We start from the raw sequence: 137431 nt of genomic DNA on the forward strand, positions 1-137431 counted from the left end.
TCAAGTTTTTTGGTCCCTTGGTCACGTTTACAGTTCATGATGCTTACATTATGAAACAAAATATTTAAAAAAAAAACACCCACTAACAGTGCCTTTAAATCTGAGACACTATATGAACAGGCTAGTCATCAGTAGAAATGACACAGCTGATTCCTGTTCACACTGAGCATCCAGAACAGTCATGAGAGAAAAAAAAAAAGTCAACACACAGCAGATCTCCTCCCTGGTGTGACAGCAAACAGTCCCATATCAATCTCATTTTATTGACATAATATCCACAGGTTAGTGAGAGGAAACACACCCACACAGGAACATTAATCACACAAATGATACAGAGCTATTAAATTAAAGTCACCTCCCACTGTCCCTGAAGTCCTCGACCCTTTTTTTTTCCAGGCTTTAAATTGAATTGAAACCTCATTGCTACCTGCTGAGGAGGATGTGCACAGAACATCTTGATCTTTCTCAGTCTGAATTTAGATTATAATGAAGCTAATAAAAGTTGTTTAAGCGAGGTGCCATTTCATTTTCAGCATTATTGTCATCTCTGAGGCAGCAACTGTACAATGAAAGTTTGTCTTGGTACGCTGACTGTATTTTATCATATGATCCCCAGATTTTACATTCAGAACACCAATAAGATCACAATAAAGACAGCATTAAAACAAACTATGCGATCAGCTACTATGCCGTGCTTTTCTAGATCACTAACAACACATGAAAAAGTCAAAAGATTGTACCTGATTGCCAAAGGTCCCATATTGCAAAAATAGTTCCGGCACAGAGATTAAGACAATCACAAGTCTTGACTCTACAACTAATCAGCCTGACCTGATCTAAAGTCTCTCTATCTCTATCTGTCCTCGCTCTCTCTCCTCTCTCTGTCTCTCCACCTTCTCGCCTCCTATGTTGCCCGACAGAAACCTCTCAGTGCACTATGTGGCAAAAGGCCTGTGGTACAGTTGTCTTTTTCCATTATGCGGACTGGTGAGGCTTGCAGTGTGGAGCTCATCCACCAGGCTAGCAGTGTCCTCACTGTAAACCAACAGGTTGTGGTAGTGTTGATAATCTAACAGGCTAGGCGATGAGAAACACAGTGTCCTACAGTCAGGGAACTGTAGTAGGCTAGCTTTCCAGTTTCCCATGCAGGCATGAGATCAAGGCAGTACAGATTCTCTGGAGGATTAGTAGCGAGCCCTTCTGAGGGGAATTACCCTGACGCAGCCATCTGGACAGCAAAATATTGCCCACTAGCCCAACTATTGCCCAGCAAACTCTGTGTCCTGATCTGAGGAAAAGTCAGATATCACCCAGTCATCCGTCAACCCTGACCTGACAACAATCATTCAACCCTATACTCTGGTTTTAAAAAACAGTAAATTGTGACCCAGGTAGGCCTGTACCCTGGTTTAAAAGACAGCCCCCCCTCCAAAAAAAAAACATACTCTGGTCTAAAACATCAAACAAACAAGACTAAGAGTGTACAGCGACACTAGCAGCTCTGTGAACTCTGTGTGCTTTGAGCTAATTGCTGACATGATGGCAACACTAACATGCTGACATTTAGCAGGTATAATGTTTACAATGTTTACCATCTCAGCAGATTATCTCTGGCAAGCTAAAATGCACTAATTAGCACAAAGTACAGCTAAGACTGATGTCATTAGTTTTGCAAGTATGTAGTCATAAACCAATATAGGCCTATTGTACAAATGTTTGAGCTACTGGTGGTACTAGAGGAAAGGTCAGAGGTTCACCAAATTCATCCTCTGGGGGATCATGAATACCGTTACAAAATTTCACAGTAATACATAGTTGTTGACAGAACAAAACAATAAAATAAACTCTATACCCTGATTTTAAATACAGTGAACTATTGAACTATTACAGGGTAGTCTGCATTGTGAGAATACAAAGTGCATTATCAGAGTAGACATGCACTCAGAACACTTCAAGTGCTCCATTAAATGTCGACTGACTTCATCAAAGTGCAATTAGTCCACTCTAATGTACATAAATGCTACAGTGGCCTATCCCATCATGCTTATCCATTAGCCACTACAATAGCGTGAAAACTGCTTTTAACAAATTAGTTAAAGTCCTCAAAAGATCCTTCAGTTTTAAAGATTCAAGTGTTAACATTGTGAAGGTGTGGCAAGTGTGTCTCCTACCTTTGCGTACTCAGCAAACAGCTGTGTCTTCCAAAACCCTGTGTACCTATTTTTAATTGCGCACTGCCGATCTCTATTTTAGAACATTCTGGTAAGTAATTCACAAACATGATCAAATGAAGGCAATATATTTAAAAGGAGTTGTAAATTGTAATAGCCTATCAATTTTAGTTTGGTGTAATTAAACATAATATGCAGAGGCAATACATACAATACCCTACCAGTGAATTCGGCTAGTGTGTAGTCTGTTAGTGCAGAGATAACACTATGTATGCTGGAGGAAACAAATATCTGGTTGATCTGGTGTTCAGCAGAAATACACTGAAACTCTCACCACATACCTCAGAGCTCATAATGCAAACCACCATTTGTGGTCAGCAATGGAGGGTATCACTTGTTTTTTTATGCCAGTAAACCTCAAAATCTTGCCAAGCAAGTGTTTGTGCCACAATCTGAACATATTTTTAGAAATAAACCATGACAAATACAATATTGCACTGTTGCTTACAGTACGCATAGATACACTTGAACCAATGTACACAACCAGCCTGCAGACATGCACCAGCGCCTAACCCCTATGCTAAAAAGTGCAATAACATAACAGAATACATACTAATTAGGCACACACACACACACATCAAAGTGAATTTTACCTGACAACCAGTGAACCAGTTGATAATCAGCTGGAACAAGCGGCTTGACTGGACTGAGTATTTCCTTGTTGGACTGTCTGTTTCTCTTGCTCTCTCTCTATCTTCACGTGTGTCGAGCAAATACCAAGACACTGAACAAATATTTCTCTCTCAATTCACACCTGTTTGTTTTGTGTAATGTCAACCACCAGCTCTCTCTCTCTCTCTCTCTCTCTCTCTTCCTCTTACACTTCTTTGTGTGTGTGGTAACTCTAAACTCCAGGATCAGGTGTCAGATAAGGAAGAGGGGGAAGAGAGAGAGAAAGACAAAGAACTTACAAAAGAAAAACAACCTGATATACAGACAAAGACAGGCTGAAAAGCAGAAGATAGATTGAGAAATACAGTATGCTGAGAGGTACCAGAAGAGAAGGAAACAAAATAGAGAGAGAAAGCTTTTAGCAGGGTGCAACCATGGGTGGCACCATTACCTTATCACTGGTTTAAAGGAGACATTAGTTTACTCTGCAAGTTGTTTTTCAGTCGTCACACTTGTGGTACGAGAGTATCCATTTAATTAATTCCTCTCATTGTGTGTGTGTGTGTGTCTGTGTGTGTATGTGTGTTGGTGTGTCTTGGATCAAGAAAGGTTAATCAGGGAAATATTTAAAAAAAGGTGCGTTTTGTATGAATGTGTGTATGTGTTGACCACTCACACCCACAAATATCCAAACTGTGAACTGAGACTCAGTGTTGTCACTGTATGCTTGTCTGTTACACTCATTTTACTCAGACAAAGATATAAATGCTTTCCTATTAGGTTTGATCACGGTTTAAGTGTCCTGTAATCATGACTAAATTCAAGGATACAAGGACCTTTATTGTCATCTGACCGCAGTTACATTCATGCTTTTCAGTTTAACGCTACATATGATGGCATGAAATTGCATTTCCTGGGACTTTGGGGAGAAAGTAGCGTAATACAAAAGAAGTATTTAAAATTTAGAAGTAAGAAATGAATTTTAGTGTACATATATTAGGTTGTCACTCCATTTAAAAGCAAATCCAATTTCACAGACTGAGAGTCATTGTGTTATATTTGAGTATTGGCTATGAAGCCACACCACAGTATTCCTATTCTGGTAAAGTGCCAATGATTATTTCACTCAGTCACCTTAGTTGTTTTGTTTTCTACAAGAAAAAGGAAATTGCAAGGGCGTTTTGTTTGCATTTGTAGACATCTGTCAAGTTGTTATTGTTATTTTATTCATCACTATCATGCAATTTTAACATGCACTAGAAATCTGTAAACATTTTTATTTAATTCCTAGAGGTACCAAACATGACATTACAAATCAATAAATTGCTGCAGCAGCAAAAACAGCAAAAACAAACTAGAATCAGTAGAAAGTTAGAGGGATTTCTCTATCCACCAACTGAATCCTTGTGAACTTCACTGGGATGGATGAATACCTGGTACATGAATGCACCATAAGGCACAGGTTTGCATTGAATGACTGATAAGCTTCACTAAATGCAAATTTAAGCTGAAAAGTATCTCCGCTTTATGAATAGTTATTCTTTGTGACATGCAAAGAATCTCTAAATGGGCTGTCTGAGATTTGTAGACTGTAGTCTTGAATCCTCTTAATGAATGTTCAATATTCATAAAACTGGTTAATGGTATGTGATTGTGAATATCTGTGTACTGTAACACCTGTTCATGCTACTGTACTATACATTTGAAATGGTATGTTTAATTGTATAATGTTGATTTTTAACTGTAAATGTTTGATGATTTTCACCATATCTTTCCATTTTCTCATATATGTTATGACTTAGTTTTCTGAAAGCCCAGTGCAGTGTTTAAAGAAGAGTAGTGGTTGTGATGCTTCACTATGTGCAGCCTAAGATGCACAATACTGAGAGACCACTAGAGGACAGCAGCCCCTCTTTTCATGGATGTCTCATATGAAACTGAGCTTCAGTACCTCTGCCGTTTGGCCAAATATGCTAAAAATAAACATAAGCATAATCTTGAAAACACATGTACACCAAGAAGAAAGATTGTGTGATTTTCTCTCAAAATAGATGTCTTAATTAATTTGAGATTTTAGAGAGCCCCATTTTCCTCATGTGGTTGACCACTGGATGTGGTTGCCAGTGTTGGAAAGTAACTACATTTATTTATGTAAGGTACTTGTACTTTACTTGAGCAATTCTATTTGATGCTACTTTATACTTGCACTCCACTATATATCAGAGGGAAATATTGTACTTTCTACTCCACTACATTTATTTGACAGCTTTAGTTACTTTTCAGATGAAGATTTGACACAATAGATAATATAACAAGCTTTTAAAATACAACACAATGTTAAATATGAAACCAGTGGTTTCTAATATTTTTGGCTTTTGATGTCTTACAAAAAGCAGTGTGTAGTCGGGGTCACATTTCAGATGTCTATGAATTTTTAACAGCTCCACCAAATAGTGATTTTTCCCTCTAAACTTCTCACATGGTTTCATTTCAATAAATGTTCAAATGATCCAATATTTCACCAAAAATCAAAGATTAGAGAAAAAGTCCAAAAACTGAAGATAGATTTGTGTATCAGAACTTTGTTTTTTCTTCTTCTCTCTCCCATTAATCATCTCATGACCCTTCAGATTTATCTGGTGACCCTTTGGAGGGGCCTCTCCCTTAGATTAGGAACCACTGGAGTAAACAAGCTAACTGTATATAAAGTAGTTCAAACTAGCTCCACCTCCAGCAGCTACAACAGTAACATGCTGCTTACACACTGATGCTTCAGTATTAATAATCTAATGAAGACATATACAATAATATATCAGTCAGAGGGACCAAACCACTACCTTTACTGCAATACTTTAAGTACATTTTGCTGTTAATACTGTTTATACTGGTAATTTCAATTCAATCTCAAGTAAAGGATCTTCTTCCACCAATGATGGTTGTGTTTAGTTTTTTTCATTCTTTTGCTCTAGACAAAGTCACACAGTCAAACTGAAGCCTTCCCAGAAAAATGTGAGGAATTTTGTGTATTTCATACCAAGAGAGCTGGGGGGAAACTTCACCACATTTCACCCCAGCTGAATACAGCACTATAGCTGGTTACCATGACACCCTGACAAATTGCACAAAACATCCCTGATGGCGCTAAAATGATGTGAGAAAATTCAGTCTTTAATTTTTTTTATGTTATTACTGTAAAATAGTCGTATTATGGTACTTCATGCATTTGAAATTTCTTTGACACTTAATAGAGTGGCACCCTTGACTTACTTAAAATTGTGAGAAGAAGTAAACATTTATGACATCATCAGATGAAATGTTTCTGACTTTTTGACCATCTAAAAATGAGTTAATTTAGTCCAGTTTTATTCCAAATCATTTTAAGAGTTGGTCGCAGGTAGAGCAATCCAGATCGCCAAGTTTGTTTTTCCAACAACCACCTGTTGTCCAGACTCTCTCCCCACTCATCTCAGACAAACTTGACTTGAGTGTTTCCTGTCTCAAGTGGATATACTGGAAAGATTCTCTCTCTCTAGTATCCATGGTAACAAACTGATCCATTATTGCAATTTCCACGACCAGGACTGAATCCTGACTCTGAAGTTTTAATATCTACTGTAGGCTCTAGGGAGTTTGTGTGATTCTCCAATACTAAGAGGAACAATTATGACCTATCATCCTTTTTAAAACTCTGGTATCCTGATATATTTGGAGTCTTCACCGTCTAAACATGAATCTCATACACCAATAAAATGGGCAACGGTTCAGAAATTCAAACCCTTACCCTAACCCTAACCCTAACCCTGACCCTAACTTCCTCAAGCTGCCCCTTCAACATGCATGCATCTACATGTGCGGTCAACATCTCCAACTGATGAAAACCAATCTGAGTCATCTGATGGTGTGTCCTGACCTCTTTGAGGCCAAAGCGCTTTTCAAATCTGAATATTTGTTTCTGTGACTGTGGCCACAGGCCTTCTGGCTTACTGGTATCTCTTTGTGTTTTCAAGTGTCCCATGTCTTAGCTGAGCTTGATCAATCAAAAAGCACGAAAACACGACCAATTAAGCACACTTGCTGACTTTGTTCACTTTATTCAGTGTCCTCAGGCTGCTGTATTTCACTCTGTGGATAGAGAATTTATTTGACTACTCTTCCAACAGTGGTAACATTCAAATGAACAATATCCTGCACTCTTCTCTATACTGGCATACAAACACTGAGTAAACAGATACGCATTCATAGACAGATGGAAACACACACACACAGACACACACACACACACACACACACATCTCATCAACCTACACTCACACTAGATTATTTTAAGGTTATTTTAAGGTTTTTACATTTTTTTTAAAGGTTTGTAATCAGGTAATTGTACCTTTTTTGAGAAAAAAACATATTAGACACATAATACACCATGTAACAAATTTTTACTTGTTTTTGGCTCCTGGATAATAAGTGTTATTTTAATTGCTTATGCCTAAAAAGTGTAGAAAATGGTTGCTTTTATATTCTGTCTTGATGCCTTTTATGCTCTATGTAAAGCACTTTGAATTTCCTTGTTGTTGAAATGTGCTATACAAATAAATTTGCCTTGCCTATTATTCCCTTCAAGCTTTGATTTTGTGACCAGGATGGTGATATTTTAAAATGCACCTATTTCTGATGGGAAATGGGCAAATTTGCACATTTTCATTTACATGAAGTCAATAAAAACAACATATGAATCACCACATATGATGACAGGGGACTATATTTGGGGGCTGATTCATGAAAGTAATTAACAATATATCGTAAATGTGGAAAAACGACTCACTTCTAAGTATTCTGTGGTCACTTTTGTATAACTTTAGTATACATACTTGTTCATTTTGACTCATATGTTGTTTTTTCTGACTTTATGTAAATGAAAATGTGCAAATATGTCCATCTTCCATCTTGGAAATAGATACATTTAAAAAATGTCATTGTCCAGATCACAACAGCAAAGTCTGAAGTCAAGTCTTTTTTATTTATATAGCACCAAATCACAACAGATGTTATCTCAGGGCACTTTTCACATAAGGCAGGTCTAGACTGTACTCTTGAATTTACAGAGACCCAACATCCAACGGGAAGAAACCTCGAGCAGAACTGAGCTCTAGATGGGCGACCATCTGCCTTGTTGGGTTGAGAGAAAAAGAAGGAGGGGGAGAAGAGAGACAGACAGACAGAGAAGCATAGCAACAATAACAACAACAGCAACAACGATGGAAATGTCATAATGGTAGCAGTGGGCAAATATGACTAATAATAATAGTGGTAGTATTAGGCATCGAGCTGGCCCAAGGGGACAGCAGGTGGTCTTGAAGCCATTTTCTATACTTTTTAGGCATAAGCAATTAGGAAATAACACTTACTACCCAGGAACAAAAGTTGTGTTACATACGCCTAGGGTTGTTATTCCAAGCAGAGTCTTTTCTGTGCATCTTACAACATGTCTGGAGGGGATGGGCAAGTAGTAAATTACCAAAATGCAAATAAAATAGTGGACTTTTTGGCCCCATGTAGGTCTGGGATCCATGGGCAGTACAAACGAACCACTAAATACCACTAAAGGTTTGGAGAGTCTCTATTATTGTTAATGGACAGTATTATTCCAGTTTTTAATCTGACTGACTGTTGTTCCCTCTAATTGAGTTTACGCACGCGCTTCATGTGTATGCGCACGCTCCCCCACAATGCGCGTGTACACACACTGTAGTGCGTGTACAGCCTTTCAGTTTTTTTATCCAGTGAACCGAGAGTGAGAGAGAGAGAGAGAGAGGCAGTGTGTGTGTGTCTGTGTGTGTGTGTGTGTGTGTGTGTGTGTGAGAGAGAGAGAGAGAGAGAGAGAGAGAGAGAGAGAGAGAGAGAGAGAGAGAGAGACTGTCTTGTCGCTTCCGGCTTCAAACATACAGACAAACAACGCTTTACTACGAGCAGAGAGGTGTCGAGCAGCACGCATGACAACAGAAACCTCTTTAAAAACTATTTATCCCGGGAGCGAAACTGCGAGAGGACCTCACTGCTCGCTCCGGAATTCCTTAAAGTTTTCCTGAAATAACCAGAGAGAGGGGGAGAAAGAGAAAAAAAATCGTGGTGGAGAAAGACATTTTGAAATCTTCTTCTGTGGAGGAGGAGGAGGATTTTTTTTTTTTTTTTTTTTGGTGAAAAGGTGAAGAAGCAAAAAGGGACCGGCGGCAGCGTCGAACAAGTTCGTCTATGGAAGAAGCCAAAAACACACAAGAGGAGTAGTGAATAAGTTATTTGGCTGCACAAGAAGACGCGTCTTTGGGCGTTTTGTGTGTCAGACGCACACACAAGAATCATCCTCGGGTTATTGTTGCTGATATCAGGCTGTAATATTAACTCTGAGCGGTAAAAGTGTCCCGGACAAGCCTCGCAGAGGACGCTGAGGTAAGATCACACAGGGCCTGCTGTCATGTCAGGACCTCCATCCAGATTATTGTTGTTGGATATAGTTTATTACACTCTCATACCACCACTCCATGTGTAGGTGGGACAGGTTACAGTGAAAGTTGTGAGGATTATAGGCCTAGATATGCTTTAGTGACTGATATAATGGCTAAGCAAAGTGTTTGAATAGTGTGTGCAATTAAACAATTGTATCTTTATCACTTAATGAGTTTTGAATTGCCCCACAACATATGTTTTGTGGTTACAGATGTATTCTTAGATAGGCTAAACTAACAGCAGCTTTCCAATGATATACAATATAATACTGTATACTCATTATCATCCATGATGTCACTTAGATAAGGTTTGAGTTGGGCAGCAGTGAATTCACAGTTGAATCTGCTTATCAAAGCTTATCTTATCTCTTTAGGTTTAACTTTCAGCAGTTGTATGTACAGAGGTAGATGCTGAAGAAGAAAAATTCAAATATTGACATATAATATTTGCGTTTCAGATAACTAAACAACAAACTAAAAATCAGGTTTTTCCAGATTTTGTTCAAATTTGCACTTTTGTTAAATGTCCTCCTGAATGTTTTGTACATCTCGCTTTACTCATAAAAAGGGACAACAGAAGATTTGATAAGAGATTTGGGGCTTAAATTATTTCACCAAACTGGATCCAAAATGGAATCCGCTATATGAAGCCTTATATAATGAGATTACATTAGATTTCAGGTAATTTCTAATTTGATTTGGGTCTCCCTTAGGGCCCCGCTTGAGGCCTTTACTCTGAGCTATAAGCGTGGTGCTGTGTACTTTGAGTATCCCGTCTGCTATCAGTGGGCAAAATTGATAAAATCTTCTAGTGTGGTATATTTAATTTTATACCACAATTTTTGCAGTATCAAGTTTCTATGAAGAAACTGTTTATGGAAATAGATAACCAGGCAGAAATGTCTGTTTTTGGGAAATTTAGTGAAGTTAACACATGACAAATAAATGTACATCATCATATTAATCACACTGATGAAAAAAAATCATATAAAATTCCACTATTACCATAAATTAGTCCTGCTTATTGATGTGCAACATCGCCCACAATGACCTAATAATATCATATGTATAGCTACCACAGTATAAACAGTCTTGCACAATCAATCAGACAAGTTGTCTCACTGCACATATTAATGAGCTGAAACTAATGATTCTTTTCAGTATCGATTAATCTGCTCATTATTTTCTCGATTAATCTTTTTGACTAAAAAATGTCAGAAACTAGTGAAACATGCATGTTATAACTTCTTAGACCCACGGTGATGTCTTCAAATGTCTTGTTTCGTACGACCAACTGCCCAAAATCCAAAGATATTCAGTTTACTATCATGTAAGACACAGAAAAGCATAAAATCATCACATTTAAAAAGCTGCAACTTGTAAATTTGGGCTATTTTTGCTCCAAAAAAAGAAAAGAAAAAAAAGACTAAAACAATTATTCAGTCGTCAATACTGTTGCGATTTAATTTTCTGTCAATCAACTAATGGACTAATTGTTGCAGCTCTATATATCATTATATTGTCATGCCCTATCATCTGCTTATGTAAATTTTCATTTTTTTAAAAGCGTGTAGGTTTATTGCCCACTTGTGTGGGCAAGTGGGCAGTTTTAATACTCACACAGTCCCACTCAATCTGACATCAGGCTGCGCTGAAACACAGACAACACTCTGACTGAGGTAGTTTACATGTGCGGTTGTGCCGGGATCACCCAGTATTTGTTTGTATTTGAGTGTATTTGGTGTGTTAAAGGCGGTATTTTTGTGTGCTGCATTAAAAAGTTGTGTGTGTGGCATCAGTGCAGTTCATGTCAGGGTCATGGTTTACTTAATTATTCTGCTTCATGACTGTTGGTAATTGTTGCTTAATGGTCTCTTTAAAATATTTGGAGTGCTGTTGGCACTCCAAATATTTCATGGACATGGACAGTTCATGTTCATGGACAGTTTAGCATATTTTCTGCTATCTTTTTGGGCAATATTATCTTTAAGGGAGGTGAAGACATGTAGGCACCAGAGTGGCATTGAAAGACAAAAGATATTTTGTCTTTTCTAACTTCTTTCTGTTTTGTCACAAGAAGTATTCCCCATATCTTAAAGCTGGTGCGGTTGCAATGGATTCCCTCTGATATATGCAGTTCTAGTGTGAAGGCTAATCTCTTGCGATGCACCTTTAAGTGCTGCACAGACCACAGCTAAAAGTTCAGTCAGGGTTTAAATAATTTTTAGACAATGTCCTTTTTTGCGCCATTTAATTGACGATACTTTGATGATTCCTTTGGGATAATTGGATATTTTGGAGAGCACAGAATCTGGAGAGCTGTCCTGTAGTGCGACAAAAAAAAAAAAAGTCTTTGGGATGCAGCTAACCATGTGCAACATGCAGTGTGAAAAGGGTTCCTGGTGCCCAGTGCTGCTTCATTACAGCAACCGAGCCGTCTCACAGAAAGTAAATCCACTAATTCTGCATGAAAGATTCAGAATAGACAATCAACCTAAAAATAGCCTGCAAACACCATTTTTCCCTTCCTCACTCTTCTGTCTTTCTCTGTAGTCTCCCTCAGTCCTGCACTGTTTCATTTTCTCCCTCTTTCTTTCTCAAACTTTCCTCATCATCTGCGTGACTTTGTGTTGTTTTCATTTAAATTTTGTGTTGAAGCAGAGAGAAGTGATTATTCAGCGTGAAAAAAGCTGCACTGGCGGTTAGTAAGCTACTAGAGAGATGGGCCATTCAGATTGTTTCCTGCCTCCCTCTACAGTAACTGCGTCACTCCCCTACAAGGAAATCCCATGTTTACCCCGTAGTTTATGACCTGATGTCTTAACTCATCTGGAATCAAAACACATCCCAAGGCAGTCTCTGGCAGCTCAGTCAGAGCATGACAAGAATACCAGCATGCTTAAATGAGACCCAGAACTGGACTGGGAGGGCTTTGAAAAGCTCTTGTTTACTTGACATACAGTAGGAGTTGCAGTTTAGTTTTGCTGATCGTTTCTGCAAGACAGAGGTGACAACCTGGTGTGAAAAGATATACAGTTTGTTTTGTGTATCTGTTTTGCTGTGCTACTCTGCAACACACACAGATTGATTTGACTTTGGCGGCTCTAGAAAGAAGCCCTTTCTGAGAAATTAATGAATATTAATTAATTTCAAAGCACTGAAACAAAAGTAAAATGCCACCAAAGACCAAACAACAAAACAACACTGCAATGGAATGAAGAAATGGAGGAAATCAGGAAATCCTTGAGCTTTATGTCAGAGGATATAAGTAAAGTCACCAAACAACAAACCAAACTTATAGAAGTAATGGATAAAATGCTTATTAAGGAGGAGGATGAGAAGACTGAAGACTTGGAGAAAAGAATCGATGACATGGAACAATAACACACGAATGGAAGACCTGATTACAATCGGACTGCCAGGGCGGTGTCAGTCACAGACAAAGGTGAGGATGCCCCTGAGAGATGAGATACTAACACTGGAACAACAAGTCATTGTTTTTTTTGAGAGACAGAACACGTCCATTGAAAGCAACAACATCACAGCTTGTCAAACACTTCCCCAAAAGGGCAGAAGAGTAAAGCCGGCTATTATATTTTGTTTTGTGAATCGGAAGAGCAAGATTGAGCTATATTGACAGACTAGGAAGCTGACTTTGATGGGAGTGTATCCGAATGAACACCTCACCGAAAAGAATGCTGACATTGCCAGGCAGGCACGCATTCTCCAGAAGCGAAACAAAATACAAGCCACTACAAGCTGTCGGGCGGCTGTGGCACAGGTGGTAGAGCGGGTCGCCCACTAATCGGAAGATCGGCGGTTTGACCCCTGGCTCTTCCAGTCCACATGTCGAAGTGCAGAAGCGTCCTTGGGCAAAATACTGAACCCCAAATTGCTACAGAGGGCTGTGGCATCGGTGTGTGAGTGCGTGTGTGCGTGTGAATGTGTGTGTGTGTGAATGATTAGAAACTCTTCCTGATAAGCAGGTTGGCACCTTGCATGGCAAACTCTGCCATCAGCATATGAATGTGTGTGTGAATGGGTGACTGTGACATGTAGTGTAAAGTGCTTTGAGTGGTGGGAAGACTATAAAGGCGCTGTATAAATGCAGTTCATTTACCATTTACTACTTGGACAAGAAATTGCAAAGTTTTGATTTGGCTGAATGGATCTCCTGAAAAGTGGTTATGGTAAGAGAGCTAAAATCTAGATCTTTACAGATGATGACATACAATTAGCTCTGTCTCATGGAACAGGAGTCATCAATAGCCGATGATGTTGATGAACAGCACTGGCATGAAGTGTGTGTGGAATTATTTAAATGGCCAAGACAAGACTGTTTCTGTTTGGAAATACTTGAATAAACTATGACTGCTGCGATGAGACCTGACAAGATTATTCCTTTCCATTCAATGACATGGATGATGTTGAGTTTGGAGAAATGGGATCATCAGACTGTGTGGGTAACGGTTTACCTCGACATGAGAACTATGAGAAGGTGAACTTGACTTTACAGAACACAAAATATATGAAACTGAGAATGACATTCATCCTAAAAATCACCTCTAAAATAACATGAACTGCAGCTGTGAGTATTATACAGATGAACAATTCAAAAGCAATATAATAATGGACCGTACGTTGTCGATAATACACTTCAACGGTAGAAGTCTGTATAGTGATTTTTTAAAATGAAGTGCTATTTCACCATGTTCAATGCTGTATTAGAGACTTGGCTCAGTAAAGAGAAGGGAGCTGATGTTGAACTTGAGGGCTTCAAACTATTTACAGTACTATTAATAGAACGAACAAAAAGGGAGGATGAGTTGCCTTGTTGGTGAATAATTAATTCAAATGCAAAATAGTAGAAAGAATGTCAGCAACAATAGAAAATATGGATTGTATTACTGTACAAATAAATGTGGAGAAATCTAAGAATCCAGGATCCTATCTTGACACATAAGATGGTTGAAATGTATTTTATTTATTAAACCCAAATGAGATTTTATTGATACAATGTACAGTATAAGTATATTTCCTACTATCTTAAAACCAACTAGAATAACAAGTGACAGTGCTACATTAATAAATAACAGTTTTACCAATGAAATTGGGAGTGGGAGTAGGAAGTGGACTGCTCTTTACTGACATAAGTGACCACCTTCTTGTTTTTGCAACCTTACAGAAGTTTTTAAAGATAAAAACACAAAGAAATTCTGATACTTATACATTTATTCAACACAGAACACCAGAAGTCATAGGTGCTGTTAAGGGGGACTCAAAGAAGCAAAGCTGGAATGAGGTTTATTTAAACAATGATCCAAACAAAGCTCATGAATTTCTGTCTGCTTTAACCACCTTATATGACAATCACTGTCCCATATGAACACAAAAGAAGCACACATATGAAGACAAGTCCTGGATCACCAGGGGACTAAAAAATGCCTTTAAAAAGAAAAAATACAATATAAGCAGTTCTTAAAATATAGAACAATGGAAGCAGAAAATAAATATAAAAAATATAGAAAAAAATTGACAAGTATAATGAGACACAATAAGAAGGATTATTACAACAAACTATTGGTGCAGCATGGAAGCAACACAAGGTCCATGGAAAGTTCTTAACAGCATAATTAAAAGTGTACAGGACAAATCAGATCATCCAAATTACTTAATTAAAAATAATCAACCAATCATAAAGATATTACCAGTGAATTTGATGATTACTTTGTGAATGTTGCCTATAATTTAGCAAATGATATTGTTGGACCCAATAATGAAGGAGGGTGTAGATGATGACATTATTGATATAAATTCCAAAACCATATTTCTGAAGAGAATTGAAGAGAAGAAACTAATTGACATGTAGTATACAGTTTTAAGAATAAAAAAATCCACTGATTGTTCTGATATTGACATGACATTTGTTAAAAAAAATATTATAGAGTAATGAGCGAAACCACTGATCCACATCTGTAACCAGTCACTCCAAACAGGAATATTTCCCAATAAGTTGAAAATAGTAAAGGTCATTCCTATCTATAAAAATGGAGATAGGCAATTTTTTCAAACTATAGACCATTTTCTCTCCTTCCTCAGTTCTTGAAAATTTTGGAAAAACTTTTTGTTCAAAGACTTGATCATTTCATAGAAAAACACAACTTAGTGAGTGAACATCAATATGGTTTTAGATCTAATTGATCCACCATAATGGTAGAGATGGAACTGAAATATCTACAGTAATAGAAAATAAGGAATAGACTGTAGACTGTTTAAATAGATTTTAAAAAAAGGCATTTGACACTATTGATCATAGAGTATTAATGAGGAAACTCGAAAGATATGTTATTAGAGGGGTAGCATACTTATGGCTTAGTATCTATCTTGATAATAGACATGAGTATGTGCAAATAAACAATAATAAATCTGACCTGCTGAGGGTCACCTGTGGGGTTCCACAAGGTTCAGTTCTGGGTCCAAAGTTGTTTGTATTATACATTAATGATATTTGCAACATGTCCAAATTGCTAAAGTTCGTTTTGTTTGCAGATGATATGAATTTATTTTGAGAAGCTTCTGGATTCAGTGAAAACTTTAAATTAAATTTGGATATTGAAAAAATCAATAATTAAGTACAAATAATGAAATAGAAAGACCACAAACTACACTAGAAACCACATATAAATCATTTAAAGACAAAAATGTTGAAGTCTAACTTCTTAACATATATTGTACCGTTCTTTTATAGTTCTATACATCACCTACTGTGTATAGGTTTGGGGAAACACATGGAAAACGAGCACAAATCCAATTTTTATGCTACAGAAGAGAGTTATAAGAATTGTAAATAGAGCTGATTATCATGAACCAACAAACATATTATTTATAAACTCTTCATGCTCCCAAATTTAGAGATTTGGTGAACTTAAAAACTGCACAATTAGTGTATAAAGTAAAAAATAAAAATGCTTCCAGACTGTATCCAACTGAGAGTGAGTCAGTATGAACTACGAGGAATTTGCATGTTTACAAAAACAAAGATTAGAAAGAATGCAAAACAAGGATGTATATCAGTGAAAGGCGTTAATTTGTGGCTTTGAAAAGGAAATGAGTAATACAATCCATAGATTTGAAGAAAAAAAAAAAGATGATTAACAAATATAAAACTGAGGTATGAACACCTTTGTATATATGAATTTTGTTTGGGACTTTTGGGTATATATAATATACATATATAAAAATACATATATAAAACATATAATAGTCAATATAATAATCATAAATAGTCTTTCTCTTATTTTCCTTCTTCTTACCGAAAATTTAAGGGATCTGTACAAAATCATGAATATAAAAAGGTTAGCTGTAATAAGCTGAGGTTCAGTCTGCGCCTTTTCAGTCAGTATAAACTTGCTTTGGTTTGACTTATTATTATTTATTTATTATTTATTTACACGTGTATTTGAGTGGTATAAGTTGAAAAACTAAACTAAACTAAACTAAACTGAACTAAAGTCAGTGGGCAGAAATATTTTACTCAAGTATGAAAAAAAAAGTTGACCATGAAACAGGTTTTGGTGACATCTCATCTCAAGTTTGTAGTTGTGTGAACGGATTGTTCAAAGCTTTGTACTCCAGTAATCTGCTTAGGTTTATCTCATGTTATACAAAGCAGTCTGATACAAGTCAATGAACACTGAATCACTCATCTGTCAGAATCACAGACGAGAGTTAGTTACGAGTAGTTAGCTTAAAAAGAATACGCGTCTGCATCTAAGTTAAAAGCACAATCTGTAAATCTGCCTTTGGGAAACGAGACATTTTTTTGCAATGTGTTGCGCAGTTGACCACTGCGCATCAGGTACCAGTTGTTGCACAGCTAAGCTTATTTGCATAACTTATTTCAGATTTCAGTCACTACCTGTTTGGAACAGGGCTTGATACTACAACCTATCGCTCTTTTTCATTAATATACTGAGTGTGAGCTTAACCACATAAAGCATTAAAATGAGGATTGACAACTATATTTAGCCGTATTGTGAATGGGACCTGAGTGAGTCTGCAAATAGGAGACTCTCGTGCACCTTCACCTCAAAACCTTCTTGGTGCAGGGGTGTGTCATAGTAGAATACTTGCAGGATGCACTACTTAATAGAAAGCCCAGTACATAATTGTATTTGAAAACAAGCTTTTTTTTTAAGCTTTCCAGTTAATTTAAGTATATTTTAAATTAAAAGCTCACAAGATGTTTGCAGTTGCTTTTTAATTCTGTCTTGTTGCATGCTATTTAAGCCTCCTTACATTCAGAAAATAAAGATACAATGACCTACAGTCTCTTGAGAGTGTGCTATCTTTTGCAGCAAAAAGATAAGTGCTTATTCAGTGACTCTGGGTGTCTCTACATGTCTTTATCTGGTTCACTTCAAAGTGAGGAGATTCCATAGAGGTTTTCTGCCTCATTTTCCTGCTGTTTAGCTTTCCATCTTTTTGTCTTTACCCCTCGGTGTTATATGTCATGTCTCACTTTCCTTCCACCTCCTGCCCTTTTTCAATTCTCCCTCTCTGCAAGTTTATATCTCCATCTTTCTGCCCTTTTCTGCCTGCCTCCCTCATTTTGCCACTGAAAGAATGTTTTATCTTTAGACCCCACAGTTTCAAACAAACAGTGTGCTCTGAGATCATGTAGAGCAAAAGATTATGAGAGTTTGGTCTGGCTGAACTTTGGACATCATGTTGTTGCTGCTTTTGTAGAACAAAGACATGTTTGGTACGACCATGAAACGAGCAGGATCAGGTTCATACACTTGAATATGTAAAACTCTATCAGGTTTCAAAAACAGTCTGGAGCAGAATTATTGTAAATTGTTATTTAGTTGAACAGGAGGAAGATGATCGCCACTGAAAAGGGCAGTCATTGTCATAGATATAAAATCTATGGTCACAGTGCTCTGTCATAAACCAGCATAAACCATTCAAATGAGCTTTATAAAAATCTCAGATTTCATGAAACGTTGACAGGAGAAAAGGCTAATTATTTCCAGTGAGGAAAACATTTCCCTTGCTCATTTTTTTCAACATTCATCCCTCTATTTCTCTCTACGTCTGTCTCCTTTTCTCTCCATTTCACTTTCTCTTGGTTATTTTTCATTTATTTAGTTTCATTCCTAGTACGAACAATGATATCTTTTATTTTGGACTAACAGCAGGACTACATGAATAATCTTCTTTGTCCATGACGCAGTTAGGGATGACTTTCCAGGAATGGAAAATTGGAGTTCCAGTATCTGTCGTTTAAGAAAAGGGCTTATTTTCATCTTGAAGAATGATTCTCGTCTTAATTCGTATTTGCTACTTAACTAATTTCCAGTTATTTTCTTTTTAATAATTAGGGAGGTTAACTCTAACCCAGCCTTTTCATTTTTTTCAGTGTCGGGTGCAGATTTTCTTGCAGTGTGGAGCTGCTGCTGCTGCCGACTGAATGCAGAAGAAACACTGAAAGCTGTTCTCCAGACCTCCCTGCAGCTTCAGGGGAGATTGTCAGATGTGTACCCAGCACTCAGAGCCCCTGGCCTGGCCGCGGGGATGGCAGCCTCTGCCCTGAACCTGAACGGCCTCGGAGTCATGAACAGGTCAGTTTTTAACAGTGTTGTCCTGCTGAGTTTTTGTGACAGAGAATGTGTTTGGTCAGTCTGCTGCGGCTGACCAGTAAGATTACTTTATTTGTAATACATCACAGGAAGTCATCCTGCTGTCCAACAGGTGAATGATTTACATTAAAACATTGTCTAATCACTTGTAGGGATGCATAAAAATCTCTCTTTAAACATTTTTTAGTTATTCAGAAAGCAAGTAACTCTTCCTTTCATCTGCAACCTAAGTTTTTGGAGCGTGTCACCATTAATTGAAATGATTGGTTTGTTGTAATCAGATTTCTCGCATCCCCTCCAATTTCTAGCCTCAATGCTCAGACAGGATGTTTTATTATGTGATATTAATCTTCCTTGCCTCTCCTCTTCTCCGCTCCCCACAGCAGTAATCAGTTTCACACCCAGCCAGGCTCCTCTAGTACCACCTCCCGAGCTAGAACCAGCCCGGTCGGCCGACCTGTGCTGCCGGTTCCTGATCGGACCACCTATTGCCAGTTACTGGGTGGGGGAGCACTGAGTGGAGGTCTCTACAGTCCAACCAGCCCCAAGGTATCTCAGGTCGAGTTGTTGGCCGTGTCCACAATGATGGACATAAATTAGAAAATGCCATTTACGTGTTTTCCATCCACAAAAGTTTCTTTTTGTTGTTGCTGTCATTCAATTTGGATTTTGTTGGGCATTTAAGCAGTCAATCATCAATATAAGAAATTAACATGGCCCAGGAACCTAAATAATGTTTTCAATTCTCAATTCACATTTTACATAATAAACAGTACCAAACTGATATATGTGTGTTAGGATACAGTAAGGTGCTTTAAAGAAAATATAGAGATCAAAAAAGAAGGAAAAATAAATCACTGTTTTTGTTTGTATTAGTCATTTTTGATGTTCTCTCAACCTATATATTAGCTTATATAATAAGTGTTTTGGAGTTCCCCTGATCCTGTCTTGTGTGTCTGCCCCTAGACGAGCCCCCGGGCGCTGGGTCGAACCTTTGTCTTCCCCCCTTCATCCTCACTCTCCCCCAGCCCCACCCCTCCTCGCGCTCGCTCCCCTTCCCCGAGAAGCCCGGAGCTCCTGGGAGTCAATGTGGGCCAGCGGGTTCGACGACTGAGCTCACCCGGCGGTGAGGAGAGCGGGGAAGGAGAGGTGCAGGAGGAGAGGGGAGGAGAGACGGGAGGAGGAGAGAGGCGAGAGGACAGGAGACGCCAGGCACAGCTGCTGCAGATTCACAGAGAGCTGCAGAACGTTGAGGTGATACTACACGTGCCTCCCTTCTTTGTCTACTTCATCTCTCTCTTCCTCTGTGCCTTTTTTTGTCTCTCTCTCTAACTGGCTACCTCTATTTGTCTGTCTGACTATATCTAAACATGCAATCACATGGAGGTTTAAAGCAATTTATTCTAACACTGAAGGCTTTACCCCTTTATTTCTATTTGTAAAGCTGGAAATTTGTACTTTCGGTGTCTGTCATTTCGATGAAAGGGCTTAAGGGCTTTGTACTGTTTTGTACTTAGTCAGATTACAATCTATCCAGTGATCAAGTTTGTGAGTCCATGTGACTCTTGTTCTCTTATCTTGGATTGTGTTTCCTTGTGCAATGTAAATTATTATGCAATAATAAACTAAAGATAGACTTACATGTGTTTTAAGGTTTGGTATTGATTATTATACCGCATTTCTCTCTGATCTTATCTCATGATTTTACTGAAGCAGTGCTATTGGTTTAAATTTAGGTTTGTGTTTATCTTTTGCTTCTTGCTAAATTAAGCAAAACATGCATCAAAGTAAACTTCTCTAATGTTAGTTCAAGGGAACTGAACTGTAGCTGCATTTTAACCCTTATCCACTTTCTCTGTGTCTTTCAGGTCAGGGGAAAAGTGGGCATTTTCGAGGCCCACATATCCGGGATTCGTGCCCAGGTGCTGAACAACGAGCTCCAACGCAGCCCTCGGTCGCCAAGACGTACGACGATCCAAGCCCCTTCCCATCCCGGCCAACAAAACACAACCCCTGAATGCCCAATGACCCAACCACAAGAGACTAAAGTTCCTTCTGTTGTCCAGAATGGAAGAGAAAAGGAGGATGAAACAGTGGAAGGAGAAAGGAGAGAAGGAAGCAGCAATGCTAATAAAACAAACATGGAAAACAAGACACTGATTGGTCAAAATGGCCGCCACTCAGAAGCAAAAATGCAAACTCCCTGTTTGGATGGACTGGTTGTTGTTCAGGGTTCCCTTGAGACATTAGACCCAGATGCAGCAACAGACAGAGAGAAAGAAGAGGGAGAAAGGCTGAGAGAAAAGGAGGGAGAAAAAGACACAAGGGAGAAAGAAAACAAACAAATGCTGGGAGACAAAAGAGAATGGACGGCGAGAGATGTAAGAGGTGAGAAAGAGGACCGGTTGTGTCCTTATATGCTGCTCCAGACAGAAGCAGACAGGTTGGAAGTTAACCCAGAAACCCCTGCTTTACCTCCAAGCAGCGAGAGCTCCTCTTCTTTGCTGGATATCACCGATCAAACCTCCAACCACTCTCCCTCCATCCCTCCCTCCATCCCTGCAGTCATAATAACTGACCACGGTTTGGAAAACCAGCCTCAAACCTCTGAAGGCCCCGGCTCAGACCAGGGACTATGCTGCACCCCTAGCCCCAGTTCTAGCCCTATCCCCGGGCCAAACTCCTCCACCCGTTCCCTCAGGAAGCTGTCATCCTCCTCGGCCTCCTCGGCTGGTTTCTCCTCGTCTTGGGAGGAGTCGGAGGAGGATATTTCCAGCGATACGGAGAAAGGGGAGCAGCTTCTCAACCCTGCGCTCCTCAGTTCTCAACAGAAAGCAGTAAGTAGTGCCAAGTTTGAAAGTGTGGGCCAGTTTGTGTGGCTGTATCTACAGCCTGCTTGCGATTCAGTAGACCTTTTGTAGTTTTAAATGGCAATGACCTTTGGAAAATGTCTTTGCTGGGATTTGCCATACATCATACAGACAGGAACACAGTTTTTAAGGAAGAATCCACACTTGTGGTGAAGTGGGAAATCTTGAAAAAGGGAAAACTCTGATATTTTTGATCATTTTAAATAATTTGAAAGGTTCACACTAGTAAAGGTCACATATGAAACCTGAAAACCTGCAGTAACTATTTCAGAATGGTTGCTTTTGCAGCAAATCCTGCCAGATCTTGGAAACCGTTTGTCTTGATGTGGGTCTCCGTTACCAGTCGTACCTCAAAATGTTTGTCTGTCGGCTTATGTGTGTGTGTGTGTGTGTGTGTGTGTGTGAATATGCCTGTGCATGTTGTCGGGTGCTCCTGTGACAAATTGGCCTGAGCTCTCTCCCTGAGTAATGGTTGACATTCACAGTAACAAAGCCAGCTCTGTGCCCTGACCTGTGTGTGCGTTTAGGTGTGTTTTGGTGTGTGTGTGGGTAATGTGAGGGTGTGTGTGTGTGTGTGTGTGTGTGTGTGTGTGTGTGAGCGAGAGCGGGGGTGATAGAAAAAGGGAAAGCAAGAGAAATTGCCTGTCACACACACTTAGGCTTTGCCTGCATTTGGACGCTGTTCAAAGAGGAGGCTGAGGCCTGTTTTTGTGTGTGTGTGAGTGTGTGTGTGTGTGTGTGTGTGTGTGTAGGTGGGTGGGTGGATGTGTTTTTATTTGTAGCCAGCATAAGTTCATGAGGCCATCTCACTTCTACTTTGAAACACAATTTGACGCAGGATTGTATAACTGATTTTTACCAGTTTCTTAAACATTGTGCCTGTTCAAAAAAGTGTCAACTTCTTAGGTTTCTGGCTTTAGGAGGAAAGTGCTCATATTCACGTCTTATCAGTTGAACTGTCATGAATCATATATAAGCTTTAAAACTGAGCGGTGTTCCCCCTTTGACTGTGCAAGCCAATACAAGCATTTGAATACTCCATCGCTCTGCAATCAATACGGCAACTGCTGTAATTTCCAACTGCTGCTGCATAGTTCCACACATACTTTGGAGACGTGGTCACCGAAATCATTAAAACTTAACTTTCCATGTTTGCTTTCATTATGAGAAGCAGCAGCAACAGAAAAAAAAAATCAAATATTCACCTGACCTAGCCCTAAACCAATATCCCAACTCTCCCAGGTGGATTACAAACTATTTGTTTAAATGAATTTGGTTGATGGATTTGAATAGTGTTTGTATTGCTGTTTGCATATTTCCAGACATTGTTTTTCACTTTATCCAGGCAAAGAGAGAGACAGAAACTCCTGCAGGTGGTTGCAGTTGAACAAAGATTTATAGTTACTAGTGATAACTATCTGGATTTCCACCATCGTAGCGCAAAGATGTCAAACGTGACAATTATTCTTATTCTTGTCTGTAGCTTGTCATATTTCCTGATCTTTATTTTAAGGAAACCTGGTATATTTGTGCAAAAGGCAAACATGCAGAAACACATAAAGCATGCTTGATCGTGTGGGTGGTATGTAGGAGAGAGGAGAGGGAGAGAGATGAGGAGTGATACTGAGAGAGGAAGAAGAGAAAAGAACAGAGTGAGCAAGAGAGTAATGTTGGCAGAGAGAGACAGCTCGAGAGGAAAAGTTGTACAGTGTGTACTGTAGTCACGTCTTTTTAAATCGATCTGAAGGGAGACTGGATACATATCTGTTCTTTTCATGGCTATTTAATGTTGGAGCTACTTGACTTTATCTGGCATACAGCAAGTTAAGAGGCTTTTATCACTTTGGCATTACTATATAAAGTAATCACCGAGAGAAAGACGAGAAAGAAAAACATGTTCCAGCACAGGAAAAAATAACAAGTATAAAACCAGGGTTACAGATTAACATTTTATATGAGGGTATAAAAAAGCTCAGTGGTTCACTGTGGATGCATTTGTTATCCTGATCACTTACCAAAACACAGGGGTTTTAATTATTCTTTGTAATATTATCCACCTGAGTAAGCGTCACATTTCCATTTTTGTTTAAACACAGTCAAACACATCTGCTCTGCTATGGTCATTAGCTTTTGGATTATATCAACTTGTATTTTAACAGCGTACAAGCTGAACGGGTGGAGGCTGGAATCTGAATAGAGCCATATATAGACACTATTTGGCTGATCTTTTGACTGCTGGGCATCTTTCCAAGGTTAGAAGGCACATATGTGCTGCCAGTGTTTTCCTAGTTCTAGTAAATTGGCAGCAAAAGGGCACCTGCGATAGATTGGCATCAGTGCTATTTTTCTCTCAACAAAATTTCAGTTGAGTTCTGCGGATTGAAAAGACGAGAATCTGGCAGCAGACGTGTCTCTGGTAGACTGACACAGTTGTTTGCTTTTCTTTGTAAAATGCCTTCAACCATCAGCTCCACACCCGTCTTAACAGTCTCCAACCATGGCTGCAAGTAACATTTCTCTTCATTACTGATTGATCTGTCGGCTATAAACACAGAAAGATATTCAGTTTGCAATTTCATAAAAACAGAGAAAAGCAGCAGTTATTTGCATTTGAAGCACTGAAACCGAAAAATTCTTGGCATTTTTTTTTTTTGGTAAATGACTTTAAGCGTGTAGTGTTTTAAATATCATTAAAATTTAAGAATATATGTAGAAACAAGTTTAAAAACACCAATAAACAGCAAGATTCATGGAACTTATTAGCACATTTAGACATATCTTCTGTACTGCATGTGCTGATAAAACAAAATCACCTAAATCCATAATTTTGACAAAGATTTTCAGAATTAACTGCCAACTATTTTGATAATTGATTCATTGTTTCACTTGTTTCAACATTTGCTGGTTTTAACTTCCCAAATATGATGATTTGCTGCTTTTCTCTGTTTTATCTCAGTTAATTGAATATCTTTTACCTTTGGCTTTGGTTAAATGTGATGATTACTACTTTTTTCACATGTTATAATCGAAATGATTAATAGATTAATTTAAAAAATTGAGAACTAAAGATTTAACAGCATTTTTTTTTTACATTCTGCAGCTACAGTTTTGAGTTGTTACTGATGTAAACATGTTGTTAAAACTTAGCGGGAGCTTTACCACAGCTGTATTTAAACCCAGACTATGAAAAGAAAACTCCAGCATCATGTTTCAGCTTTTCAGAGAGAATGATGAAAGAAACAGAGGCTAGTGGAGCAGAAGCTACAGTAGAACGGAAGTGGGGCAGGACTTACGAAGGCCTCGCTATAAATGATGCAGAGGGTGTGTTGTTAATTGTGGTGTCTGTGCTGTAAGTAAAGCTCGGGAGGAATCGCGTATTTGGACACGTTTCGATGCACCTTTGATCCTTGAAAAGATGCATCCATTATGTACACAGATGTGTCTTTTGGAATGAAGACTGCACCCATAAATACTGCTCAACTGTAAAAGACACACACACACACACACTAACGCTGACACACCCTCTGTACACACCACATTTATACCACCATTTCAACTTTTTCGACCAACACACACGACTGTTCACTCACACAAGCTGTTTTTCTTTCACAAACACAACTTATGGCACATTGACTCACATCTCTTTTTTTTTTATGATCCTTTGAAATGTGGTCACACTCAGACCCAAACATTAATCTTCACCATTCCAGGTTTATCCTCCTCTAATCCAACCGTGAATCTAACCTCAATTTTAATACCAAAAAAAGAGTTCTTGTAGTGTTCTGGATGGGACGAAAACTCATTTTTATGTCCACAACTGTAACTCATGTGGGTCGGCACACACACACACACACACACACACACACACACACACACACATACACTGTGTTTCTACTGCAGTGGAAAATCTTCACTACCACGGCGGCCAGTTACCTAGCAACCCTGTGACGTCAAACCGAGTTTCCCTCTCACAGCTGTATGTGTGTGTGTGTGTGTGTGTGTGTGTGTGACAGAGAGTCTGTAAGTTTATGGGTGTGTGCGTGTCTAACGCTTGTCGGTGTGTGTCTGCCTGCTTGGTTTACTGCGAGAGGAGAAACACCGGTCAATTCTTTATTTGGTGTTACTGTGCGAGAATGCGTGCATGTGCGTGTTCAAGTTGCCCTGTCCTCCACGGAGGAGTCAGGGCGGCACACAGAGTGAAGTTGACATTTTGGCTGAAAGAGTATCTCTAGAATTGGATTCGGTGCAGAAGTGTGGTTTCACATGCTTTCAGAGATGTCAGTGACACATTGGGGAAACCCTGCTGGATGTGATGTGTTTCTGCAAAAAAAAGGGATGTATTATACATCTTATGGCTTTTGGCAGCAAACTGGGGATCCACAGGTTTTACTTCTAAATGTAATGGCTATATTAGCAGAAGTGGTTATTTTCTGTGTGTTTTTTAGATATTAGATTTCATTGTTATATGCTGACATGAACATGCCTTCATAAGTTATTCTGCAGCTTAGTGAGGAAGCTAAGAAAACCCCCGAAACACCTCTGTTTGTTTAGTTTAATTCAGGGTGCTTAGGAGGATAGGTTAGATCTAAAGTGAGATATGCGCTTTAATGTTCCATAGTGACCTCAATTTGGAAACAAGTCTTCCTTATCGGACCGCTTACAACATAACTGAGCTGCCACATCACAAACATGCAACCTTTTTCTTTTTGAGGTGTCCCTTTTTCTACCTTGTATACATCTGTCAGTTTCGCAAAGCTAATTTTCCACTGACCAAAGTTGGTTGCTAAGAGATTTATCTTGCACTCTCTAAGCATGTTGTTTAGCCTGCACCACACTCCCTGCAGTTTAATTTTGAATGTGTTTAGTTGTTGTGTGTGTGTGTGTGTGTGTGTGTGTGTGTGTTTTCTCTCAGTCTAAACTTTGCAGACTCAGACAGTTGCAATATTTGTATCTGCAAGGGGACCTTGTGGTGAGCTATATCAGGGTTGTTGTTTCCTCAGTGCTTCTCCGTCGAAAACATCAGCGTGCATCAGTGTTTCCCCTGCTTGTTCACATTACACATTTGTAACCCGGCGTTACCCTTTGCCCCAAGTTTTAACCATTCTCACCACTCTCCGCCTCTCTCCACTCCTCCCCTGCATGCAAATGAGTGATATCTGGTTGTCCAATGTAATCTAATCGTCAAATTTCCATACATCTAAGTGTGCTGTTTGCAACACCCTTTTTTATTACCCAATTTGGTGATTGGATAATTTGATGAGTAGCCTATCTTTAAGTAAATGAATGTTGGATAAAATCATGTCTGCAGATGTGTGGTGCACTTCTAGAGATGATAATCAAGAGGCCAATAAAAACTCTTTGCCTCAGTGCTTCTTTTTCCCTCTGTGCTCTTTCTGTTGTTTACAGAGGGCAAGGCCTTTTTTTTTTCTTCTTTCTTTTGTTTGTAGTCAGCGGCGGATGTGGAAAATACTGTCGCTGAGGCAAGCGGCAACCCCCCCCACTTCCTGTCTGCAAGAAGTTCCTTCGCTTACCATTTCCTCCCTCTCTCTCTCTCTCTTTCTCTCTCTCTCTCTCTCTCTCTCTCTCTCTCTCTCTCTCTCTCTCTCTCTCTCTCTCTCTCAATGGAAACTTAACTGTTTTTCCTGCTCTCCTCTTGTCATCCAGCTGGTCTGGGGATAGAGATAGGAGAGACCGCCAGAGAGCAATGAGCCAGAAAAAGATGAGAAAAAGACAGAGAGGCTGACTTTGAGGGAAGAGAGTATGCACACTTTAGACAATTCAAAGACCTCCTTGAAATGTCTTTCATGGCCCCATTCAGGTCCAGCTTTTTAAAAACAATGTTCATTTTTCATAGTTTTTAAAACGCATACTTACTTACCATCAAAAACACGAAATTAGCTTCCCTCCAAACAAGCAAAAAAAATTAAAAATGCAGTAAGATGTGTGTGACCATAAAACACTTGATTCTCATGAAACTGAAGAGCTTCAGTTTGAACGTCAATTTTTTGAGGAATTATTTCCTGGTGGAGACGTCCATTTCTTCCTGTGGTTGTCTGATGATTGACAGTAGCACAGTGTAAAACAATGCACGCACTGAGAAGGAAAAACACTAAAACAGAGACACTGGCAATAGCAAAATTAAGGCTGTATGTATGTTGTGATGGATCATATACTAATATTAATACAATAATATAATAACCAATCTCTGCAATATTTGTGGGGGCTTGCAATTTTGCAAAATTCCTGCAATTTCTCCACACTAAACAGGAAATTGGGATTTTGCAAATGTTATAATTAACGTGAGAGCTTGCAATTCTGCTAAATTACTGCAACTTTTCTGCATGAATTGGCCAAATCAACAGACTGCTTGTTATATGGACGAACTGTAACTTGCATCATCGCAGTGCACAGGAAGTGATTACATATGACTCTTCATTGGTAGCAGTTTAAAAAAAAATCATATTATTTTCCTTTGCCTGTGACTTTTCCCCAATTCCTGCAATTTTACTGTAAAAAAGAGCACATAAAACATTGTCTACATGGACTAAATGTAACACAGGCAAGTGTGTAGAACTTGGTTTTTATAGTGCACAGCAGCAAATATCTTTCTGTGCAGGTGGAAATATTTTCAACTAGTTTGCAAGACAATCAGGAGTGACTATGAACTTTAAAAAAAATCACCAGAATTTATCTTAAATTATATCAGTGAGCCAGAAATGACAGCAAAGGAGTTAAACAGTTTGACTTTTACTGGAATGTAAAACTAGTTTTCTGATTGGATATTAAGTATGCAGTGTTCTCATTGGCTACTCAGAGTCAGATGTGAAGACAAGCTCAAACTTCTTGATTGTTGTCCTTAGAAATCCACAAAGGTGCTCTTTTTTCTCCTCAGACCTCGTTGTGTAATCTCATGGTTGAGATACATTATGCAATCATTTCATTCTAAGTGTTTCTAAAAATAGACATATAATTTCTGTTGGCACAAATTTTTTTGGCACATTCACAAACTTTACTTTCCGTGTTTTTTCTACAGACACATTCATGCAATTTGTTTTTTTTTTTCACAGGTTCAGAAAAGGCAAAGTACATCTGCCAGCTGTGAAATTATTTTCTCACAAGCTGAGAATTTTTTTAGACCCTTTTTGGATGTAAAAAGACTTTCAGTAGATTCAAAAATATGTTTTAAAATATGTAGATCCCATGTAGAAAATGTCCAAATTTATTCATGTGCATGACTAGTTTTCACTGTATTAAAACTCAGATGTAGTTAATGATAAAGTGTTGCACCCAGCGGCACTGAGGCAGAGGTTGTAGGTATGTTCCAGTAGCTTCATCAGCTCACCATAGAGCGTGGTGTTATGGACTGTTTCCTTTTGTCTATGTTAGCTTATGTTGCAACTTCTGTCACAATCTTTTGGTGTCTCACACAAACATAGGGAGACTGCTATAGTCACAAAAGACCGAAGATTTTCGAGCATACTTACACGGTCATACATGCATACTCAAACATCAGTATAAATATATAAACCCATACAAACGCCTTAATAAAACACATATTTGCTTACTTGTTCCACAAAGCCATCCCATTTTACCAGCACTTGATAAACATTCACACTCACACACTCATTCACACACATTTAGCTCCGTCTGTGTCCTTCAAATCCTGTGACTTGTGGAGATTTGCATGCCCAGATTATGTTTGTCCTGTTTTGCCAATCAAATAATCCCTAGTTGTTTACCCACACAAACACACACACACACACACGTGTAAATTAAGTGGAGCACAGAAAAAGGAGTATGTGAGCCTGAGGTGCTTGTTTTTTAAAGCAGAGAGAGACGAGAGTTTGCGTGTGTTGCAGGACAGGAGAGCTCGGTCATGGTGTGGGCTGCGTGGCTGTGTTCACTGTGGAGTGTTGTTGTGTCAGTCGGAGCCGTCCTTATTATTATCATCATCCACCTCCGCATTAGCCACCTCCAGGTACTGTCACCCACACTGCCAGGGTTACTTTTTCAGTTCAAGTCTTGCTTATACTGTCGCAGAGTACTTTTAAAACCTGGATTTAGTCCTTGTTTTGTGATGTTTGACAGCTCTACTTTTGTTCTCAGGTTTTATTGAGCAGTAATGACGCTCAATAATAATAACATCAGTGTGATAACTAGCTTTTTTAGTTACACACAAACCAACCCCTCTCCTCTGATCGCATTTTAATGTCTCTAGCTCTTAAATCTACACAGTGTGACATGGTCTGTTATTACTCACTCTTGAGATAGTCCAGACTTTCTATTTCTCTCTCTTACTTACCCTCCCCAGTTCTCACATACACCAGCTGTAAGTGGGCAACATGGTAGATGGATGACAGTCTGAGGTGATGGAGAAAGTGCAGACCCTGGCCACTTACCAAGCTGTAGCCTGATACTCTTGCTCTCTTGCTAACTGGCTAAAGATGGTGGAAAAAATGAAAAGGGGAATACCTTGCCTTCTTGTCTGATAGCCCTCATAACTCAATCAGTGTTGCATTTCCTTGAATAAGAAGCCAGAAACAGTGATTGAAATCTGATTAAAATGTGAAAGTGACATTGAATCGGCAGACAAATTGAAATCGTGAGTGTCATTTTGTCTCATTTCAACCTTTATTTATCTAACTTTTCAAACGTTTCTAGTGAAAGCCTCTACTGGATGTTACCATTTCAAATAACACCTACTTTCACTCAGTCATTTCTGTGTTTCAGACTAGCTACACTAGCTGAAAATGCAACAAAGACGAGCGTTAATAAACCCTATGATATCCCAGGGTCGAGACTCTGACTCAAGAATCGCCTCTCGCTGAGACCCATTTCAGCTGACCTACCTTGTAGTCAGTTTCCACCATGTGATCTGTATATATGTGTGTGTGTGTGTGTGTGTGTGTGTATGTACGGGGTGATTTTTTTTCCTTTTGCTCTACTTCAGTGGTGCAGAGAAAACCCCTCATGTGACTCCTCACTGTCTGAAACAGAGAGACAGAAAGAGAGAGATGGGGGGGGGGGGGGGGGTTGAGAAAATGTGTGTGTCAGAAGGTGTGTGTGTGTGAACACATCTAACCATAGATAGTCATGTTATCAGCTTATGAATTTTCAGCAGGTCCAGCTTATGTGACATGAGTTATATATCGCCTTCTATGGTCCTCTTCTCTTATCTTACCCATCCTCTCCTCCTCTCCTCTCCTCCCCTCTCCTCCTCCCGTCTTCTCTTCTCCGGGTTATTTGTAGACATAATATTATTTCTTCAGGCTTTTGCGGACCAGAGGAAATCTCCTCTGTGTTTAACATGAGGAAAGTAGGTCATTTGCACCTGTGTGCGATTTAAGACAGGAAATTTCAGTGTAAATATTATATTAAATAAGATTCAGTAACTGACTTGGGTGAATTTAATGTATTATAAAGTAAAGTGGGTTCAAGTGTCTTGTTTCATGAAGTATTTTCTATCGTGTTTTAAAGGGAAAGCTCTAAACTGGTTGTTCCAACAAAATGTTTCACAGCCAAGCATTGTTTAAACCCACAGAACAAGACATCTGGAATTTTTCCATCTGATGTAATGCTGCAGGCATAAAAATGGTGTTTGGGGTTTGAATAGTCTACTCAACTAGAGTGTTATTTATTTAAGCTTCAGTGAGTTGTTGCAACACGCAGAAAAATACATGCACACATACATGTACTAATTCCGAAACTACTAAGAGGACAATTTACGGGAACATCTGGGCTTAGAGATAAGAGTATTTTTTGAAGTATTATGTCTTTATTTTGGTTATGGATAGTGGATAGTTCATTTTTAAGGGTTATAGTCAAGAAAATCAACTTTGCCTCTTGATAGTGACACTTCTGATAAGTTTTACTTATTCTACAAATATTTTTTCTGGCATGTCCTTATCTGGTAAAAATAACAGTTATTGTTCTGCAGGGAACATACAGTACATGTCTTGACTTGAGTCGGTCGGTGGTCGCTGAGAGAAAACCTGTTGATCTTGACACAACTTTCCGTGCGTGTTTGTGTGTCAGAAAAAAACAGTCTCTGTTTGTGAATGACTGTGTGTGTGTGTGTGTGTATGGCAGGAGTCCCTCAGTTCAATGTGTCCTTGCCAGGGGACAGGGAGAGCCCTTGGAGAATCACTGTGTGTGTTTATGCGTGACTGTGTGTGTTTTGGTGAGTGTGTGCGTTTGTTACCAGGGGAAACCCCAGCTCGGTACTCCCAAGTTGAGTTAAAATGTTCTGAAAACAGCCAGAGAAAAAAAAAAAAAAGGGAGAGGGAGTGTAAGAGAAGCTGGCAGAGAGAGATTGAAGAGAAGCCCCCTAGGGTCAGGGATGCCCCACTGTGTGTGTGTGCGTGCCTGTGTTTTAAAGACTTGTTTTGCTCATGGCCATTAAACAAAGCATGTAAAAAAAAAAAAAAAAAAAGCATGGGATGAGCCAAAAGCTTCAGAGGGGAACTCAGACTACAAGTACTCTGTTTCCTGGGGGATGGTAAGCTGGTCGCACACTTCTATAACTGTAGGGCTGCAAGGAACGTTTATTTTCATTATCGATCAATCGTTTTGTCTGTAAAATGCATTCAATCATCACATTTGAGAAGCTGAAACCAGCAAATGTTTGGCATTTATGTTTAAAAAATTACTAAAACGATTATTTGGTTATCAAAATAGTTCACTAATCGATTTATTGACTAACTGTTGCAGCTCTAGATGACTCAGCTGAATCCAGAAGTCATAAAGTTCGACTGGCTAACTTGTTTGCATAACCAGAAGCAGCCGTTATTATCAGATTGACCTACATCAATTTAAAAAATGTTTTTTTATTTATGGATGGTTGAGCGTTCAATCAAATGACCACGAATACAGATAATGATTAAATTACAACATTGCAGTAACACAAAGAGAAGATTATAGTGGAGCTTGTGGTTAAATTAAATTCATCACTCAAAAGCACACATAATGTAGTTGGTGAGACATGTTTGCGAAGACTGATCACATATATGTGTCTGTGTGTGACTGTAGCACAAGTCCTGGAAGAAGATCAAGAACATGGTCCACTGGTCGCCTTTTGTCATGTCCTTCAAGAAGAAATATCCCTGGATACAACTGGCTGGGCACGCAGGTATTTGGACACACAAACATGGTTCATACCAATAAAAAATAAATAAAATAAAGTCAACCCCGTGTGACTGACAGGAAGTCACACGGGGTCAAAGCAGGATCTTAAAAGTCCTGACACGACCCTAATCAGCAGTATTTGGGCTGTCTGAACATGTGGAAGCAGCGTTAGAAGCAGGAAACATGCACTACTAATTACCTTTCACACAGATGCAGAACATATGTGCATATCGGTGATCAGCTGGTCAGCAGGTGTTGCCTTTTCAACATGTTCAAAGGCTTTTACAAGATATGAAGTGACACATGTTAGTGCTAGCTCTCTGAGGCCGGGTTGGTGTGTGTGTGAAATGAGAGCAACACGAATGGGGAAAGGTACTGCTGGTGTCTTGAAAGTTCAAAGACCATGCAGTTCATTTGTGTAAAGCTAGTCTACTGACTGTACCTTACTAACCTAAGGTGAGATATCACCAGTGACTCTGATTTATGTGCTGCGGCTGCTTCACAGTAACGGTGTTTCTTTACAGGGAGCTTCAAGGCAGGAGCCAACGGCCGCATATTAAAAGTAAGTTCACAACAATCACGACCTACTTTCTCAATGTTGCCCCTAGTTAAGAGTATAAAACACTAATAAAATGTTGATGATATCCTTCAGAAACACTGTGAATGTGAGCAGCGCTGTTTGTCCCTCCTGATGAGGGACGTGCTGCGCCCGTTCGTCCCCGGTTACCATGGAGATGTAGAGAAAGACGGCCAGAAATACAACCAGATGGAGGATCTGCTGGCGGAGTTCGACTTCCCGTGTGTGATGGACTGTAAGATGGGAGTGAGGTGAGAAGACGTCACATGACATGACATCACATAAATTAACTTTAATGTCCTTTACTGTGATAGCCTGAATTTTGGAGCTAAAAGGAATGACATTTACAATAAACCACAGACTGTTTTGTGTTTCTTCCTCTCTACTGGAATAATTTTGGTTTATTACAGCTTGGGTCTTGTTTCATAGTTTTGCCTATCATTTATATCAGCTATGATAACATTGTGCTCACAGAGTAATTGCTGTGATACCTCATTACACACGAAAACTATGCGTGAACTACGGCACGTACAGTAAGTCAAATCTGAGCTAGGAAGTCAGCCTGTAATAATTCATAATTCAGGTAATAATTTTACCATCCACCTTTGTTTTCTCTTCCAAAGACGTGTGGTTAACCTGAGCGTTTGTTTAAAAGTCGTGTGATCGTTTCACCGCTCATGTTTCTTGTCCAGTCAGACTTTTTTAGGGATGTTTCTGTGTTCCCAGATCTCAGCAGTTAACTTGGAGAGCGCAATGTTATTATTACTGATAGGACTGAGGGCCAGTAGCTCTAGATTAAACTATTAACAGCGAGATCTTGCAGGCCGCTGTGAACAGCTGTGTCATTCTGTTTCTGTTCTGTTATTCTTCACACATTCTTTCTCACGTTCTCTCCTCATCTCTACCTCTTCCTCCTACCTGCTCTGCTCATGTCTCTTGCCCACCCTTTCTTCTCCTCCTCTGTTCTTCACCGCCTACCACTTGTTTTTGTCTTATCCTTTAGGACCTACCTCGAGGAGGAATTGACCAAGGCTCGTAAGAAGCCCTCTCCGAGACCGGACATGTATCAGAAAATGATCGAGGTTGATCCTGCTGCGCCGATGCCAGAGGAGAACGACAAGAAAGCGGTGACCAAGCCCAGATACATGCAGTGGAGAGAGACCATAAGCTCCACAGCCACCCTGGGATTTAGGATAGAGGGAGTCAAGGTAAGACTCACAAAGAGAAAGGTGTGTGTGTGTGTATGTGTGTGTGTGTGTGTGTGTGTGTGTGCGTGCGCGGCTTTCCTTCCCTCCTTTCTTCCAGCATCATGTGTTCGTCCCCGTGTGGGTGTGGATGTGTTTGTGTCCTTCAGGGGCATGATCTAACTTCCTGTTTTTAACAGAAACTTCCTCTGAAGTATATGTTTGTACATCAGTTCCTTTGTCGTACAAGAGGCCTGTCTGTGGCAGCTCTATAGGCCGCGGCATCTGGCACTGACACTGTACACACAAACACACACACACACACACACACACACATACACACACAAATCTCTCCGTCTCTGTCTTTATTTGAGGGTCATGGCTATATAAGGACATTCACAGCCTCCCGGTGGTCTGTTGCCATGACACTGAGGGTTATCCCCAGAAACACAGTGTGTGTGTGTGTGTGTGTGTTCGTGTATGTGTGTGTGTGTGTGTGTGTGTGTGTGTGTGTGTGTGTGAGAGAGAGAGAGAGAGAGAAGTATTGTTTAAATCTATGTTTATGTAAATGCAAATTAGTGTGTTTTTGTAACTGCAGTATGTGTGCATTTCTTTATAAGCTCTTATGTATGTGAAAAGTGTTTGGTAATCAAGTATGGTGTGTGTGTGTGTGTGTGTGTGTGTGTGTGTGTGTGTGTGTCTACGTGTATGTGTGAAAGAGCCCGAGCTGTTCTCAGACCTGAACCATAAAGGGAAAAATAGTTCTGTCTCCAAATAATACCTTGTTGCTTGGCAGCCAGCAGAACATGAAAGGCTCATTTATTCCACTCTGAACCAACCAACTAGTTGGTTACCACTGCTGGTGCTGCTTCTGCTGCTCATCTACTATAACGCCACTACTACTGTACATGCACTGTTAATGCTATAACACAGGTACTAGTTCCACTACTGCTTTTACTAGATCTATTACAAGTACTACTTCTTTGATTTCGTTATTACTCTGGGTGGAAAGTAACCACAGTAAGTAAATTTACCACATTTAAATACAGCTTTTACTTTTTTTACATTTTTTTTTTTTTTACATCCTTCTGGGAAGCTTACCGCTTGTGTTCCACTGCATTTTACAGGGAAATAACTAAAAGCTCTAGTTCCTAAGACCCCAGGGACAGAGCTGTGCATTGAGTTGATTTTGGTATATTAGCAAAACCAAGACCAGAGCTGCAGGTCATGTGATGCCCTCAGGCCCATCTATAAAACAACTGGTGTTTTTCACTACAGTCATAAATAACGAGTAAATGTCAAAAACAGATTAAAGCAGGCTAAAGCTAAAGCCATTTTGCAAAACATAATGAGCTCATTAACTCTGATTTACTGTTAGAGTTTAATCTAGTTAGTGTAACAAAGAGAAATACAAGTCTGTTCAAAATGACTTGCGAACCAGAATCAAAATTGGTGAAATGATGCAGAAACAGTCAAGAAAGTCAGATTTTTGTAAATGGCTCTGGTCCATAAACAGTGAAAGACTGTTCCCTGCTTTATGGCTAAATCTCTAAAAATATCTTTCCCTCCCTCTCTCTTTTTTTTCTACCATTGTTTGTTCTAGTTTTCTTGTCCATCCTCTCCTCTGCTCCTTCTCCTTCCTTCCTTTCTGGATTCAGTGTTCCTTTCCTGTCCTCTGCCTAGCCCCTGCCCTTTGCGTCTCTACTGTACAAAAAGCCTGGAAGTTGCAGTTTATGAGGACAGAATGTAGATATACTAAATATAAACATTTACTACATGCACACCCTAATGACCCCAACAATACTGCATGGTTATATACTACTAGATCAAATAAAAGTCAAGTTGAACTCTCACTTTAAGTCAGTTTTCATGCAGATTGTCTCCTTTCTTCTCTAGAAGGAGGATGGGACAGTGAACAGAGATTTTAAGAAGACAAAGACGAGAGAGCAAGTCACTGGAGCCTTCCACGACTTCGTCAAAGGAAAGAAAGACATACTGGTGAGTGTGTTTGTAGTTCACTGTGTGTCTGTGTGTGTGTAGCCTCAATAGGAACTGATAGAGCTGTTTTGCACAGTGTTAATAAGCTCATGGAAAACACACGCATACGTACACTGTGACCTTAAGTGTCCTGGGCCAGAAGAAAAAGGAAGTCCTCGGGAACTCCCTGGGACTCTTTACACACACACACACACACACCCACACTTAGTATTTGAAAGCGATGCGCATTCATTTGTGAGTGTGTTTGTTGTGTTGAAAACTCATTTGAAATCAGAGATAAAATAACAACATCAAGACAGACTTTCAGTATTCGGTGTTTGAAATATATCTATCACACATTTGATTGTAAAAGCTATTAAAAGTGGAGCACACTGGTGAGTAGTGAGTAGTTGATTAATTCAGCTGCCAACCAAACTGGCTGCATCAGAACTGGAAAGAACTGCGTGAACAAGATATAAAAGCTCGTATGTGTTTTTTTTTTTTTTTTTCCAGAACGTTTATCTAGCCCGGCTGAAGGAAATCAGAGACACTCTGGAGATCTCCCCGTTCTTCAAAACCCATGAGGTAAAGACACAGTTCCAGTGATGGAAACTGTTGCTCTGCTGGTCTCTGCACTGCTGCTGCACATCATGGTTCCATTGCAACACATACATATAAAGTGAAAATAAACCTGACCATATATGTTGTTTATAAATTTATCTGAAAAGTCAAACAATTAAAACTTTTATTCACAAAGAAATGATGTGAAAAATATGTACCAACTAGTCTGTGAGTGGGTTTTAATAGATGCAAGGTCATATCCAGCTTTGTTTTCACTTTTTCTGCAGTGTCACATTGTGGTGAAATGATATTGTCTAGTGGCATGTAAATTATACACACAAAAATGCATTTTAGGCTTCATAATGGCCATGTAAAGTCAAACTGTTGCGATTTTCCATAAATAACCAACAAACCTTAAGCAATCTTTAAGCATTTTTACAATATTTTTGGGATTTGCCTTACTGCAACTTCTTGATTCTTGCAGAACTGGGCTCAATTCAGAATATTTATGCTCTGTAGACTGTATTCACTTAACTAAACAGCATGTTTTACATATTTTTATTGGGTTAATTGGTTAATGTCTATCTGGTATCACTATGCATAAATTTGTAATGTATTGATGTAGTGATTAAGTGTAATTTATCGGTGTGTGAGGCAAACACACCAGTTCACAGCAACATACGCAAATAGCTGTTCACGTCATGGAAACTGGACAGCAGCAGCGCTGACCACACATGCACACATTCAGTTTCTCACTCACACACTTGCACACACACACAAACAAACAAACTAAACAGACGTGAATGTAAGAAGAAGTTGGTGTGTCAAAACAGGAAGTGAAATGATGTTTTTAAAAGATACACATAGATGCACATAGTTCAGCAAAAAATGTAAAACAGTTTTAGTAATTCAGTTTCTGTTTTTTTATTCTTTTTATTGTTTTCATCTGTCTCTGCAGGTGATTGGCAGCTCTTTGTTATTCGTTCATGACAGTAAAGGACGGGCCAAAGTCTGGATGATCGACTTTGGTAAAACCACTCCTCTTCCTGATGGAGAGGAACTAACCCACCGAGCGTCATGGTGCGAAGGGAACAGAGAAGATGGCTACCTTTTTGGACTTGATAGTTTGGTGGACATCATTTCATGCATGGTGAACTCTGAGACTTGAAGTCTGAGGAGTTTCTAAATCCAAGTGAACATTTGGACACACAACCACTTCCAATTCAGTCTTTATTTCTATGGTGAACACTTTGGACTTCCTCAAGGACTTCTTCTCAGATGCTTGTCCTCTTGTTGGAAAACCGCATCATTCCGTAACAATACGTGGCCGAATCCCAATGATGGATGCTGTCTCTTTTTTCATATTCAGTGGAGATTCAAGAGCTAGTTCTTCCCCATTCATAACCTTTTTATTGTCCTTAACCTCTAAAGGGCAGGGCATAATAGGCCTTTTTCATGGCAGACATTTTAACTTGCAATAGCAGGGAAAGCACAGGTTGCTAATAACATTAATGAGGGCTCAGTTACATTAAGTGTCTCAATTGGCCATGGGCCAGCATGCACAATATCATAAGTGTTATTAATTACACTTGTGTCTTCCTGCAATGACACGTCAAAATGTCAGCTGTCAAAAGGGTCTTTTTTTACATGCATTATAACCTTTTTTACTGAAAGAATTCTCCATTTGAAACTAGAAAACATACATTGCTTAATCCAAATTAAGTGAGAAGGTTGGGGATATTCTATATTTTTATTATTGTGAAAAAATCCCCTGAAAAGACCAAAACCATCAATTTATTAATTCAGGTCATGAATATATAGTTTTGTTTTTGTTTTTTTTAAAAAAAAGCTAAATAATTTTCTTCAACAGCTGGGCACTGTAACATTACTCAAACAGGATTAAATGGTGCACAGAGGAACATGACTGGCTACATTAAGACTTCTTAATGGGATACATTCATCATTGGTTTTGGTATTTTCATGGGATTTCCTGATAGTAAGAAAAATACAGAATATCACTTGACATAGCCACTATATTAAAGCCACTATATGAGGAATTTTCTACTAGTGGTCGTTTCAAAAAAGACACTGTGTTTGTCTAATTTTTCTAGAAATAAGCACTTAAAGCACAACAATTAGTCACCATAATTTGAAAGATGCTGTAATCACATAGGAAGTATACACATATAATTTAAAAATGCAAAAATTCAAAACTCCCGTACTTGACCTTGCCAATGGTTTGGGGCCTATTTAATTTTAAATAGACTGTCTTGTTCCCAGCTCCTTTAGACTCTAATAGAGATATAATAGAAGAAATACAATTTATCCCTGATTCTCACTTGAATCAGAGTGAATTGTACTTCTTACTTAACAGATCTGAACTCCAATTTATTGGACTTTTTTTCTGTTTGATCACAATTTCAAAAACATGTCTGCACTTAATTACTTTTCCACTGTTCGAGATTGTACAATTTCTGTGTGTTTTTAACTCATCAAAACATTATTTAGTCGTGTTTTACGGCAGAAAACAAAACTAGTCTTTTTTAGCGGTTTTTCACTTCTGTTTGAGCATTCACACTCAGAGCCGTAGACAGAGTTTAAAAACTGTAAGTTGGTTATTGAGGTTTTCGATGGCAGCCATGTTTTCTCCACAATAATCTGGTTATAACTGGCAGTTAGGTGGAGCTAAATTAGAAATCACACAGGAGTTACAGTATGTTATTGGAGGGCATTGTTTCATATGTGACATATTTGCAGCTAACATGGCGTCCATAGTGCTTCCCTAGCCAAACACTTGTCACCCCCTCTCACACTTTGTTGGTGTGATAGTTCACAATGTACAGTAAGCTAGAGTTATTATGTAGTTTTTTTTTTTTGTAACATAATTTTAGTGTACTCAAAATCCTGTGGAACACTTACAGCCATGAACAATCTTATTTAAGCTATACAGTGCCTTGACATTACAAAGCCAAGTCAGACAACTGAAAATACGTTCTTACTTTTTAAATGTTACAATGGATTTTTCTGCTAGTCTTAACTGTCCGTTTCTTACTTTTAGTCTTACATGGGTGCATGTTTATTATCCTCTAAGTTTGGTAGCTCACTCTGTTTTATTTATAACATTATATATGGGATACTGTGACATTTTGAACTTTGGGCTGTTCTGTTGTTGTTTTTTCTTCAAGCATGTGTTACAACATGAGGGAAAGTCAAACTGTAGGGCAGCTGGCTGACACTGTGGACATCCCGTCTTCAAACCAGAGGATATGGCTAAAGAAAAGATTGATGTTGTTCAGCTAACGCATTAATTTTGGCAGGGATTTCCAGCTGTTATTTAGATGTTGGTTGGGCAGAGGAAGGAGAAAGGCAAAAAACTTTTACTTACTCATAATGTAACATTGATGATCAATAAAACTCAACAGCTTGTTTTTCTCTACCATATATTTAAAATGCCGTAGTGTTCAGTTGGTGTTTGCAGCGATGGTAGACGGAGAAAGAGACTGATTGTAATTCCATGCAGTGCCTTCTTAAAGAAATACTTTGGCATTTTGGGAAATGCAATTATTCGCTTTCTTTGCGAGAGTTAGATGAGAAGATTGATACCACTCTCAACGCTAAATATGAAGCATTCACTAGCAGCCGGTTAGCTTAGCTTAGCACAAAAGCAGGAAACCGGGGGAATTAACTAATGAACGTGTGATATCTTGTTTGTTTAATTAAACAAGTTTTTGCACAGATTACACAAACAAGATATAATGTGTTAATTAGTGAGCGTTTGAGGTGCTGTCAGGGGGATTTTGTTACCTTTGGACAGAGTCAGGCTACCCCCAGTCTTTACCAGTGTTTATGCTAAGCTAAGCTTAGCTAAGCTAACCAGTTGATGGCTGTAATGTACAGTTATGAAAATTGTATTGATCTTCTGTAACTTGCAGTAAGGAAGCGAATAAGGGTATTTCCCCAAATGTTGAACATTCCTGTAAGACCAACCATCTTAGCTTTTGCTTATGCTCCCCAATGTGCACTTACAGCTGTTTGTTACAATAGTAGGTATCATATTTGTTCTGGTTTTGCCGGCTTGTGTATTTATTTGGATTGTTCCTTTTAAAAAAGTGTGTATTTGGTGAACAAAAAACAAAACAAAAAAAAAGACCTGCTTCCACGTGTGATTTCTTTGAATTCTGGTATCAAATCATATGTTTGAGTTTCTGTGCATCTGTCTAAATATCTGTTAAATGTCAAGACAATATAAATTTGTTATTCAAGAGTCTGAACAATCTTAACTTCAAAATCATAAGAAAATTGTTTAAACAGTCATCAAAGCTGGAGTCAGTGAATCCTTACAGAGTGTTGATTTCACCTGTGAGGACACAACCTCTTTCACCTGACCTGAGAAATCCCACATTGACCCCACGCCTCTGCTGCTTCTTGGCCACATCGATTGCTGTGTTTGCATCATGCTCATTTGCCATTCAAATCCCCACCTTTCCACAACAGCAGCATCCGGAGCTGGTGGGAGAGAAAGGCTGAGAAAGGGCAGTCAGATGTATGTATTTTTCGTTTTTATGGAGGGTGAAGGTGAGCTTTGTAGACAGTGGTGGAAAGTAACTAAGTACATTTACTCAAGTACTGTACTTTAAGTACAATTTTGAGGTGCTTGTACTTTAATTGAGTATTTCAATTTGATGCTAATTTATAATTCCAGTCCACTACATTTCAGAGGGAAATATTGTATTTGCTATTCCACTACATTTATTTGACTTAAGTTACTTTTCAGATGAAGATTTGACACAATGGATAATATAAAAATACAACACACTGTAAAGATGAAACCAGTGGTTTCCAACCTTTTTGGTTTTGATGTCTAAAAAAAGCAGTGTGTAGTTGGAGTCACATTTCAGATGTCTATGATCAAGGCAGATGGCCGCCCACCTAGAGCTCGGCTCTGCTCGAGGGTACTTCCCATTAAAGGGGAGTTTTTCCTTACTGCTGTCAAAAATTAACCTCTTAACATCCACTGGGTCGCCGGCGACCCGCTTAAGCCAGTTGTAAGCAGCTTAGCATCACACAGTAATGAGTAAAAGCAACTGACACAACTTGGCCACTTGGAGACGTTTTGGAGAAGTTCAGGAACACCAGTGACACCACAAACTAAAAACTCCCTAGATCTGATAAGTTTAGGTCTTGAGGTCTGGAATTTTATACAGCTGTGGTTGACAAGATATAGAAGGTATGTGGTGATTTGCATTGTTCTGGCAAAGTCCTAGTTATTGTTATACAAATATGACTCATTATAGACGGGGAGCAAAAACACTTTTTTGATCCTTATTTGAACTGATGTAGTTTTAGTTGTGTTTTAGCCACGTGCTAAAAACGTACATTTCCAGAAACCAGAAGGTGTTACCTTTCAAATGAAACCTAATACGTGCTTTTTGGCCTCACAGTTCTTCTGTTATGAGCTTTTCTATTACGGTTAAAAAATTAAAAAAAAAAAACAAGGTGGATGTTAAGAGGCTACAGAGTATGGTCTTGACCTGCTCTATGTGAAAAATGCCCTGAGATAATTTCTGTTGTGATTTGGAACTATATAAATAAAACAGACTTGACTTGACAAACAGTGATTTTTCCCTCTAAACTTCTTACATGTTTTCATTTCAATAAAAGGTCAAACGATCCAATATTTCACCAAAAAACAAAGATAAGAGAAAAAGTCCAAAGACTGAAAACACATTTGTGTATCAGAACTTTGTTTTTTCTTATTTCTCTCCCATTAATCATCTCAAGACCCCTCAGATTTATCTGCTGACCCTTTGGAGGGGCCCCGCCCTTGGGTTGGGAACCACTGAACTAAACTAGCTAACTGTATATAAAGTAGTTCAAACTAGCTCCACCCCCGCAGCTACAACAGTAACATGCTGTTTACACACTGATATTTCAGTATTAATAGTCTAATGATGTCATATACAATAATATATCAGTCACAGGGACCAAACCACTACTTTTACTGCAACACTTTAACTACATCAAGCTCTTTTACTCGTAATGGAGTATTTTTACTTTGCTTTGTTGGTACTTTTACGTAAGTAAAGGATCTGAATCCTTCCTCCACTACTGTTTTTTAGGTCTTTTTGAACATGAAGCTTCTACAAAGTGTCACCAACTATTTAGCTACAGTATGCTTTGGCCACTCATTTTTCCTTTTGTGTGTTTTTTTTTTTTTTTGGTTAGAAAGCAAGGATTTCTTTATAAGAGGAATTCTTTTCTGATTCATATAATAATTAAAATGCTCCCCCCACATTGCTCCTTGCATTTGGTGGGTCCCTTTATGGTAAAACTTGAGTCTTAATTTAAGTAAGGGATACATTTTGGTTAGTTTTTTTCCCCTATTTTAAATCCCTTACATGTAAGCTGGGTTGCTATCGACCTCTGTTTCAACTTGTCCTTGCTTAACAGGAAATGTGTTCAGTTAACAGGACCATTTAATGTGTTTAGTCTAGGAAAACTTTATTACCTCCTTTACAAAACATAATGTAACATGGTCTGTATGGATCTATGGCGCACTCTGCTGTCACTTTACTGACACTGCAAAAACATCCGTCTCAGAAAGTCAAAGTCAGGACCCAAATTTGTATCAAGTTAAAAAAAGGAAAGTTGTCAATATTTTTGTGTGTATAATGGCTTTTGAATCATAATTATTTATATTTACAACAGTTGTAGTTTTTATTTGTCCACTTGAATATTGTATTACTGTAAATGTTTGTTTTAAAGCACATTAAACAATCTGTTCAGTTTTGTATTTGAGATTAATTGTCAAATCATAACATAATTCACGTTATATTTTTTTCTCTTAATTCAGAGGTTTTCAAAGTGGGAGGTGGGCTTCCCCAGGGGGGCTCCAAACAGTTTCACAGGAGGCTCAGTGAATGGAAGTGAAAAAACACTACATTAGTTATTACATTAGTTATCAAAAGGAGGTCGCATAGAATAACCCAGAGATACAGTAGTTTTGGGAGATTTTACTGTTCTTCCCACTTTCCCAGAGTCAGAAACAAATAAATGCCTTCAGACAAACCTTTTTTTTTAATGTATTTGGTGTAGTCTGAAGTATGTCAAACAGCAATATCAGGCTATCTTGGCTCAGTTGTTGAGTGTCAATGGGATCAAATAACATAATCATGATCCCACAGGCATCCAGGAATTGAGCGAAACTAAGCAAGTAAACTAAGACTGAAGGGACGCCGTTTTCCGCCGTTTCCGGAGAGGCCCACAGTCTCAGACTTTGAAAACCCATTTTAATTAATTTCAGTAGTACTTGCAGTATAGGTGCTTTCCTCTTACTACCAGCAGGTGGCAGCAGAGGCTCATTTAACCGTCGACATACAGTTTATTTCTATGTTCGGCAGCTGTGTGGTCTTTGTGTTTGAATGTGCTTCTTGACCGAGGGTAGCCTCTGTAAAAGTTTAATTTGTTCTCAACAATACGGAATTAAAACCTGCACTTTGTTTTTGTTGCGGCGATGAACCAATGAGAAACCGCGTTCCAGCCTCCACCTCCTGTCAACAGACGACAACAACCAATAGGAAGAGAGAATGGGCGGGACAGAAGCGCAAAACCAGAGCCGTGCATAAATCCAGTTTAGCTAAGCAGCTGGGTGCATGTTTGTGGGGTGAAATAAACTGTTATGCCTACTTAAAGATTGTAAAATGAGGCCAGGTTAGATTTTGAAGGTGTTTTCATGAATCCAGATGGGAAGAAAGGGAAATTGCATAGAAAATAGAGAGAAAATAAGTGCAAACAGGTGTAATAAGTACACGCACACATGCAGAAACGATATTTAGCTTAACTATTAAAATACAGTTCAAGAAAATATAATTATATGTAAGAGATTGTACAAAATGTGCATGTTTGTGTGAACACGAGAGCTTGTGTGTGCTACAAACAGCAGTGAGGGTCAGATGAGTGGGTTGTGTCGATTCACGGCTCTGGCTGCTCTGTGAAGTTGGTAAATAAGGTTTGACCTCGTGGTGGAGAGAGAGAGAGAGACAAACTGGATTAAACACTGTCAGCAACAGCAGCAGGAGGAGGAAGAGTAGGAGGTCGACCGACAGACTACCTGCAACACATGCTGCAACATAACTGTGTCCTGTAAAAAAAAAAGAGCGATGTTAATTTGATGTAATAAAATAGAGTGATTGTTTCTGTCGCGTTTGACCTCTTCAGACAGAGTTGGACAAACAAGCAGGACAGACCCTGCACAACAGCTGCTGGTGAGTACACTGCGACAGATTGTCGTGCATCAGCTTATTTTTTTTTAAAGTTTGTCTTGTTCACAGTTGCCTCGAGCTCAGACTAGCTTAAAGCGTGCTGATAGATAAACAAATAAATAAATAAATAATAGACCCTCTGCAGGCGGCGTGCTGACGCGCCCTCCGTCCATGGCCGCCCCACTTCTGCTTAACTTCACCGACCCGCCAACGCAGCAGTGAATTAGTCCCGAAAAGTATTTTAGCTGCACACTTGTAAATCTCAGTCATCTTTTTTCTAGCAGTTGTGAGGTTAGTTTGAATAATTATCAGTCAACAACGTGGCTGAGGGCGCGTGTTGTCGCAGCCGTGTGGTTACACCCCCACGAGGAAGTTCACTAATAAACATAGATTTCAGATGGGACACAACGCTGGTAGCACATATATGAAAGTGGTCATTTAGAGGATTTTTGTGACATAACTGTCTTAAAGTTTAATAAAACTACAACAACTGCATGTATGATGGAGTATTTAGAAGTTTGTGCGTGAAGGGATGTTATGTAATGTAGCTATAAAACATAAACTAACTGCTTTTGGCTGATTATCAATAGGTTATGTAATTTCAACTAAACTTTACCTGAAAACACTGTTGAATACTCTCATAATATACTGACAACATGTTTACAATATGTACCAATTGTGTTTGTACCTTTTTATATCCTTAGGGAGAGTATCTGTCGAGGAATAACCTTTTGGCTAACTCTCAATCAATCAATCAATCAATCAGTCAAGCAATCAGGAAGTAAAATGCAGTTCAAAGTGCTTTACAAGTTGTTGACAAACCGTACTGGATGGTAAATATGGATTTGGAGACTAATGCACACCAAAAAAATGAAAAAGCAAAAGAGTTTATTGAATAAGGCAACAATAAAATGATAAAATACTACACAAATTAAATAGATAATAACAAAAAATGAAAATGTTAATAATATAAAATAGAACAAAACAAATAATAATGATGATAATAAATAAGATGTATATAATAATACAATTTTAAAACACTACATGAAAGCCAGACTCAACAGATGATTTTTAGTCTATGTTTAAAATGATCAATATCAGTCTGAACTGTCCTTGTTATATGAGCTTTATTAATTGTATACTTGAGCCAGACCAATACAGTTTTATAGACTATTCATATTTGAGTTTCAAAAATGTTTTTGTCAGTGGTCCCTGGAGGACAAGCTGTAATGGAGACACTTGTTTTTAAAGTAACATATCTGGAGTATTTCTGTACTGACGTTGGTTATCAATTATCGGCTGACATATGCACAGATGCCCATATGTCTACAAATAGCTAAGATCGACCAGTGTATCATCGGGGCTCATTCATGGGTTAATATTATACGGCAGGCTCTATTTCTTTTACCCGTTTGCAAGTATGGGAAGTATGTGAATGCATGAATGAATCGTAATTGGAGGAATTTCAGTTTTTACATATAAACATTAGACGAACTAAGAACTGGAATTACAGGTCCAACACCTCAATAACCTACAATAACTGAGAACAGTATTCTTGCAATTGCCAAAAATATGAAAAAGACAGTAAAGGGTAATTGTTTTAAGATTTCTTTCCCATTGTCAATATAATGCCACACATAGATTATGTATTTCTACTCTACAGGTTACAGTACATGGTAGAGGTTTTGGCACAAGAAGTTTTTTGGTCCTTCAGTAAAATACTCAAAGGCAGGACCTCCCCTGTTTTGTAGTCTTGTAGGAAATGTGACTTTATTCATGTCTCCCCTGTTAACGGTGGTGACGTCGCTGCTGTGGTGGTTCACCACTGCACACTAACAAGGGAAACATTTCCCACTTTCTGGCTCAGGATCAGTAGTCAAGGGCAGTGACGAGAGCCTATCGGTAAGCCAACGTTCACACACACATGCTGATACAGACTGCAGGCTATTTCCATAGCAGTGAGTCAACAGCTTGTGGAGGTACAGCAGTAGAGCCCAGACAGCAGCTGAGGATTAGGTGCGTGCGTTCGCCATACAATACCGTGCTTAATCACAGTCAGTGCGCTTTCACAAAAAAACCTTGTAGTGATCTCTCTGTCACTGGGCATCATAATTTTTAGCTCCTCTCTTCTGCTCCCCTCTCTTCTCTACATTATTCCTAGCTTTTCAGAGAGATTGTGTCCTCTCATCTGTCTAGGTGCATACAAGCATCTAGACAGAGCACACACCCACATTGACTAATAGGAAGTTGCTCAATACTGTAGATTACATTTCGCTGTAAACAGTAACTTCTCCCTGATGGTATCTGATTTTTGCAAGTGAAATTTATTCAACCAGTGCAGAACTGCGCATTGATTGAAGTGTGTTTGTTGTAGCCGTGTATGAAGCACAAGATTTTATATTTTCCATGACCATTGATATGCATTTTTTCAGCGTTCTCTTCAATTTAAAGGCCACACGATCAAAGTTGGTGTGGTTTGTGTTCGGTATATCGTGGGGAAAAAGAAACAATCAGTGCATGGTATCAGCAGCACAACATAGGCAGACATAACTTATTACCCAATAAAAAATAATCACACTATTTCTTGGTTGTCAATGAAGAGTTGCGTGCATCAAAGTGCAAGAATGCAGGGATGATGGGAGAGGCTGTTGCTTACACTGTATGTGCGCCAAGACATTTGTGTACAGGCATGCATTAGAAAGTTTAATTTTTGCTTCAGTACTAACTTCATATATAAATGTCCTGCCTAGCAGGAGATCTTGCAGGATTTTGCTAGATACGGGTTGGGAGTAATAACTCTACTTGGATAGATTTATTTGGTTACAACATGCAAAAAACAACAGCAATTAAATAAATCAATTAATAAAAATAAGGCACAAGTCAATTTGTGTAATGTTTCTATTTCCACAAATATATATATATATATATATATATATATATATATATATATATGTGTGTGTGTGTGTGTGTGTGTGTGTGTGTGTGTGTGTGTGTGTATGTATATATATATATATATATATATATATATATATATATATATATATATATATATATATATATATATATATATATAAATATATATCCCATGAGATCATGCTGTTACTTCGTGTCACAATTATGCCAACCCCTGGTCTTATGTCCACCATCTGAAAACACAGAGCTGCCCTGAAGGAGGACAGATGACCCACTTACTGACTCAGTGTGTGTATGTGTGCTGCAGCTCACATACACAACCACACACACACACACACACACACACAGACATATTGCTTTGACTCTTTCAGCACCAGCTTTTTCCACTGGCCTGAATCCCAGCTGAGCTGTGTTGAAGCATGCTGTCACACCCACTCAACAACACCTGTAACACACTAACAAAAACCCACAGTAACGCTACAGATTGTAACAGAGAAGAATGCATCGGGAGCTATGATTAGATAAATGTCGGAGAGATGAAAGGAGTGAAATGACCTTCTCTTTGTGTCCTAAATGGACTTAACAGTATATTCAAGCTAAAGTAAATGTGCGGGTATAGTGCCAACTATTTCATCTTGTCATAACTATTTGTAAAAGATACACCAGATTAACTCTTGGAATTAAATTGTGGAATATTTTTAGATTGGCCTTAGTAGAAAACAATCTCACAGTCATATCAGCAGAGAGAAATAGAGAGAGGTACATGAACCAAACACGTGCACCCACATTAGCTCGTGCACAGAAATAGCTGGAGCAGGCAACAGCCAGCAGCTCTCGAACTTCTCCCTCTTAGTTTGCAGTGATATTTTCAGATCCAGGTCTGGATCACATACACATACATCCACAGCTGTCACGCATGCACAGCATTCCCCTCACCTTTCATGTGTGTGCACACTCAAGGATTGGAAGTCACGAGTATTTTTAGACAAAGTATTAAAGTCGTTTCAAGATGTGACAGCTGTGCGCTGGTGAGTGTGCTTGTTTCTACTTGGCAGCGCAAAGCGTGTTGACGACAGGTTTTACTTTTCGTTCCATTTGCTTTCTTGTCTATCTGTATATATTTCTCTCGGTGTTCCTCTCATCTTTCCTGACATGTTCATGACCATAGACTGTAAATAATAATGGACGTCGCCCCCATGACGTCACCAATTGGTTTCTAGATTCCTGTTTTGAAGCCTTTGCATTTTGACCGTCGCCATCTTGGATTTTTTTGAGCCAGAAGTGACCATATTTGGACAAGAGGGTGGAGCTGACCCTAATGCTAGCTGCTAGCTTGGTTAGCACAGTGCTAACCAAGCTAGCAGCTTGGTTAGCACTGAAAAACAGGCTTAAAGCCATTAAAAGAAAATGTACTTACCAGAAAAACTGAATAGTACTTTTAGTACAACCAAGCGCTGAACAAGACCAGGCTGTAAACATGTTTATTTCTGCTATAGAACTGGGGAGGAGTTTTTGGCACCTGTGTGTTGGCTTCATTTTTCAGCCCCTGAGGTTGCCGCTTGTTCATGACACACATTTAGATGTGACCTCTCATTCTGTCTGTCTCTTTATTGTCAGTGTACAGCACGAACCCCTCCACATTACCAGGCCTGCTTTGTATGGAGATATAATGTAACTAATGTGTTTTTTTGTTGTTGTTGTTGTTTTTTCTTTTCCTCCCTCTCTCTCTCTGTCTCTATCTCTAGTCCATCATGGCAGGTGATATGATGTTATTGATGCGAGGCTTAGCTAAGCTCAGCCAGGCAGTGATAGAAACACAGAGCAACACCCTGCGCAATGGGACAGGTGAGTTCAACATTTACTTCCTAAATTAGAAAAATACAGCATGTTTCTCCAGCAATTATTTATCTTCCACAGGTCATTGTCACATTATGGAAATAAAAGTTTTGGTATTTGTCTTTGGCATTTATATTTTGGTTGAGAGGTAAATGCTAGCAAGCTATTTTTGTATATGAAAGACTTGATAATGTACAAATATACTAGACTTCCATAAATATAAAGGACTATAAATGAAAATGTTAGTGTTTGTAGCATGTTTTGGAAGGACTGGTGCTAGTAAGCCATTGTGGAATAAACCAAATTAGCATCTTCTGTCACCTAATTGTAAGTTCATGGTAGCTAGCAAGCTAAATGTGATACATTGACATACAGCAGTTTTAACAAATTCCACCATATTTTTATTGCCTGGCACTTATAATGGGCACTAACATTGATATTTCTTTCTGTATAGTTAGTTTCTATTGTACTGAAGAGCTAACAAGAGTCTTCTTTGCTATTTAGTTCCAGGTGTTGGTGCTGCTGTTCAAAGCGTCCAATCGGCTGCTGAGCAAGGCCTCTCTGCTGCCATGATGAAAATGCAGGTGCGCGTGCTTATGTGTATGTTTAATAACGTGAATTGGGAGTACAGAGTTGTAAAGAGCTGTATATTGCATTAAATATCGAGAGTATACTGTGGGTATCTTTCCATTTTGTAAGAGTGTTTATGTGTTTTTTCTGTCCAGGAGCTATCTGGCCAGCAGCAAGCCTCTTCCTCAGAGTCAGACTTCGACTTTCCCAACGATGAGTTCAAGGAGGAAGGTGCGGACTTTATGACAGATCACAAAGGAAGCAGTGATGAGGGAGCCACCAAGCACAGTGCAGCAGAAGGGAGCCATGTTAGTGGGAAACAGTCGTTGTTTGAGGGATACAAAGATCCCAGCAACCAGTTTAAACAGACTAGATCTTACCACCATGACTCCAGGTATAAAAAGTCTCTTATTCAATTACAAACTGCAGTTTTTTCTGAGATTTTTCTGCTCTTTCGAGGATGAAGTTAATCATTTTTGCTGTGTGCATGTCAGGCGTTTCGTGGGAAATCATCATCTCTACAACCACAATCTGAACAGGCATATGTGGGGACAGCTTCACTGTCAGCATTCGATCAAACAAGTTAGGAGCTACCATCAGGACCCGTCCACAGTTGGAGGACTGACAGCCGAAGACATCGATAAAGCCAGACAGGGCAAGAGGGCTGAGACCAAACCACACAAACAGATGGTAATTCCTATTTCTCAGTTCCTATTCCCAAACAAACGCATAAACACGGATGTAAACCACATACCTTTCTGTACACACTTTTGACATGTACATAGAAATGAATCTTTACTGCTCTGTCTTCTTTAGTTGAGTGAGAGAGCCAGAGAGAGGAAAGTACCAGTGACACGGCTTAGCAGACTGGCCAACTTTGGAGGTAACACAACTCTTACTCTTACTGAATCTTGGCTCTTTGTCTGACTGTGACGGTAGGTATGTGTGCCTGTGTGCAAGTACACCTCTCCGTCTTTCTGTCTGTCAATACAAACAGTATAACATTGTAAAATAAAGCCTTGTTTGGTTGGTCGTTCTAATAATTCAGACGGATAAGCCTTAAAGGTGCAGTGTGTAGAATTTAGTGGCATTTAGCATTTAATTAGTGTGTAATGCCATGAAGATAAGAATCATTGTGTTTTCATTACTTTAGAATGAGCCCTTTATATCTACAAAGGGAGTGGGTCCTCTTCCACGGACACCACTGTGTTGCACCACCATGTTTCTACAGTAGCCCAGAACGGACAAACCAAACAATGGCCTAGAGAGGGCCTTCCACGAGTTTCCTACACTACGCTAGTCTCCTATGCACTAGAAAGGGAGGGGTGAGGGGTTAAAATCTGCAATGATGCCTTAGATGCCACTAGATCCCACACACTGCTCCTTTAAGTAATGCCAGCAAAACACAGTGGATATGCGAATAATGAAAAACTATTTGTGTTTACATAATATTACATCATGGTGATGAATAATAATCAACCACTGAAGCACATTTTACAACTAGTCAACTAAATTTCTAATAATGTGTAATGTGACATGAGATGGAGTTTTTGAGGATTTGAAAAGTTATCTTAGCCTTGTAATCTTCACTCTGATTGTTACCTCCCACCCCCCTTTAAGCCGGGGTCACTGGGTTTAAGGTAGTTCGTCTTATGACACTGAATGACCCTCTCAAGGTCTCTGCAGTGATTTTCTTAAATAATAAATGTACAACAAAGCCTTCAATTGTAGGAAAACTAGCAGTTGTAACTTAGTCATGGTGCCGACTTAGCAATGCCGCGCATGCCTTGTACATTGTGGTTAGTTTTGGTATAATTTACAGTGTGTATTGCTTAACATTGCAAAATATTTAGTGTGAAGGTGACATCTTATCAGATGAAAGCATGTTCTAGTCTCTAAGTCTTATCTAGACAGGATGTGTCTTTGTTTTTTTTTTTCAGTGTGAAAATGGTCACACAAGCTTATTGAAATGTTCACAACCTGCCTCGGGTGTAGTTTAATGTGACACGCCAGATCAGCAGCTTGGAGCCTCATTACAGAGGGTTGATGGATCAGTTAACAGGTGGAATAAAGTGGGACAGAGAAGGACAGAGAGAGGAAAAACATAACTGTGTGTCAAAGTATACTCAGAACAGATGAGTCAGACTGGACTGCCAACAAAAATATATGCAGCAGAATTAAGCCGCAGCGCATACCAAACGACTTTGAGTTATACAGGCTATAGTGAAACGCAAAGGGCAGAGCTGCATTTGTTCTGTATGTTGACAGTTGTAATATTTAGAAGGTGTTGGAGAGGAGTGGAGAAGGGAGGGGAAGAGAGGGGGTGGAGGAATGTGGCCTCGGTCTGTCCTTCACTCTCCTGCAATGTTTGTTGACAAAGTAATACAGGTTATTCTTTCTTTTTGCCTGGTCATGTTTTATTCACAGCTGCAAGTGGAGAGAAGGAACGCAGATTTCAGACACTTAAGTTTGAGAAGAAGCAGCAAAAGTGATTTATAGTATCATAAATCTGTTGGCAGGCTCTCTGGCAACAGATTACAACAACCTTGCTTAGGTGTGTCCTTGCTGTTGTCATGCATATCACTGCCTTCAAAGGTTTGCTGAGGTTCTGAATACCAAATGATGGAAAAAAGAACTCTCTCTTTTAAAAGTCTTGTGTAAATAGTGTCCAGCAGCCACAGTTTGAACACATGGCTGTCTCAAATGATAGACAGACACTTGTGCTCGGTCTGGAAAAAAAAATTTGTGTCACTCAGAGATTCAGCAGGAAACGCTGATCTCTATTTGGCAGCAAGTTTGTATATATTTATATATATAGAGTGACACGATGATGGCTCATCTGCTGTGCAAGTGTTTATGTGTGCAAGTTGCTACCAACTGCTGCACATTTGAAATCCCCACTTAAAGCAGGAACACAAACGCTGTAAGATGACAAAGTACGTGGGTCATGGAAAAGAAAGATTATACTTTGTCAGATTACAGAAGGAAACACAGACACACAAACACACATACTGTATACCGAACAAAGATGCCAACACATTTTCCGGAAAGTGTGGCGCACTGCCTCGTTCCTTCGGAGCCAAGCCGTCTCCAACGTGTTTTTGACCAATGAAGGAATGCTTAGTCAACTTGTATACAGGACACAGAGCCACACTGTCTTGATTTGTCCGTCTGCTGTTGCATTTCAGATTTGTGGCTTCAGAGACCGCTGACTAACTGATTATGTAATGCTGAGTTATGTAAGGTGGAGACGGGGATCTGAGGAACTCGCTTACAGACAACAACTCTCACAGTCTTGCCCTTTTCCTTTTCTTCATCAGCTAGAATATTTATTTCAGACAGTATTTCAGAAGACTAATTGCCACATGATTTAATTTCCTTCTGCTCTGTTTGAATGGCAGAAGTGCAGCTGTTACAGTTCTGTCATCACACAATGCTGAGTTAATCAGTGTTTATCTTTTATTTGTCTCACATTATCTTTTGCATATGTTATGTTGATGCAAGTGATGTTCTTCAGAGACAACAGATGGCTTCCATATATTTATTTATGCACACACAGAGACATCGCTGAGCACTGGTGGAATATTCTGACAAGTTTATGGTGTGAATGTCCCATTCAGACAGCTGCCTGAATGGGACATTCACACACACACACACACTGACCAATTGACTCACTGAATGGATGTTTTTACAGTCTCACTGTGCAACTGTGTGCTTTTATGTTTCTTTTAAGTTTTTGTGATATTACTCACAAATAAACACCATTTTACAAAGTTTGATGTCCTGTTACACGATGAGCACGTTGCTACATTAGAGTTTTTATAATATTCTTTAATTGTGTTGTTGGTCTGTCTGTGTTTTTGCTCCAGGTTTAGCTGTAGGTTTGGGTATTGGAGCGCTGGCAGAAGTCGCTAAGAAGACCATGAGACACACTGGTGCCGCTGCAGCAGGTAACACACAAACACACACACTTGCACACACACAGCCTATGTACAATGAATAGCTGTTACAGCCTTATCTTGTTGTGTATAGAAGAAATATACAGCAAGGTTTACTGTTAACATTGATATTCAGGTATTTTTGTGATACTCAAGTATTAATTCTCTTTAGTGCTAAATCATGTACATGGCTAGTTATGATACTATGTTGCTGAGATTATAGTTGTTTCTTTCTGAGTGCATTGAAATATATTTGCGTGTACAGGAAATGTTAGGATCATCATGTAAATGTGCTATTAAAGTAATAAGGCCTCATCAGAGAGATAAATTCAGAATACTTTTGTGTCTGTAAGATAAGATAAGATGGTAAGAACAAGTAGATATTTTGCAATTGCCTCCTGATGAATAGCGCTATTATGCAAGTGAACATTATTTGTTTGCAGAACTATCCTCCATGCCTGTCGTAACATGTAGGCAGATACATGCAGCCACTACATGCTTTTTGGTATGCCTTCCTCACCAACCTGCCACCTAAACAGACATTCCTGCTCTGCACTTTGAGCCTGCTAATCCAAAAAACGGAGCTAAGCTGAAACAGAGCGTACAGGCGTAAATCGGTGGCATTTGTGCGTCTGTTTGCTGGTGTGTGTGTGTGTGTGTGTGTGCTTTAATCCAGCAGGGACACTCTGAGCACACTCATAAGTGTGTGTGTGTGTGTGGTAAATCTCTGTTAAAGCCTCTGAAGTCTGCTTCAGACATACCCAACCACACTACCTGACGACCTACTGACACATATACACACAGATGCTCACTGTGGTTATATACGTAAGCACATGCACATGCCGTATATGAACCTGAACCTAAAACTACTGATATGGATTTTGATTGATGCTAAAAGACTTCACACGAACATGAAACAGAAAAAAGTTTGTTTTCGATGTCGAAACACCCTGCAGAGAAAATGTTGTCTCTAAAGGTTCAGTGTTGAGATGGTGCTTTAAAAACAGGCATTGTATGTAACAGGAACCATTTTGTATGAAACCTAAACTGTCCTGCGCTTGTTTTGTGCTGCTGCAGGTGAAAATAAAAAGTCCGTTCTGGACTCAAGCCCGTTTCTGTCCGAGGCCAACGCCGAACGCATCGTCAGAACTTTGTGCAAAGTCAGAGGAGCGGCATTAAAACTCGGACAGATGCTCAGCATTCAAGGTGAGTGACAAACCCACACGTACACAAATAAAAGAAAAGGAAAAGATGAGAGTCAAAGTGGAAACAAAGGAAAGAGAGAAGGGTGGTGAGGGAGAAACTAAGGAAAGCAGAAGAAGAAGCATATAAATTCATTAATGCGTGTTGCGGTAGAGCTTCTGAAATTCTTACTTTGATATTGTGCAGCAACAGTCTTGATATGCCAACCATCCAGTGAGGAAACACAGTCCAAAAAATTACACACATACACGTACCGCTTCCACCAGCCGTAGAGGCCACTAATCCTCATGTATAATTAGAAAGTGCTCTATCCCTGCACTGTGTTTCAAGCAGAAATTGTACAGCACAGTAAACCCTGCATCACAGACAACTATCAGTGAAGAAAGCTGGCACAGAAGTCTGGTTTTTGCTGGTCAGTGATTATCAGTTTGTGTCAGCTGTTCTGTGCCAATAAGCTGCAGTTGATTTACTAAGCACGGATACAGTGTTTTTCCTGATGCTACAGTTTTGGTGAGCTGGTGATTGTTTTCTGTATTCTGTGTCAAACATACAGATAGCAGCAGCAACAGCAACAGCTTATATTTGAAACTGCAGTGTAAGTTATTGCTTGTTTGCGTTGCTGAACATACCGTACGACAGATTATACAACTGGTGAAGTCAAAGACTGGAAATCCGATGGCAGTAAACATCCTGACACGGAGGTAAAGCAGCCGGGTCGGATAACATATCATTATTTTTGGTTATCACTACGGACCCCGCTGCCTGACTTTGGCAGGCGACCTTTGTCCCTTGGCATTCAGACATTATAGTGCGATAAATGTAACACAAAAACATGAGTAGAGGAGAAAAGGACATTGGCTGCAGAATGTTTGATAATCAGGTTTCAGCACAGTGGATTGACTGGGTTTGGGGGGGGGGGGGGGGTGTCACAGCTTTACTCTTTCTGAGGTGGTGACAAGTCGATCCTTAAATTCTATACAAAAGGGTCACAGCAGTCCTCTGTAGCTGGACACACACAACCTCGCTGCTCCTCCCACATAACGCGAAATGGACAAAGGTTGAAAAAGACTTAATAATAGGCAACAACTGGCAACACGGAAACATGGCTGTAAATCTAGACGCTAAAAATCCCTGCAGTGGTCTTCAATATGCACTGCTGACATTTATCCGTTATGGCAGGAATGCAGTTGAGGTTTGTTTTCAGATAGGCCGGATGATTGTGCGTCCAGCCATTGTACCCTTTAGCACATGTCTACCATAGTGTTAACCTTGAGAGGTTGCAAACTATTTTAAATCTGAGAATATAGTTTTTAATTTTGCTCCCTCATATTTTTAGCTTTTTCTTATGATAGTATTTAAATATGGAGTCTTTAGTGATTTCACTTGACTTTAGACTGATACTCTTAGTTAGTCTCTTGGTCTGATTTAATTCAGCTCAGTTCAATAAACCCTCGTGTTTTTCTGTGTTTGAGATTAGAGTTGGGTGATATGATCTAAATTTGACATCCATTACTGATTTTGCCATACAGTTTATTATACCATAATAGCTCTGGGTTTATTAGGCCAAAGTGGACAGTTTTACATATCTATAAACAAGACTCCTTTATTGCATCATCTGATTTTTGTCAGCAATGTGATGGAGTACCTTGATTTGTCAGTTATTTAATTTACTGGATGCCAAAAACAGACATTCCTGTTCCATAAATTTCCATAAATTGTTTTTTAATTAGTTCTCCAGATAATTACAGTATGATATACAGTATATTGATATATATAATACAAGATAACACATACATGATAAGAGGATTTCATTATTTAACTCACTCCTGTTTCAGATGATGCATTCATCAACCCTCAACTCGCCAAGATCTTTGAGCGTGTGAGACAGAGTGCTGACTTCATGCCAATCAAACAAATGACGGTAAGGATTTTTTCTTTTCATTTCTTTTGCATCAGTTGGCAGTTGTCATTTGATAAAGGCGTATTACATTATTATTATTATTATTATTGTTATTATTGTTATTATTATTATTATAACACTGAATTCATGTTTAACTTCATAACAACATCAGTTAAAAGATGAAATTAGAAACTGAAAATCTATCTCTAAAGGTGGACTGTTATTGATGATGTTGTTATTGAATTAAGTTGTTATTGTTGTTAAGTTGAATATGTCAATACTAAAAATAATACTAAAACAACTGACTTGAATCCAAGTTGGCCAGGCTTGAAAAAAATTATAAAACACCTGTCAACGTACCTGTATTTACACTCTTCTGTTCATGTGTCTGACCTTCTACAGAAAGCATTAAACAGTGACTTGGGTCCTAATTGGAGAGACAAGCTCGAGTCATTTGAAGAGCGTCCATTTGCAGCGGCGTCCATTGGCCAAGTTCACCTGGCGAGGATGAAGGACGGCAGGGAGGTGGCCATGAAAATACAGGTTGGCTTTGAGCATGTGTGTGTGTGTGTGTATGTGTGTGTGTGTGTACACAGAGCATTCCCATGTTATGAAGACAAACACTGTAACCGGAGAGTGTGTCTCACATTTGTTTGTCTCTCTTTCTCATGTGCTCATACACACATGCAGAGAGAAACCATGCAGAATCTGATCTCTCTGGTCTGTTTATAGACTTTGTTTACAGATCAGAACAGAGACAAATCAGTTGCATGTGGTTTCTCTCTGAGAAACATCTGAGCAAATGTTATTTTATGACTTTACAGAATTTATGTGTCTAATTGCCATCTCAGTTGTTAGAAATAAATCTTTTTAGATCTTATAAAGGATATGCCAGTAAAATGTGTTGTAATGGTATTATAATTATCTCATTATAGATGATAATTACAGCCCAAAGTTATGATTTCATTATACTGTGAAGACATTTAGAAAAACCTTCAAGTGACATTAATAACAAAATGCTAACAGCTTTTTCCCCCTTATTTTATGATTACAATTAAATTTAAAAAAGGTTTTTCTTTCCTTTCCTCTTCTTCTGTCGTTCTGTCTGTTCATCGCCAGTATCCCGGTGTGGCTCAGAGTATCAACAGTGATGTCAACAACCTGATGACGGTGTTAAATATGAGCAATGCCCTACCTGAAGGTACAGTCACATACATATATGGAAACACAAACATGCTCCACCTTCTTATTTCTACACAGACGACACACACGTGCACAAACACACTCAGTGTTACTCAACACTCCCTGTTACTGTTTGTCTCATTCACTTCAATTCTCTTGTGCCTTCACCTCTCCCATCTGCTCCTGTTTTATTGTCCTGTACCCTTCTCTTATCTTCTTCCACCTGTTTTTGGCACGTGAAGGCTCGTCTTTCACTGTCTCCCCTTCTGTTTGTGTCTTTCTGTCTCTCTAGGTCTGTTTCCAGAGCACATGATAGATGTGATGAGAAAGGAGCTAGCACTGGAGTGCGACTATATCAGAGAAGCCAAGTGTGCAAATAAATTTAGGTGAGCAATATGTTGCAAGTGTCCGAGTGCTTATCTGCCACAATCTAGAAAGTCTCCCAAAATGTTTCTTTAGTGCTACCACAAATCAACCACATAGATTTGATACTGTTTACGGATTACCCTCATCTCCTTAATCCAGGGAGCTGTTGAAGGACCATCCGTTCTTCTATGTACCAGAGGTGATCCAGGAGCTGAGCAGCAACCATGTCCTGACTACTGAGCTTGTCTCTGGGTTTCCTCTGGACCAGGCGGAGAACCTCACACAGGAGCTGAAGGAAGAGGTATGACTAATATACACACGGATAGGAATTTAGCTGACTAATGGGTGCAGTGAGCTGGAAATAAACACAGCAGTTAATGTGTTCAGAGGGATGTGTGTGACGACAAAGAAATATTTTTTTCCAATTAAAGTTACTACTAGGAGCTTTTAACTGGTTGTGAAAGAGTCTCGTGATGCCTCTGATGCCTCTATATGACCAACATAAGCAAACGAGAACATCAGCGAGAAGATCGGCTATTTCTATATAGTTATTCTAAATTCCCCACAAAATCAGATGAAACGATTAACGGCATAACGTTAAAAGTAAAGTTAGACTTGTTGTCGGCTTCCTCACTCATATTAACAAAGACGAGAGAAAAAGGAGAGAGAGTGTGAGCGAGCTGAGAGAAGTGGTGGTCAAGCAAGCTAGAGAGTGAATGAAGAGAGCGAGTGGCGGTGTAGCGAGAACAAAGGTGTAAATCAGAGAAATGACATGTTACTTTCTGATTGTTTCACAGCGGTTACGCTCTAAAGCACAAATAAACACGCTCACACCTCCGCACAAGCTTCCGGGAAGATGCTGCATTGCTGGATTTGGTGTGAATGCAGCCTTACAGATGTATGAATGATACTAAAACAAAGTTTACTTTGCGTCACCATCATCATATTACAAATATTAATCTTACATAGCCACAAACAGATATATTACCTCATCACTATGCGTCCTGCAAACAACTGCGTTTAAAAAAAAAAAAAAAAAAAAAAAAAAGCATTAAAAGCAAGTAGTGTCTTTCTTTCACTCGCTTCCATAACAAACGCACGCGCCACCCAAGATCTTTATGACATGAGGCAGTCGGTGCTCATGGGAAATGTAGTCTTCATTCCAGGAAAGCACCACTGATGTTGTCAGCAGGGGCTGCTAAAATCAACACAAAATGAATGTTCCTTGTAGAAACTTTCATATATGGATAGAAAGATGGGCCTCTAGTGGCGGGAAAGGGAACTGCTTCCCTTTCTCACAGATTTCTTCCCTCTTGTCTTGTTCCCTCCCATATCTCCCTGCTCCCCTCACCCCTTAACGTTTCTCTGTTTCCTAGTTGACCTCAGTGCATTGAACTTCATTGGCATTTTGCGGCTTATAAAAGTCCCCAAATTAATATATTATTAATACCAGTGAACAACAATAGGAGCTATATATCTTTGTCTCTGTTTCAGATCTGTCAGAACATCTTGGTGTTGTGCCTCAGAGAGCTGTTTGAGTTCAGGTACATGCAGACCGACCCGAACTGGTCCAACTTCTTCTATGATCCACAGACACACAAGGTGAGTCTGTCTTCAGTCTTAACAATACAGATAATAATAATAATAATGACAAGTCAATAACACTGAGATTTGAGAGTAATGAAGGTGATAGTTGATAATTGGTTTGTTTTTCTCTAGGTGGCACTGTTGGACTTTGGAGCCACCAGAGGATTTGATCTAAGTTTCACTGATGTCTACATAGAGGTAAGACCCATCAGCTTTATTATCATGTAATTTCATGTATTCCAGCGTTACCATATAACAATGAATACCGAAAAAGGTTAGGTAAAGTTTTTCTCTGTGTTAAATCTGTATTTTGTAAATAAACAAGCTGCCTGGGAAGTTACTGCCACTACTGCTGTTGTTCGTTTTTGTTTTGTTGCAGAAAAAGACATTTTGTAATCTAAGGTGGAAACACGCTGTAGTGTAGTTTGTCTCACATTGAACCGTCATTGTGAAAATCTTACTGCCAAGTCAAAACTTTTGAAAAAACTATAAATTACCAAATTTTGGATAAGGGATTAAAACAATGTTAGTGACATTCATGACCTGTCTGTGATTGTAGCTTATCCGGTCAGCTGCTGAGGGCGACAGAGAGGGAGTTCTGAAGAAATCTATTGAGATGAGGTTCCTGACTGGGTATGAGTCCAAGGTAAACATCTCTTTGTACTTTATCTGTCTGCTTTATGTCAAGGCTACGTTTCATATCAGTGGGCTGCCTTGAAAATTAAAAGTGGCAACCACAAGCTTGTGAAATAGGATGTGGTGGTGACAAAGTTCGCACAACAAAAACATCTGTGTCTCAAATCTTTTAACTTGTTTGCTTTGCTGTAATAACCTTTATGTGTGAGGCTCTTCTTCTGAACCAAATACTCCATAAAAGTGTCACCTTTTAGTATAGTTGGTCATGCAGTGTGTTTTCTACTTTCCATGTTCAGGCGATGGTGAACGCCCACGTGGATGCGGTGATGATCCTTGGTGAGGCCTTCGCCTCTGAAGAGCCCTTCGACTTCGGTGCCCAGTCCACCACCGAGAGAATCCACAACCTCATCCCTGTGATGCTCAGGCATCGGCTAACGCCGCCTCCCGAGGAGACGTACTCACTGCACCGCAAGATGGGCGGCTCGTTCCTCATCTGCTCCCGGCTGCATGCAAAGCTGCGATGCAAGGACATGTTCCAAGCGGCATATCAGAAGTATTGGGAAGGCCGCACACCGCCCTCTCGTTCAGCCTGAGCCAGTCCCAATCGTCAGGCGGTTTGATGGACAGGTCCTGGGGCCAACAGCAAAGGCGGCAAGGTCAAAGTGTGTGACGCTGCAGAGCTGCAGATAAAAAACAGTTCAAGAGGAGGCCATGTTACCCACCTTTAACTGTCACCGAGCACAAGCTTATCTTTCCCATTTTGGGCATCCCACTACAATGAGGTTTTGCAAGGCACTCATACATATTTACAGTCACCGTTTCTTAGTTTGAAAGAGGGAGCAGCAGCACGGCTTTAGTAGTGCTTTAAACTCTTACCTATATATGGCCCTGAGAGGACAGACTGAAAAAAGGTGGGAGGTGGATGTAAGCAGAGCGAGAAACAGCCTTGAATAGGTGTAAAATGAATGTAAAAGGGTAGGAATTTTATCTCTTCTCTGATGTTTTGTTTTGCTGTGTTTTGTTGATTTGCGGATAATCATATCAACTGTCTGGTTGGCCAAAAATATCATAGGTGGTAAAATGAAATGTTGACTGTATTAAGAAACAGGACTGAACTTTTACTGTAAACCCAAAGTTATGAAACAATGGGGTTATTACTGTATATGGGCAGTATCAGTCACAGTTAGTGTCGGCCAACATGTCTGACTTCTATTGCTTTTTTCAAACTGCTGTCTGAATACTGGATGTTGTCAAAGGAAATTTGATTTTCTAGACATGAATAACTCAGACTTGGTTGTAAAATTAGAAATCAGATGAGATGTAGCATCAAAAGACAGAGCCAGTGTTGAAGTCGACATTTTGCCAATTGATCAAGTCCAGAGTCATTAACGGTAGAAAATGTGACAAACTGGGATTTGTCAACATGTACACACAAGAAGGGTCTGACTTTTAAGTCATGTATGTGTAGTGTATCTTCTGTATCAGTGTAGCCGTTGAGATTTACAGTGCTGAATGCTGCCATTCACCTAGTTGCTTTTGATAGCTTTTAGCTTTTTGAGTAGAAAGTTTGTGGTACATTTAAACCGTCAGTTTGTTTCAAGTGACCATTAACAAGACCTCCAGTATCTGTATGTTTTGACGAACCTCAGGTTGAAGCATGGTTTTACTCAGTGTCTGTTAATAGATTTTTTCCCCTTTTTGTCCTGTCGACGGTTGCATCTGATGGTGTCTTTAAACATATGGTACAGACTTATCAATGAATTCCAGCTGATGAATAACAAAAAAAAATAACATTGTGACTCAGAATTACGGTTTTAATTCTGAAATAACAAGAAATAACAAGATTCAGTTCTTCTAGTACCAAAGCCTGATTTGTAGTAGGTGATTGTAAAATGTGAAATGAAACCACACGGATCCTTGTTGCTTTCTGAAAGAAGATCAAGTCTGACAGGAACACCGGGCCTGTCATGAATGTTAATGAACTACCGGGATGGAAGAGGCTCATCCTGATATCGCACAAGCCCGGCTCGTTGGGGCTCTCCTCGCTCCCGCAAGTCGGTAATCTCTCTCTCTGCGCCTTCTCGGGTGCGAAATCCTCCGTCACCTGGCTGGCGCGCGTGTGACTGCGAAAGTTCTCTCTACTCTGCTGTGTGAATACAGTTTTAATGGTCTCTGTGGTGTGAAGCTGAAAGAAAAAAAACAAAAAAACTGAGGTGCCTGTAGTTGCCAGTGAGGGTAGAAATTTCTCCTTTGTATTTCATATCAAGACTTGATGAAAAGATGGTTTAAATTTTCTAATCAAAATGCATTCTTTACTGAAAGTTGTGATAAATATATTGTATGGAAAAGAGTAAATGTTTGATCTATACTTGTCATGTGGCTCTTTGTGTTTTTTGTGTGTGTGGTCTCAATACTTTTATGACTGTTGCTCTTGAAGACATGACAAAAATGTGCTGCAGAAAAACATAAATCTCAATGTATATCTTACCAACTTTCGTCCATGTATCTTGGCCATTAAGTTAAGAAGTTTTAATGTGTGTTTAGAAGAAGGAAAAAGAGAAAATACAGTAGTGGGAGAGAGATAGAGGTTGTCTTCCTTATTTAGAAATGCCTTGGCCAGGAGAGGAGGAAGTGGTAGAGAGCCTGGGAAATATGTGTGCACACTCACACAAGTATTCACCAAAGTACACATACGTACTTCATTATCCCGGCCAATGAATCGTGCCAGTGCTCACGCAGAGGCAAGTGAGTGGTGAGTGCATGTGGATAGACACGTACATTTCTCTTCTTTGTCTCTGGACTGCCATACTTTGGGTCTGTGCTCAGAAAATCCTGCGCACACACTTTTTCCAACTGTTATTTTTCAGTTGCCCACAGTGTGTTGTGATGTACCTCGACAGCCAGCATGCGGCGCTGTTGTGTTTCCAACCAGTGACTCTCAGCTTTAGCAATTACTGAAATACATCACAATAATAACACAAAGGCAAAGCCCAACCAGTTGGAGCCGGCCAAATAATGATATGAAACTCAGCTGGCTGCATGAGGACATTTAATGTAATTTCTGCTTTATTAGATAATATTCTGCAAGCAGAGGTGAATTAAATTAGAATGAGAGATGAGTACATAAAACAGCAATCATCATTAACTGGAAGCAAACTCATATATGATATTGATAGTATGATGGTGAAGTCTCAGCCACCAGAGCAGCAAATGTTTTATTCACATGTATGCTCACATACTTGAAAGTATATTTTTATGGTTGTATAAACTAATTAAACTAAATATACTCATTTTATGTCTGCCAACCCAGTAATCTAAAGCATTTATGAAGTACATTTTACATTACATGGATTTATAGCTTGCCAAGAGCAATTTCATTAATTCGAGTCAAATGCCATCTGCTGTTTTCCCAGAAAAAATGTTCTAAAATTGTATTCTACAAACCACATTTGACTACCAGCCAACTCTCCGAGAGACACTGGTTGCCCTTCGAATATTTTAACCATAAGGTCAGGTCTTAAATACTTTAAAGGCCATTTTCTTGTAAATACTTTGTGATTTGAACACTATTTGGTTTAAATGAGTCCAGGATGTCGACTCACTGACTAAGATGGAAAATGGTTTCTAACCGGCGTTGTCACTGCACTACATCTTGGTGACCTGAATGTGTTTTGACATCACGACTTGCTGAGCTGAGATGGAAACAACTCAACTCTGGTTGTGTTTACACTACTGAGAGGATGGTAGGGAGTGAAGGGTCAGAAAGACCAAGTGGTGACAAATCCTTATTTGGTGAGGGAGGACAGTCAGCAACTCTCAGCAACTCTCAGCACAATCCTTAAAGGCAAACACTCACGCTAACTTTACCAGTTTTATTCAGCATGACTTGCCTTTTCATCCTCCTAACCAGCATCCCCGTACAGACGGTTAATGAGACTATTTTTAATATTTCCATGGAAACAGATTTTATACAGTTTTAGTGAGAGAGTACTCAAGAAGTGCACCTCTGAGCCTTCAAGCTAAATCAGATCAACTCACTTCATGGAGTTATTATAACTGAGATTCAGGAACAAGACCACGCCTCTCTCCCTATTTCAATAACCTGTGTCTACCTTTATAGGTGTGACTAAGCCCTTTCTCTCTCGTTTGTCTCTCCTTACAACCCTCCCCCCAAAACAATTTTCTTCTTCTCTCTCAATACAGGCACCACAGAGGGATGATGAAGCCGAAGCTCATCAAGACATGTCCCCATGCTGAGTCTCGCTCCCTGGGTTTCTTTATGTTTCAGACAAATCAAAACCCTCATTCCCCCCCTCGCACTCAACCCCCTTTATTCCTCTTCTGGACCCTCAATTATCCCACTATACATGACACTCATCAAACCAAATAAACTATTTTATATATACTGTACAAATGGCGAGGTCTTGTTAGTGAATTGACTGTAATGTAAGAAACCTGAACTGTGTGGCGCTCAGCAGGACTGTGGAGTTGTTAAGATATGCCAGTTTTGCTTGTGAGCTTGTCACCAAAGGATTAATTAGTACATTCACACATTCTGCTGATTGTACCTGAAATGACACAAATGCTTGTTCAAATTTCTTGCCACATTAACCCTCATAGCTGATTATGACAGCAGAGTGAGTCCAAACTAAGTCATTACTGAGGCTTCCTTAGTTTCTACTACTGTATCTTTTGGAAACTAGCCAGGTAATTATGTAGGCAATGTATGGCAATGACCTCCCCAGTGTCTGAAAGCGTTTGATTGGGCAAATAGTGGAGCATTACTTTCTGCTGACATTCAGATAAAAAAAAAAAATGGAATAATGTTGCAGCTATTTAAGCTAAGAAGCCTTTGGCCAATTTGATTATTTTTATGAAAAGTTAATAATTTACTTCTCTGCAGACCAGTGTTTTTATAAAATCTTATGAAAATAAATAAACTTTTTGGTATGCTGCACTTAATAAGTGTTGTTGATGAAGTATGGTTCATACTGTTTCTTTTGGTATTTATCTAGTTATTATTAAATATATACTCCCTGAACAAGTCTACAGCTTGCAGCTCTGTTTTTAGCAGTACTTTGAGCTAAATGCTTACATCTGCATGCTCACACAAGCTCACAATGACAAGGCTGACATGCAAATGATTCACAGGTAATGTTTACCATGTTCAACATCTTAATTTAGCGTGTTGGTGTGACAGCATTTGCTATGTTGTCATGCCAACAAATTTTGTCATGCTGGTTGACTGTCAAGCTGTTAGTTTGTAACTAATCAGTTACTAAAATTGGTTGCACCATGATTTCTTGGGGCATAACCTGACTATTTTGGATGTAAACTAATCAAAGATGGAGTTCTATCGTCATGGTTAATGTGCGCATTAGCTTTCTGGCTGGCATGAGCCACTTGGCATCGAAGCACATTGTAGTAAACTAGATCGATATTGAAATATCATATCAATAAATTAGGTCTCCACTGGATTACTGTGTTGTAAAATGGCAGCAGTTAATGAGAAAATACGCTGTGTGGCAGAAAACCTGCTGTTTTACTGTTAGTGAGTATAATTCTGTGACATTTTATGATTATCACCTACCCTAGAGGCATGTGTATCTGTTTAGTTGTTACTCAGAGTTATGTTGTAACTTATCTCCGTGGTGCAACTGCTTTTATTTTAATAATACATAAATCACAACTTAGTGATAAGTTACGTAATAACTAGATTTGAACTTCCACACAACTGCAGCAGTTGTTTGTCCTACTCTGCAGCTACGTATTTTTTCTTGTAATGGGCTAATATCCACGCTAATATCTTCTCTGATCTACATTTGATCTCCCATCTAAACGACTCTCTGAAGCAGGTAAGTTCAACCAATTATTTGTGGTCTCTGTGTAATTGATAATACACTGTTATGTTGTCATTACTATTGTTTGTTGTCCATATTTTTACCGTAGAATGAGTGGGTGGTGACGAGGCAGTACTGATGTGGTAATGTATGGGGGGGCACCAAATCCTAATCTCGCCTAGGGTGCCAAAATGGTTGGAGCCGGCCCTGGATAGACTGACGGACGAAATGTTCTCCATGCTCACTAAAAAGTTATTTTACTTTCTGAATGAGAACTTAGTCTGAAAGACAAACTGCCAAAAAGTGAATTTAGTAAAAAATTTGTAGCCAAATGAAGCACTCAAAATGTCAAAGTCAGGCTACCACAAAGGCAATTTTCATGTTATCATCTGTGCAAAATCAGTACCTATATTCAGAAAGGTATGTTTATTCATGAGTTGGATGGGAATTCACATATTTATTTACATAAAATGTGCAAATACAGATTCCTTTATGAGTAAGTGCTACTCTGTGATTGCGGAGTATTTTACCATGAAAAACAGTAACTGCAGAATTCCTCAGTTCCACAGAGTAAACAATCTGCTCATGTCTATCTGGCTGAGAGAACAAATCACTCACCCAGCTGGAATGCAGGAAACAAGCTATTCCCCTCCTACCACACTAACTTCTGAGGAGTCCTTGAGCGGGGCAGTAAATCTCTATTTAGAGGTTCTTAGAAACCATTCTCTACATAGGTACGTACAAATGTATAATTGTGCCCAATGATTAAGATAATGATTCAAATTAAAGTACAAACATGCACCATTCAATCACAAGTAATTACAACCAAAACTTTTTTTAATTGCAAGATTTTGTATCAGTTACCCAATATAACTTTAAATAAAATCAGTGCTGCAAAGTCACAGAATTAAGCTACATTCGTAAAATAATTTATGTTTGTGTGTTTGTGTGTTATTCTATACAGTCAGTTGACACCAAAAATATGCATGCATAATACTGTACATGGCAGCATGTTCATTGTACAATCGAAAAGCCAGCACAACACCACCATTATTACAGAATTTAAAAAAACAATTAATCAATATTCCCCCCTGAAACATAAATATGGAGAGTTGGTGTTTAAAACTGAAACTTCATTATGATACAACGTCCAAATAACAGTTATTTCAGATCTATAAACTGCACACAGTCCCAAACAGAGAAATGAAACTCCAACACCATTGCTACGAAAAATACTGGTAGGGAGAACATTGGTCATTTGTACTGTAAGGCATCATCATTACATCATTATCATCATCTTTCACACACAACATTGTACAACATATACATAGTCAAAACATAAAAAAAACATTGGTGTTGTTATCCAAAACACAGTAGTACTGTAATTGGTTAAGAAATTGAAGATCATTAAAACCTACATGGATAATAATTTAAAAAAAACAAAAAAACACCAGAAGACAATGAAATGAAGAAGAGAGGAACATCCCAGCGTGAACATACTGTAGCAAAAGTGACATGAAGTTTGATTTCTGTAGAGGCACGACCAGTATGATTTCACCATAAATAAATTTGCATTTCTCCAGAAATGCTGCACTACATTTACTGAATCTGTCACATATTACATCAAGACAGAAAACTGCATTTCAGTTACCATCAGTGTTCAAGTTAATCCTAGCTGGGCTAGTTAGCTACTGTCTTGTTCAACACTCTTTGACTTTTGATACAGTGCTTGAGAGCTGATGTGGTATCATGTGATATAAAAGGCATAGTTTAAATCAATTCCTAGGATGTTTCTGACTCTTCTTGATGTTTTTTTATACTTCTTTATAACATTAGTTATGCATTTTACTATGCAAAGTGTCACTCGTAGGTCCATCTTATCACTTACAGACCCTCCCTCATTGTCATATTGTGGCCATGTTCTCCAATCATCATTTGTCCTTTTTTCTTAAGTTTAGGGGAAGTCCATTGCATGAGCATGTGGCTTCTTGACATCTCCTGTCACATCTGTTTTATTTCCATCATCTGGTTTTACACTTCTGTATATATGTGCAAATAAAAAACTAAACTATACAATCACACATCAACACACAAACACTCACACATGAATATATACACAGTGTACACGCTCACATTTGGCTGTGTACTCAGCACAAAACAGTGAATTCAACAACTTCAAAGATTTTCTGATTTTAAGATAAATATCTGGACATCAAGACTTCCTCTGTGAATTTTGGACTTACAGTGAATGTATGACTTATCATTACATTTAAAAAAGACAAAGATTTCTGTTCAGACTATTAACCTCGGTCACAAACTGGAACATTACTGTAGCTGTACATTTGTCTACAGATATTTTTAGATCTGTTAATTAGATACAACGCTCTAATCATCTGTAATATCCTTTTGACACTGATTTACACATTTGAGAAGGTATCAAAATTCAAATCAAATACGGCAATTATCAGGAGGGATGATGAGTCATTTTCCACACATCGCTGTAACTTTAGGATGATGCACACATCTTGCAACCAGCATTGTGATACAGTGCGTTGAAAAGGTGTTTGCTATTGAATCACTGCATGAAAAGAAAGATATTGCACCTACACGATAACTTTAGACTAATGGATACAACAGTTACATATGAAACCTCCACCATTACCAAGTCATCATTTAGTTATCATTCAAACTTACAATAATGAATACCAAGTCTAAGAGGCATTTATAGATTGTCTGATTTAGTGGAGAGTCACTGTGATTATGTTAAATATGATTGTTGCTGTACAGTTCTGTTTATTTTACAAGTAAACACTATTTTTCCTAACAATTAAGAGAAGATGGAAGATGTTTCATTGTGAGAACTTTGAACACTGAAAGTTAAATATATTGTACCTTTTCTGAGATGGGATACAATGTCAATATTACAGCACAAACTGGAATGGAAAGGCCACTACAACAACCTGAAAACTAACAAAGTCACTCTTCATATATCACATGATTGTAAAATTCTTCTTGAAATGGACACTGAAACTAATACATCTGTTTTAAGTGAAGTGGCAACTGCTCCAGGGAGCCAGTGTCCAACTTAATGGAAACACTGCTGTGATATTTAATGCATTATTTAAGCTGAATACACCTGTCATGGCAATATTGTACATATTGGCTGAAATGGTCTTTTTATACATTTAATGTAATTCCAACTGGATTCTAACAAAATTCACAAGCCAAAGATACAGAAATACAAAATTTGCAAATCAATATCTTAGTTTTCTTACACAGTTATGCTGACAAATTGTCCCTCATTCTTCATTTACTCCATCATATTATGTAAGAAATAAGTATTCTGACATATGTTTGTAGTCAAATAAAAAATCTCAAAAACCATTGTAATAATTACTCAAGAAAATACAAACACATTGTTTTCCTTATCCTTCGTATCTCTGGTGACTCTGTCTTTGCCGTCCCATTCCTTTCACCTCATGGCGTGGTCCAAGCCAATCAGCAGTTAGCGATCAAAATTTTGTTGATAGATTTTTTTATTTCTTTCTTTTTCCATGTAGCTTATCCATTTTCAATGTGTCTCTGCCTCTCTCTGTCGTCCAGCGTTTGAAAGACAGACAGACAGCTACAGGTCATCACATCAAGGTCAACATCAGGCGTCAGGGGGTTAAAGAGGTCAAACTGTCCATTAGATCCATCAGCTTAACATCAGAGCGACCTCTCTCAGACGTCTTGAGGAACACCCTGGTCTCTACAGCCTGAGGAAGTGGGTGGAGAGCAGACAAACGAGAGAGGGAGATATGGAGAAAAGAGAAAGACTTGAGTGCCTTTAGAACTACCCATTGTACAGTAAACTCTATTGTCTTGCTTTTATGACCCCACTTAAGAAGGTTTTCTAAGAGCTACTTGCAATTACAAAACATTTATTTTGAACGTTTGACATTAACTGCCGTTCTCCATTTCATTCAATTGAGCAGACTGAAAGCAGAAAGGTTGGCAACAGCCAAAAAGGAGCTAGGCTGAAGGATTAAGCTTTCAAGGAGTTAACTGGTTATGTCTCAATTTAATAGTGATGCCTCTATATGAGACCATCAGCAAGAAGATTGGCTACTTTTCTATATAGTTATTCTAAATGCCTGTCCCCAGGTCCGATTTCCCGCAAAATCAGACAAAACGATTTACGGCATGCATACCAGAAGAACCTAGGTTTACACTTTCCCAGGAAAAGTTACGCGGTGAGGAGTACATCAGCCATTTAAAAGACAGATATGTAATATGAATTTACGTTGGTGGCTAAAACAAAGCTAACTTAAGCTTTGGCTAACACTTTGTTGGTTGAATGTAGCTAACGTTAGCTGCATTTGTTGAGCAAAGGAGCACCACAAAGCTTTCTATGATTATGAGCATGATGATCAACATGCACCAGTCAATCGACAGTAGTTTGTATAAAGTTGAGAGGCTAGAAATAAAAATAAGTTGCATCTTTCTTTCACTCGCTTCCAAAACAAATGCAGGATCTTTACGACATGAGGGGGTGGTGCTCATGGGAAATGCAGTCTTCATTCTGGGAAACACTACCGCTTTTGTCCACAGGGGGCACCAAAATCAACACAAAATGAAATTTCCTTGTAGTTGCTTTAAGTATTAGCCAGTCAGGTTTAGCCAGTGATTCATAAAGAAAAAAATTCAATAAATGAGCCAAAAACAGAAAATTGTATAATAGCCTCACAAAGCAAGTCAACAGTTTTTGTTTCATACATTATGATCTGGTGTGGATCAACAAGCAGGACAGATGTCATTTCAATGATATGACCTCTGGTCCTCTTATAACTCTCATCGACAGGAATCCCTCCTTTTAGTTCAGTTTTCAAACAAAAACTCAGCAGATGTTCAGTAAAAATCTAATTTCTTGTCAATTATCCACCAAATGTTTTGAGTGGAGGTGAATTACATCATCTAAACTACTGGTTTCCCAATTTTCTTTGGCTTGGGACCATTTAAATGAAGCAATGTCCACTTGTGACCTCATCACAGATTATGGTCATATGGCATGAAATCTGAATTGTTCAACCAAATAGTGACTTTACCTTCTCAAATAGTTTGCTTTGAAGGATTTTTGGAGACAGTGAATATCCAGTATTTTACAAGCAAAAAGCAAAAATCAGAGAAAACACAGAAAAAAAACAAAAATATATATTTTGTAGAATGTAATTGTTTCTTCATTCTTATCCCTTTAATCATCTTGCAACCCTCATTGTTATCTTGTGACCCCTTTGAGGGTCCTGACATGTAAACCACTCTCTATTGTTCATTGATTGGTGCAATTATCAACAAAATGTTAGTCAGACAAATATTTCAGAGCCAAAACTGAGCTCATGAGTTCTCCATGGGTCCATCTACAAGCTTTTACTAGAGATTTCAACTGTAGAACATTGTCTTCATCAGTGGATGAAGTTGTCATCTGTTGTCACGGGGCTTATATAACATGGTCTCATCAGCAGATGAAAGAGCTGCGCAAACTCCATCCACTGATCAATACAGTGAGATGTGTTTAATGTTCTTAAAAGCTAGTGAGTGTCCCCTGAGTTGGGATTGTTTTGTCAAGCTACTACTTCCAAGGTCAATACTGAACTTTGATGCTTAACTTTTAAGTCAACATGGATGAGAAGTCCTAAACATGCAAGGGATGAAACCAGGGATGTCAGTGAGCATGCTTGTTGTCTCCATGACAACCCAACAAACTCCATCCACTGATATGACAGATTTAAAAGCTTGTAAGTGGACCTTAATTTGGGATCTATGTGGTCAGACTGCTATTTCCGAGGTCAAGAATGAACTTTAATGCTTGTAATACTTTGTTAGTCCTGAACAGTCCAGATGAAAGATCATGAGAAAGTTCTAAATTAAGGTTTGTTATTGCAAGTATTTCCAAGCCTGGGAAATGTCGTTATCTGTTTTGGATATCTCGATATTTATGTCAAATATAGTCAAGCTAATGATTTACTGTTTCTGCTGTATCAATTCACTGGGGAACTGTTGTTAGCGAGTAAATGAAAAAGAAACACCTACCGTCAGAAACTTTGGTTCATGAAGAAGGAGAGCAAAGGGAAGAGAGAAGAGACAAGACAGACATGTTAGGGATGATGAGTTCAATCGTTTGATGATTAATCTTTTAATTCAGAATATTTATGAACAGTTTTTTTGGGCAAAAAGAGACATTTCCATTGAGCACTCTAGTAACTTTCAAGGAAAAGCAACAACTCTCTTTCAACATGAGCTGATCTTGTGTTGATACGGATATATTACAAGATCAAATGAACACAAATACAATAACACAGCCCTGGTTTGCTGGATCGATAAGTGGAGAGATGGAGACAGGAATGGAGGGAGACAGGGCGAGTAAAACCGAAAACTGAAGAAGAATAAGGCGGACAGGGAGACAGGAGGGCGGGCAGAGAGTGGGAGGAATAGTGTGAGGGAAAGAAAGAGAGGGATATGGCAAGATCAAATAGGAACAATCATTAACTAGAGAGAGAGAGGCAGAAGGAAGGCGATCAGTGGGAGGAAGATAATACCACGATCATTAGATAGATGGAGAAAGAGAGTGAGGGAGCGGGGGAGAAGAGAGAAGAGAAGGAGGGGTGTTTGTAGAGAGTTTGTAGTATAAAAAGGAATACATCATATATGCAACACAGGCTCATTAGAGAGGAATGGAGGGAATGAGAGGAAAGGAGAAGACTGATAAACATGCCGCATTATCAGAATGATTCATTTCATGGAGGAAGAAAGATGGAAGAGCTGAAAAGAGCTTAAATCATAAAGCTACAAAGATATTTATTGTGTTGATCAACGTGTGAATAATAATTGATCTTACAAGCAAACAGCATACATAATTTTCAGCACCGGTTCCCTGAGAAGCACGGCTGCGCTAACAGGAAAATGGTTTCCATATTCAATATAAATATTCAATAAGCTGCTAGCCGAGAGCGCTAACAGGAGTATAGATTTTAGCAGCAACAGTTGAATAAGACGTGTGCCCAGAGGCCTAGAAAGCAGCGGGGAGCGGTGAACAATACACACCAGGGGGGCTGCTCACTCCCACACACACAATTACTGTACCTCACACATAAAAACACACACAGATTCCTGAAGGCATGTACGTACCAAACACATTTGGTTGGGCACACAGGCAGCAATTACCTCACATACACGCAGTCATACAGGCACAAAGCAAGCACTGCTGCAGTAATTCAAAGGCTGCCTTGGCACAGTGAGAGAACAGTGACTCTGTGTGTGTGTGTGTGCGTGTGTGTGTGTATGTGTGTGTGTGTGTGTGTATGTGTGTGTGTGTGTCTGCACTTGTTCATGCATCAGTGCCTGAGGAGAACACACTACTTTCTGACAGAGAAGGTAAAATTACCCAACCTCTCCATCTTTGCTCTCTGCATTGTATATCTATCTATATCTATATCTATATCTATATCTATATCTATATCTATATTCTATATGCGTATCTCTGCTCCATATTTCTTTCTTTCTTTCTTTCTTTCCTTTTGTGATCACCAGACGTAAATGATAATGCTGGCAATATTCCATATCTTTTTTATTGTCCACAAGTTCATCTTCGGTGTTGTGCGTGGCTGTCAGCCCCAAACCCACCCATCCCCCTACTGTAAATCTTGCATTATGCACATTTCCATGTCTATATTTATATTCTGGGGCTCTACAGGAATATTTTAGCATGACTTACAGTTAAAAATCTCCTTATTTATCTTACACCGACCCTTTATGCAGCCCCTCAGTTCAGCCTCTGTCTGAAATAGACTGTTTTAGCTCCTGTCTCTTTAAGACCTCCCTCCTGATGAGCCCACTCTGTTCTGATTGACAAGCTTCCAAAAAACTGCCTCTTATCAGACTTCTGCATGTACCGGAGGCTACGTAAACAAACAATAGTAGTCAGATTTCATTTCCTTTTCTCGCTCTTTTCTAAAAAACCCTGACCCAACTTCTCAAAGACTTAAGTAAACGTTTGTGCCCAAATTCGATTCAAAATATGCGAGTGGACAACATGAATGGACTGCCATTTGTTGGCATGCATGAACAATCTGACTTCAGTTCGATGGGGAAGCAGAGGCATGCTCACCATGTTTAGAGCAGGCTGAAGCCCTGGGCTTTTGTCTTACAAAGAGCATTTCTACATAAGTTCACCTCAAGTTTTGGAACTTTTATTATGCCTAACATAGATATCCAACATTATACCAGTATAGAAATAACAGAAAATCTCAAAAAGCATGTTATGTCTCATTTAACGCCCTAAAGTCTTGTTTTTGCTGACCCCCAGTGGTTTAACTTCTCAACTTGCTGCAATGATGTACAGGTGAACACCAGGATCCTGTGACATCAGTGTTGGGTGTTATTTTTTTACAGCAGCAAAACAATAGTGTATATGGGATTGACTCACAATAACTATACAAGTCATGTAGCTCTATGACACAGATGAATAAGATATATGAGGCTTTGGCTACACAGAGAATACCTGTTGGTAGAATCAATCAAATTCATGGGATTTGTCAAATATAAAAAAGATATAGAATATCACCAGACTTTAAATAACACAAATAACACAAATAACTTTAACATATAACTAACATATAACTAACATAACTATTGTCAGTTTCAGTCTCGTTCCCACTTCTCTACACTCTGTGGTAACCCTAACCCTGACCTTTCCGTTACACCAGACTTGACTCAATGTTTGGCCCAGACACCGAAAAAAGAGACATATTTTTAAGTATTACAATTTGATTTTCATATTGTAAAAATCATTTTACTTGTTTGGATCATCTTTGAACTCAGCCACCCACTTCATGTCACGTGTGAGACAGAGACAGACAAACAAAGAAAAGTAGACAACACAAAACTAAAAAAAGAGAGAGAGGTGAAAAGAACAGAAGAGAAACAAAGACTGTCAAACGGAAAGATAAACACAGATGGACAAGTACTGACTTGCCAGGATGACCATGTCCATTCCCCAGAAGATGCTCATGATCCATCCAACCATGATAACAGCTGTCAGTATCTGGATGAGGGCCGCCGCCACGTTGAGCCAGAACACGCAGCACACACCTCGCTCTGAGATCAGCTCGCTGCGAGCTCCACACAGCACTGTGAAGGCTGAGATGAAGGTACCTGCAGGACAGAAACAGCCAAAAGATCATCATCCTCTCTGTTTGTTTGGGTAGTTGCCAGCAGAAAAAATTAAAATATTAATGAGATAAAAATACTGCACGATACATTTAAAAAGGTTTTCTTTTGTTAAGGGGACTGATATGGTGACACCTCTGTTAACATAAAGACAGAAAGCAGTCTCCCTTGAAAATCAGTCAGGTTGATTTCCTGTGAGATAAACTAGACACCAGACCGCCAGTGTCTGCTGTATATGTACAGTAGGGCCTACCTGATGTCTTGATGGTATAAAAGTAAATGACAAAATGAATTAGCATAAAAAGTGATTAATTTACCACAATGTTTACAATTATGGAAGCGGAGAAACAATCTCAAATAAATTGTATACATTTGCTGTGTTGCAGTGAATGAAAGCAGGAACAAAGCTGAACAAAGTGGCTGTAGTGGAGTCATTCATCAACCAAAAGAAAAACATCTACTAAAACTCAGCGTGGACAAAGAAAGCTCTCCTCTCTCTCTGTGTGTCTCAAAGAAATAACAGTGAAGGTTGAAGCTGCTTTACGCTCACTATTCACAAAGCATCCCTGAGTGCATGAGTCTGTGATTGAGTCGGGTGGGTTTTTCTGGTCACGGCGACATTGCTATGTCTATGTCTTGGAAATGAGACCAGGAAGACTCACACACACTGATACACACATCCACCGTTACCGAGCTGAAAACAGGATTATCTCCCTGAACAATACAGTACTCGTCCGCCTGAATGAAATCCAATATCAATCCTTATCCTGTTATCTGGAGAATCAGACCTTCCTGGCCCCTAGTTCATTGTACAGTAAATCCACTGTGTGTGTGTGAGTGTGTGTGCATGTGTGTGCTTTGTCACCTATAACCATGTGTGTGTGTGTGTGTGTGTCTCAGTGCACATTGATCAGATTATTTTATTACAGGAAGTTTCCATGACAACATTTCCTCAGGATGATTTTGACTGTCTAAGCCTACTTTACATCATTGACTACATTTTCGCATTAACCAACCTTTATGTTAACTACCAGAGTATCTTTGGCATTGTCTCATCGACACAAACTACCAGGACTGTTTGATTCAGTTTGACATCCATCTATAACATAGTTGTGAATAGGACAAAAAAGCCACACACAAAGTTAACTTTTTGACCAGATTATTTGGCACTGTCTCCCTGACTGTGCATATTTCTTGCTCTGAGCATTTGTAACACACATCAGTTTACACTGAACATCTCCAGAATTCAAACTGTTTATACAGGCTTGATGGGATTCTGCATTTCAGCGGTTCGTGTTGATAATAGTGTCACTAAACTCTCCAGTCAAGATGTATTGAATAAAAGGGGACATCAAGTGTGTTTTTTTGGTTCAGGAGTATCCCCACTTAGAATATTATAGTCTTTAAATAAGCATTCATTTAGAAAGTCTCATTGAGATCAAGATGTCTTTTTGTAAAACTGTCTGAATGTGAGGTGTTTCAGGTGATTAAGTCATTAAGTCTAAGAAATGTTCTCATTTGTGCACAGTCATATATTATTCATAGAATCAGCTGATGTTTACACTTTTTCTCTACGGGCTTTTTTTGTACTGCTTTTTTGCAAATATGAAAGTGAATACTGTGAACACTGAATGCGACACTAGAAATGCCTGGTGGGTGTTGTGTGCATGTTGGCCTTGGCCCTTCTCTTTCTGCTAGCTCCATTTCTTGTCACATTAGTGGAATTCATATACCAGAGCAAGTCGAGCAGGTGGGGGTGGGGGTGGGGGTACAAGGTTGACCTGACTGCCAGCTGCATCTTCTTTCTTGGGAGCAGGAAAGGCCAAAGTCGACTCATATGTATATATATGTATATTTATGTGTATATAAGTTACGTTCTTAGCACCTTTTTTACATCTCTCCACTACTTTCTCTGATTAACTGCAGATATACTATATTTAGACCATGATCTCTACAAATCTGAGCACACACTAAAATATTTACTTTCACATGACCTACATTAGCCTTATCTGGAGTGACCTCCAAAAAGTCAAACTGTGGAACAAGCAGAGACCCAGAATAGAAAGCAGACCTGGTAAACGTTTACATGTGGACATGAAGAGATTAATTAGATATTTACTTTTCCTTTCAAGCTTTAAGTCGATGCTCATTTCAAAGTATCTCACAGAAAAAGAGCAACAGCAGGCTAAAATGAGATTCCGCCCAGAGCCGATATGGTCTGATCAGACAGATCTGACAGAGAAATTTTGAGGTTGCTGAGGCCACACCCACCAGCAGATGCTCTGGCTGCCGGTGGAGCTGCCCACCTCCAGACATGAGCCATGATTGACAGCAAGCTGGTGGCTGAACGGTTACACATCACTTCCATCTGAGTGTCTGGCATGCAAAATGGGATTTATATCACCTAACTTTCAGTTTTTCTGCGTGACTTTCCAACGTCTGTAATCACTGACAGCAGGTACATGTCAAATGCACCACTTTAAAGTCCAACTGAAATCACATTTAACCATCCCTCTTTGCAGTAAAAAATGATGTCAACATGTTTTTAAATGTATTGTTAATAGTTTTGTATTATTAGAATGAAAAAAAGGTCTTTGGGGAAATATCAGAAATGCTCCTTGTCTCAGCCAGCGTGTCAGTGTCTGCGTTTGATTGACATTACCTGGCAGGCTGCTGTTACACCATATGGAGACAAACGGATGTATCTATAAGTCATGGACAGGCAGTGTGTCGCTTTCAGGTATTTTGAAAAGAAATGACTAAACCAGCATCTGACCAGACTGAAGTGACATTTGCAGGTATGTTTCATATGCTACAGCTGAGCAGCTAATTGGCTATCCAGCCTGCTACCAGATGTTAGTAATGCACTTTTCCTGGGTTAATTTTGTTTTGTGGCTGGTTCAACAAGTTAATGTGCAGGACAGGATGTGTGTTCATGTTTGTAAGTTAGATAATGTGAAAGCTAATAGTTGTTCAGAATCTGTGTCTCTTATGTTGTGTAGCCGGCTGCTATCAGGCTCAGTGTGACTAAGAAATGACTAAACACCACGTTATTGCTTTAGTCAAGATTTTTTTGAAATAATGTAAAACTAGGGGGTACAATAGTGGAATCGAAGAATATAACCAGTATCCGCTCATGATTATTTGCAATATGGATTCATCTATTGATAATTTTCTTGATTAATTCATTTTGTTGTTTGTCTATAAAATGTAAGAACATAGTAAAAAACCTCAATCACAACTTCTATCATCTTTAAAAACCTGGTTTTGTAAACCAGCAGTTCAAAACCAAAGGCATTAAAGAAAACAAACAATTATTTATATAACAAGAACTTGTCACCACGAGTGACTCCTTTCTCATTGCACATAGTAATTTGATGAATTGCTAAATAACAAATATTGATTAAAGCAGCTTTAATTTTGACAATCAAGTTAATCAACTAATTATTTCAGCTTCAATGTTCACTTCTACTGGAGATCAATAGAAAAAAACCCACCAGCCACACCAACATCAACATCAGATTTCTGTGCTTTCTCATTATGAATGTGTCTGTAATCCATAAATAAATCATAACAAAATCATCATCATCTCTTTGTTTCATGAGCAGTATTTAATGAAACAAAATAATTCATAGCTTGAAGCATGCCAATTGTTGGAAGTTGAAGGAAATATTAAAAAAAAAAACAACATTGCATGTAATCTTTTGTTAATATGAGATTAATTCTACACCACAGGCTATATTGAAGCAGCAGAAGATTTGTATTATTTGACTGTTTCACATTTAATAGCTGCAAACCTCTCACAGAGCCTTTCATACTGCTCAGGTTGTCCAGAACAAAGTGCAAATAACTCACTGTGCAGACTTGGTTTGAAGTTCAGGTCAGTTTAGGGGTACGTATGTTAAGGTTAGGGTCAGGCATATGGTGGTTATGGTTAAGGTTTGGATAAGTCTCCAGGAAATGAATTTAAATCAATGTAATGTCCTCTGAAGTGATGGAAACACGACTGTGTGTGTGCATGTATGTGTGCCTAGATATAACCCAGACTAATGACTATAATTACACAGAGAACTTCACAAAGCACCCACTGGCAGTGTGGGAGGTTAATGATGGAGTGTGAAAGACAGAAAGAGAAAGAGAGAAAAAGAAAGACGAAGAGAAGGAAAAGACGACTTTAAAGGAGAGAAAAAACAGGGGCAACAATAGACAGATTGGGAGAAACGGGAATGAGAAAATTGCATACTGTAGCGACAGGTTAACAGAGACAGATTGGGGTAAGAGCTGCACAATGCCAATTTTAGGCATGAGTATGTTTTCTGTTTTTTTTGTTGGGTTTTTTTTTTTACATCATGCCAGAGTCAAGTTATTTTCCTCAAATCCCTAAATTTAACCCTAAATGTAACATTCTCCTCAAACCTCCACAGTGCTGGAAATCATCTAAGTATATTTACTCAAGTACTGTACTTAAAGATCCCCTCCAGACATGTATTAAGACATATAAAAATACTCTGATTGGAACGATAATGTGTGTCTAATATGTTTTTTTTCCACAAAAAAGGATAATTACCATGTTAAAATCCTTAAAACGGCATCTACTCCTCCTCCCTCATTAAAAATTCAAAATATCTATAAATATGCAAATATTTTTCATTTCAAAAGTTTTCTTGCTGGACACAAGATGTCTCCTACTTCACTATAAAGTCCATTCTCAGTGTTTGTGCACTGGAGGCTTAAAGTTTCTACATCACACTTGTGTAAGTTTCATACTGGACCACGATTGGCTTCGAACTAGTTGTGATGTCACAAATCATTCTTGTAGGCCCGCCCCTTAAACTTTCCACTTTCAGCAGATAAACGTGAAAACAGCCTTCTAGTGTCAAACTCTGCACATATATTATTCTGCACAGCGAAGCTCAAACATCCAACTGAAGGAACAAGAAGAAAAACATACTTTCAAGTGGAGGAGGGGGACTTTAAGTACAACTTTTGAGCACTTCAGCTTCACTGCATTCCAGCAGGAAAAACATCATTATATTTATTTGACAGGAGTAAAGGACTGGTTAAACCTTTATTTAACCAGTAAAACCTAATTGAGATTAAAAAAATCTCTTTTTCAGTGTCTCGTGATTCAATGAGAGAGACAAACAAACAACATAAAACAGGAAATAAATCTCAAAATAAGTCATAATATCAGAGTGAAAAAAAAAAAAAAAAAAAAAAAAATATATATATATATATATATATATATATATATATTACATCATAGAGAAAACCTCAGACTCCGTAAAACAACCCAACAGCTATCTATATCTAAAAAGTAAGTGAAATTAGAGTCAATGGTTACTTTACAATGGAGCCCCCCAAGGGTTGCAGCAAGATTTTTATTGTGTGTGTGTTCACTCGTAATATTTTTGCATTCTCTTACAATAAATTTTACGTTCTCTCGCAATACACCCCAGTATGGATCAGCTCATTGAATTTTACTTTGAACTGGGCATTAAATATGCTGATATACTACTACTGCTCAATAGGCATGATTATGTATTTGTGACAGTAAATGAATACTTAGATCAAGAGGTCTCTCCAGAAGAAGGCAATACCATGCAACACATCCTCATACTAAAACAACAGAATGGGTCTATTTCCAACGAATACTAAAATGGATGCTGTCGGTTTATTCGAAACCAGTTACTGTACTCAGGACAACTGTGCAGATACAGATGGATGTACTCTGAATGTGTAGAGTATGGCCTATGAGACATCTCCAGAGGTGAACTACTTCTCATAGGGACCAAATTTCATCTGGCATATTGACTCTTATGATAAACTCGAGCCTTTTGGCCCCTGACGACATCTCCTATCCCTCACTGAAACCCCTCTGGGATCCGGCTCTTTCATAATCAAGTGGACATCCTCTTTTCTTACTCATTGCCCAGACTCTACACATTCAGAATACATCCATCTTTATCCATACAGTTGTCCTGGGTGCAGTAACTGGTCACGGATGAAACCGACAGCATCCTGCAGATTATCGTACTGCTTTCCTCTGAAGAATCAGGCATCAATAATAATAATCCAATAATAAAATATATAATATAATACTCACAGGACCATTTCCTTTCTGTATTATGAGCACTTTTATTTGTGAACTTGTAAATTTAGCTGATTGTACTTGTGCTTTTACTTGAGTTATGGTCCTCCACCTCCATGAACCTAAAACTACACCTAACTCATAATCCCTAATCATCAAAACCAAATTACAACACCAACTGTGACCTTTGACCTACAGCTAACCCAGAGTTAATTTGGTCAAAATGAGGACCAACACAAACATCCTCACTTTGCAGCTTTTTCCTCAGGTAACACTTGGTCCTCATAAAGACGAAGAAGTCCCAAAGACACACATCCCCATACGCTTGCATCCAGAGGCAAGATGTCAACATGACCCAGTAAAGCCATGTAGTGTCTCCAATATCACAAACCATCAATCACACACACGTGTGCACACACATAGACGCATGCGTGACCTCTTCCACCCACACACTCAAACTGAGGGCTAAATCATATATTCACTTTATCTCTACGTGTCAAAGCCTCACACGTTCCAATCCTGTTATGGCAAAGAATGTAACACAACTTGTGAGCTGCAGTTTCCTTCATGATTAGTATGTGTAATTATTTAGCCCTAGACTGTTTAATCAGTTTAAACTGCACTCACCAGTGGATTTTTACTCAGTCTTTATTACATTACAGGGACAAGCTAATGTTTGTAACCAAGCACCGGACCTGAGGCGACAGAGCCTTCTACATAGCTGCCCCCTCCCTCTGGAACTCTCTGCCTAAACACATCCGAGACCGATCTGTCCATGTTCAAATCGCTAATTAAAACTCACCTTTTCAGAACTGCTTTTAATCTGTGTTTAATATGTGTCATATGTTTTTTACTGTTTTTTTTTCTATGCTATGTGGTTTTAGTTTTTAGTCTATGATATATGCTTTGAGTGTATTGTTTTTCTATGATCATTTTAACTCATATAAAGTGTCTTTGAGTACCCTGAAAAGCACTCTATAAATAACATGTATTATTATTGTTATTATTATTGTTATGGCAATGTAATGTCAGAAAAGATGTAAAGTTGAAACAAGCTGACTTGAAAGAGGGAGGTTGTCAGATTAAATCCCCCTAACTTGCTTTAGAGCTCTCGCTGTCAAACAACTCATTATCGACGTATTTGTGTATTTTTGAGGCTCACTTAGAAGAAAATCTGAATTTTAACCCTGAGTAGATCCTGCTAGATGATTAGGTATTTTTGATTTCTGAACTCTTGTTTGTTTTTTTGTTTGTTTGTTTGTCTGGAGGGGAATTTTCCTCATTACAAACAAAGCACATGTGAAATGTATGTTTTAATATGTGAAATGTAAAATATGAAATTACAGAAATTCATCATGTGAAATGGTGGTCAACAATGTGTGACTTTGCATCCTTTCTTCTACCAACAGCCAATGTTGAAATTATACTTCACATGTGCCTTTTTTGTAAGGTGGATACTTATTAGGAAATACTACAATTACTACAACAAAGGATATTCAGCAATCTGAAGAAGAAATAATGTGTTTAGAAAGCCCAGTTTTTCCAGTTCAGGTGAGTTTTAAAGGACCAGTGTGTGAGATTTAGCAAGTTCTATCGGCAGAAATCGAATATAATATTCATAAGTATGTTTTAATTAGTGTATAATCACCTGAAAATAAGAATCTTGGTTTTTGTGTTACCTTAGATTGAGCCCTTTATATCTACATAGGGGGCGGGTTCCCTTCCATGGAGGCTGCCATGTTGCACCGCCATGTTTCTACAGTACCCAGAATGGAGAAACCAAACACTGCCTCTAAAGAGGGCTTTTTGCATTTTTCGTGAGTTTTGCAGCCACCGTAGGTTCTCCTACATGCTTGGAAGGGGAAGGGAAGGGTATTCAGTTTGTTGCAACCTGCATCCTCACCACTAGATGCAACTAAATCCTACACACTGGTCCTTTAAACATTCAGTATTCTGGTAAATGTTTCTGAGCAAAAACAAAACCATGGAGTCAGTCATAAAAGTCTCATACAGTATTTGTCATTTTACACACACACATTCATGTGTACTCTTTTTGTATACGTGCATATGTCTGTGTGTATTTATTTATACACCTGTGTGCGCATGCAAGCAAGCAGGAGTTCGTGCTCTACTCTTGTCCAAATTCAATTACATATTTCTAATTTTATTTTGGCTGGAGGTTGAATAGAAAAAGATGCTACTTTCAGTCTCGGTCAATTAAACCCAAACAGCATTGACACACACACGCACACATGCATTGTGTTCATTTCAGTCAGTGTTGTCATGGCAACCAGTCAGCTATTCAATAAAAATGTCAAGGCATTCAGGCAAACCTACACACACTACTCACACTGTACACACACACACACACACACACACACACCTGGATGAGGTGTTGCCTTGATGCTTTTGCCTTGATACATCTAAAACCATTTTAGTAGGGAAAATACCAAAAAGAGCAGATAGTGAAGGAGAGGGGAAGAAGAGATGAGAGAGGACAAACACTCACACACACACACACACACACACACACACACAATTACTCTCCAGAGAGTTTAGAGGTGAGGCACGGAGAGGACACATCATAGGTTATTTGGTGATGAACTCAGCTCTGAGTGATCACTATGGAAACATTAGTCTCATAATTCCTTCAGAGAAAAGATCCGAATTTGTGTATCTTTTCCTTAATTTTTGTTCTCTGTATGTTTCTCTGCTTCTTTTTTTGTCTCTCTTCTCATCACACAATGTTTTCTCTGTCACAAAATGTGACTTTCGCATGTTTAGTTGCTTCATATTCTGCTGTTTCTAAAACTGAGCCTTATCTGTGTCTTAACAGTATGTACATGTATGCATTTATGTAGCAACGGTGTTGTATTAGTATGAATAGGGTTTAGCGACTGTGGATACAGCACAGTGTGTGTGTGTGTGTGTGTGTGTGTATGCTTCAGCCTGGCTCCACAGGCTTTTGTTATGTACAAAGTGAGGATCAATGTATCGTTCAGGTTTTTACGGCATCACGTGAGTGTGTGTGTTAGTGTGCGATAAGCTACCAGGTGTTGTTACATAATCTTACAATACAGACACACATGCACAGACATCCAACCAAGAAGAGGATCAAACTGTGGAAATAAGAAGGCTAAGGCAACAGAAGGCAGAGACATCCTAGTAATACAAAATGATCTGCATCTGTATCGGCATCAAAGTAATGTTAGAAAAATAGACACATTTTGGAGAGTACCTAAATCCTGAGATAATTAGAGGTTTAAACAAGAGTGAATTATGCAGAGTTTAAAGTGTGTCAGACTCAACACTGCAGTTATATCCATTTGAATTCATCATGTTCCTGTTGTGTGTTATCAAAATCCAATTGCAGTTATTCATTGTGTCCAACAATTACGGTAATTTATGTCAAATTGACCATGCTAACAAGCATTTGGCTAGTTACACAAAAAGCAGCATGGGACATATATATATATTTTTAAAAATGACAAATTCATAACTTTTGGGGGGTCATAAAAATATATTATCAAACATCTTATGTATGCAAAACCAAAATGAAAATGTAAAGTGCCTGATAATGACCACATGGTGGCGCTATCTACACCGGCAACTAATCAGTTCTTCCCAGACCAAGCATTCAACTACATATGATTATAATCTGTTGAGTAGTTTTTGGGATACTCTGCCTAACCAATGAAAAATCAGACAGACAAACAAGACAGAAAACAGAACTTCCTTCTCAGAGATAATAATCATCACCTCACGTACACTGAGTATTATAGTAAAGTGCAGTCGGCATGCCTCTGTGTTTACATGTGCACACTGTATTTAAGTGTACTGTATGTGTTGTGGTCATTTTCTCCTTCTGTACTGACAAAATATGACAAATCTGGTGATTAGATAAACAATAAATAGCTTTGCTGTAGAGTGGATCATCTTCTAGGATCCTCTGGTAGATATCAGTTTATCACTGAAGGCTGTATATGTAATAACAGTATAATGTCTGTACTTCTCTAGTATTGTTTCATGTCTTCTAAAATGAGTTACATGTTGCTAAATTCACAACACAACACTGTGTCCTCTACCCAAGAAAATGATGCAAATGTTTAGTGCACCCACAGTGATGATGTCTCCGCTTGCTGTGATGATGTTTTCCGCCCATAATGACGACACCGCTGATGGATTTTTGCACCCAGAGTGATGGCATATCTACCTGCAGCGATGACATCTGGACTCCACATTTTCTGTGCATTATCACCTGGCAGACTGTGGCTGTGTGTATTTGCACCCTGACACTCCTATTTTAACACAAGGCGTGAACGGGGTCTCTCACTATCCTTCATGTGTGTGCGTGGACACAGAAGAATACACGGAAATACACACTCAGAGGCAGATTGAAAGGTGAAAAATAAAGGCTTTTCTGTCCTGTTGGAGCTTGTGTTTTACTTTAAATAATAGTTTTTAATGCCCTTGTGTTATTTTAACACGTCCTTTAACGTTAGGAGGGCTTTTAGATGCAATTTTCTTCAAACACAAATGAAAATGACTCCCTCTAATGGTTGTACAATCAGTGATCAAACTTTAGAAGGAATCCCTAATGTGCTTCTGGGCTGAGTAAATGTGTGTGTGTGTGAGAGAGAGATATTAAGTAAGCTGGACATACTGTAGCACAGGGAGCACAAATTAATTCTAGCTGGTTATTGCCTGAAAACCTTTCATGCAGCGTTTGCGGTCCCTGCCCACATGCATCACAGCTATAAACTCTCCATGGTTGTGTGGGTACTCCAGTTTCACGACCAACCCAGTGTCCAGTTTCACTATTTTCAACCCTGCATGTTTACTTTCTGTCACATTTGCTCTCTTCATCATACCAATACATTATACCAACTTTTATGTTTTCACCAGTTTGTTTATTTGAGTTTCTGTCTATTTTTCAGTTCAGAAATCACTGCCCTTCCACTAGAAAGTTAGACATTTGGCTGCTTTTATAAGAGATTTCCTACTCACCGAGTCCAGGTATGAAGGTGTTGAGAAACAGACAGATGACGGCTAGAGGGAAAGGCATTGTGGGTATTGCAGCCCTTAGGGGTCCCTTCTTCTCCCGGACCTCCACCACCACTCCCCCGCCTGCTGTATGAGCCCCGGCCATGGCTTTGGCCCCAAGATTGTCCCCGGTCTTAACACGCCCCTGCTCTGTTCCTCCCTCTTTCTGTGCCATCTCGGTTTCTTTCTTTTCCTTTGTCTTAAGACTGAAAATAGTTGGTGATAAGCAGGTAAGTGATTCTCTCTCTCAGTCTGGTCTAAGCTTATTAGTAATTATTAGAGAGTAAAAGAAAGCAAAAATAATCAATGCTTATCGATTATGCAGTACATCTCAACAGTTACAAGTCACCACCTATATAACATTCAATTAATCATTAAAACACTAAATAACAACATCAACATGATATTCTATTGTAAAAGTATTACATTTACGGTTAAGTGAAAGAAAAAATCAATCATGTGTTTTTTTGACAATGACCAGAAATATTTAATTCTACTCCAGAGCAATGGATTGAAATATTCTGTGATGCTTTCTTAAAGTCAACTTTAAAAACATTCAGACTTATCCACAAAATATAATTTCTCTTAAAAGCTTGAAGCAATATTCGGGTAAGTTTCAGTCTTCCCTGGAGAACAGTTATTAATATTTTTTTCTTAGAGATGCTGAAATTCCTTTGAAAGTTACCTTACAGCTGTTTACATTAAGTCCCACCAAGAAAAAAAATAGTTTCTTGTTGAAATCTCCACACAAAAATCCCTTCAAGCCCTTAAAAGTGACCACACTGTCTCATCAGAGGTCAGTGATATCTGCCATTTGTCTCCACATCCAACATGTTCTTAAGGAATGCTGAATCAATAACAGTTCCACCTTAAAATTGTTCAGAAAAATCCTCAAAAGATGTACGTCTCTTTTCAGCAATTTCTTGTGAACTTCTTTCTTTCTTTCTTTTTCTTTCCTTCTCTCTTTCTTTCAGTCAAATCACGCTCAACCCACACACCTCTCCAAGACAGAGAAGAGAAAGTGCACACAACAACCCCCCTTTTTCTACTACATCTCTCTCTCTCTCTCTCTCTCTCTCTCTCTCTCTCTCTCTCTCTCTCTCTCTGTCTCCTTCCCTCTCTCCCTCCCTCCTGCTCCCCATCCTTTCCATTTCCATTTAAAGGAACAGTACGCCAATCTAATTATACTGTTCAATGAGATCACATTCAACAAGCTGTAATTTGGTGCATCAGAACAGATGAAGAAAGTTTATGCTCTGAAAGAAGCATTTAAACTCACATTAAGATTGGTTTATATGATCAACATTAAAGGATTTGGCTTTATTTTTCTTATTGTCAACAAACCTCATGTGCAGAGCCAAACAAACAATGAATCAATCCTACTTAAAATTCCTTTATTATGAAGAGTATAGGGACCTCAGTTTGTTTAGAAAAAGGTTCCAAAGACTGATTATGGCGACAACGTCTTCAGTCTTGGGAGAGTAGTTCCTTGTGAGGCAGACGTCACTGTGCATGAGCATGAACACCTCCCGACTTTGAACTGAAGAAAAAATTAAAAATGTAGTGCAAAGTCAAGGGGTTGTTATATGTAGCACAACAAGCTAGTAAAGCTCTGTAAACGACGTTCCTGTGCACGTGCATTGGCATACAAGGAACTACTCTGCGGAGACTGAAAACGCAATCACTGTTATTAGTCTTTGGAGCTGTTTCAGCGCAACAGTATGTCTCAATGATGTGTTTTTAATAGTTTTTGGACAATAATGAAGGTCTGCAGCACAGAGGATACGATACATCAGGATTTTGGATACACACACAATACTTGTAATACTTATAATACTTGTAATACTGCACATGGGAATTGTTGACAATAAGAAAAATATAGAAAATCATCAGCCTTATCCTTTAGGGACATGCTTGAATAGGTTGGCCTCATGTTAGATTATAGTGTTGTTTGTTTGCATTTATTTAATTTACATGACATTTACAGCCAGTGAACAAGCATTTTTTTTTACAAATAAAAACAAAGTGAACAGAGAGAAAACATGTTTTCAAGCTTAATTGTGCATATTAGTCAGTTTTGTAGTGATAAACACAGATATTGATTGGTAAAGAAAAAAAAACATGAAAAAAAGAAAGACCAAGAGGATGGAGAAAGACATATTTCAAAAAATGAGAGGGAAAAGAAGTGAAAGGAAACCATAGGACTTACTGGATGAAGGATTAAAGAAAAATTTAAAAATGAGCATCTGGTGGTCAAGATGATGGAAAACAGAAAGGACAAGGGGGAAAGATGGCTTGAAACGAAGAGACAGTTGGTGTTAATATCTCAGTAATTATTCATGCAACCCAAACCCCTATAGATCAGACATATCTCATCTACCCACACCCAACCTTATCTCTGACTTTCTTTTCATTTCTGCTGCTCCTTCCTCACTTTTTGACCTCCTCCTCCTCTTCAAAAAAAAAGAAAGAGATAAAACACAATGGAAATTGTACGTGTCTCTGTGTCTCTTCTTCTTCTTCTCTTCCCCTTTCTCTCATATCCATTTGGCAACCCAGGAAGCTGGAGGTAATTATCCCGATGATATTGATCTCTAGGTTTTTGGTCTCTCTCTATCCCCTCTCTTTCTCATCTTTCTTAATTTATTCTCAATTCCCAGTTTTAATTTCCTTTTAATCTCCTTTGAAACACATAAGATGGCTGCCATAGGAAGTGGTTTTACTGTATTTTGTCATGCAAAGCAGCGTTATCATGTGTGTGACAGCGCAGGATTCTAAGAAATCTGGACGGCTGAACTCAATCATCATTGGATTGTTCAGCCAATGTGCTAATGCTTATTACCATGACAACGTGACAGGAAAAGTTATATGACAGCCATCTTAAAGTGACAATTTGGTTTTTGCTGTTAAGGAGTTTCCCAGGAAATGTAGCTACTCTGTTTGAGTTGTGATAAACAACCAGCATTAAACTGGTGATTTACACTCTAATTTCCCCTTACTGTCCTTAATGGTGAGCATCATAATAACCTTCTAATCGTATGTGTGTGTGTGTGTGTTTGTGCGTGTGCGTGCGTGTGTGTGTGTGAGTGACAGGTGTTGGTCTTGGCACATGCTGTCACACTTTGTTGCTAAAATAAAATATTCTTGCACATTCGACTGCATGAACCTCTCTCCTCCTGCCCTATCTTTGACTCTTTCTCTGTCCTGTCTCTTTCTCCTGCAAACACACACACACACACACACAAGCACACATACACACGCATGCCCGCACGCACACATGCACACACACACCCTCTCTCTTGTTCTCTCAGGGTTTAATTTATGTTGATCCCATCTGTCAGGAAAAGCTGACATCACACACCGGTTATTTATATACGTATGTGTATTCATGTGTTCATGTTCCTTCTCTTTATTTCTCTCAGTCTCCCATAACACCACATGAATTCTACATACAAGTGTATCACTGTGGTTTGTGTCATTATTATTATTTTTTTTTATTACCAAGATAAACAGCAGGAGCATCCTACAAAGGCAAAAACATCCTTTGTGCTCACCAACATAGAAGCTTTTTCACTCCAAGGTCACTGATTCATTATTTCAGGCTTCAGTGATCATCACAGGTGTTTTGTGTATCACTACATCTTGAAAAAATACCAAATATATCTCAGTAGACAGGCACAAACACACATTATTGACACATTTCTGTAAAGGAAGTAATAGCCCATTTCTAACTATAGTCGAATGTAGTGAATTCATTGTGAAGTCAGGTGAAATACTTCAGGCCTGTGACTGTAATACCTCAGGCTGCCTGCTTGTGTCCTAATTTCTTTCTGCTACAGGTAGGTCACGCTGACAGACGGGTATAATATGCAAATTTAATAGGACATCTCCAAGACTCCCTTCCTGGTCTCATGAATAAGTACCACAGCAAATCCTCCAGACAAAAGCTCAAATGAGATATGGCTTGAATTTTATTTTATTCATTAACAGTGTTGTCATTTAGCCCCTTTTAGCTGAATATTTGCTAGATTGATGAATTGCTTTGGTGAGATACCCATGTCTCCGACCTGATTCTTTTCTTCATTAATATGCAAATCTCTGTAGCAAGGTTCTCCAAAATCTAATCAGACCATCTCCTCTAATGGGTCACCTGTGGTGCGAGTATGAAGCTTCAGTCATAAGCTTTTATTGCGTTCATAAGCACCTGCATCGAATGAGGCTGATAACGCCCATTCAATTGAATGATGGCATCCAAACAGGTGTCATAAGATTGTGTGTGTACACATACATGTAAAATAGCAGGGAGGGTGGCCAGACATAAAAAAAAAAAAAAAAAAAAATCTGGGTCTGAAACTATTTAAAGGACTGGGTGATGATGTCACTGACGTCATTTGAGGTGTCATTTTGAGGCCGGAAGACGATTTTCAGGTCAAGTTTGTGCAGAAATTTTCCAACAAAGAGCAACGAGAGTTTCATGAATGTTGATCACATATTTTAGAGAATGTTTTTACCATTTGGACCCTGTTGGCTAAGTCTGCACCCTCATATAAGAAGATTTTAGTTGTCATGTTTGCCCTGGTACTCCATAACTGAGTCTCACAAAGATGCATTTGTCAAGAACTTCATTAAAAGTGATATTAAAAAAATTCTCATTTTGATGCAGTCCACCCTAGAGCCATAAAAGCCCAGCCTGGAAAACACCGTGATCCATTTTTGGACCTTGTTGAATGTGAGAGAAGACAAGAACGACATCTGCTGGCCACAGAGCTACACCAACTGCAAATTAAGGAGTGCAGCTGAAGAGGAGTGATGATCACTTATTTGTACAGAGTTAGAAGAAAATGATGTATTTTCAAATCATTCTCAAATGCTTAATTTGCTCATGTCGGTCTAAAGGGTTGAATCTGCTGAATGCTTGACTATCACACCCTTGTGGTGCAGATTTGGAGCAGATGTGGTGCAGTTTCCTGTGGCTTTATCAAATAGAAACCACAACACCAACGCTGATTATATCTAATGTTTCTCTGATGTCTGATATAAAGTCGTACAAGGACTTACGTGGCCATTTAAAAAAGTGAAAGTGAAAATAAGTATGATATATAAAGCATTTTATTAGAAAATAATATTAGTATCTGATTTAAAATGTCCTAGCTTATATGCAACCTTCCAATACATCACTTAAACCTTCAACTGCATTGAAATAAACATACAAACAAGAAGTTATCTCAGGTTATTTTGCAGTTAGTTTTAAGCTCATTGAAAAGTACACTTTAGAAAAGTAGAGAAAGCTTTAAAGATGGCTGGATTAAATGTTACCACTACACAACCGCCTCTTATTAATACATTGGATCAGTTAGTGGTTTTAACCAGAGCCGGATGCTTTTGCAGCCTGGGAATCTTTCATCTTGATGATGTTCCTGACCCACTCCACAGACGGGTCGACACAGAATACGGCGCCACTCTTCATTGTAAAGCTGGAACAGAGACAGAGATTGTTTGAGACATTTTATTTAAAAATGATCATGGAAAGCTTATTTCTGAAAAGTATCAGATGTGAACTTATAAGGTTTATGTTTAATAGCAGGAGATGTGACACTCACAGCGCGGCTTCCATCGGACACATTTTGTCTGTGTATTTGTAGCTCATCACCTTTCTCTTGGGCAGGAGTTTGGAGTAAAACTTAAAACAGCACTCATCCGGGCCAAAGCTGCCTGAGAGAGCAAGAAAGAGACAGAGAAGTTATGAACAGACATTTATGGGTTTTCTCTTTACTCTTTCCCAGCTGAACATTTTGATAAGTCACAAAAACAATTAAATAACTTAAATTATCTTAAATTATTGGAATATTTGGGGAAAAAATACCAATTATATTATATTATATTATATTATATTATATTATATTATATTATATTATATTATATTATATTATATTATATTATATTATATTATATTATATTATATTATATTATATTATCCTCATGTGTTTAAATGCCAGTGTGTCTTTGGTTCTGACCTCTGGATTTGTTAGACATATATAAACTTGCAGTCAAATTCATTTACATATATAAAAAAGTACATACTGTACACAAACACACGTGGAAATAAACACTATATGATGGATAACGTACATGTAGTGTGTACTGTATACACACTTACAGACCTATATACAAATATACCCAAGTTTATAAGACAACAAAAACTTTTCCTAATTGCCCCCATGTCTATGTAACTTACATATAAATACATACATACATACTACAGCTCATTTTTCCACTTTTAATTTTTTTAAATGTCTTTGTAGAATATTTTTTCCTTCCAAGACTCAGAAATCAGACATTATAAACCTTGTTAGGCCTTTAGTGAGTAACTTAACTTTTAAAATTATGGAACAGCATTATTTATTATTTTCCATCAACCTTTTATAAGATAAGTTAGAAGATAACACTTGATTGAGGGAAATTCATTCTTTAAGAAGTTATTACAAAAACAGGATTGCAAATGCAGTCAACTTACTTTGAGATGCTTCGACAGTGAGGGATAAGAGAAGCACAACGCAGGCCGTCAGAATGATGGAGCTCTTCATCATCATCATCTTGATTGTTGGCGTCTTTCTTCTGCTGGTGGTACTCTGTCTGTCTGTCTGCATCGCTCGAAGTCCCTCACTTTTATTATGCTGCTTGTGTGTGTGTGTGTGTGTGTGTGTGTGTATGTGTGGTTAAAAGCAGGGGTAGTAGCAGGTAGCAAAACAGGTTCCATGACCATACCCTGAAACTACCCATCGTGCAAAAAAAAAACCCTGCGGCCATGTGGTCAACAATTCTCAGTAAGAACATGAGGCAGAGGAAGAAGAGTGAGGGGAGGGGAGGAGGAGCGTAGTAAGTGAAAGAGCATATTCTATGTGATAAAAAAATATATATGCACATCAGTCAGTCTATATGTGTGTGTGTGTGTGCATTTGTGCATGAGTGTGAACGTGTCTGTGCAGTATGCAGATGCATACTGCAAAGATGTGGGTTTAAGCTCCTCTCTCTATTATTGCTTCATGGGTATTTTTTTTAAAAAAAGAAATGATGACAGGCGATATGTAGATTAATGACATTATATCATCCTTAATGTTAGTAATGTGTGCAAACACGATGGTCAAGGTCTATTTGAAGAAGTAGTGAGAAAGCCTCATCAAAATCTATCTCTTCTCAAACATTACAGTGTACGTAGATCATGCTAACTTTTCTTAGACTGATTTTTTATCACTACGTTTCTTCTTTGTCACATTAGACTCATTTTACAACAGCAGGTCCTACAAAGTAGTTTTTATGACAATGGTTGTTTATTTATTTTATGTATAGTATTCTTTTTTTCACTGCGTTTTTTGTGAAATTAGAATGTGAAATGGAAAAAGGAGCATCTGTAGTGGTTGATGGGGGACAACATGTATGGGTATTTTTGACTATATAGATGCTCTTGATGCTGTTTACACATTATTTCCTTTTGAATCTTGAAATTTTCTGAACATGAGGGGGGTTTTGGGGTATACGTTAGGGATGCAGGATTCAAGGGATCAGTAGATTTTTGGGGGATCAGAAAAGCACAGGAGTTACTGTAACAGCAATTAAGGGCTTAAAACCAGGTGTACTCTATTAGAAATATTATTTTTTTCTCAACTACATAGCATAACACATGTAACGTAACCTAATATAGCCACAGTGTACGTCAATATCGAGTGAAAAGTTTAAAAGCTGGTTCAGCTGTGGAAGAAAATGCCTCCCTAAATGTCAGATTATCACTTCACAATTTAGTTGTATCACTAATCTGTGTTTGACCTGTTAACTCAATACAGATCTGGATGGTTGTACATTCATACAATATGTACCCTTTAAGCTAGTCAGTTTCTGTGGTTGTGCATTCAAAGTTGCAGGCATTTAACTCGGCTGTTTACACTTTCAGGGTTGATGAGGTCACATTTGGTTTGTTAGTCTTGTCTGTCCTGTGAAAGTTGTTAGAGTCATTAAAACCAATCACTTGACTCAGTGTTTTTGGATATAATTAAGACTTTAAATTATTGAGAGGAAAAAAGTAATTAGTCATTAGTCATGAATAAAAAAAAAGATACATAAAAGACACACAAAACCCCCAGAGGATGACTACTGCAGCAATCCACCCCCTGCTAACTCAAACGGAAACCTGTGGTTTCGCAACAAAGGCGGGCGTGATGATGCAACAGGTACGATGCACAAATGTGGATATGTAAAAACCAGCAAAGTAACAGGTTCACCAAGTAAATTTCACTTATTGATACCTGATATTAGCACACATATATTTTTTTTGTAGAAACAAGCCTAACACAAGTTGTGTTCCAAAACTGCTTCATTACAACTATTAAGTTTAGGAAAATAAGTAGATCTTGTGATGAAAGATGAAATTTAACATGAAAACATACTTCAACCCAACCTAATACTCTCAAAGGGGAAGTTAGCCAATTTTTTACTTTTTCCTGGTCTTGGGTAGTAAAGCTAAATATATGATAAAACTTTTTCTTCTTCTGTGGCTCAGGAAGAAACTGCGCAAAGACTTCTGGTTGGTTTGGAAAGTTTAAATGGAAAGTTTGCTTGCAGACTGGGTTTGGGGGGGTGTTGGTGGGAGGAGGAGGAGGGTGTTAAGCTGCCAGCATCGCAACATGCTGCGTTTGCTTATCTCAGCATATTGTCTTACTTTGCGGTTTACAATTCTTTTCATAATTTGGTGACCTCAGCTAACGCCTAGCAAAAATCCACCAAAACTCATCCAGATTTAACAGATTTAATTGGCCAAAGTAATTATCATAATTTCAGGAATACTTAAATTACTTCAGTGTTTAAACTACTGTTTAACTAATTCAAAAGCACGCCAACAGTGTCTCAACAGGATGTTCCTCAGACACAATTCTGTTTAAAAAAAAACATCTCTAGACTGACAATAGGTGGATCATTCATGACCCTCTGGTTTATTTATCGAAGCCCATGCTTCACACACACAGGTAATTTCACTTATTGCCTAATCAGGCCCTTCAGTTAAGATGGTGTGAATGTGTATAGACCAAGAACAGTTCTGACTCGTTTCTGTAATACAGTAATACAGTAAATACAGACCAGCACTTACAGATTAAACAAATGAGGTAAAACAAATTAATTAATTATCTTTATAGATGCTGCTAGGTGGAATTAGTAAACTTTTTGTGGTACTGATATGATAATTTAAAAAAAGAGAGAGAGAAACATGAGAAAATAAAATAAATCCTTCATGAATTCAATTTAGGTTTCCTAGTTTCACTGTAGCAGACAAAGAGGTTTGAGTAAAGAGGCCAGAGTGTGATCTCTTCTATGAAATGGCTCTTTACTAAAAAATATGATTAAAATCTAAAATGAAAAAGAAAATAAAGCAACATTATTGCTGGTAAGCATGTACCGATCAGATTTAGCACTGTGTTTCCTAACGGAGGAAAACAACAAAACAAAACCAACTAAAGCACCCAGATGTTGAATATGAATAACAGAGATGACAAACTATCCCACCATCAACATAGAGGACTAACTTCACACCATCCAATGGTGTAAATATTGAGATTTCTTTTGTTGTTGTTGTCTTATTTATTTAATGGGACCATGTACAGTGTTAAACATAAATGTTACCATTTGATGTACTGTATTTGATGTACCAGAGTTAGCTTATAGCTAATTTTCATCTGCAGTCCCTTAGGCAGGTCACAATTAAAACATATAACAGCACAATAACAAACAATACAAAGCAAAGAACACACAGGACATATAATACAAAACACAAAGCTACACACAATAGCACATCACATACACCCACAATGTCAACTACAAATGACTAATGTATGCTTGTCAAATTAAAAGCAAGATTATTTGCGTTCATGAGGATACCATGAGATAAATGGTAGAGTCAGTAGTTTCAGAGCTGAGTAGTTTTTAACAGACATTTTAATTTGGTTTTGAACGTGCTGATGGAACTGCAGCTCTTCACATCGTCAGGTAGGATGTTCCACTGAGTTGTGGCTTTCACAGAGAAAGCTGACGGCCCAAATGCAGTGCGACGAAAAGGTATAGTGTAACCTCGCATAGAGGATATTCTGGAAGATCTAATGTAACTTACTGAGCGAGTATACACAAGGTCAAGTGAGCAATAGCAACATGTAAAAACACCACATATATAAAAACACTATTATATTTTAATTAAGTAGAAGTACAGTACTATTCACAGCAAAATGTACTCTAAAGAAAATGGACACATTAGGTAGCAGACTGACTCCTGTCAAAGAGTTTTATTATGTTGTATTGGATATTATTGCTGATACGTTACCATTTTAATGTTGTAGCCGTTGAAGTAGGCGAAAAGGTATATTTCACTTCTGTATATACTGTTAGCCTTATAAACTAACATCATATGTATTAACAGTAATATCTTGATCTTCAAACTATGGCTGTGAAATTTAGGCTATGTAGGTATATACAATGTACATATCGCAATAAAAATAAAATTTGCAGCGCTGGTACAACCAACCACAGTACTAGAACAGAGAAAGAGTAATTAAAACCTCTAATTTAAAAACATTATGAATTGATCCTAAAATAATAACAAGGTATCCATAACTGATTGGAGAGTTTGAAAGTGATGTTTCTCTAAGGCTTGGGGGATTTAAGGTTAAAAATAAGTTAGGCTATATCCACAACTAGCTATATATATTCATAAATAACAAAACTACGATATCAGATATAGAACTAGTTAGACAAATATCTAACTAGATAGTTATTATTCATTTTCAAAACTTGATCATGCCAACAAAGATTCAAAATTCATCAATATATCTCTAATTGTACCACCACCACTGCAGAATTCTCTGTCACATGCATCATGTTCCACATGTCATGACAGCAAAACTAACAGCTCCACTCAAAACTAACCAGTCATTCATTTCACCAAATATCACAAAGCAGTTCAAGTTTAGGTTGAGTCAACGCCTGCCTTTGTTGAGAGTGTCATGGAAAGGTAGAGTGTGTTCCCAGCAGTCAGCATCTGCTGGCCCTGAAGTTCATCCGCAGAGGTTTTGAGGTGAATTGTTGCATTTTATATAGTAAACTGTGTGTATTTAACTACTGTTGGAGCAGAGGTGGATTTTCTTCTGTGTCATCCCTTGGAGCAGTCACTGCAGGTGCTCATATTCAGAACCAACACCTGCTGCTTTTTGAGTCATTGTTGCAGAGGTTTAGTGTCAGCTGTTGGATTGTTGTTGTTGAGAAACTGTGAAAATACCAACTTGTGTTGGAGCGGAAGAGGGTTTTTATTCTTTTTAGGGGAGGAGGTGTTCACACAGTAGGACTGGAAGGTCTATTCAGGTCATCATCTGCTGGAGATTCATCGCCACTGAGGTTTTGAGGGTGAAATGTAAACTGTCACGGAGGAATCTGAGAGCTCCTGCTATGAACATGTGGCGACCAACAGCTTACACAGTGTACACTATATTGAGAACAAGCATTGCTGTTGCTTTTTCTATGATGAAAGCCACTGTATCCATAATGACAGTAGGAGGTGTCATCAGTTACTCACCATTGGTGGTTGGTGTTTTATTGACTTATTTTTGTGGTCACAGTGGTGGATGAGCTCACCACTGCTTTTAAGCAAATAACTGCTGTTACAATACAAATTTAAAAAAAGGAAGTGCTTTAGCTGTGGTACAAAAGGCATTAGTACTGTTTGTGGCGTGGCAGGAGCAGGCTTTGTTACTGTTTGTAACATAATGTATAATACATAATAATGTACATGTGTATAATTTCTACTGTTTCTACTGTTTTCTTGGGCTTACACACGTGGTGGCTCCGTGGTTAGCACTTATCACACAGCAAGAAGGTTTGAGGTATTCTCATGCAGGTTAGATGAGCTGTAGAATGTAAAGTTTCTGCGGGTGTGAATGTTGTCTTTGAGTTAAAATATGTTCCTTGTTTCATTTTGATTCAGTATAAACTATATTTTACTGTGCAAACTGTTTTCAATTGTGGCTGGATTACAACCCGGCAAAGCCTCAAGGGGCCCAAAGGCTCCTGGCTCATTGTATGGGTTTAGTTTAAGGTCGTTCAATAATTTGAAATTTTGTTTAATACTGCATGCACCACCAAAGGCCTTAAGGTAACACCAGCATCTTGAGACCCTGTCTTGTAGAGGTGCCCTGCGTTAAAATCAAGTTTTAAGAACTTATTTTCATATACAGTGTATTGTTTTTACATTGTGTGTTTTACTTAATAAATTTGTGCTTCATCTAGTCACCAAAAACTGATCAATGGGGGATAACAGCACATTTTTGACCCAGACCGCCCCTAGGTTGGTTAACATGGTCCTGGTTGGGAGAAAAAAAGTAAAGACTGAGCTGAATATGAATGACCAACTTCGCTGCCTAGTGAGTTGAACCCCAGTAAATATTTACAACTAGTAACACCAAAAGTTCAAACTTAAACAAGGCACACAGACTCATTGACTGGGGAGCAGAGACATGATTTGAAAACGGGTTAATGTACATTTTTGAGCATGAGATGTGAAATGTTTCAGTAACTGAGCAACCACTGGGTGGCAGCAGAGACATGTGGAGATGAGAGGAGTGCTGTAGAGAGAAACGTACTCTTTGTTGTTTCTATTTTTTCCTGTTTATCCCAATCACAGTTAATTGACATTATTTGTATTAGTGAAGTTTGTAGATGGATGGATCAATTTCCTAGGAGCTTCAGATAAACTTTGGTATACATTTCTGCAGAGAACAAGGATTGTAGAGTTTGTCACTCATCAATCACACTGAAAGCACATTAGGAAGCGATCTTTTAATGGCCAGTATGAACAGGAGGAATGATCACAGCAGGCAAAACCTGTTTAAATCCTGACTATTGTTTTAGATTAGATTAGATCCAACTTGACATTGAATTGATTGAACAAGTACTTAAAAAACGAGATGCAGTTGGCATCTAACCAGACTGCAATTGAGGCATAGAGTGCTGATGTGCATGATATAAATTACTTTGAGCCTCTTACAAGAAATACACAATGTAGATATACAGATTTGTGCAGTGATGCAGTATGTTATATGAAGTGGAGAGTAAATTGTTTAGTTGTTACAGTTCAGCAGATAAACAACAGAAGGAAAAAAGCTGTTCTCCAGTCTGCTGGTGCGGGACCGGAGGATTCTATATCACCTCCCTGATGGTAGTGGAGTAAACAGTTCATGGTTTCGTTGCAAAATGCCTTTGGTGATGTCGTCAGCCCTCCGTAAACATTGTTTCCGATGGATGTCCTCAATGTGGGGAAGCTGGGTGCTGGTGACATGTTGTACAGTTTTCACCACCTGTTGAAGGACTTTTCTATCAGCGACAGAGCAGTTCCCATAAAACACTAAAATCTGTGGAGACAGCTGTGCTTTCTTTAGTGTTCTCAGAAAGCACAGTCACTGCTGCACTTTCTTGATGAATCTGGATGAGTTGATGGACCAAGAGAGGTCTGCCTAGATGTTGATGATCAGGAACTTGAAGCTGGAAACACGTTCCACGTCAGTCCCATGGATGTGGATGGGGGCTTGTGTGCAGGCTTTATTTCTTTTGTAATCTACAATCAGTTCTTTGGTCTTGTTGATGCTCAGGTCCAGGTGGTTCTCTTTGCACCAGCTGCCGGGTGCTCCACCTCCTCCCTGTAGGCTGACTTGTTGTTGTCTTTGATCAAGCCCATCTGCAAACTTGATGATGGAGTTATTGTCATGAAGAGCTTTGCGGTCATATATGAAGAGGGGGAAGAGGAGTGGGCTGAGAACACAGCCCTGTGGGACGCCAGGGCTCAGAGTCAAGGTGGAAGAGGTATGGTTGTCTAGCTTAACCGATTAGGGCTCCAGAAAATCCAGGAGCCAGTTACATATGGAGGGGCTAAAACCGAGATTGTGAAGTTTGATGACCAGCTTGGAGGGACGAACAGTGTTGAAAGCAGAGCCGAAATCAACAAACAGTATCCTCACATATGTGTTGTAGGCGTCCTGGTGAGTCAGAGCAGAGTGCAGTGCTGTGGAGATAGTGTAAGACAGACTTGAAAGATTGTGGACGTTTCCTTTAATTATATGAAATACAAAATGTGAGCAGGTCAGTGATGCGTGTGATGTCTGTGTGAGTGGTATGGAGAGTATGAGTGTATGGATATGAAACACAAAACACAATGCCAACAGAAATTCATGATTCATGATCCGAGGAAACACAAAGAGGGAATTTTATGCTAAAAAGACTGTAAATGTGGCAGATATCCACTTGATATGACTAACCCAGACTGCCGAAAGCCTAATATAAGCTTCAGATAAACTTTTAAATGCATTTTTTAAATGAATAGGAGGAATGATTACAGAGAGGAAAACCTCTTTCTGGGTTCATTTGGGCACCTAACTGTTGGTTTAAGACATACTTGAAAAATTATGAACCTATCCTTTAATATCCCTCCTTGCAGTTTTCATATTGTACCACCAAGCGGCGCGCTTCCATTCAACGGCAGCTCGTCCATCCCTCATCCATCATGGCGTCGTCCCGGTCGCCAATTATTTTTTCCTAGGATGGCGAAGTCATTACCTGCCCTACTCTTCCTTTGATTGGCTAGTCCTCGTTGCCTTCGTTGGTTGGGTTGGTCAGGTTTAGGCACGAGGAGTGAGATTGGTTAGAATAAGGGTAAGAATATCACGGTAAGCCAATCAGAGGCAGAGTAGGGCGGGTCATGACCTCGCCATCCTAGGAAAACTACACATCGCGTCCCGGCCGGCTTCAGCTCCTGCACCATTGGGCGGGACCGCGCTGGGTCGGGCTGCCAGTCGTCGGGCACTTCCGCCGGGCTCAGGTTTCCTTCGACTAGGCATTTAAATTGAGCTGCAGGGCATCAGCTGCTGCTACATTCAGCGCCGTGCTGTGACAGTGAATAACCACTAGCGCTAGCAAACAGGCTAATCTCATTTTTTGACTCGAAAACGACAGAAATAATTTTACCCTGACGAGTTTGTGCTGGTTTTGTGTGGCGGAGAGCGGGAGCGGTTGAACAATAACGGTCGCTGCGCTCTGACAGCAGCTCGGTGCATCATTTTTGGGATTCCTCTGCTCGCTCTTGGACGATATTGAATAGCGGTAACGTGATGAGCAGGGTAAATTAAGTTTTTTTTTCCCTCGGCAGTATTTGTTTACTAAGCTAGGTTGGTGAACAAAAACAACCCCATTGAATGCAGTGTTTCTTTCCGGCCCAGGATCATCATTAGTGGCCTGGATATTTAAGCAGGACCGATGGACTCGATGATCAGGATGCGTTTGATGGGTCAGGTTTAAATTCTCATAAATAGATACAATTTAGATTTTTATTCTGTCTTTTTTTAGACATACCTAGAGACAAAAAACCCCCTCAAATTGCTTTCAACTGGGTTGAATGTAACATCAGGCCAAGCGTCAATATCATCACCAAGAACAACAACAGTCACCACCCATCCAGCAGAGCAGGACACACATACACACCGACTTTCATCCCTGTTTTTGTGTCCTGGGACAGTTGTGACAGCAAAATACTTCTATCTTTTTTGCAAAGATTTCTAGGAAAACAACAACATAGATTTTTGTCAGTGTTTTCGCCTGTCAAATTTAAATAACCTTTTTGCTTAGATTTAAATGGAAGTTGTTTTTAAATTGAGCCAAATCTCAGCTTCACCTGCCCCTGTATCTCCAGTTAGACACATTATGTGTGTTGTAATTTAAGTTTATTAAGTTTTAGAAAACATAAAACTTAACAAAGTAGACTTAAAGCTATTTTGTGAAACAGAGTTTTGAATTGGAGCTGTTAAAGTCTTGTACGTTCATATTGACCTTGAATATTGTCCAGCTCATCAACAAACAGCATTTTTGACCAGTTGCACCTATTGGAAGCTAGACAACTCTTAACAATCAGCCATCGGTAACCATGTTCAGCTGGCTCGGGACCGACGACAGGAGGAAGAAGGAGCCAGAAGTCTTTCAGACCGTCAGTGATGGTCTGAAAAAGCTCTACAAAACAAAACTCCTGCCTCTGGAGGAGAGCTACAAGTTCCACGAGTTTCACTCCCCGGCTCTGGAGGATGCCGACTTTGACAACAAGCCCATGGTCTTACTGGTGGGACAGTACTCTACTGGCAAGACGAGCTTCATACGGTGAGAAAACCACACATACTGACATGACATACTGATGAAGAGCTCCATATGGATAGGGGGATCACATACAAACACATAGGGCAGGGGCTTCTAGAAAGATAGAAAGGGAGAGGTTGACACACCCAAACTGACTTTTCCCTCTCTCAGCTTCAGCAGTGAAGCAGTTTGTCAGCAAGAGTGAAGAAGAAGAAGAAGAAGAAGAGTGCAGTGGTCTTACAATAAGCTGGATTTGAACATAATAGAAGTAGCATTGAAACAATAAAAAGCAAAACATATCAATATTAAAAAAGAAGAAAGGTCAGCCATCATACCCACCAATAAAAACACTCATAGCCTAACTGTGAGGAGCCACACCTCTGCAAGCTTTATTAAATCCATAAAAAGTTAATATGACAGCTGACATAACACACACACACACACACACACACACACACACACACACACACACACGCAAGCTTGATACCTCATATCGAGGCAGCTCTGCCTGACACTGCAATCCTCCCAATATGTTAATAGAACTTGTTTTAGAGTTATATTTCAAAATTAGAGCTTTTGCCTTCTTATTTATCACCAATTTAAGTTACTAGATCTAGCAAATGTCCATGAATGATAGTTTCTGAACAGACAATCAGTTCGTACATTACAAGACAGGCTGTAAGTACCAAACTGAAAACAAAGTAAGCAGATGGAGGCACAGATGGGTACAGAGTGGACGTAGGAGCCTTGTGTCTGACCTCATGCAGAGCTGACGGGCCCTTAGGTGCAGGAAGTGTCGGGGACCTCCTCCTCCTCCTTGTCCTGCACCTCATGAAGAAAAATTATAAAAAACTTGGATGTTTTCTTTTTTCTTGGATTAAGCTCCCAAAGTTAACTATTTAAGCAAAAATGTTGTCCTTGTAAACATTCTTTTAAACGGTCAGTCTAGTAAATACATTTCCTGCTTGAATTTCCTCTCTATTGCACAAACATGATCAAGGTTATGTTGCATATATTATCAGCTTGTTGTAGCTTAGACACTGTACTCATTAGCAAAGGTTGTGTTTTATTACAATTGATATTATCATATATTCTGTTTAATCAGAGATTATGAGGTGGGGAATTTCTGGTATTGGTGTATATTCATGTGTGTGTGACAGAGAGAGATATTCGCAGCTGGGTGTCGGGCCTCTTTTGAACTGCACTGCTGCCACTAACGATTTGCGCCTCAGACACACACATGTACACATGCAGAACACCATACACACACACACACACACACACACACATACACTTGCATTGGAGGTAATTAGGAGGTTAAGCCTTTGAAAGCCAGAGAGAGGATGCTGTTAGTGACTTCCTGCTATAAGACAGCACAGTGCAGACATCCCTTTTCTCTCTTCCTCTTCTCTACTCTCTTCTCTGTCTTTCTCTCTTCCTCTTCACTGGTTCTGCACTGATGACAACACCCCCCCTCCGGTCAGCAACTTGACCCTACACCACCGACATTGTGACAGTAAGACGCAGAATGTACAAAATGCTGAGTAACCCTCGGTCAGAGCTGCTGCAGTCACAGATTTGGAAGCAGTAAGGGTACTTTTGTCAGTGGGTCAGGTGCGGATGTGCTTGGATATGATGATAAACAAAGAATGATTTGTCCATTTATTTAAACAGATATTTATTTAAATTATTTTTAGATTGATGTGAATGAGAAAAGGAATAAAATATAAAATAATATGAGTCAGGCAGCTAAAAGACTAAAAGAGAGAAACGAGATGCTGATGGAGGGTAACATAGTCTCTCTATTTAAGCAGTCATTCAGAGGTCAGTAACGTGAGCTTGTCTTCATTTTTGGGCTGAATTTATCGATTTTTCTCTTGCTCCCACATCTGACTTTTATGGTCTGTCAAAGAGCAGATCATCATCACATAAAAGGTTTCCTTCAAGGTGACAGGACACATTCTTGTAATGTCATAAAATCGAAAACTGTTACGATGACAAATGTTTTTCACACAGCTCTTATAATCTTCTATTTTCTTTACTCATGGGTTGATTTTTTTAAGATGCTTCAATGCTTCAGACCTTTAAACTATAACTTTGAGATTGTGTGTCGGTGAAGCTTGTGGCTGCAAATGTTTATTTTTACCTCCCTGTCAGGAAATAAACTGAGATCAAACTGCACAGAATGTGATAAATGAAACAGCGTGCAAGTGAGCTGATATGTTAGTGTGAATTTCACACACGCACAGACACACACACAGACACATACACATCTATGCTATCAAACATATAATCTGGTTGATGCACAGCCTCCCTACTCACACTACACAGACACGTGTGCAGAGAGATGGCTCCACCAGGCACAGCTAGCTCCTCTGAGAAGGTGTGTGTGTGTGTGTGTGGGGATTGGAGATGTATAAGAGGGAACCATCCTTACATCTGTTAGCAGTTAAAATGAATACACATCCCACATTCACACTTAAAATTTATAGCCCTTTTAGCTGTAAATCTTTTGTCTAAATCTCTTTTTATGGTCTGAGTTCACATTGTTGAGATAGTGAACCTCAACACAAACTCACTAATCTTCATTTGTAACATGTGTGATGTGAATTAAGAGTTGAGGATTCAACCTTTCACACCTTAAACGTATGAGTTGTAAGTCAGCTGTGCTGCCATGGCAACAATCGCAGATGAGGTCAAAAGTTTACATCAGTTTTATGTTGAACAAAATACATATTTGCTGTAAAACACACAAACAAATTGGAGTTATTTGAGATATTTATTATGAGCTTTCCTGATATATCTGCGCAGTCAAAACCATGCATATAATCCAATGTTTGGATGCCTGTCTTTAACCTTTTTCACCTCAGTCAGCTGTTTCTTATCATCAGTTAGCAAACAAACCCCTGACAAGGTAGTATATTTAACCATTCACCTTGTCAGAATAGGTGGAGCTCAACCAAATTCTTCCACAGATATGTCTTCTTAGTCCAGTCCACATATTCTCTATGTAGTCAGAACTTAACTCTCAATTTTAGCCTTATTTAGCCATTGAAAAACTATTTTTAGTCAGGATAGTGGTGTGACTCTGGGCAGTGTTGGTCTATTTGACGGTCGGTTTGGCAGTCAGTTGTTCCACGACTTAAATATCTCAACAAATATTTAATGGTTGCCATGAAGTTTTATAAACATTCATGTTCCCCAGAGGATGAATCTAAATGCCTTTGTGATGCTGTGACTTTTCCTTTAGCGCCACCATGAGGTTGACATTTGTGGTTTTGAGTGTAATGTCTGAACCATTGGATGGACTGCCATGAAATTTATTACACGTTCCCCTCGTGATGACTTGGACTTTGTGTCACTTTTTAAAAAAAATTTTTACCATATACCTGATAAACTAATGTCATTCCCATCAGCCTCAGCTGTACACACTCATTAGAAATTATTAGCTAACACTCTAAACTAAGATGGTGAACACTGTAAACAGTAAACCTGCTAAACATCAGCATGTTAGCATTCTCATTGTGATCATGCTGACATTAGCATTTAGCTCTAACCACCACTGTGCACAACCTCACAGAGTCTTGTTGATGTCTTTTAGACTCACTGTCTTTTAGGAACACTTTATTGTGTCCAAATTGCTGAATAATATTGATTTAATCTTTCTGATTTATCATTACTTTGCAATGAGTCAGTCCCAGAGTGCAACGCTGTCATCATCATTCCTGAAAATAGCCTCTGTGGCTTGGTGATAGATATCTCACCTTTTCTCCTAGTAACAGATACAATATTGTCATTCAACTCCACATCTGGAAAATTATCATTATCTTGGTCTCACCTGACCACAAAACACTACTTCAAAAAGGTTTCTTATTTGCTCCATGTGATCAGCAACTAATATCTTGAACTAATATCTGTTGTTTTTGGAGCAGGTGGTTCTTTTGTGCACGGCAGCCATCCAACACATGTGATGTAAAACCTCTCTTAATCTTTGTTCCAGCAGCATCTAATTCAAGGCAGACTTGGCAATTCTTGAATTGCGTCTTACCATCCAGACCAATTTCCTGTTGGCATAATCACTTTGAAAAGGCATGCGGCATCTGTCCTGCTGTCTACAGATGAATGTAGGGATTCAGTGAACTGATGTGAATGAGAAAACTGATATAAGGCCAACTTGCAAGCAGTTGTGGACATGGAGAATTGCTTCTTGTTGAATCAGTAACCCATGGATACAGAAATTGTTTACATTCTCTGTCATTATAGCTTTTTACATTTGCAGTAACATCACTTTCTTCCTTGGCAAATACTTAAAAAATGGATGCCTCTATTTACACTATTGTTCAGTGCCTCAGATAGCATCTTCTTTAGGGATTACTCTGACATACCAAAAAGGCATTTATGTACGGTTGATTTATTCTTACACGCTATATAATTTATCAAAGACATCTAGTCTCTTGTTTAGTTTAAACGCCACATCTCACTATCTCTCTGACAGCTACCTGTTGGAGCAGGATTTTCCCGGAATGAGGATTGGCCCCGAACCCACCACGGATTCCTTTATCGCGGTGATGCACGGCGACACAGAAGGAGTCATCCCCGGCAATGCCTTAGTGGTGGACCCCAAGAAGCCTTTCAGAAAGCTCAACGCCTTTGGAAACGCATTCCTCAACAGGTAGACACCTCACACACACACTTATACATGTTCACAGAGTGCTAGCTGAAATGATCTGATGGCAGATGCTGTCAAATTTCCTCACAGGTGTGCCTGTCCTGAAAAGAGTAAATGTTACGTATCGAGGTGAAGTATGTAAACATAAGATGGAAAGACTGAGGAAGAAAGAGAGCGAGCGAGAGAATCCACACTGCAGCTCTACATTCCTCTGTGATTGAATTTCCCTCTGCTCACTGGTCAGGCTTTCCTCTGTTAATGGCTCTGTGTGTGTGTGTGTGTTTGTGTGTGTGTTTGTGTGTGTATGTGTGTCAGCCAGTCATCTTTGCAGAGTCATCCTTCTGGAAAAGGAAAACTGCCAAAAACTCTTTTATTTGCATTTGCTCTTGCGGTAGTGTCCTCACTGTGAGGGCCCACCACTGCTGAAAGGAGACAGAAGAAACGCTGATTGTCAGTGGGGATTAGAGGGGTTCACAGTGAGGATGACCGCCGTTCGTATTTATACAGCTGGAAGAAGAGAGCGAGAGATAGAGGAGAAGGAGGAGAGAGGGACAAGGAAATGTCTAGTGTTGGATAATGTTTGTTGTTTAAACATTTTACACTTCTGTCCTGACTCTTGTCTTCTCGTCTTCCCTTCTCTCCTCTCCTCTCCTCCCCTCTCCTCTCCTCTCCTCTCTTCTCTGCTCTTCTCCTCTCTTCTCTTCTCTCCTCTCCTCTCCTCTCCTCTCCTCTCGTGTGTGTGTGTGCAGATTTGTGTGTGCCCAACTGCCTAACCCAGTGCTGGAAAGCATCAGCGTGATCGACACACCAGGGATTCTGTCAGGAGAGAAACAGAGAATCAGTCGAGGTAAAACACACTTTCATCACACACTTTTATCTACCTCTGTTTATGTTAGTGTGTGTGTGTGTGTGTGTGTGTGTGTGTGTGTGTGTGTGTGTGTGTGTGTATTCGTTCACCGGACCCATTCAGCTGTGGCCCCCCTGAGTCCCACTGAAGTCTGAACTTACAATGTCAGCATTTTCTGTGTGTGTGTGTTTATTTTAGCTTTTAGCTATCAGGAGGATTATGCTTCATTCATTTCAAAGAACAGGAAGCGGTGACAAAAAGATGAGCTTTCAATGAGCTCCCTCTCACACAAACACACACAATGTAACTCTGTACAGTTCTGTATTGAATTTAAAACATGACAAACACAATGTGTATTTGCCCTCTCATGCACCGAAATCTTCACACAATGTTAACAAACACAGCTGCAGATTTAAGAGGACCAACAGTCACAATTGTTGTTGAAAGTTGGACCAACTTTATTCAAACTCTGCACTGAACAGAAAATGCTACTAAAGTACTGTTAAAAACAACATGGCAGATTTTTCCTTCATCAAACTTCATTCTTTGGTGATTCTACAGTGGTGAGATATCTGTAGAGGCTCTATTGCATAAACAAATTCCTTGACATCTCATTGGTCGCAACTCTACTGTACATGTCATCAACATTTTGGAAACATCCCTGCATCACTGGATATACTGTATGTGAGATATTTATCATGTTGTTAAAAAGTTCAGCCAACCAAGAAACTCTTTTTCTGTCGTTGTGCAAAGGTAACAGGAGTATGTCTCTACTGGCTTACTTGATGCATTAATTGCACTTACAGAGTGAAATACTTTTATCAATTGTTTATAGTGTTCCTATAAATTCTGATCAGACTGAATTGCTGTTTTATTCTATTTGAATCATTAAATAAACAGATGTGTGCAATGATGTAGAGGTCTCAAACCAGACTAATAAATTCTCCTACCATGAGATGGAAAAATGTATAGAGCTGCATGTTAAGGACCAGTTAAATTTTAGGACTGTTTCATTTGATAATGATGCTTTTCACCGATCTAATCAAATTTATGCACAAAAAAACGCATTCATCATAAATCCAATCCAGCAAGAGATTGTCAGATAAAGCTGTATGATTTTTAATTATACTTTTGAAATGAGTGAACCAACAGTGAACATATCCCAGAGCAGCTGAGGAGTTTAGGTGTAAACTGCAAACAAGACTTCTTTCTGCAGCTTTCTTCTTACAGGCTGATATGTGTCTGATGGCTGGCATTCCCAAAGCTCAATGGTGGCATTGCCATACCAACGGCTGAAATAAACAAAAGCACAGGGATAATTAAAGACAGCCATACTTTACTCTTTCCCACATTCACCTACTCCTTCTTACACTGTCCATCTTTGACTTTCTTTCAGTTTTTTCTCCTTCTGCTTTTCTCTCTCTCTGTCTTCTATGTTCTGTTTGTTCTCTGTTAGAACCACAGTTCAGGTGTAAAGGGTGATGAAACACAAGCAAAATTCAGAAGTGATAATGAACAGTTTTTAACTATATCACCATACGATTTTTTCATAATGAGGTTTTTACAATACATATTTTCTCCCCACTCAAATCTGTATGCCCTCTGTTGTTCCAAAAAGGTTGTGCATGGTCAATATCATGAAATTCAGGGTGGTTAAATGATAAAATATAAAAACATATTTCCAAGGGCTACATAAGAACAAGGAACGAGTCCTGGTCACTGGGTTCAGCACATTACTTCATAGCAGGGTTGGGTCTGGATTTTGGAAAAAATGTTTGTCATGAGAAGTTTGTTGTCTTCAGCTCCTCTGTTGAGAAACAACAGAGAATGAACACTCTTGTCAGCACCAGCAGAATTTCACATTTTGTTTACATTTGGAAGTCGTCTAATTGAAACAGACCCACATCGGCTCTTCTCTGCTTTCTATTTGTTCGGCCAAAGTGAACGTGAACGTGCTGTCAAACCAAATAAACAGCACAGTGAGGTGTGACCCTGCCCGTGTCTGTTGGATATTAAAAAAAAAAAAAAAATACTTAACCTCTACTGAGTCAGCACAGCTGTGTTTTCTCTAAGGACAGAGTGAAGTTTCTGGTTTGTGTGTGCTCATTTTCATTTTCATTTCATCCATTATTGCATGTCATGTATGTGTTTTCATGTTTTATTTGTATGTATGGTATTTGTATGTTGTCTCATTCTTGAATCTATCATCCATTTATTTCTTTTCTGCCTTGTTACATCCATTTCTCTGTATTTATTTGTGTGTGTGTCCAGATGAGGAGTTTTCAGGCTATAGCTGCCTACATAGATGTCTTTATGGAGGTACTGTAATCATAAACATGGGCATCAACTAGCTGCAAAAAGGCAAAATAAAGCGATATCTTGACTTTGACGAATTTGTGGACTGTTAACATGTTCTTCACCAGAATCTGGTCACATGGTTTGGGAAAAAATACATAGTATTCTTAACTTATAAGGGTATTTTAGTCAGATATATCACACGGTGCTGTAGTTTCATTCAGGTATCTCTTGATGTTCTGGGTTTGAGTGCTACTTTTTAAGAGAAAAGTCTTTCTTTAAAAATGTGGTAAGCTTTATGCACCATTAGCAACAAGGCCTAATGATAGTGACAACAATTTTTACATTGCCATGAGATGTGGTACTCACTGTCCCCAGAAGATTTCTAATAACTGTGATGATCCTTTCCTCTTCTGCCACCATCAGAGGAATTTCCCCTTGTTCAGCACTTTGCTCCTCATACTACTACAATTTTTTTTTGTCCCTCACCTTTCTTCTTCTGCTACCATCACACCCTAATGTCCACTTTTACACATAGAAAAGAAGCTGAAATTGTGCAATTTAATGAAAATTGCAATCTTGTTTAACCCCAACACCATGTGAAAAGTGTGTGAAGACCAAATCCACTAAATTCTGTTTTCTTATCGAATTCAAAATATCAAGGTATCTGTCTCAATTAACCCTCTGTAGCTTTGCTCAAGCAGCAGCAGTGTGCCCTCTGTCTCCTCTCAGCTGTGATCATGCAGTACTGAAAGGCTGCTAAAACAGATTTCCATTGTTTTACATACTTATTGTCACTGCTGCTGAACTTTTGCTCTATTCCAGTAAAGAATTATTTCAAATTCCACCAGTAATTTCTTCCAAAACAGTATTGCCTTTTATCATAATTCATCATAAGAGCCTTGAATTCTAATGTCAGCATTATAGCTCAAGAATCAGAATCTTGGGATTTCACAGCATTATCACCCTTTTGTGAATCCAGGAAATTCATAACTCTTCTTCTACTGCCAGGAGCAGCAGTTCAGCTACAGCGGCAATATCGGCAGTTTAGCAAGTATGTAAAAAGGGTGATTTTTATCACAGCTATGTCTGTCTACTGAGACTCTTGAGGGTGGACCAGACTGGGTCAGACTTGGGTAATAGAAATATTTATATGGGTCTCTGATTTCTTATAAATCAGGGGTTGTTTCTGTAGGATATTGTTTTGTAATATAAAGGGAGACAATCTTTCACATTTGTAGCTCTCCAGAAAATCCATCTGACCCTCACTGAATTAACATTAAACTACTACAGTACCTACTGCCAACTGACAACATATGCCTCCTAGTTGCCATCTCATAATATTTACAGGTTTTTGATTCTGCGTCCTTCAGTTTTAGTAAGCACACTAATCCTTCCTTGTGTCCCTTTTGTTCTTTGTTCTCCTCTCATATTCTGTGGAATTTCTGCAGGTGAGAGTGAGTTTTGTCCTTGAGTGGGACAGAAAGTCAAAGCAGTCTGTGATGTACTTCTGCTGACAGACTCAGTCATTAATTCACTCATTCAAGCATTTATTAATTAATTCACTCATACATACATCCACGTCTGTCTTCATTCATTCACAAGGTCATGATAACATTGGACTTGTATCACGTAAAAACTCAAATCTGTTTATTAATGTAGCTAAATAAATAGTTAATGAAAAATCAATGTTTTACTATCCAAATGCTTATGGAGTGTGTGGCTTTCCCTCCTCATTATTTACTTTTAAAAGGCCGCTTAGTTTGGACCTTGGCAGGACTGCCTCCATTTGTAAACACACATTCTTTTCTCTCAACATGTTGTAATATTGGCGTCCTTCACATTGCCTCCTCTGTGACCCGAGGCTATTGTAATAGTTTATTTTGCAGAATATTGCAACATTACAGTTAAGGTTTATGATTCTTTGGAATATAGATAGCGTTGATCATCAGCATAAAAACACACTAGACTGATCTGTGCGTCAACTGTAACATGAACGGTCTGAACCTTTTAATTAAAATGCCTCTCCTTAATGCTATTTTGACACCAGTATGGGATGGGAACAAAGAAATGAGATATAAAATGATACACAATCATCTTTTTTTCTCACATTCTCTTTTTATCTCAACCCTCCTATTGCCTCATCTGAAATCTTTATTCCACCTTTTATTTCACACCCTTTTTCTCCTCCTCCTCTGTCTCCTCCTCACAGGCTATGACTTTGCGGCTGTCTTGGAGTGGTTTGCAGAGCGTGTGGACAGGATCATTTTACTGTTTGACGCCCACAAACTGGACATCTCTGATGAGTTTTCAGAGGTGATAAAGGCCCTGAAGAACCATGAAGACAAGATCAGGTACTGTAAGAGTCATTGATTTACAGACATTTTAATAACCAAAGCAAACATCAAATTGAAACACAAAGCATGCAACATCAACACCGTTCTGTTGTTCTCTTCAGGGTTGTGCTGAACAAGGCTGACCAGATAGAGACGCAGCAGTTGATGAGAGTGTACGGTGCCCTGATGTGGTCACTGGGGAAAATAGTCAACACCCCAGAGGTACAGTAAACTTAGTTTCTGTGATGATATCTGCAAATACATCAGCTGAGTGTGATAACCTGTTAAAACCTGCATGCAAATGCCCTCAAATGTATTGGTCTTTACGCCATAATATCTTCATTTTGTAGGATTGCCATGAAGAAACGCATAGAAAGACATTGTGAAATAGAAAATAGCTTTAAAATTCAACTTTTTTTATCTTACAGTTCACATTAGAAGTTGGGAGTTTTCTTGGAGAAAATTCAGACCAGTTCAGTGGCCACATGTACCTACCAACTGCTTTTTAAAAGCACTATTATTATGCAGCAAAGTAGAATTATGGACCATTACAGCACCATTTACTCCTCATTGATTTTTAAAGACACTGCTCCAGCCAAAAGGTGGCTCTATTTCACTTTCTATTTTGACTTTTCTCCTGTATTTTTCTGGTTTCTACCGGTTGATTTCTTGATTTATGTGGGCTTGTGTTTGGTGTCAGGCTTCCCCTATGCTGCGTTCACACTTTATCTGATGGATGAGAAGGATTGGAAAGACTCTCATGTTAAGGACTTGTGAGCAAGTCAGGAACGTTGTATGATAATCGAGTTGGTCATACGAGGGTTTAAAATACTGTGCATTGCAAAATTACATTATAGCCATTAAATTTAGGTTTAATTACATAAAACAATGTGCTGTGACTGACATGAGGCGTCCATATTTGCTTGGTTTTGAGGAACTTCTGTATTATTAGGTGCCTCTTAGGTTGACTGCTCTTATTTGTAGCATCTGACTACAGTTTTTTATCCTGAGGAAGACAATTTGCCAAAACATTGATCATCATTTGTTGAAATAAGTGTGTCGGTGTTATGAGTGTGCGGCTTTCACACTTATTTTGATGTCTGCCTACGAGCCAGCACATTACTAGAATAAGTGTGGGTTTTCCTTCAAGTATGTATTCTTTAGTTACCAGAAACCTGATGAGGTTAGTTGCTGACTCACTGCCTTAAATAGTCAAAAAGAAAGTAAAAAAGTTTACATATTTACTCACCTTTTTGTACATTTTTATGTACAGTTTACTGTTTTGGTCTCACCAGCCGCTGATTCCCTCTCTTGTCTCCTCACTGGCAGGTGATTCGTGTCTACATCGGTTCATTTTGGTCCCACCCTCTGTTGATTCCTGACAACAGGAAGCTGTTTGAAGCGGAGGAACAGGATTTATTCAAGGACATTCAGTCTTTACCGAGGAATGCAGCACTAAGAAAACTCAATGATCTGATCAAGAGGGCCAGACTAGCCAAGGTAAGGTACACAGGAAATAAAAATAACCACCCACCTAGGGATGGAATGACATGGCTCTTGCGAAATGTAGTAACTTGTTGTCTGTGGATGTTATTAATGATGGATGTAATAAGCACTGTTACATATCCGTAACTAAAATTCCTTTGTTCCACAGTAGGATCAGTTTGGTCCCCATTCCATAATAAATCCATTTGGCCAAACATGAATGAATTTTATTGGTCATTTCCAATTATTTTCTTAACTGAAGGTTCTAGAAAAAATCCTTCCTGCATTAAACATGTTTGTTTGCACTTAATTTGGTTGAACTGAACCCAAGCTTGAGTATTTTAGGGATGATAGTTAGTGCTGAGCTTTTTTATTTTTAGACATTTATAAATAGCTAAAATAATGGGACTCCTGCTGCGACAGTATGTATTGTGTATTCTTTCCCATCACTTGTTCACTCTTCCCGTCTCAACCAGCTGTTAACCTTGACAGAAAAAGCTTTTCGCTGTCACAGAACCAATAGAACCAGACGAATGTGGCACTCTCCTCTGAGTGAATTATTTCCTGTTTCCTCTACGGACAGGAAGTCAGGTACAAGAGGCGACAGTCCGCTTGCTGACTGTCGTAGTTGGAGTAAATACACAGAGGATGCACACACTCAAACACTCACACAGATTGAACAAACTGAGAATTGAGTACTGTTTTCCTGTTTGACAGCTGATTGGGTGTGTACATGCGTGTTTTGTGATGAGCTTCAAGGACATGAGATGGATTTAGGGAAACACTCACACACACACACACACACACTCACACACACACAGATCACCACAGCAACATAACAAATACGGGTTTTTCCATTACTTTTAAAATATTTAGTTTGAGTTGAATATTAAAAACAAATGTCAAAAGGTAATCTGAGAGATTTACTGTATGACTAATCTGGTTAAAGGAGAGTTAAGGGTCCCCAGAGGCCATGTTGCAACCGTCTGCTGCTGCTGATGTTACATTTGAGACATTTATCAAAAGCTTGTTATTCCAAAAAAGATTATAAAGGGCATGAACAGGACAACAATAAAAACACAAATAACCTGCAAGAAATTGTATTTCTGGCCCACTTAACAGACAGTTAACACAGATACCTGTGTTAATCTGCTTGTATGTTGTGGTCCAAACATTTTAAAGAATTTATAGACCCATTAAACTCTTCCTGTATTTCAGTTTTGGTAGAGTTTTGTCACAGGTCTCCCTCTTAATACATAGCCATCCTTTATAGGCTACCTATACCTATATATGTGTATTACACCGAGTAGAAGTCAACAGTTAAACAAACTTTAAAGTAGGCCGACATTAACTCCCCACTGCATAGATTTTCTGTTGACAACATAAGTATCTTACAATCTCCCAATGCAGGTCCATGCCTACATCATCAGCTCACTGAAGAAAGAGATGCCTTCTGTGTTTGGGAAGGACAACAAGAAGAAAGAACTGATCAGCAGCCTGGGAGATATCTACAAACGCATCGAAAGAGAACATCAGATATCACCTGGAGACTTTCCAAATCTGAAGAAGATGCAGGTAAAGACGGAAGAGCAAAGGAATTATAGATAGAGGTTTAGATAGATAAGACCTAAATTTGTGGTTGTTTTGCTTTCTGCCTTCCTCTCCCAGGACCAACTCCAAGCTCAGGATCTCACCAAGTTCCAGCCTCTTAAGCCCAAACTCCTGGAGTCAGTGGACGACATGCTAGCCAACGACATTGCTAGCTTGATGGTCCTTGTCCGCCAAGAGGAAACGCAGCGCCCCAACGCAGTTGTCAAGGGCGGTGCCTTTGACGGCACTTTGGACGGCCCGTTCGGTCACGGGTACGGCGAAGGAGCCGGCGAAGGCATCGACGAAGCAGAGTGGGTCGTTGCACGTGACAAACCTGCTTACGACGAGATTTTCTACACACTGTCTCCTGTCAACGGGAAGGTGACGGGAGCCAATGCCAAGAAGGAGATGGTGAAGTCAAAACTGCCCAATACAGTGCTGGGAAAGATCTGGAAGCTGGCAGATATCGATAAGGACGGGATGCTTGACGATGAGGAATTTGCGTTGGCCAATCACCTGATCAAAGTGAAACTGGAGGGACATGAACTGCCGTCAGATCTGCCAGCACACCTTGTGCCTCCTTCCAAGAGGAAAATACCTGAATAAATATAAGCTTCTCCATCGCCCGTCCTCAAACATGTAAGTACACCCCACCTCCCTCCACAGAAAAATATCCCCTTTAAAATAGGAAACTACTCGTAGCATTATAGTGAAAAAGTCCAAATACAAGCAGAAGATATTTGAACATGAAAGACCCTTTTCCCAAACTTCAAGCTCTTTGTTTCTGTTATTCGACATCTGCAGTCTTTCGTTACCTTCAGGAGGTATATATTACAAAGGAATACTGAGTTACATTCAAATAAAAATTAGATTTGACTGTTAGCACATTGGCTGCAAACTTTTGTGTGATGTAAAAGACAAAGACTGACAGTTTTTTTTTTTAAAATTCTGTAGGATTTGACTTCTAGTAACATTTGAATTCAAATGCTACAAGTGTGAAGTGCTGAAATGTCTTACGAGGGTAGAAAAACTAGATCTGGATGAGTCGTACAATTAAAGGCAAGTCTTTAGCCCAACGTACTCTTTTGTGTTTTAAGTTTGAGATACTGGGAGTCGTTAGGTAGGACGGATGTTAGAGATGATAGGACAGTTGATATGGTAATTAGTAAAAGTCTACAATACACTACAATAGAGCAAAATATAAGTTGATCTGAACTATTAGAAGAAAATGAGAGAGATGCGACAATGTGAAAACAAAAAGAGAGAAGAAAGCAGACGGATCATTTTGGAAGAAGAAGGACAGGGATATAAATATGCAAATAAACTGTTTATCCCCATTACAACTATATTTATGATAGGAACTATTATTATCTGATCTAATCAATAAACTAATGTCAACTACATTATTCCTCATGAGAGCCAAAACATTTTACAGCTCTTGTAGTCCGAGGTCCTGGATTATTTCTGTCTCCTGGCACGGCTGATGATTCTGGCTTTTGTTTCATGGTGACGTATTAAACAACTACAAAGACTTCCTGGCTGGTGGTTTGAGAATACACAGAAATACAAATATGTGGAAGCACACAGACACACACACACACACACCAAACAGATTGAACAGTGTAATAGAAAGTGGAAGAGCTCTAGTGGTGTAACACCTTCAGTTACCATAAAAAAGAAAATGGCCTAAATTAATTATCAACTTTTAAAATTTTGTAACGTGATGTGCTGATGTTCATATTTGTGTGGGAGTTCATGACATCACCATCATTTACCGTAGCAACTGGATGGACACCGAAATGAAGAAGGATGTGTTTCCCCAATGTGAAACTAGCAGGGGAGAAGTGGTTTTATTATTTTTTAAACATTTCTGGATTTCATTAACATGTTTGAAAATACTGTGACTATAATATGAAACTATATTATGGGTATTGTTTATTGTATAGGACTTTGAATGTTGAATGTTCACATGTTCATGGTTTTGTGTGGGCACATCCTGACTATTGTATGTATGTATGTATGTATGTATGCATATGACCACATGTATCAGTGTTATTATTTGTAACGTAAATGTATTAAGTCTTACGCATTACACGGGCTACTGAGCTGGGAGTTTTCCTGAGGGTTATTAATTGAAAAAATGATTAATCAGTTATTATTCACCGTTTTGAAAGTAATCCAAACTAACCTGTCAGTCCAGAGAGTGATCACACAGCTGTTTTTGTGATGGTAACAAACACTTAACCACACATTTTTCGACTGTTTCTTCTTGTTTTTGAAGGAAAATTTGGCTTTCTATTTCATGTATTTAAATTGTATACATGCAATAAATGTGTTGTTCTGATGTATCACTGTAGCGATCTGCCAGTATGTACTGTCTGTCATGAGATGAAACACTAAACTAACTTCATTTGGACTCCAATATGATAAGAAATGTTCAGTATGTTATGAATGAGACAGTATTTACCCATTTCAAGCTACAGAATTAACTTAACTGAAACATTTGCAGTTTACGGCCCTTTCATGTCCCTCCCTGTGCGTCTCTGTGCTGTTACTGTGAATCTAATGTACATAGAAGACTGCTTGCATTCCACAAGCACAGATTGAGAAATCATCCACGTGATCCGGAGCACTTAATGCATCACTAGCTCATATTTCATAGATGAGCCAACACACAACAATGTGAAAAACGATGCTTGTTCGAGCTTCTGCTTCCTCACTGCAAAACAGAGTCCTCCAAAAGTTGTTTTCATACCCTGATGGATGGCCACATGAATTCCTGTCTACTGCGAAACACAGTACACTTTAGTGGAAACACTGGCGTTATGTTATTTTGTCTGTTTTAAGATGCTTTGCTAAATCTGTATTTCACAGCTTTTCTGTCAACATAAACAACAGTCCAAAAGTATAATAAAGATGAATTTACTCGACTTACTGACTTTGTTTGGTTTGTGTTAGGAGTAATCTCACTGTTTAATGGAGATGCTGTCCCATATTTGTCTGGATGTAGAGGAAAAATCTGATATAGATGTTGTATATAGTACATAGACTGTAGGCTTTCTCTCTAATAAGATGATATCTTGTATGACAAAACTAACTCAATAATGAAGGAAAGATTTGAAATGTAATTATAGAGTAAATTATTTGATTATAGTGAACTCACTCTGGAAGCTTGAACAATTTGAAGTCATTTCTCTAATGTGCAAGTCATGAGATTCAAATTGGACAACTTAACTGAAATGTAGGGAGCAAATAAATCCCAACATATGTAAAGAATGGAGATTACATTTTCAGAAAAAGTGATAATGAGATAAACCCAAGAGATTCTCCAAACTATAAAAAACACGTTTTTAGCTTCAACTAATGAAACATAGGGTGGAAGTGTGATGAGGAAAAATGAATTCCTACATGTTATTTCTCAAGACGTTCTTCCTTATCTTGTGCTTAGTTCAAGGAGGTCCATAACCTTTAACAACAGTATGAATGTGTGAGTGCAGTCGCCACATTGTCATCAAGAAACAGATTTCTCCAGTAACATTGACCGTAATGTGACACAAGCTACGAATGACAGGAAACATTGCATGAGATATAAGTTTAGGACCACTGACATTACTGTATTATCTAGGGAGTTCTGTATGTATATGTGTGTGTGTGTGTGTGTGTGTGTGTGTGTGTGTGTGTGGCAGGAAGTCAAAGCATCCCCTTGGACTGTGACTCAAAGACCCCTTAAATACACACATACACACACACCATATGCAAGGAAGATGCAGCACTCTCTCTTCTCGCACAGGAAGTTCTGTTCTTGTTTGCCATTTCCTGTCTGTCCTACCTTGACCCTCACACACATCGACACACACCAACACACACACACATCCTATCATATATTGTATATGTAAATAGGGTTAGGATTGTGTGTGCCTGTGTGTGTGTGTGTGTTTTGTTCAGGTATTCCTAACATTGTGGGGACTCACCTCTTAGGGGGAGAAAATCATTAATTTTAGGGTGAGAGGGGGCAATTATTTTAAGTATTGTATTTTCGTCTTTCCTGGAAGTTGAGGAAAAATGAGACGATGGAGAGAGACGGGAAATAGGCTAGCGAGAGGCAGACAGACAAACAGCGAGAGTGAGAGAGAGAGTCAGAGAAAAAAAAACAAACTCAGAGACAGCTGAAATGCTGGTTTCGGCTGTTATCTTATCTTTCCAGGAGGAAACATGGTATATCTTGAACTGGTTTGTCAGTGGTTGTAAATGTTGGACGTCTGTCAACGGTGATGTATGAACGTGTGTGTGTGTGTGTGTGTGTGTGCGTGCTGTGAATCTGTGTGATGGATGTGTGTGTTTGTCTGGTGGAGAAGTACGCATGAGGAAGCTATACATCAGGATTAACCGTGTACACCCACACACCCAAAGGAACTGGTATTTCAGAACACTGGGTGGAGATGATGCACTCACTCACGCACATACATACCAACACACGACACATACATTAATGCCATCCTGCAACTACAGGTTAGGGAAAAAAAAACATAAATAAAAATAAAGTTTGACAAATTTTGTCATAATTCAAGTATATATTAATGATTAAGGTCCATTTAGCAGCTTTTCTGAGAGATTTCAGCCACATCTCAGTGTCTTCATCAGCAGAAGGAGTTTTCATGTCATGTAGGAGAGAAGAAGAGAAAGTTAATAAACACCCTAAATAATATATTGATTATACACATTTACAGGTCATTGGTCCAGCTCATTAAAAGAAAGAACATCATGATACAACATAAAGTATATTAAATAAAGCAAAGGAAACATATGTCATAAGAAATACTTATCTCAGAAGGCATTCATCTTTAATAAAGTGATAAGAAATAGGTAAATGATCATTGGCGTTTCTTTTGCTTTATTTACTGCTATGTGAATTTTGTTTTAAATTGCCAAAACAATCATATATAGAATGTAATTGTATAAATTATCAACAGTATATTATCATACTCTGCAATATAGCTTCTTAGGGCAATATAGTGCAGATTGTGCAGTAGGCTTTGTTGTTCACCTCTGCAATATGCCACATGCACATCAGATGATAGAGTGTAAATTGACTTTTCATTGATATGTTCTCTAATTTATTGAATTCTAACTTGTAACGTTATAATGTAGATGCCAGTCTCCAGCAGATGTTCATTTTTTGTTTTAAAACAAAAATCTCAACCAAACTTGGTCAAATATAAATGTTTGTCATGATGTGTCAGGTAGAAATGAGTCAACAATAATTATAAGCTTTTTCCACTTTTCCTCACTTTTGTAACTCCAGTTCTGTTCATTTCTAAAGCACTGCTCTTTGTAACCCCACTGTTGACCTGAGGGGGGCTGCAGACTGACCTGTGCGACCTTTGTGACAGTTATTGTTGTCAGCTGCTTCGTTTCACCTGCCAACGATGAGCTTCACCAGGAGGACGTAACAGACCCCTTCCCACTCTGCCGGAGCACTGACCGACCAATGAGAGTGGCTCGTGCAGCGACAAGGATGTAATCTCTCACCAGCTTCACACCAGTAAACACCGCCTGTTTTGTTTTGCTGGAACTGACGACCCAACCCGAGGTCTCTCTGCTGGGGGATTGCACCTGGCTGAAGCAGTGACACATTTACATGTGACTCATGAGTCACAACTCAATACGGATGAGTGTGTGTGTGTGTGTGTGTGTGTGTGCCTGTGCCTGAGGGTGGAGTAGTCACAAGGTCGGTTGAGTGGTGACACCGTGCTGTTAATTGCAGTGTGTTTGTTCCTATGGAGACAAGTGAGAGCCTGATAACAAAACAAAATACAAATCTAAAGGATAATCAAAGGTTTTACTTAAAGAGTTGTTGTTACTGATGGTGCTTTACATCATCTAACAGGACAGGATAAGATTTGATTCATCACATTTCAATCAACACTGGTGACTTTTCTCACTTTTCAACAATGACATTGTTCCTACAACGTACCATGGTCCATTGAAATTACCTCTCAATTTATCCAGATGTTATTATATCAAAAGCAGACATCTTGCAGTGATTGCAGAGTTATATAAACACTACCTGCAAGTGTGATTATCAAAATTGAAAATAGGAAACCGAAAAATGTGCTCCACGCAGTGTTGTAGTGCCGTGTAGGTGACTTAGATCCTGATAAAAACTCCTAGAAAAAGACAATGAATGACATTTCGCATGTCAGGTCAACTGTCTCTGTCATGTTTGCATCCTGTGACTCAAGGAGTGTAAGTCCGAATCCTGTTGGTCATACCTTGAACCTCTTCCTGACTGAAACGGAGGCCATGGATGAGGTGAACATCCTGTAAAAAAAAAAACACACAAAGAAAAGCACGCACACTGCGCTAACCAGCCCATTTTTCTGAATTCTACATATATATGTTTACCTCAAGTTGTCAACTGTCCCGCTGTGGCTTCCCTGACCCTTGCCACACAAGCCTGACCTTTGACCTTTAGAAAGACAAGAAATATTGTTTGGAGACCAGGAAAACATCAGATATACACTGCTTTTTGACCAAGAATTGATTTAACTGAAATGCTAACACTGTTATGAAGTTATTTCACACTTTCAAAAGTTAAATGTTATATTAAAGTCCCCCTCCACTCGAAAATCTGTTTTTCTGTTTGCTACGTCACTTGGATGTTTGACCTGCGTTGTACAAAGCTTAACACTAGACGAATGTTCTCACATTTGTCTGCTGAAGAGGGAAAGTTTCTCTATCCAGTATGTAACTAACACTGAGAGTGAAGATCTTGTGTCCAGCAGTTAGGTATTTTAACTTTTTTTTGGTGGAAAAACCATATCAGACAGAAGATTATTATTCAAAGCAGAGTATTTTTATATATTGTAAAAAGCATGTCTTTAAATTAAGATTTTTTTCGTAAAATAATCCTCAATGTCTCAAAACAACACCCATGACCCTTTGTAGTTGTTCACATGAGTTTCAATCAGAGGTATCAGCTACGTAACAGCCGGTTTGGAGATATCGCTGAGAAAGAAACAATATTTCACATTCTTGTTATACAGTTTGATAACACAACATATCACACTATTGTGATCTGATATTTCCTGTATGTGTTGTGTTTCCCACATGAAAGACTGATTAATTTCTTCTTGATTCTTTGACAAGTCACGGCACACCTAGGACATCCTGCTGTGCTGTGCTGTGACCGTAAAAATAAAGTTATTCTTGTACTAAATATATAACATATTTCTAAAATACAGTCTTAAAACACCCTTCTCTTCCAGTTATGCTAAATTTGGTTATCTTCCTGTGCATTTCACGTGTGTGCATACATGTGTGTGGAAGTGTGCATGCATGACATTCAGGAAACAACGTTTTCATCACTATTATGTAACAGTTGTCTGAATGAGAAATTCTCCGATACGTTATCAAGGAACTGTATGTTTTTTAGGGAGAGCAGGCACCCGACTGACACAACTAGACAGCAGATCTCATTTAGTCAGACGTGGACAGTTAGTTACAGTTCAGTACAGTTAGTTTCATGTAACACTTTGAATACTTTATTTTTTGAAAACATTTTGTGTTAATTTGAGGACCATATGTGGGCTTCCTCCTTTGTCACACACTTTTGAGCCAGGTTGTGACAAAATGGGGGCTCGTCCACATCATTTTCTTTATTTGGCAAGTTTTCTAATGCTGTATTCTGACGCCAAAAGGTTTTTACTAGTACATTTTTGTCACTTCTATCTTACATTAGCCTGTAGCAGAAATGTTTGGTCCTTTAGAGAACAGGTAGAATTAGTTTCAGTCTATCTTTAAGCCGCAAATTAGTAGTTTTGGGAGGCCATATTGTCCAGTTTTTTAATTATTGTTTGTGACTGAGGTCAGATTGTCTGTAAAGAGCTGAGTTGCTTCTAAAAAAAAGGTACATTCTGTAATTCTGTGTAAGTAGGAGACTTGCGGTTATTTACAATTCCCCATATGAGATGCTATATTACCACGTAATTGTGTTTGTGTTTTACTGTGTTTTACGTGTTAGTGATGTGCAAAAATATGGAATAAACTTAATCCTGAAGTTATTCTGAAATATTACTTGTAGCTATTTTTGTTCATTCAATTTATTCAAATATTTTTCTCTATGTAACACATTACAGTTTTTCCTGTTTTCTTGAATTCAGAATCACTTCCCACCATCAATTCCCGCTCCACTTGTGATGTAACTCTCCTTTTAGTGAGACATGTATAGTCTGATATATGCACGTTATGCTATAATTGTCTTAATTTGTTTTGTGGTCTGTTTGTTTAACAGTTAAGCATTTTTTCTTGCAGGCAGGGTCGTCATCCCGGAGAGCTGAAACCCTCAATACAACAGTGAGAACACTGTATCACTTGACGAATGAGCGTCTGTTATCTGAACTGGTCAAGAGCCAGGATGAGGAGAGGATGTGGAGAGAGAGGCGTTGCATATTGTTTGTTAAACATTTTCCTCTTTAACAGACAGACAGGATGTATTCTCAGAAAACACAAAGCTTAAATATATAAACAAGCTGGTAATAAAAGCACAGCATAGACATGAATGACAACACTTTTGAATATGATAATCCAATAAAAAAAAAAAATGGCGAAAGCACTTTCATGCTTACTGTTTTTCTCTAACTGGCTCACTCTTTGATTTTACATCCCATTTCCAATCTATGAAGAAATCACAGTGGACTCCCTGTTTGATCCATCCATCTACAAACGTCACAAAATACAGATACACAAACACAAATAATGCTAAGACACAAAGAATGTCAATTAACTGTGAATGGAATAAACAGAAAGAATAGAAACAGCAAAGAGTATATCTCTCTCCACACCACTCCTCTCATCCTCTCATCTCCGCATGTCTCTGCTGCCAGCCTGTGGCCACTCAGTTACTGAAACATTTCACGCTTGATGCTCAAAAATGTAAAGAAGTTTTATTTAGGCTGCGTTCCTCTTAAGGTGGATTGAGGTCAGTATGGTGTAACTCAAACACTCAAAGTTCTTATTTGTTTAAAGAGAATACATTATTATAGTAAAACTTTGGACAGGACACATTTGGATTTCTTCAATCACATTGAATGTATTTATATTTTCATATGATTTAAGTAGGAAAAATACTTGAAATAATTGGTGTACTCCTGTTGAAACAAGCAGGAATCAACGTTTGAAAAACAGCAGTTACATTTTACTCTTCACTCGAGTCCTGACACATGTTGGTTGAAAAATATAAAATGTAAAAAAAAAGGTGACTTTTGTTGTTGTGTTTCCTCCTTTTCTTTTGCTTTAGTGGAGCTGGTTTGTTAAATCTGTTCTATACTCAAAAAGAAATGTTTTAAACTGTTAAAACATTTGAATGTTATACTAACTACTGTTTTCTTTCCCAGCAGCCACCTCCAGTTTATATTTTTATTTCTTCAAAACACCTACCAACTCCCTCGATGAAACAGGTCATTCATATCAGTTTCCCAAAATTATCTCATATTATTCTCTCCCTGCACCACCTTTGTATTGAATTACAAATGTTTCCTCGTTTCTTTTTCCCAACCAGAGCTGTAACCCTCCTGGGGGAGCCGAGGTAAAAATGAGCTCTTTTTGGTGACTAGATTAATGATAACTGATAGAAAGAGCTTAGAGATGAGACTCATAAATCAGCAGGACTTACTGTATCAGTTGTGTTGATGGCTTTGTTGAGACAATATGAATAACATATCTATCCATTTTGCTGGCGAGAAGTCCACTGACATCCCTGAGGGAGTTGATCTTTCAACTACAATATTTTATGACAATTTCAATTTATAATGCTTTATTATCTGAAATTGAATGTAACATTATTCAAAATTCAATGAGCTCTTGTTCTGTGTCATGCTATCAACATTATCTGTCAATTAGTAGGCCTAAATTTACATGCACACTAGTCCCTGTTGTGTCTTATTCTTTTTTAATCATGATCAGAATATGACATGAAACATAACCTGGTTATTCATCCCTGTGTGATTATAACATTATCCAGGTCACTGATTGTCTTTGACACATTCAGAACAATCTCTGTCATTTCTGCACTAAGATGCCGGTATATCCTGACCATGTTTTATGACCCAATATTTAATTAATTCAGATTTTTCCTTGATTATATGTCCTGAAGTCTACATTTAGTTCGATTTTCAGTTCAAACTTTATTTAAATCAATAAATTAATAAATGAATAGCTCCACATTATGAAAATATCAGTGCTATATATAATAATATATTGTATAGTATACAATATTTTCCTATATAGCCGATTTAATATTTAAAATTTTAAGTTGTTGGTATGATAGCATAATAATCTCAGACCATGCTTCCGTTTCATTTCTTTTTAAATTCCCCAACTTTTTGCACCATTCCCCAAGATGGCGTCTCCAGACAACTTGGCTTAGGGATCCAGAATTCATAGAGTTTATTGGAGCACAAATAGACTTAGTATTTTGAAAATAATATTGACCAGACATCTGTAGCTGTGAGGTGGGGAGCCTTTAAAGCCTTTTTAAGAGGCCAGATGATAAGCTTTACAAGCTTTAAATTTCCCAAAATCCCTGCCATCAGCTAATAGTGGAGCTCCATAAACTGAGAGCCAAATCAATTCCAATTTCCGCACCACCGTCCCTTTTTCAAGTGTTAAAGAAAACCTTTTCAAACTTCATTTGGAATAATAAACGTCCGAGGCTTAGGCTTTCCTTGTTATATTTACCATATGACAGAGGTGGACTACAATTACCAAATCTTTAATGTTATTTCTGTGCAGCTCAAATTAGAGCAGGGATGTTTTACTTTGTTAAGGACCATCCCTCAGCATGGGTCACAATTGAATCCCAGTCAGTTTTAGTCCCTATAAACTTGTATATGCACTCAGTAGATAAAAAGTTAATTAAACAGACAAAAAAACCCTTCCTGAAAAACACAATAATGGTTTGGCACAGTCCTCTCACATATTTGGACGAGACACAACAGTTATCCCAGTTTTCGCTCATGTTTGGTAATGAAGACTTTTGACCAGGCAGACCTAGGCTTATAAGACCTGCAAGGTATAGCTAAGGTATCTGGCCTTTATAATGGAAATAAATGTATGTCATTTGAAGAACTTAAAACCACATATGGAATTCCTACAAAGCACTTCTTCAAATATCTTCCTCTTCAAAGTTTTATCATGTCCAGGCAGCGAAACAGTTTGGAGTTTTCCCCGTTCGTCTACCTTAGAAGACATCACTTTAAAGCGTCTAGAAGTCAGGGGGCATGTTCCATGACACATGCATTAAATGTCACCACCAGAAGGGGTCGCTGTTTCATTGTATGTGGAAGTGCCCGCAGATGATCTGCTTTTTGGGGAAAAGTGCTGGATCTGATCAGTCAGATTATTGGTAAACAAGTGCCTCTTAATCCTAAAATATGTATTCTGAATACTTATCCAGATGATTTTGTAACTTCAAACAGTGTAAGGTCCCTGCTCAATGTTTGGAAGCTAAACAGTACATTGCCTGCACATGGAAGAAACAAACAACCTGTGGAATTTCCCAGTGACTGAAAGGAAAGACTTTTCACTTTGCTCCTGAAAAGATAAGATAAGATATGTCGCCAAAAACAAACTTTCTGAAAAGTTCTGGAGAATTTTGAATGTTTTTTTTTTTTTTTGACTGTTAATAGGGCTGTGTGTGTGTGTGTGTGTGTGTGTGTGTGTGTTTAATTTTATATGTGTGTGTTAATCGCAACGCTCTGCGTTGTAATTGTTCAGTTTATGTTTGTTTAATAGTTTCATTCATCTTATTGTCTTTTTTTGGTTTGGTTTGGGGTTTTTGTTTGTTTTGTTTTGTAAAAGACAATAAAGAGATGTTTAAAAAAAAATAAATAAATAAAGGTACAAGACATGTACTCAAGTATGTGGACACAGGTTATGTAAAAGACACTAAAAACTGAAATAAAAGTGTTTCCTGGATGAAAAAAATCTGTAACCATTACATTATATATATGAGTAGAATAGATTTAACACAATTACCTTATTATTTATTTTGAATATACAATAATTCTGTCTTGCAACATACAAAAATATGACAAAAATATCACAATATTATTATTATTATTTCCAAGAGATTTCAACAAAATGGATACGACTTCATGCACAGAGCCAAACTTATCATTAAGATCATCTCGGGGAACCAGAGTTGTATAAAAACATGAATCTGAAACTAAATGTACGTGAAACCCCTGGAGACTGATTTACAATTCCCTTTTACAGTGGGTTACAACACACTCAGGTCACCAGTCTACAGGAAGAGAAATTACTCACAGAAATTCCCCAAATGAGACCATGAGCGAGCACAATGCTGATAACTGCTGGGTGGAACAAAGTTATTATCTTGAAGTAACATATAATATGTCATAACAGCGTCCTTCACACAGGAAGGACAACAAATAGAATTAGAAAGAGGAACAACGTTTATTGATATCCTTTTTTATTACATAATAGGACATCATTTATGTAGCATTCTTCTGAATAACAAACAAGGGTACAAACATGCAACTAGAAGTGTCCACTGTACTTCATTACATATTTTAAATTATTACTTTAAGCTTATGTTGGTGGTTGTGGAATGCAGAAGTGACAGCAGCAAAGAATGAAGTCTGATCATTTGAAGAAACAAAATTAATCTCTTGCATTTAATTCTGTACTGCAGACCCTTTTTTCACAGATTAATTTTCTGTGCAAAGGCACAGATAATATTGATACATTCTGTAGGTTAGGCAACTTTATTATTAATAAAACCTCCATATTGGGTAAAAAAGAATAGAGAAAAGTACTATTTGTCTATACATCAACACATTAATCACAAGCAAAAAGCATTTCCTTCATGTAGTATATTCAGCAAAGGGGGATCTGCATAGAACGGATGCTGTAATCACTGAGAAAATGTGGGATTACTTTGAATATAATTTGGCCCAATTTAACAATAATATTCATATAATTGATTGATTGTATTTATTTAATAGGACAGTGTGCAGTTTTTAACATAAAAGATGCACTGCACCGGAGTTAGCTCAAAGCTAATTAACATCCGCAGTCCCCCACAATCAAAACATACAACAGCACAACAACAAACAGCACAAAGCAAAAAACACACAGAACACGCCACACAAAATACAAAATACAAAGCTACACACGACAGCACATCACATACACCCACAATGTCAATTAGAAATTAATAATGTAAACTTGTCAAATTAAAAGCAAGACTACCTGCACTAACGAGAAGACCTTAGATTAAGTTTAGACTCAGTGGTCACAGAGTTGATTGGTCTTTAGCAGGTTTTTTAATTTGGCCTTGAATGTATTGATTGAACTGCAGTTCTTCAACATATAACATGTAATATACTGTAGCAGTGTTTTATCCAAAGTGATGTTAAAACAAAACCAAAACTACCCACAACTGCTACTATTGGACAAAGGTGTCAAGCAAACACAGATATGTGGTCATATCTATGAACACTATGTTGACATTGTAGTCATAAAGTAAAAGAAAACATCAAAATAATTGATTGTGCTTATGTGCCACCGGAACAGCTTCAAATCACAAAAAAATTCAAATGTGTCCACAAAAAAAAAAAAAAATAATAATAAAAATAATTTGGTATTTTGATTATAGTTTTGAACAAACATGTGCCAGACACAAGTCCTGAATAGTCTGTTAGTGCTTTGTTGGGTTAATCTCTATGATGTGATATGGTGGTGACTATGACGTACAGGACATTACATTACCATTGTTTTCATTGTCATTAAACAAACTTAAGGTGTAGTGCTAACATCCTGGCAGACTGCACCCTCATGATGAGAAATAGGAAATATTCTGCTATAAAATGAAACTAATCTCTCAGAGGAACTTTAATTTCATATCAAGCACAAATAAATGCAGAATATGCTGATTAATGCACTACATCCCAATAGATGACAATGTGTGATTGTGTATGTGTGTGATTCACATTGATTGTAATTTGATGATCAGATAATTCACAGTAAGCAACATTCAGAGGTATAAAAGTAAACCTACGACAGTACTAAGTACTCCTAAGACTTCAATTTCATAATATGTGTATTCTGAAGAGACTGATTCATGATCAGTCGTGATTTTGTATTGTTATTTTCATGATTTTTGTGGATAAGTGCAGACAAAAAGCTATTTTTTTGTCATAATGTGTTAAATGTCTTGATCAATATCATCTACTGATCCATCGAGATCACTAAGTTCCATTTAGTCATAATATCGTCCGCCTCCCATGCTGTTTCCATCCCTCTCTGTGCCTCTGCCTCCTCCTCAGATGCTTGTCTGACAAACACACTCTCCAACCTCAAGTCGTCCTTCATCGTCTTCACCTCCTCCTCACCTCCCATCCTGTCCTCTCTTCCTCTCTCTCCCTGCAGTAACCCATCTAAACCTCCCTCCTTGTTGATCTCCATCTTTGGCAACACTAATTTCCTAGTTTCAGGATCCCAGTTAACACAAATAGCTCCTTCCTCCTCCTCCTCCTCCTCCTCCTGTGCTGATGCCAGTCTCAGAACATTGTGGTCATCTGATAAGAAATGTGATTGGCCGGTGTAGGGGGTGGGCATGGGTTTGATGTTTTGAGAGGCATAAGCACAAAGGAGGGGTACGTTCTCACTCTCACTTCCTTCTCCCACACCTTCATCTATCTTCCTGTCTGTTCTTCCTTCCATCCCTCCCTCCCACTTTGTTGACAGATTTAAAGGGATGTGGAAGAAGCCAGTTTGTGGGTTTATGTTCACAAATAAACCTGAACGCTCTCTATCCTCCCTCTCTCTGTCCACCTCACTCTTGCTTGTTCCCTGAAAAGACTGTAATGATGCCTGAGTTTGGGTCAGTAACACTGGATTTACCTCGGACCATGCATGCGCTTGCACAAGTGTGCTCCTCTCTGTCTGTGTGTGTGTCTGCAGGTGTACGTGTGCGTGGGTTGACTTCTTTGGGAACGCTGTCTGAGAAGCATAACCTCCAGCGGGGCAATCATCCTCAATCCTCCACTCTTTCTTGTCGTTGCGGTCTCGTGCTACACATTTCTGGCGTTCACCTCTCAGATTATTCCCATCTTTTTCTCCGTCTTGCCTCCAATATCCTCCTTTCCCTTCTCCTCCATCAGTGGTCTCAGCTATGCCAACAACTCCGTAGTCAACAGACAAATCATCCAAGAGGTCCTCAGGCTCTGGGGGTGTTTCAGACCTCTGGGGGGTGTAAATTGGCGGGGGATCTGCGATGTGTAACTGCAGCTTATTGGGGCATGCAGGCTTTGAGATGATGCTGTCGGTGACTGATGATAGCTCATCTTTCATGACAGTGATGAGGATGAGGTTAGGTTTCTCAGGGGGGAAGGTCAGAGGGGCAGAGTGGAATGAAGGTGTGTCCTGGAGGTCACAGGGGAACAAGTGTGGTATGAAAAGATGGATCTTTAGCTTTTGAAACAGGTTTGATACTGACATTAAATGTCTGAAATACAATATAATGATTACAAAACACATAGTTCATTTAAAACATACAATTAGACACAAAAATTAAATCAATGTACCTCATGTCTTGTGAATGTGAATGTATCTACGTTACATATTAACCTGACACCATCCTAACTTATATCTTATATATCACGGTATTATTATTTATCTTGGTAGTAAGAGATTGTAAGCAAAACCCCATTATGGAAAGCATGAAATTAAATAAAGATAATTATACAAATAAATCAATCAATGTAATTTTGTAAATGCTTAATATCCTCTTTAACACCCCCCTTGCATCACTGTGTTCTTTGAGGTTTCACTTATACACTGTCTTATGAATCTATAAATACATAACATGTTCATTTATATGTAACTTTTTATTACTATCCTACTGCAATGTGCAATACTGGTGCAATGTTCTTTACCTGGTTTTATAAGCTGTTTTTCTTTTGTTTGTTTGTTTTTATTTTATCAATGTCATTGGTCTTACTTTGACAAAACTTGGGTGAGACGATGCAATTTGTATGATAATTTGTAAGATAAGCTAAGATATACTTTATTGTCCCCTCAGGGAAATTCTTCTTGGACTTAGCGTTAATTGCTTCACGAAATATGTATCTCTTACTTATATACATACATACCTCACACCATTCATACAAAACAAACAAAACCACAGAACCATCAGAACAAATCCTGTTCTCATCATTTTGAGGAACAAAAAAAGGAGGAACAATTTTCCACTGTGTTTGTGTGTGTGTGTGTGTGTGTGTGTGTGTGTGTGTGTGTGTGTGTGTGTTTGCATTACCAAGATATATGGGCTCTTCTGTCCTTTTCCCGTCAGGTAATGATAGAGAAGGTAGCCAACCACCAAAAGCATACACATGCACGCAGATGATACAACGATACCCACAACCACCCTCTGCAGCTGTCCAATCACAGGATCTGGAGGGAGACAGAAAAGAGAGTGTCACACAGACACATACATGCATACGTTTAAAGATAAACACATACTATATAGTGCACAAATGTTGCAGTTTTTTATTGCATTAGTGCTCCAAATCCACTTCTGATTATTATGTTTCGACCTGAGGTGAAGGATCAGGTTAAAAAAATTCTTGAACCTCCTGGACTTATGAAGTCAAACTACCCAGGCAGCATACGGAAGTGGGCCACTTCCAGCAATGATGTGGCACTGCTGGCCTTCTTCTGGCCTGGACAAAATGGATGTGAGCCTGAAATGGCACACATGTAAAGTAGCAAATATGGTCCAAATATCCCAAATCAAATGTGGGCCTTCTCTGGTAAAGATGCGGTGCTCTCAGGTATGTTTATTCTGGATGTGGGCCAGTTCTGGTTTATCTGGTTTGTTCTGCGGTATGTAGGTCGGAAGAAAGTGCCAAAAGTGCCAAGTGTTGGCCATATCTGGGTCAAAGTAATTTTGCTATCTGGGGCATTGTATAATGTCTACAATGCATTGTAATTAAGCTACAAACAAACTATTTTGCTTGATTGACACTTGGGAAATAAAAGTAATACACAAACAATATGTTTCAGGGCACAAACATCATCTCAGTAATTAAATCTATCTTTTGCTTCCATATTGTGTTCCATCACATTCCTTTCTACCGGTCAATACAATAATAACAACAATAATCTCTTTCACAAACACACAAAGGCAACAAAGGTTGTACCTCGAGACATAGTTATGCAGTGCCACGCTGAGGATTGGCACTCGACAGGCATGGAGAGGAATCTTGATTTTGCAGAGAAGCAGTACTTGGTATCGTACTCCATCAGGTGATATTTATACGGACTGGAGACCACTGGGATATGGTGCTGCAAACACATATAACAGAGTCGACCGTTATTAAACAAACTGTTGCAAATTTGTAACAGAGCCTCAGGTGTGCTTGATTTAACACCCTGTCCATGCCAAGGAGGGTGGGACAAGCCACATATGTCCACTCACCATCTGGTCACGACGTGTATTGTGGATGTAGAGGTAGTAGGTCATATGGGGGTAGAGTGTTGCCATGGAAATCCCCGGGGTTTGGTTGGTGGGCAGATATTTCATTGGTCCCTTCAGACTTATGATGGCACTGTTGTTCTCTATTTCCACAGAAAGGAACGGAGGCCCAAAAGTAGCTATAGAGATACACAAAAATATTTTATTTTGGTTGATATTTTAAAAAATGTAGGTAAAAATGCAAAGTAGTTCACCTATTTAACCATCTACTTAAGCCAAATAAGTGGTGTATTTACTTAAAGATTAAAGGTAAGTAGATCTCAGCTCACATCTTTAGACAAAATGTCACTTTAACTTACTGTCTGACTTTGGATCGAATCTCCGTGTGATAACCCATTTGGACGATGCTCTCCTGCCCACAGCACGAACCTTGGCGTGGTACCCCTGCTCCAGGTCCGACGTCTCATTGGACAGATCACACCAGCTCCGCACTATTTCTGTACAGTGCTGCACGGCCCTCCAGTTCACCCGTCTTCCTTTGCTTCCCTCAACTCTGTCCCCGTAGCTGAGAAAGACAGAGTAAACACACACAGATCGGAGGATGACTTATGGGACAATAAGAGTGGAAGGTGTAATCTCAAAACAACTTCTTGTTCATTTCCCCCTCAGGCATGAAACTCCAGGTTCTATAGACTATTTGTTACTAGTTTCGGTTGTCTTTTGTTTGTTTTCCTATCTTCTTTCTGTGCTACTTTTTAAATTCCTTTGAGACTAGTGACCTATAACCTATGTAAATAGATGAATTTCAACATTAACCGGCTGAAGTCCAATGTAGTTACAGTATGACTAATATACCAATAAGGAAATAAATCATTATTCATTCATTTTCATTTTAACTCTGAAATTTCTGCTTACATGGCATACTGCACCGTGAAGTGTGTGTCATCCGGTGTGCCATGTCCTGGGAACCAATGCACCACGTTCCACAGATTCACAGAAGAGAAGGTGACATTGATGGGGCTGGGAGGAGATGAGGAGACTGAGGAAGAAGATGGAAAGTTTGAGATTGAAAAACGTAGCATCTATAAGGCCTCATGCTTGTCATTAGACTAACTATTTAGACTAACTGTAACATGTTCATTTCTTGGTCTGGGAGTCTAGGTAGCAAGGTGGCCGAACTTTGAACTTCCTGTAATATTTCACATGTAAACTGAGAGCTGCTGCTGTTATCAACTGTTTCTCAAACTTTGGCCCAACCCACAGTGTCGGGGATTTTAGACAATTATTATGTTGCATTACTATTATTTGCTGTTCATAAAAAAATATGTTAATTTGTAGAAAAGCCTCCAGTACATCAGGCAATGACTAATCTATTTGACACGATCTGTAAACATCACACAATACAGTGTAACAAGGAATATCAGAGTATATTAAATTATTTCTGAATGGACTGATTGATGAAAGTGAGTTTCATCCTGTGGTGCAGGTTTCAGCTTACAAACCTCTGAACTTGAACCTGTGACAAATTGAATTTGAACTTGAAGTAGAGCTCCACACATGCTAATTTTCAGTCCCAAATGACAGGCCTGTGAACAAATTCTGAGGCCTACCTTACACAGCCATGACACACCATTGCGCATAAGCAATATGGAGAGCTAAGTAAGAAGTCTGGATCAATAAGTGTTCAGGAACAACTTACATAATGCTTCTAATGCAAGTTGTAATCAGGTAGTAGTTTGTATTATAAGTAGAGCTGCAACCACTGGTCGATTAATTGATTAATTGGCAACTATTTTGATAATCAATTCATTGTTTTGAGTCTTTTTCCCCCCAAATTCTCTTATTCCAGCTTCTCAAATTTGAATATTTTCTGGTGTAATTAGTCTTCTATGATAGTAAACTGAATATTTTTGGCCTGTGGACAAAACAAGATATTTGAGGACTTCACTTTGGGCTTTGGGAAACAGTGATTGACATTTTTCATCTTTCTCTGATATTTTATGGACAAAACAACTAATCGATTAATCAAGATAATAATTGTCAGATTAATCAATAATGAAAATAATCGTTATTTGCAGCCCTGATTACAGCCCTGATTTTTTTGCATCCACTTCATAAAACTAGGCAAACAGAGATCCACAGTGAGATTCATATCAATTATTGATTTCATGAATCTGCAGCACATTGCCCTTGCCAATTTCTGATTAATCCCTTTATTTCTACCTCACAGACACACACAGTTGTTCAGGGCCATTAAAATTAAGCTTAGTTGTAATTGTGCTTTGAAGTCATGAGAACAGGCCTAACAAATAAGAAAAAAACAGCAATTATACTCTTAATGTTAATTTAATGCACCCTTACCTTTACAGTACAGAGCCTCGAGAATCAGAAAAATGAAAACTGTCCACATTTCATGGACGGTTTCACGTTTTCACAAGAAAGACCTACATATTCGACCTTCGACGGCTTCTCAGCTCCTCCACTCCGACTACACACTTGTCACACGGCACAACGCTGATCTGATTCTCCACACGAGTGACACAAAAACAAATATTCAAGGAGGAAATTCAAAAGTGGAGGTTTTAGTCCGAAAGGAGGGGTATAGGTGACAGCCAGCCGGTAAACCCGCTATGATTCATAATGAAAGTTAAAGAACACCTTGCGA

At 38.7% G+C, this 137431-nt stretch overlaps 6 protein-coding genes across 9 annotated transcripts in view; 3 read left to right on the forward strand and 3 right to left on the reverse strand.

Moving 5' to 3' along the window:
* The first annotated feature begins 8720 nt into the window (after positions 1-8720).
* Positions 8721-41539, forward strand: itpkb (inositol-trisphosphate 3-kinase B). 2 transcript variants are annotated; one of them, XM_067571637.1, is made up of 12 exons: positions 8721-9284; positions 18765-18966; positions 19371-19533; positions 19951-20238; positions 20853-21821; positions 32883-32982; positions 33503-33540; positions 33631-33806; positions 34559-34763; positions 36636-36737; positions 37230-37301; positions 38236-41539. In XM_067571637.1, the coding sequence occupies exons 2-12, from the start codon at positions 18920-18922 to the stop codon at positions 38443-38445; spliced, it is 2370 nt and encodes a 789-aa protein (XP_067427738.1). In that variant the 5' UTR covers positions 8721-9284; positions 18765-18919; the 3' UTR covers positions 38446-41539. The 2 variants fall into 2 exon arrangements, with proteins under 2 accessions (XP_067427738.1, XP_067427737.1); XM_067571636.1 differs by having other exon boundaries at positions 8722-9284; positions 19368-19533.
* A 3756-nt stretch (positions 41540-45295) lies between these two features.
* On the forward strand, positions 45296-64042 carry coq8aa (coenzyme Q8A, genome duplicate a). The gene is made up of 17 exons (XM_067571523.1): positions 45296-45541; positions 50197-50296; positions 50792-50871; positions 51013-51251; positions 51352-51547; positions 51674-51740; positions 54727-54807; positions 55873-56001; positions 57834-57919; positions 58301-58441; positions 59018-59099; positions 59373-59466; positions 59606-59747; positions 60941-61048; positions 61166-61231; positions 61593-61679; positions 61966-64042. The coding sequence occupies exons 2-17, from the start codon at positions 50203-50205 to the stop codon at positions 62260-62262; spliced, it is 1989 nt and encodes a 662-aa protein (XP_067427624.1). The 5' UTR covers positions 45296-45541; positions 50197-50202; the 3' UTR covers positions 62263-64042.
* Positions 64043-69224: 5182 nt separating this feature from the next.
* stum (stum, mechanosensory transduction mediator homolog) lies at positions 69225-88880 on the reverse strand. Of its 3 annotated transcripts, none has more exons than XM_067572547.1 (4): positions 88533-88880; positions 87812-88053; positions 76498-76698; positions 69225-71258 (listed from the first exon to the last, which is right to left on the reverse strand). In XM_067572547.1, exons 2-4 carry the CDS (start codon positions 88020-88022, stop codon positions 71233-71235), a joined length of 438 nt encoding a protein of 145 aa, XP_067428648.1. In that variant the 5' UTR covers positions 88023-88053; positions 88533-88880; the 3' UTR covers positions 69225-71232. The 3 variants fall into 3 exon arrangements, with proteins under 3 accessions (XP_067428648.1, XP_067428651.1, XP_067428649.1); XM_067572550.1 differs by having other exon boundaries at positions 69225-71267; positions 76516-76698; positions 88533-88879; XM_067572548.1 differs by having other exon boundaries at positions 88716-88878.
* Positions 88881-92938: 4058 nt separating this feature from the next.
* Positions 92939-94524, reverse strand: LOC137169008 (C-C motif chemokine 13-like). The gene is made up of 3 exons (XM_067571942.1): positions 94362-94524; positions 93448-93559; positions 92939-93321 (listed from the first exon to the last, which is right to left on the reverse strand). The coding sequence occupies exons 1-3, from the start codon at positions 94492-94494 to the stop codon at positions 93210-93212; spliced, it is 357 nt and encodes a 118-aa protein (XP_067428043.1). The 5' UTR covers positions 94495-94524; the 3' UTR covers positions 92939-93209.
* An 8155-nt stretch (positions 94525-102679) lies between these two features.
* On the forward strand, positions 102680-120193 carry ehd3 (EH-domain containing 3). The gene is made up of 8 exons (XM_067571973.1): positions 102680-104065; positions 108537-108713; positions 109460-109557; positions 114065-114206; positions 114311-114410; positions 115518-115688; positions 117084-117248; positions 117342-120193. Exons 1-8 carry the CDS (start codon positions 103839-103841, stop codon positions 117867-117869), a joined length of 1608 nt encoding a protein of 535 aa, XP_067428074.1. The 5' UTR covers positions 102680-103838; the 3' UTR covers positions 117870-120193.
* Positions 120194-129739: 9546 nt separating this feature from the next.
* Positions 129740-137431, reverse strand: part of il20ra (interleukin 20 receptor, alpha) — a 7740-nt gene continuing 48 nt past the window's right edge. The window contains exons 1-7 of the mRNA XM_067572831.1: positions 137128-137431; positions 135682-135805; positions 135126-135331; positions 134770-134945; positions 134492-134636; positions 133606-133742; positions 129740-132713 (exon numbers count right to left, since the gene is read on the reverse strand). The exon at positions 137128-137431 is cut by the window's right edge and continues 48 nt beyond it. Of these exons, the coding sequence (XP_067428932.1) occupies positions 131517-132713; positions 133606-133742; positions 134492-134636; positions 134770-134945; positions 135126-135331; positions 135682-135805; positions 137128-137176 (2034 nt within the window). The 5' untranslated portion in view covers positions 137177-137431 and the 3' untranslated portion in view covers positions 129740-131516. The remainder of the gene's footprint in view (positions 132714-133605; positions 133743-134491; positions 134637-134769; positions 134946-135125; positions 135332-135681; positions 135806-137127) is intronic.

Source organism: Thunnus thynnus, chromosome 18, assembly GCF_963924715.1.
Source record: "Thunnus thynnus chromosome 18, fThuThy2.1, whole genome shotgun sequence".
NCBI classification, from domain to species: Eukaryota; Metazoa; Chordata; class Actinopteri; order Scombriformes; family Scombridae; genus Thunnus; species Thunnus thynnus.

What these genes read in the sequence shown, in the direction of transcription:
- itpkb (XM_067571636.1), top strand. Translation starts at nt 18,920, where the DNA reads ATGGCAGCCTCTGCCCTGAACCTGAACGGCCTCGGAGTCATGAACAG. An exon ending in CCAACGGCCGCATATTAAAA is followed by an intron (nt 33,541 to 33,630) that starts GTAAGTTCACAA and finishes GATATCCTTCAG; the next exon opens with AAACACTGTGAATGTGAGCA. An exon ending in TTAGGATAGAGGGAGTCAAG is followed by an intron (nt 34,764 to 36,635) that starts GTAAGACTCACA and finishes TTTCTTCTCTAG; the next exon opens with AAGGAGGATGGGACAGTGAA.
- coq8aa (XM_067571523.1), top strand. Translation starts at nt 50,203, where the DNA reads ATGGCAGGTGATATGATGTTATTGATGCGAGGCTTAGCTAAGCTCAGC. An exon ending in CCAAACCACACAAACAGATG is followed by an intron (nt 51,548 to 51,673) that starts GTAATTCCTATT and finishes TGTCTTCTTTAG; the next exon opens with TTGAGTGAGAGAGCCAGAGA. An exon ending in TCACTGATGTCTACATAGAG is followed by an intron (nt 61,232 to 61,592) that starts GTAAGACCCATC and finishes CTGTGATTGTAG; the next exon opens with CTTATCCGGTCAGCTGCTGA.
- stum (XM_067572547.1), bottom strand. Translation starts at nt 88,022, where the DNA reads ATGGCACAGAAAGAGGGAGGAACAGAGCAGGGGCGTGTTAAGACCGGG. An exon ending in CACCTTCATACCTGGACTCG is followed by an intron (nt 76,699 to 87,811) that starts GTGAGTAGGAAA and finishes TCTGTCCTGCAG; the next exon opens with GTACCTTCATCTCAGCCTTC. An exon ending in AAGTCAGTACTTGTCCATCT is followed by an intron (nt 71,259 to 76,497) that starts GTGTTTATCTTT and finishes CAGGCTGTAGAG; the next exon opens with ACCAGGGTGTTCCTCAAGAC.
- ehd3 (XM_067571973.1), top strand. Translation starts at nt 103,839, where the DNA reads ATGTTCAGCTGGCTCGGGACCGACGACAGGAGGAAGAAGGAGCCAGAA. An exon ending in GGAAACGCATTCCTCAACAG is followed by an intron (nt 108,714 to 109,459) that starts GTAGACACCTCA and finishes GTGTGTGTGCAG; the next exon opens with ATTTGTGTGTGCCCAACTGC. An exon ending in GAAACAGAGAATCAGTCGAG is followed by an intron (nt 109,558 to 114,064) that starts GTAAAACACACT and finishes TCCTCCTCACAG; the next exon opens with GCTATGACTTTGCGGCTGTC.
- LOC137169008 (XM_067571942.1), bottom strand. Translation starts at nt 94,494, where the DNA reads ATGCAGACAGACAGACAGAGTACCACCAGCAGAAGAAAGACGCCAACA. An exon ending in CACTGTCGAAGCATCTCAAA is followed by an intron (nt 93,560 to 94,361) that starts GTAAGTTGACTG and finishes TTGCTCTCTCAG; the next exon opens with GCAGCTTTGGCCCGGATGAG. An exon ending in TGTCCGATGGAAGCCGCGCT is followed by an intron (nt 93,322 to 93,447) that starts GTGAGTGTCACA and finishes TCTCTGTTCCAG; the next exon opens with CTTTACAATGAAGAGTGGCG.